The sequence below is a fragment of the Rhinopithecus bieti genome, unplaced genomic scaffold (assembly GCF_001698545.2).
Source record: "Rhinopithecus bieti isolate Rb0 unplaced genomic scaffold, ASM169854v2 scaffold_33652, whole genome shotgun sequence".
In the NCBI taxonomy this organism is placed as follows: Eukaryota; Metazoa; Chordata; class Mammalia; order Primates; family Cercopithecidae; genus Rhinopithecus; species Rhinopithecus bieti.
This window is the reverse complement of record NW_016814761.1, coordinates 3,434,939-3,544,056: the sequence shown is the minus strand read 5'-3', so window position 1 is coordinate 3,544,056 and position 109,118 is coordinate 3,434,939. Positions and strand designations below refer to the sequence as shown.

At 49.2% G+C, this 109,118-nt stretch overlaps 1 protein-coding gene and 1 long non-coding RNA gene across 3 annotated transcripts in view; one reads left to right on the top strand and one right to left on the bottom strand.

Moving 5' to 3' along the window:
* Window positions 1-4,743, top strand: part of LOC108515292 (uncharacterized) — a 47,263-nt gene extending 42,520 nt beyond the window's left edge. Inside the window, exons 3-4 of the long non-coding RNA XR_001881488.1 lie at window positions 3,145-3,418; window positions 3,521-4,743. This is a non-coding gene — a long non-coding RNA (uncharacterized LOC108515292). The remainder of the gene's footprint in view (window positions 1-3,144; window positions 3,419-3,520) is intronic.
* A 5,216-nt stretch (window positions 4,744-9,959) lies between these two features.
* On the bottom strand, window positions 9,960-74,006 carry VWA5B1 (von Willebrand factor A domain containing 5B1). Of its 2 annotated transcripts, none has more exons than XM_017852004.1 (22): window positions 73,838-74,006; window positions 54,281-54,445; window positions 52,054-52,206; window positions 50,453-50,723; window positions 47,662-47,807; window positions 46,617-46,748; window positions 45,841-45,965; window positions 41,831-42,007; window positions 37,348-37,458; window positions 34,979-35,181; window positions 34,377-34,491; window positions 32,480-32,665; window positions 28,927-29,110; window positions 27,563-27,753; window positions 23,038-23,215; window positions 22,254-22,568; window positions 20,062-20,199; window positions 17,267-17,380; window positions 15,326-15,400; window positions 14,628-14,697; window positions 13,368-13,485; window positions 9,960-11,772 (listed from the first exon to the last, which is right to left on the bottom strand). In XM_017852004.1, the coding sequence occupies exons 2-22, from the start codon at window positions 54,417-54,419 to the stop codon at window positions 11,266-11,268; spliced, it is 3,648 nt and encodes a 1,215-aa protein (XP_017707493.1). In that variant the 5' UTR covers window positions 54,420-54,445; window positions 73,838-74,006; the 3' UTR covers window positions 9,960-11,265. The 2 variants fall into 2 exon arrangements, with proteins under 2 accessions (XP_017707493.1, XP_017707494.1); XM_017852005.1 differs by having other exon boundaries at window positions 50,453-50,667.
* Between the last annotated feature and the right edge of the window lie 35,112 nt (window positions 74,007-109,118).

The window sequence follows — 109,118 nt, the reverse complement described above, 5'->3', positions numbered from 1 at the left end:
TTTTTTTTTTTTTTTTTGAGATAGAGTCTTGCTCTGCCCCCCGGGCTGGAGTGCAGTGGCCGGATCTCAGCTCACTTCAGCTGCAAGCTCCGCCTCCCGGGTTCACGCCATTCTCCTGCCTCAGCCTCCCGAGTAGCTGGGACTACAGGCGCCCGCCACCACGCCCGGCTAGTTTTTTGTATTTTTTAGTAGAGACGGGGTTTCACCGTGTTAGCCAGGATGGTCTCGATCTCCTGACCTCGTGATCCACCCGTCTCGGCCTCCCAAAGTGCTGGGATTACAGGCTTGAGCCACCGCGCCCGGCCCCAAGGCCAAACTTCTGATTGATGGTGGTTGTAATGTCTTCCTGTCCCAAAGCCTGGAGGGATGTTGTCCTGGTGGCTGTGGGACCTTCTGGCACTGAAGCTGGGTACTCTGCCTGGTTGGTGGTTACTGGAGGCTCGAGATGGCTGTTTGGGTTCCCGGAGCTGGTTTCTCCATCCCTGGACCAGGTGCACCCATGCTGGACTCTGCCACCTGAAAGCTGGGCTTTTTGGCCTGAGGAAGAGTCCGTGTCTCCAGGAAAGCAGACACAACCTCACAGCAAGCAAGGACGGGGTGGAGGCAGTCTCCTTCACCCTCTCATCCTTGAATGCTCTCAGGTCTGGAAGCAAGATATTTAATGTACAGCCTCAGAGCTGGAGGGAACCTTAGGAGTTTTCCAGTTCCCCTCCCTCTTTTAACAAACAGGGAAACTGAGGCCCAGGGAGGCGAAGGGACTTGCCTAGGGGCACATAATCTGTGCACCTGTAGTGAGCTGTGCCTTCGCTGAATGATTACTGGGAGCCGTGGACAGCCCGTCCCCCCATCTTATTGCAGCATCCAGGGATCTGGGTTTTACTACCAATTGGGGAGGGCAGCAGGATTTGTCTTCTGCAGGCCCCACGTGTTCTTCCAGCCTGTTTCCAGATCTTGCTCCCCTCCCATCTAGGGTTCCCTGCTGCCCTAGGGCCTCACCTCCACCATCCTAAGTATCTAACTTGTGTGCATGGCCCCTCTGCCGTCACTTATCTCTAGCCCTCACCTCTACGTGTAACACATACGTTTTCACGGTGGCTCTTTTGAAGACATTACCTGTATTAGTCCATTTTCTGTTGCTTATAACAGAATAACTGAAGCTAGGTAATTTATAAAGAAAAGGAATTTATTTCTTACAGTTATGGAGGCTGGGAAATCCAAAGTTAAGGGGGTATATCTGGGGAGAGCCTTCTTGCTGGTAGGGACTCTGGTGTCCTGAGGTGGTGCAGGTCATCACATGGTGAGGAGGCTGAGTGTGCAGATGGCAAATGTGCTAGCTCAGGTCTTGTTCTTTTTTTTTTTTTTTTTTTTTTTTTTGAGATAGAGTTTTGCTCTTGTTGCCCAGGATGGACTATAGTGGCATGATCTCGGCTCACTGCAACCTCCGCCTCCCGGTTTTAAGTGATTCTCCTGCCTCAGCCTCGTAGCTGGGATTACAGGCGTCTGTCACCATGCCTGGACAATTTCTTGTGTTTTTAGTAGAGGTGGGGTTTCACCGTGTTGACCAGGCTGGTCTCAAACTCCTGACCTCAGGTGATCCACCTGCTTTGACCTCCCAAAGTATTGGGATTACAGGCATGAGCCACCACACCTGGCCCTCTTCCTCTTCTTATAAAGTCACTAGTTCCCATCCCATGATAACCCCTTAATGGATTAATCCATTCATGAAGGCAGAGCGCTCATGATCCAATCACCTCCTCAAGGCCTCACCCCTCAATACTACCACATTGGGGATTAAATTTCAACATGTGTTTCAAAGGGGACAGATATTCAAACCATAGTATTAACCTAGAGTAGCTCTAATGTGAGGGCTTTCGGCCCAGTGAAGGTGGGTGTTTGGGACCTGAGTGATTCTGTCCCAGGGCCTATCCCTCCCAGGGCCTCGGTATCTCCATCCATAAAATGGGGTGGGGTGAGTGTTTGGAGGTTTCTAAGCACCCTTTTTAGGTCTGACATCTTGGGAATGCCGACAGTAGGAACAGCTGGGACCTGGGTCCCCCAGGCCAGAGCCTGTCTGCTGCTTTTCCTGCTGGCCTCGTGAGCAGTGTGTGATGAGCTGGGGAAAGGCAGGAAGATGTGTCATTGATTTTCCTCCTGTGTCTTGAGTCTCCTGATTCCCAGCTGCCTCCTCAGGGAGGGACAGGAAGAGTTGGGCTTCATTTGCCTTCTGGAGATGGTATAGGGAGAGGGACTTGGTGGGCAAGATGAGAGGGAACTTGCAGTCCCAGCAGTTGAGCAGGGAAAAGCAGTTCTTCCATTAACTTGGGAGAAAATGAAAAGCTCAGTAACAAATTCTCTCCTGTCTTCCCTTTACTTGGCTGTGTTAGCCTAGCTTGGTAATACCTGATACTCAGTAGATATGGAGTGAATTCACAGGTGGAATGAACGAATGAACGCATGAATGCTTTTAAAAGACTTGACTCCAGAGAGGGTCAGACCTGGGTTTGAATCCTGCCCCATTGGTTTCTAGCTGGATGACCTTGGGTGAATTAGTTGATGTATCTGAACTTCAGCATCCTTAATTCATAACACCAACATGGTAATCTGTAGAGTTGTGAGGAGCAAATGAGATGAATCAATGGAAAGACCTCGGAATCCTGTCTGACATTTAAGACTCCCCAGTTATAACTTTGGATGATTTTCACTAAAGATGGAATGATTGGGTCAGACTTTAACCTTGCACTTGAGCATACATTTACTGAGCAGCTAGGATGTTCCAGACCTTGCAGAGGGCCTAGAGATGACTGAGGCCAGGTCTCTTCTTTCAAGTTGCTCATAGTTTGATGAGGGAGACACATGGCCACACAGCCCTGAAATGCCATTGGGAAGTGCTCGTAGCAGGCATTACCTAGAGTATGCACAAAGGGTTGTGGGAGCAGAGGTTGGAGAGGTCCAGTCTGCCCTGGGGGTGCCAGTCATAGAAGGCTTCCTGGAGGAGGTGAGCTCTGCATTGAACTTTGAGGGATGACAGGAGTGGAGTGTGCCCCTGGGAAATGTCCCTCATAGGCAGAGTGAACATGCAAGGACTTGGATGGCTTGTCTGGGGAAGCCTGAGAATCTGGTCTCTATCCTGTTTTGCTTTGTCAGGAGGTCTCTTCTAAGTGCCTTTCACCTAACAGCATCCTGCGCTGGAGGAGACTTCCAAGCATGATTAGAGCTCCCAGTCCGATGGGGGAGACAGGATACACACACGTGCAATAAGGTGTGCCCTGTGAGGCTGCTGCTGAGAGGAACTCTGGGAAGTGTTCCTGAGAGTGGCTTCCTGTGGAGTTTGGAGGAGAAGGGGGTACCAATAGGTGGAGAGGAGGAGTGGGCCAAGCAGGGAAGGACCAAGAGGTCACCTTCTCCTTTCCAGCCCCAGGTGAGCTAGTGTCACATTTTTAGCAGAGAAGAAAGACTGTTGACAAGGGACAGGAATAGCTTCTGAAGCCTCCCTTCATCCCTGCCGTTCCTCTTTCCACAGATGTCTTTGGTAGGAGCTGGCCCGGGCCTGGAAGGCAGCGCACGCCCACAGCGCCCTCTGCTGAGCGGTATTAGAACAGCAGGCTTGGAGGGCGAAGGCAATTCCTACAAAGGATCCCTGGTTTCCTAACCAGTGGGGAGCCCCGGATTCTGAAGCCAGGAATGAAGGGTAGATGGAGACTGGGTCAGCACCCGGGAGGGCCCGTATGTGCAACCTGGAGGATCTTGGAGCTTGGGAGTAGCACAGGGGGTGGTTAGTTCAGTTCGGGATGGCTGAGGAAGACGTTTTAAACAACTTTCTCGGCGATCTTACTGAGGGTTCGGGAGCTGGGGACAGCCACCGTCCTGGGTATCCAGGGCCCCTCCTTCCCCCAGACTAGGAGAGGAACCCCTCTCAGCAGATGCCATCCCGGACTACCCTTGTCTCACTTATCATAGAGGACATGTGCCCCTTCCTCCTCCCAGGCCCTGGATCTGGGGTTGCTGGACTTGGTGCATGGGTGGTCTGGAAGCTTCTAGGATGAATTCATAATTGGGAGATTCTAGGTGAGGCTCAGATGAAAATGAGAACTGCTGCTTGATGGCAGAACAAAAGAGCCTGGCAGAGCTAGACTGGACTCGACTTGGCATTTTCTCTCCTTTTCAGACCAGGATACAGATTAATTGAGCCCTGGGGAGCTCAGGTTTCCTGGGGCGGGGTGCAAGCAGTGCCTTGGAGGGAGTCGGGTGCTGTGGGATGGAGGACCCAGGAGACCCAGAATCCTGAACTGTCAGGCTGACTTCATTGTCTACTACAGAGTTCTTGAACCCAGGAGCCCCGAGAACCTGCTTTCCTCAATGTGTTCTACACCCGTGAGGGACCAGGAGACCCTAATTGCCATCCCAGCAGGACACACACACACACACACACACACACACACACACCCCTGGCCTTTACAGGATGCACAGTGGAGGAAAAGAACAAAGAAGCATGTGTCTTACAAAGGGAGAGGCAGTGCCAGGCTCATAGAGGTCAGTGAGGTACAAAGAGGACGTCAGGTCCCCCCAGCAGCCTAGAGCCGTGGTGAGGGCTAAGGAGAGGGCTTGACTATCACAGTGACAGCCCATTATCCAGCTGAACGTCACCTAGGAGGGCCATGCATGTGAACAGGGTCTTTGTTCACCATGTCAGCTTCAGCGTGGGGCTCCTCCAATTTTCCCGTCGGGAGCCCTTAGCACACCACTCAATGCTTCTGGCCTATTGGGAATTCCTATTATAGTCCATTGTTCTCCCTCAAATCTAAAAAGGGATGATTGATTTTGAGGAAACAAGGCAAGTTGCTCAAGGATTTCTAAATGAGCCTTATGCTTGATTTTGGGGTCAGTCTGTGTGGGTTCCAAGACAAGATGGTGGCTGGTAATGATTTTCAAATAAATAAATTTTGTGATCATGAATTGCTTCTGGGAGAAATCTGAAATGTGGCAAGCAGCTCAGGAGAGACACTGCTGCAGGTGCCGTCAGTGCTTTGCTGTAGCCCCTTGGCGTGTTTCAGGTCAGTGCACTTGGGCCTGAGTCCCATCTGCCAGCACCTGCATCTCTTTCTTTAAAAAAAAGCCAAAAAAATCAGTTTCATGGTTCATCTTCCTAATTTGAAACCAAATGTACTTAAAAAAATATGGGTTACCCTTTGTAATTTAGACGGTCTCCATTCAATAATGATATGTCCTGGTCATTTATTATTACAGAGGTCTTGGAATAGTAGATAACATATCTGGAACTTTAAAATCTGCAAAGATACTGTATGCATGTCTCAATCATTTGTGCAGGGGAGGTGCCAGGGCTGAAGGAAATGCATGGTGGACATTGCATCATGTTCTCCTTTTATTAGCGCCAGCGCCTACCTTTCTTTGCCTGGCGGCTTTCTCACAGGCTGCAGGAGCCTTCTCAGCTGGTGCACCTGTGCTAGACCAGAAGCACCAAGGAATGAATCCTCCAGAGTGGCCCTCCCCAAGGGCTGAGTGGAGCTGGTGTACCTGCACCCCGTTCCTTCACTGTGAGCTTTGGGGTGTGCATCTACTCTGACTCCCAGAGTTACCAGTGGGGTGAGGTTCCACACCTGTAGCAGTAACCTGCTTGATAACCTTCCTTTTGTTGGTGTTCTTTGCATTCCTATTTCACTTCCATATTTCCTGAAGGGTGTTTTCTGGAATCACCCAAATAAACTATTTGCACTGAATCCTTGTCTCGGGCTCTGCTTTTGGAGGAACTGCTGTGACCAACTTGTTCCAGGTTGACTGGAACTGTGCCAGTTTTAAAACCAAAAGTCTCACATCCTGGCAACCTTCCTCAGTCCCTGGCACACTGTGACAATTGGTCACCTTATGGGGAACCCAAGCAAAGGCAGATGTGACACGTGAAGTGAGGCAAACAGATCACTGAAGTGCTAGTTTGAAAACCAAGAATCCTTGGCTTTGAGAACAAAATATCAGACACAGGTATAACTTTGTCATATTATCAGGTTCAACAATTTTTATCAGCTCAAAGCCTAGACGAGAACAGTAGCCACCATGTACAAAGAAGCCATTTCTTTTGAGAACAGACACATACACAGCCCTAGGGCAGGATTTGCTGAGTATTAGTGGACATTAGACGGCTGACATCCAGGACTTCCATGACATCTATGTAATTGGCTACCAGGCAAGCAGGTGATGCGTATCCCAAGAAGAAAGTGTCACAGGCACTGTGGGGACATTACAGGTGAGCAGGCGAGGGCGCGGGTAGCATATTGTAGGCACTTGAGGCTCTGACGGGAACAAGCACCAGCCATGCCACTTGAGCCAAAGCCACCTGGGCAGATAGTGAAACTATACCACATGTGTCACCACAGTCAGCGGCATTGAGATGAGGCGCTTTGCGTTGGGACGCGGCTGTAAGCTTAAGACAGCTGGCCCTGAGCCAAGGAGATTTGCAGCATGAACAGGAGAAAAATCCCACCTCATTGGGTAACCCAGGGAGGCAGTGCTGTTGAGAGGCTAAAGTCAACGGGCTGGGAGCAGGGCTGGACACACAGGGCAGAGAGGTCCACAGTTGGGAGCTGTAGGCGTGGCCAGGAGCTGCTGCCAAGCCTCTGACCTTGGGCAGATCTCTGCGGATCAGATTACCCAGCTGCAAAATGCCACACACACCCCTGCCCCAGTTATTTTTACACTGGCATCGCAGAGCATGTTATGTTACTGCTGAAGAATGTGTCCATCTTTTTTCTGTTGACTTCTCTAGTCTCTGCTAGATTGGTGAGAAAAAAATCTTCCAAGTGCCAAGGCAATGAGCACGTGCCCCATTCCTGGGGTGGCAGTACCCTTCCCTCTCCTTTCCCAGGGCACTAAAAGTACAGAATGCATTTGAATCTAGGGACCACTGGGAGATGTTATAATGTGCAAATAGACATGCATTTGGGCATTTAGACCCCTGAATGACAGGTACTGGGGTGTCACGCAGGATCCAGCCAGGCAGGTCAATGGGGCAGCCAATCACAGGATGGGGAGCAGGCTGTACACAGACGGGGGAGACCCCTTTCCTCCCTCCCTTTCATGGGGAATCCCTGCCAAGGAAGAGAGAAGGGGAACAGTAGCATGGTCCTCAAATAAGGGTAGGGATTAACAGAGGGCAAGTCAGGATCTAGAGGAAACTTCCAGAAACCTTTTTTGACAGCTGTTCCTGGTGAACCAACTGGAAGGGAGAACGAGGAACCCTTGCTTTTCATGTCTCTGAAGAGCAGGTGAAAGCCCACCAGAATCTAATCTTGGAAGCAGCTAGTCCGTTCATCAACCACAGCAAGTGGCAGTGAATAGCAGCTAGGTCAGTGAAGGCCAGGGGATGCCATTCATTTTGCTCAGAGAGAGAGGACTGGCTGGGGAAACATGGGTGCCGGCTGGAAACCGAGGCTGCTTATGGACAAGTCCAGTGTAAGTCTGCCAAAGGATGGGGCCCAATTTTCCTGGCATCTGGAGTTGGTGTCGAGCTGAGGGGCCTCAGAGACAGGATTCTGCATCTGCGTGTGGCAGGAGGTTGGGCCCTCGGGGCACTCTGTTGCAGGGACATCCCTGCTCCACCTGAACAAGGAGGCCCCCAGCACGAACTCCCCTCTGGCTGTGCAATACCATGAGCTATTGTGGTCATCTGTACCATACCACACCATAAAAGAGTGTCTGAAAGCTCAGGGGGCTGGCCATTAGCACAAGTGCCTAGGTAGTTAGTGCTAATACGAGGCCACACCCACAGATAGCAGGACCATTCAAGGGCCAGTGAAGACAAACCCACTTACAGAACCAGGGAATGGGAAAATGATTTGTGGAACAGAGATTCTTCAAATGCTCCTTGCCAAGCTCCAAAAAGGACAGGGACAGCACCTCATATGTTCACTGTGGTACCCCAGTATGCCATGCCTGGCATACAGTAGGCACCCAGTAAAGGTTTTCTGAATGCCAGTGCCCCAGAAGCCCTAAGGGAGATCTAGACTAGCTTCTTCCAACCGAGTAGGCTGAGAAGAGCTGCTGCTGGGCCACCTGCTTGAAGCCTGACCACGCATAGTAACATATTAACGGGTCAGGTTGTCCTAACCTAAAGAAGTTTGTCTTCCTACTGCTTCCCCAACATATTTGCCCATAGCACGGCTTCTAATAGATAGCTTATTCATGTCTCATCTGAGTGTTGGAAATGCTGATCTTGTGAACCCCCGTCATTCCAAAAAAGATGAAACAGGGGTTCAGAGAAAGCAAGTAATTTTCCAGAAGTCACACAGCACACTGGTGGTGGAGTTGGGACCAGTGCTTGGGTTCCTCAGCTCTCAGCTCAGTGATTTTCCCACTGAGGGCAGCTTGGAGACTGGGCTTTGTCACACGGGGGCATTAGCCCTTTCTTCAGACAGTACAGGGCATAAATATTCCTTTGTATGACCTAGAAAGCAAGGGCTGGTTGAACAAGTTAAACCAGATTAACCCAAAGTAAATGAGATTGCAGGGGCAATGTGTTCCCTGCTTCAGAGCCTTTAGAACTCCGTTAGCTTCAATGCATGCACTAATGACCAAAGGTTCTTATCTTTTCCTTAAAACGTGTCCCTTAGGTCCTCTCCCTAGCAATCCTGGTAGCACGTTTTTGAGACTGCATGTCATCTCAATACCCCTGAAGGTCTTTAAAAATCTCTTGTTCAGACCTGCCCCCACAGCTCTTGGGTTATTCGCAACCAATGAAGATTTGTTCTTCTGCACCTTTGGGGCTGGGCAGGGGAACCAGGGTTGCAGACATCAGCAGTTTTCTTGGGCCTCAAACATGTTGCAGAGCTCCAGTGGCTGGTGTGGGAGCGGAGTCTGAGGAACTTTCCTAGAGAAGTGGGTGGCGTGCCCGCCACCTTGCTGGATTTCTTGTGCTCCTTCTAGGCATCTTGTAGCACTAGTTCTATCCTGGCAGAGACCGATTCACTTCCAGCCCTGGCCACTGTCCATGCTGAGGCCTGGAGACCCAGAATCAGACTCATCTGGTGGGGCGGGGAGGTGCTGGACAGCCCACTTCTGCCTGGTTACGTAGAGAAGGAAAGAGGCCCAGAACACATATGCCACTTGCTCAAGGTCATACAGAGAACTCAAGCAAATTCACAGTTATGAAGAGGGAAACATCTCAGAGGCAGAGAGTCTGGGACTGTCAGAGCAGGAGAAAGCCCCAGCTCCACGGCACCTAGGAGGAGAAACCACTTGCCCAAACTAGTACTAGGCTGAGACCTGAGTCTGGGTGTTCCGACTCAAAACCTGGCATTTTTTCCATTACTTGTGGTCCAGGAAGTAGATGCCACCCCCGGCCACCCTTACCCTGAAGCTGAGGCTGCTGCCTGCATAGCTAAATAAGTGTTTTTGGCAAGGGATGGGGGTGTGCAGGGAGATGACAAAGTTCTGCTCCCATCTCCTGGAAGACTGGAGCAAGACAGCCCAAAGCCCTTACCCGCCGTGGTGGCACTGACTTTGAGCCAACATCCTGATTGGCATCCCGCCCCACCTGGAGCCATAATGGCCACAGTGTCCAGGCTTGCCTGCCTGGGTTCCTCCCCAGAGGGTAAGTCTGAAGCAGGGCCAGTTCACGAGGCAGCAATGGGATTTTATCTTAAGTATTCAAAAAGGCTGTGAGAATCCCTCCTGGGAGACTTGTGGCATAGCAGGAGGGTGAGATGGAGGGGTGGGGAGTGGGGGGCACTGTATCCTATTGGGGCTGCCTTTTCTACCCTTGTGCCCGGTGGGCGTTCTGCTGGAGCCTCCTCCCTGACTGCAGCCTGTGCTGTAGGCTGCACACCCCTCGAGTCTTCCTGAGACTGGGGCTTGCGCCAGAGCCCACAGGACCCCGTGGTTGGTTTGATAAGCTAAGCTCTCAAGGCCTTCCCAAGAGGGAAGTCTGTGGCACTTCAAGCCAAGGTTGGGACAGGAATTTAATGAGGAGAGATTAAGGCCTTGAAGGAGGAAGCTTCCAGGGTGGATAGATTCAGCCTGAAGTCCCAAGCTGTGGGGTTCCTTGGTGAGGTCTAGACCCACCTCCAGGGGAGTCAGGGGGGCAGAGGAGACTGGGCAGCTCAATGCCAGCCATTAGGGTATCTGAGGCCACAGCACTCCAGTCCCCACACAGTGAGGCATCACACAGTGGGCTTGAGGGCAGGAAGCGCCTAGGGGATCCTGACTGAAGTGTCAATTCATTCATTTCACCCAACAAATCAGGTCTCCCCTGGCCAGAGCTGCCATCCCCAAAGGCACTGCAGCCAAGCGTGGCTCTCTCAAAAAGGTGCCTCTCTTCCACTGCGTGGCATGGCTCGAGAGGCCACCCTGATCCCATGGCGTGACCTACTTGGAGGTGCCTCCCTAGTGCCTCAGTACAAGTGATGCAGTTTGCTTTACCCAATTTCTAAAAGTATGTAAATGAAGGTGTTGTCTGGTGTCTTCACTGACTTCTGTGACCACGTCTGTTCTTTTAGGACTATTTTCGCACAGACTGCCACTTAAATCTAAGACGTCAACTCACAAGGTGTCTCCCTGGTCCTGCCACCACCTCTTCTTAGTGAGGGAGCCACTAATGATCTGTAAGTCAATACTAGCATGTACTAAGGAAGCTTCCCAGCCGAAACAAAAGGCCCCCGAGCGACTCTTTTGAAAAGTGTTGAGAAGGAAGGTTCTCCAATTGGCTTTTAAGTGGGATTTAGGGGGTCCTAGGCTGTTACCTTGGAGACAAGAGCCTGTCCTACAAGCACCAGACTTGCTAGTCTCTATGTGCCTATGCAAGCCTGTAGGCCTGGTTACTTGCGGTCACTGGGTCCTCTCATCTGCCCTTTTATTTGAGTGGGCATTGCTGTGCCCACATGGTCTACCTCCAGAGAGGTCTCAGGCTTCCACTGCGACTTCCTTCCCCAGCCCCAGCAGCAGTCGGCCTGGGACTGCCTGAATGGGCAGAAAGGAACACTGAACCATTTGAGATCCACTCCACCTCCCTCATCGCACCCTCTTATTTTATAGATGAGAAAACTGTGGCCCAGACGGGGGGCAGGGACTGGCCTAAAGTTGCATGGCTGGATGGTAGCAAAGTTGGGATTGAACTCAGGCCTCCTGGCTGCCAGTCCAGGGCTCTTTCTAGTAACTGATGTATTGGCTACAGCTCCAAAAGCTCCCCAAACCAGGCCGACATGACCCTACCCATCCCTCTCCTCCCCACCCTTCCCTCTACCCAGCCTCCCCCTCACCCAACTACACATAATTCGGGTTATAGCAGAGCATATTGAACTTGAGATTCTCATCCCAGTGCCGCAGAAGCACAAAAAGCTGGCGGGCAGCGGCCTTGAGTGTGCCCTGCGTGCGGCCCTCGGGTACTTCCTGCTGCTCCAGCCATGAGTTGGCCTTGGCGGCCACCAGCTCCCACTCAGTGAAGTAGGAGGCCGAGCTGTGCTCCAGCCATGCCAGCCCCACCACCGTGGCCCACAGCTTCCCAGTGTGCTCCATCACTGCCTTTGGCTCCAGGTCCAGCTTGCCCTTGGTCAGAGGCTCCAGAGAGAAGCTGTCACAGGACAGGTGCCGAGATGAGGAGCTGGTGCACAGCTGGGGACTCAGGGTCTTGGACTCAGATGGGCGGGCGGTGAGGGACACTCGGTGGCAAGTGAAAGGGGATGTCCACTTGAGCTTCTCCATGGGGATGTGCGTGGCCTCACAGAAGGCTTGGTTGAGCAGGAAGGCTCCGGAGGCCCGCTGCAGAGACACCTGTTGGCGGGTGGGGGGCGGGGGGGAAGCCCTTCAGCAGGCCTCAAATGTTTTAGCCCAGGGAGCCCCAGGCCATGCGAAAGCCTGGATCCATGTTGCCTGTCCCACCCTGCCTGCCTGGGGGATTTTCAGGATACCCAGGTCAATTGAGCATCTCTATCCTTTATCCTGCAGACACTTCAAACAGGTCATTCTCCAAGCCCAAGTCAACATCTTCACTGCATATTTGCCTCTTGTCCTAGGTGGGTGGGCCCAGCTGGACCACTGGAAATGTCCCCTGCCATGCAGTGAACTCTAGCAGCTCTCCTTCCTCTTTCTCCCTGTGTAACCACCAGTTTCCAAGTCCCAACAGGTCTACTTTCTAAATTGTTCTGCAATCTATCACGTGCTTCCTTATGTTATTCCTGCCTCCTCTTTCCTCCCCTCTCCCCACCCCCAATCCATCTGTCCTACATACACAGGGATCTCTATGAGGCATAGATCACACACTTTTCGGAGGCTCAGTTCAATGACTTCAGTGTCTCATAGACTAAGTCCAAAATGCGATCAATAAAGCTCTATACCACCTAACCCTAGTTTGACTCTTACCCTCTCCAACTCCATTCCCCAGCTGTCAAGCTGTGTCTCTCCTCTGGAGGCCTTTGGCCAAACTCGTCATCCTGCAAGTCTTGGCTTAGCCTTGACCTTCTCCAAGAAGTCATGCCTGGTTCTGCTCCCCCCACCTCAAGCCTGGGCTAGATGTCCTATACTCCCCAACCAAACAAGACCTCTCCCATTGCCACTCCCAGTGGTTAGAATTGCCTGGTTCCTTGTCTGAATCCTATTAGACACTTAGCACCATGAGTTCAGAAACTACGTTTGTCTAGTTCAATGTTGTCTCTCCCGGGTCTAGCACTGGACCTGACTCAATAAATACTTGTTGAGTGAAAACATGCCTAGTGCCCGGTCGCCCTGGATATTTGGAAATTCAGAATATTATGCACTTGGGTATGCAGGGACAGAAGAGGTATGCAGTGCTGCTCAAACTGTGCCCCTCCTTCGAGCATCTTCTGTTTCCAAAGTCCTGAGGGGCCCCAACTGTGGCAGGGCCAGTTTCCCTTGCTCCTTAATTCAGAGAAGCCCACTGCAGACCTGGGCCTCTCACCCTGCCGCAGCATGCTGGGGGGTCTGCAGACCCAGTTGCTAAACACGGTCCATGTTCCTGGGATGTTAATTTTACTCACTTGTGAGTCATTTCAAAGCTTATTTTTATGTATTGAAAAACAGATACACATAGATGCGTGGAGTAGAATGCAAAATTCCCACGAATTTTTAAGGCAAAGATAGCAGATTGCAAAGAATTTTCGTGATGCTGGTGCTGGCTTCTAGCAATATCCCTAGGCCTCTGGGCAGGGGAGATTCATGCAAACTCCTTCTGCTCTGCTAACTACTTGGGTGGGAAGCTCTAGGAAGCTTCAAAACTCAGGGGGATCTGAGCTCTAAGACCAAAGCCTTCTTCTCTTTGAGGAAGTGGAGAGGTGGGCAGAGGGATCACAGGAAGGCCCTGCTGCTGAGTGGAGCTGAGGGAGACTGACACATAGGGTCAGGGCACTCACCAGCGGTACGTAGTCGAAACTCTGGTTCCCGGAGGTCGACTCCATAGCTTTGATCAGTGGCTTGCTCAGGAAGCCCTTGGCTGCTCGTGTCAGTAGCCTGGACTTGTTGAGATTTAGCCTGTGCAGGTGAAGTCAGGTGGCCCTGGGCATCCCAACCTCCAGTGCCCACCCAGAAGCCCCTGAAAGTCAGGGTCAGAAGGGATGCAACAGATGGTTCCCTCCAACCTCCTTATCTGACAGCTAAGGAAGCGGAAGCCTGGAAAGATGGGGCTTGAAGCAACTGCTCCGAGTCACTCAATGAGTCAGCAGCACCTGCGACTAGGAAGAGGTTGATGTTCTCCTGAGGAACCTCTTTTTTTGTTCTGTTTTGCTTCTAAGACAGGATCTCACTCTGTCACCTAGGCTTGAGTGACACGATCATAGCTCACTGCAGCCTCAACCTCCTGGGCTCAAGCAATCCTCTCAACCTCAGTCTTCTGGACTACGGGCATGCACCCATGTCTGGCTCATTTTTAAATTTTTTTGTTGTTGTTGTTGAGATGGAGTCTTGCTCTGTTGCCCAGGCTGGAGTACAGTGGTGTGATCTCATTTCACTGCAACCTCTGCCTCCCAGGTTCAAGCAATTCTCCTGCCTCAGCCTCTCGAGCAGTTGGGATTACAGGCATGCGTGACCACACCTGGCTAATTTTTGTATTTTTAGTAGAGACAGGGTTTCACCATGTTGGTCAGGCTAGTCTCGAACTCCTGACCTTATGATCTGCCCATCTCGGCCTCCCAAAGTGTTGGGATTACAGGGGTGAGCACCGCGACTGGCCTATTTTTAAATTTTTTGTAGGGACAGGGTCACACTGTGTTGCCCAGGCTGGTCTCGAACTCCCGGCCTGAAGTGATCCTCCTGCCTCGTCCTCCCAAAGTGCTGGGATTACAGGAGTGAGCTACTACACCTGGATCATGACCCTCTTTTACTATCATATTCTTGTCTAGCCCAGTGGTCAGAAGAGTTTTCTGTCAGCGCTCCCATGTGTACTTGCATTTGAAAAGATATCTTGGAAGTGTGGGAGATAAAGTAAAGTGGGGGATTTGAGGTAGGGTGAGGCCTGGGAGACAGTGATTGCTCTGGGCAGGAGTGCCTTCTTTACGACACCTGCCTAAATGTCAGGCTGAACCTGTCTTTGGCCTTCCAAGTCAGGGAAAACCCCAGGGACCACCCCAGGAAAATGGGTGGCAGGAGAGTGTACCTTTATTGGAAATCCCACCTACCTGGATCCAAAGAGATTCTCTGAGGCCTTCATGGAAGAAAGAGTATTTGTGGCCAGGCTGCGCAGGGGACCTGGAGAGCCATGAAATGACCGAGTTGAGACCTGAAGATGACCCTGTCCAACTGCTTACTGACCAACTCGGGGGACAGAGGCCCAGAGAGGGGCAGGGGCTTAGCTACGCTCCTAGGGACTGGAGCTAACCATTAGGCTGCGGAGCTCCTTCTGCTCCAGTTGGTGTGAGGTGGGATGAGATTACGTTCGCACATAAAAAGCTGGCCTCCAAGATTCCTTGGCCGGCAGCCCCTGGGATCTTCTGGAAAGTTACTTGTGGGGGCAGTGACAGCTTCACTCAGCTCTGCTCATTCCCAAATGGGGACACTGAGTTGACCTCCTTGGCACATTGCTAGAGGACTCTAGGCAGAGCGGAGTGGCAAAATGGTCCCTCAGCAGGGAACTGGGAGGCCTGATCCAAGCCCAGCTCTGTCACCAGTGTGCTCTGTGACCTTGGGCAAGTCACTTCACCTCTTTGCACCTGTTCCTTATCTTTCAATTGGGGATAATCCTATTCCCAGTGCAGAGGGCTGCTTTGAGGACTCCATGAAGCCCTGAGGACTTTGTTGGTGCTAAGACACTCTCCTGACCCCAGGACTAATCCCTGTCACCATCTTGATGGAGAGGCAGGGCCACCTGCCCACTCACCTTCAGAAGCACCGTGCTTCTCGCGGCCAGGGGACATGGCCTCGCTGACGGGAGCAGTGGGACTTGCCTCCATGTCTAGGACAGAGGAACCAATGAGGCTGGACTTCTCCCCTCCCTTCCTCGCCTCCCATCCCCCCAGGAGAGTGATGGTCTAATTCATGGTGTCTGCAGGTGGGTTGGAGAGTAAGGCTAGGGTTTCCAACCCTGCTCGGATGGGCCTTCATTTTTCACAGATATAACCGTTGCCCCACCATAAGGTTAGACAGGCCTAGGTTCAAATCCTGACCCCCGCCACCACCACCACCACCACCACCGACCAGCTGTGGGGACTTGGTAAAATTACTTTATAAATTTTGATTGCAAATTGGGGATAATATTATCTATCTCACAATGTGGTAAAGATAACACACAGATAGTGCCTAGTCCATTGCTAAGTGCTTAGTAAAGCCCTGGACGACAGACCCTGCCTCAAACAAAACAAAACAAAACAAAACAAAAAAACAAAAAAACAAAAAACAAAAAACAAAAAAACAAAACCAAAGGAAAAAAAAAAAGGGAAAAAAGAAATCAGGAATGTGGGCATGAATCAGAGAACAATTTCAAGGAAGGGATTTGTAGCCAGGCATGGTGGCTTATGCCTGTGATCCCAGCATTTTGGGAGGCCGAGGTGGTGAACTATTTGAGGTCAGGAGTTTGCGACTAGCCTGGCCAACATGGTGAAACCCCAACTCTACTAAAAATATAAAATTAGCCAGGCATGGTGGTGGGTGCCTGTAGTCTCAGCTACTCGGGAGGCTGAGGCAGGAGAATCGCTTGAACCCAGGAGGTGGAGGTTGCAGTGAGCCGAGATCGCGCCACTGCACTCCAGCCCTGGGGGACAGAGTGAGACTCCATCAATCAATCAATCAATCAATCAATCAATCAAGGATTCGTGATTTTGACAGAAGCCATGGGCCACCCAAAAAGCTAAGCTTCGGAGAAAGGAAGGTATAGACCAGCAATTTCCTGAAGCCTGGATGCTCAGCTTGGCTAGGGGTGGAGCTGGTTCTCCTGGGTTTTAGAGGCCAACGGGACCAAGAAATTGAAAGAACACTTTGATTCTGAAGAGCTCCTTTGTGCTTCCACCCCCTCACACTGGGTTCTGTTTTTGTTTTTGTTTTAAAACCCATCAGTGTCTGTGAGCACTTTCTAGGACCTGGAATAAAAAATCCTTATGGGCTAGGTGGCTGGGCTAGTGGCTTATGTGCAGGAGGAAGACCTCTGATGTCTTCCTCCTGCACAGCAAAAGGCAGGAGATCCTCACTGTGCATGTGAGGGTACCTAGAAAGGGGTTAGGACGAGTGCAGCAGTTAGGCTGTCTTTAGAGAGACAGAAAGACACACATCCACGCAGGACACAGAGGGTTAAAGCCATCCTGGGAACTAGTGCAAGGTCACAAAAAGGTCAAAACCTGGCTCTTCAAGCAGCCAAGCTTCAGGCACAGTGAAACCGGGTGAAGGCTCAAAGGAGGCTGTTGGGAATCCTGAAAGAAACAGATGGTGGGACCCAAACAGATGGGACTGCCTCTTCGCTCTTTGCTTTTTCCCTTGTTTATTAGGTTTCCTGGCAGTTGGTGTCTGGGAGGACTCAGAGGCTGGAGGCAGGGAACAGCACCAGGGTCAGCAGAGCTCAGAAGGGGAGAGGTGCCGGTAGGAGGTGGTGCTGCTCCCTGGCAAAGAGAGAGCTGTGTCAGTGGTGGTGTGCTCAGGCCATACGGAGCCTCTCTGTCCCTCTTAGGCCTCAGAGAGCCTGGGATGCCTGGCTTTGCCTTGGGCCTGCCTAAGCCCACAGTGCAGACTCAGAGAGAGGTCCTAGGGCCTCAGACATGAGAACACAATAACCTCAGGGGCCCAGGCTTCTGAAAGTGCCCAAGGTGGCTCTTACTTAGAGCTTGAAATTTACCATCTCCTGCTGCTGAGTCTTCTCCAAGCATGGTCTGCGGCCGTCCGAAGCCAGAAGAGGTGCCCCTCCACTGCTGGGCCAGAGCTCGAGAACTGAGCATACGCAGGGCAGCTCCTTCATGGAAGACAAGGGGAAGCGGGTGGTTGGGTACAAATGTGCCAGTCCTTTGCCTCTCCCCCAGGGCAGGCAGGAATGATTCTGGCTTCAATCTTTCAATTATCCAAAGGCAGGAAGGCGAAGTACAAGGTAAGACCATAAGCTTTAGAGTCAGAAAGACCCGGGTTTGAGGCCCAGCCCCATCTCTTTCCAGTTGGATGGGTGCAGACCCCCCACTAAGGCATGGTCTCCTTATCTGGAAAACGGGGATAATATCTAGCTTGCTGGCTAGATACTATTGCTGAGAGAATGTTCAAGAAGCCACAATGCTTTCCAGGAAGTTAAAAGGCCAGTTTTCTCAGGAACACTCCGTTCTTCTCTCTGTTTACTGTCTCAGAGATCCATGTCCCAAGTACTCCTCCCATAGCGCAGGCCCCTGAAATCCCAGGGCATTACTAAGAGGGGGTGGATGGAAAAGAGATGAAGTTACAGCACCCTGGGCTGGGCAGGGTGGTTCATGTCTGTAATGTTAGCACTTCAGGAGGCTGAGGTGGGAGGATCACTTGAGCTCAGGACTTCGAGACCAGCCTGGGTAACATAGCGAGACCCTATCTCTACAAAACAAAACAAAACAAAACAAAACAAAACAAAAAAATTAGCTGAATGTGGTAGTGCCTGCCTGTAGTCCCAGCTACTTGGAAGGCTGAGGTGGGAGGATCACTTGAGCCCAAAAGTTAGAGATTGCAGTGAGCTGTGATTGTGCCACTGCACTGTAACCTGAGCAACAGAGCAAGACTCTCTCAAAGAAAAAAGAAGAAGAAGAAGAAGAAGAAGAAGAAGGAGGAGGAGGAGGAGGAGGAGGAGGAGAAAGACGTTACAGCACCCTGAAGTATGCTTTAGGGAATCCCACTCTCAGAGAACAGTAGTCTGTAAGTTTTTCCTTAAAAATTGGAGTTGTGTTGGGAAACAAGTTTTGGAGAAGCTGCATTCTGTAGCCCATCTCTGAGCCTCTTGATGTATATTAACATACTAAAGGTTCTGAGAAGTTCTGTAGTAAAGAAAGCGTTTGAACTTTAGCTAATCCAGTGGTTCTTAAATGTATTTCCTAATCTGGTATTTTCTATTTTTATGCCGGATGGCTATTCATAGGACATGAAATTAGAGTTCTAGTTTCTTGAAACACACTTGGGGAAGTGCTGATCCAGATCTTAGGGGGCTTTGGGACTTTGGTTAAGATATGGGCCAGGTCCCTAACTTCCCAGGCTGTGGCTACAGATGCTAGCTGGCTGCTCAGAGATGGGTGGGAGGGATGGTCATTCTCGCAGCATGAATAAGGCAACAGCCTGATTAAATGGCCACTCCACTGCCTGAAATGACAGCAGTTGACGAGGGTTGATCATTTTGATACCACAGATAAGAAAAGGGGGACAGGTGGAATTAGGAAGGGCATATTTTATTTCCAAACACAATTCTTTCTGGAAGTCTGCTAATACAAAGCAGGGGAGGGGTGACCATAAAGGACAGGAAAATGTAATTTGAAACAAAAAAAGCACCAATAGTTCATAAACATGAAAAGCATCTCACAATTAAAAAAATGACAAAAGAGAGATTCTCTTCTCACCTATCAGACTGGCAGAGTTTAGAAAGATAAACAATATTCAGTGTTGGAGAGGATGGACATTTGAATAACCTGTGGGATGGTAAGGGGGCAGTTTGGTAACATACATCACAGTTTTAAACAGGCATCCCCTTGACATTGCAGTCCTACTTCTAAGAATTAATTAACACTGAGGCAATAACCAGACAGATGCACAAAGATGCTCTTTGTAGTATAATTTACAATAACCAAATGGGGAATAAACGAAAGGTCTAAACAGGTTTTAAAAGGTTGCAATAAATTTTCAGAGGCAGTAGAAAGGAGTGGAAGAAAATGCATAATCCAGAGCCAGTACAATAAATGTAAAGCCTGGCTCCAGCCCATCACAGCTGTGTGACCTCAGGAAAGTAACTTAGCTCCTTCTGTCTCTGTTTTCCATCTATAAAATGGGGATAATAATAGTGTCTACTTTGTGGAACTGTTTTGAGGATTAAAGGATTGAAAATACATACAAAGTGCTTTGGAACACTAATTGGCTATTCTGAGGATGACATCTACCTGCAGGGGAATATCCTATTAAAATGATATAGATTCATTTCATGGAGGGACACTTTCCACGCCCATATTTTGGAAAATATATAGCACATATTAGGATAATCCAATTCATGTAAAATGATCTGTCTTTTGATTTCTCTACATGTTGATATCCACAGAGAGAAGTCTGGAAGGATGGTCACACCAAGCAGGTGACTCCTGGATGACTGTTGGTCTCAGTTATTTTTTACATTTTATATCTTTCTATAGTTTAGAATTTTCTATAATGAGCACATATTGTCCCATTTGAAGAAACACAATAAAATCATTTTCATTTGGTGGAGAAAAAAGACTAGGGTGATTTCACAGCCTCTGCAGAGCAGTGGGATGAGGCCCGAGGGGCTCCCACCCCCTGGCAGCCAAATCATCCACTGGGGGCCCTTCTGCTTCTAGGCCCTGTCTCACACCCCTCCCTGCTGGTCTGTGGTCCTTTGTATCTCAGCTCCCTTCCCCAGTCCACAGGGGCTGCTTGGCCCCCAGGAGGGCCCCCGCCGCTCGCCTGCCTTACCACAGTTGGGGTACTCCACCACGGTGGGCAGGTACCGGCTCTTGCTCACGTCCACAGGCACGAAGGCTGTGTATTTGCTAACGACATTGCAGGCCTTGCTGGTGTGCAAGGCGCTCACCTGGTAGCGGCGGTTGGACCCTGTGGAGGGAGAAACTGGGGTCACTGTTCAGACTCAGAAAGTCTTCCCTCACACAGAAGCGCTGGAAGCTAAAGGGGGGGCTCTACCAGTGGTCCCCATCTTTGGGATTAAATAAGCCTTTAAAATCAAGGACTTGCCAACTTGCTAACTAAAGACATTTTTTAAAAAACCACCATCATTTCACGTCATCATTTCATAAAATAAAGGATATTTTAATGTAAAAATGTAAGACATTGTCTCAGAATAAAAGACAGCTACTTCCTTTAAATAACTGTAGTTTTATTTTTAAAAACACCCAACCCGCTATGTTGTCTGTATTTTGTACTTTAATTTTGCAGATGTCTAATGGGAACGTTGCCGTAAAACTTAACAGGTCCCCTGGCTGGTGGGTGGGGACCACTGATCTGACCCATTTAACTGCTGAGGACATTGCAAATCAGAGGAGAGTGGTGAGTTTAAGGTCACATAGCAAGTTAGGAATGGATCTGAGATCAGGATGGTCTGACCCCAAAGCCCAGTCGCTTTCCTTTGAAGAGGTGAGCAGTCTCCGTGACTTGCAGCCTCTAGAAGGCTGTGTGAGGAGCCAAAGAGAGGAAGGGTAGACAAGTGCTTCATAAACTGTAAGGTGAGGAACTCATGGGAAGAAAAAAAGTAACATGTACAATACAAAAATACAAGTAAAATATAAACAAAATAATATTATTATAGAAATAAAGCATAAACTCACAACAAAGAAATGATATAACCATTCTCTATTTATATTTCTACTCTCCAAGTGTGTTCCATCAAGATCCCACCAGTCCCTTTCTCAGTAAAGTCTGCCCCAATTCCTGGACTAAATTAGCTCCCCCACCGTCCCTGTTATACAATCTCTTGGATTCCTGTCTTTTTTCTTAATAGCACTTAGGACAAATGCACTCAATTAATTATTTGTGTAATGATGTGATTAATGCTGGCTTCCCTGCTAGTTTGTCAAGCACTCATGGATAAGGAAGGGATGGAGATTGCTTTTTCACTGGGCTGTTCAACTGCGTTTACCCGGCCCAGTGGGAGCCTGGCCCCCAGCCGATCCACAGTAAATAAAGGCATGATGAATGAGTGCATGGAGCCCCTGGACTGGACTGGGGGACTTGGAGGAAGGTGTGGGCTGTCGCCATTGTTCTGTCTCTGGAGCCCTACTGGGGCTGCTGCAGGGGAGCACTGGGAAATGGGGCGCCCATAGGAGAGAGGAATGAGGCGGGGAGAGAAGAGGACGGATCACTGGATGGGGTGGAAGAACCCAGGGCTGGGGGAGAAGGCAACTTACTCGGAGGCAGGGGGAAGAGGGTGGATCTTGGAGGGAATGGAATGGAGCCCTGGGCTGTGCGTGTGTGGGTGGGTGGGCGGGTATGAGGGGAAGCGCGATTGGGAGTGAGGGGAGGCACCTGCAGGCTGCGGTGTGAGGTGGAGTGGGGGAACAGTGAGCCGTGGCGGGGCTGTGGACAGATGAAGGGGGTTGAAGACAGAGATGAAGGGGCTGATCCTAGAGCGGGGATAGGGAATGAGCCCAGGCACTGAGCAGAATGGGGAGGCGGCGGAGCCTGAAGGCCGCAGAGGCGAGTGGGCGGGCAGTGGGCGGGGCTGTGAGGAGAGGGCGGGTCCTGGAGGCCAACGGGAGAGAGCAGGGCGGGTCCTGGGGGAAGTGGACAGGCACAGGGTGGGGGCCGGGTCAGGGAAGGAGGCGGGCTGACTATGGAGGTGGGGACTGGCTATGGCGGGGAGTAGCGGGGTGGGCGGGCCATGGGGGGTTGTGCGGGGCACTAGGCACGGCTGTAATGAGGGGATGGGGCGAGAGTGGGGCCTGGAGCGGGGAAGGAGGTGGGCGGGTCATAGGGAGAGTGGGCGGGGAACTGGGCGGGGCTGTGAGGAGGGGGTGGGGCAGGACCCGGGAAGGAGGTGGGCGGACCAAGCTGGGCTGGATCACCGGGGGCAGGTGGGAAAGGGGGCGCGGGTGTGGAGGGGGGTGGTCCTCCGGAGGCCGTCCGCCAGAGAGGCGCAGGTCCGCGGCGCTCACCCTGCTCGATCTCGCCCTCGCGCTCCGCCAGCTGCTCGAAGTCGCGGATGATGGCGCGGGCCGCCAGGTGGTGGAAGGTCTCGCTCCATAGGTCGGCATCCCGCGCCCCGCGCCGCTCCGGTCCAGGGGTCCCCAGCTCGAAGCTCACCTCCCACTGCAGGCGTTGGCTGTCGCGCAGGCCTTTGACCAGGGCCTTGCCCAGCACCGGGCCAGGAGTGGCGGGCCTGCTGGGACTGGCTCGCTCCTGGGACTCGGCTGGGGCCTCCCAGTCCGAGGATGCCTCTGTCTCAAAGGCAGAGGGGTGGTGGGACGGCTCTGCGGGCAGAGGGACAAGTGGGCCAAGCGCTGACGTGGGGGACAGACGGCTAACTCCCAGGGGGCAACGTCCCTCCCCAGGGAGCAGACACTTCTAAACAAGTACAACTCCCTCCATCTCCCCAGGGAACAGACAACTCCAACTGCTTTCCTAGGACAGCTGCGGGGGCATGGGCTTGTCCCCAAGGGAAGACAGATCCGCCTCCCAGGAAGCTAGTGCCTGAGGGGACCAGATAGAATGGGGTGGGACAGGGGCACAGAGAATGGAGCTGCAGCCTCACAGGTCACCCAAGAACCAGGGTGATTGGGAAGTGTGGGATTGGTGAGGTCCTCAGAAAGGGGTGAGCCGCAGCAGACCCCAAGGGGACAGACCCAGGCATCTGCCCTCTGGGCCTGTCATCTGAAGTTGAACCACAGTCAAGGATTCCTCCCTGTCCCCAGTCAGGTGCTGGATCCTGTGGTCACTTACCTAGATCTCCGGGGCTTCGGCTGTCAGAAGTCCGCTCTCTCACGGGGCTCCAGGCCTGGGTCTCCTGGCCCCAGGGCAGGAAGGGCTGGCAGCCTTGGGGCAGCAGAGAGGGCCTTCGGGCCCCTGGGCCACGGAGTTTGGGGCCCTGGTCCAGGTCCTGACCACTGTTCAGCAAGGGCTAGGGATGGAAGAGAAGAAAGAGAAAGAGGAGGAGGAGGAGGAAGAGGAGGAGGCGGAGGAGGAGGAGGAAGAGCTCCTGGTGGCTGGACTCTCCTTCCTTCTGCTCCCCACCCCCACCCCACCAGCTCTTTCCTGGGGGCACAGCAGCTCCTCCTGGGCACTGCCCCTCCAGTACTCAGGGATGCATGACCCAGTCTCCATTATCCATGAGAAACATCAACAATAATAATCCGAAACCATGGAGAAACTCCAAACCATGGAAAGCTGTGGAAAATAATACACCGTGGATAATTCTAAACCCACTTTTTTTTTTTTTTTTTTTTTTGCTACGAAGTTTAAACTTTTTTGTGTGTATGGCTGAAATTATCAACCTTTTTTCCTTATGTCTTCCCATATGTCATACTTAAAAGGTCTTTCTCACTCAAAAAATATTCTAGAATTTTGGGATTTCATTTTGTTTGTTTGTGTGTTTAAATCTTTGATTTACATGAAATTTATTTTGGAGTAAGGAGAAAGGAATCAGATTTTCTTGATTTTCCAAATGGTAAGAATCTCACAATTTATTGAATGCAGTTTTTCCATTTGAATCCCTGCAGCTTAATCGGTTTCCTACCTCTATCGCAACAAAGCTTTCATGCACATTTGGTTTTATTTATGGACTTTCTGTTCTGTTTTGTTGATTTAATCTATCTGTTCTTGTGCTGGTACAAACAGACATCAAAAGGCAAGGGATAAATGGAGGAATACATTTGCAATAGTCTTGACAAAGATCATTTTCAAGAAGCTTTTATAAATCACTGGGGGTAAAATACAAACTTAATAGAATAATGTGTTAAAGGCATTTGCAGGCCATTTATAGCAAAAGTTTATAATTTTTTTCCATCTTGCAGATTGGCAAATATTCAAATGTTTGATGGCACCCCTGCGGTCAATGGAAAGACAGGGTCTCTCATGGACTGTCAGTGCTGATGTAAATGGGTACACAGTTGTGGGAGAACAATCTAGCAATGTGCTATCAATTAAAATGCATAAGCCCCTTTGATGTGGCAATTTCTCTTTCAGGAACTCAATCTTGTGGAAATACACAAGAGTGCAAATATCGATGTGCGAGTACTGTATATTTGTTGCAGTATTGTTTGTAAATGTAAAAATCTGGAAACTACCGAAATCAGTCGGGGTTGGCGTCAGTCGGGGTTGGCAAATAAGTTCTGGTATATTCCATGCAATAGAATGTCACACAACATTGAAAATAAAGAAGTAGCTTTCTTCATGCCAAAGTGAAAAGATGTCCAAGACAAAACTTATTTTAAAAAAGTAAATTGTGATTGTCCTGTATCCTCACTGTGGCGATGATTACGTGACCATATACGTTTGTCAAATCTCATAGAACTGTTCACCAAAAAGGGTAAATTTACTTTTAAATAAATACAGTGCACTGTTATTTATTTAAAAAGTGAATTAAAGAGGCATTAGAAAAGTAAGTTGGAGAGCAGTTTGCACATGTGATTATTAAAATACATATGTGTACTGTGTGTGTATGTGTTTGTGTGTGTAGTATTACTATTTCTAGAAGGAAACACTCAAAGTCAAGTGGGTCTGGGAATAGGGCAGGGGGCCTTTTATTTGTACTTTATACCTGACTGAATTGTTTGAGGGTTTTTATTGCAAACATTGAGTATGTATTACTTTTGTAATTGAGGGTTTTTATTGCAAACACTGTATTACTTTTGTAATTGCAGAATACGAAATTAATTAGAAATGAATTTCAAGCCTCTGGGACCATATACATCCCCTGGTAGGGGGAGGGGATGAGGACAAAAAGGCACTTATCAGGTGTAACACTTTTTTAGGCTAACAGTTAGTCATGGGGGGTTTTCCATCCCTATCAAGTATTTATTAGGAGGGGGACTGTGCCTCCCCATTAAATAGGGGGTGCCTTTCTGTCTTTCTAAGCCAGAGGTCCTAGGAATGGTACAAGGATGTGGGAGAAGGAGGGGACTGGTAACTCCCTGGATGACCCCAGCCAGGGCTGCTAAGTCCCAGGGGATCCCTACCCTCCACTCCTTGCCCAATCAAACACTAGGATTTCCCCAGCCATCAACACCACACTGGGTCACAGAGAGCAACTGAAGCTGGTAAGGTTTCCATGGCAACAGATGAGTCTAAGATCCAGCCCTACATCCATCTAGAGGGCGCATGGAGTGTGTGTGTGTGCGCATATAAGTGTGTTGTATGTGCCTGCATAAGGGAGAATCGGGTTGGGGAAGAAGCCAGGCAGGAGGGAGTGAGAGATGAGCAGAGATAGGTCTGAAGAGCTAGGGAGCGTGCAGGAAAGAAGTAAAGGGGAACCAGCCTGCTCAGAGCTCTCACCAAATAAAGCTGCCAGCAGAGGATGCCTGCTGTGTGCCAGGTGCTGGACCGGGCACTGCATCTTTTATCAGCCAGTGCCTGGAAGAGTTCTCCACTTAGAGTTGGCTCTCAATAAATGTCTTTTGATGGATGGCAGCTCAATCATGTGCCTAAGCTATTCTCCCCATTTTGTAGATGAGGCAGCTGGGGCTCAGAGACTTGAGTGACATGTTTGAGGAGCAGAGTCAAACAGACTGCAGGGCCAGTTGCCTTCTGATTGCATCAAGTGGTCCCTCAATAAACACAGAGAAGGGCCTCCAGGGATAAGACGGCCATGTCCCTACCCTTAGAGAGTGGGCTTATGTGTAAGTGGAGGTAGGGAGGGATGGGGATGGTGGTTGGAAGTAGGAGGGGACATATAGGGAGAGTGAAAAGGCTGCTTTTATGGAACCACAGCCTTACAAGGACAAATCTACATAAAGCCCATTCTTTTGTTTGTTTGTTTTTTGTTTTGTTTGAGATGGGATCTCTCTCTGTCTCCCAGGCTGGAGTGCAATGGCATCATCCCAGCTCACTGCAACCTCTGCCTCCTGGGCTCAAGTGATCCTCCTCCCTCAGCCTCCCGAGTAGCTGGAATTACAGGCATGTGCCACCATGCCTGGCTAATATTTGTATTTTTTGTAGAGACAGGATTTTGCCATGTTGCCCAGGCTGGTCTGAAACTTTTGGGCTCAAGCGATCTGCCTGCATTGGCCTACTAAAGTGCTGAGGTTACAGGCATGAGGCACTGCGCCCGGCCAAGCCCATTCTTAATAAATGGATTAAACCACAATTTGGTTTAGGACAATGGTGCTCAGCCAGGTGATTTAGCTCCCCAGGGAACATTTGGCAGTGTCCGCAGACGTTTTTGGATGTCATGATTGGGGATGGTGTTGTTCCTGGCCTCTAATGAGCAGAGGCCAAGGGATGCTGCCAAATACTCTACAGTGTACAGAATTGCCCCCAGAATTGCCACAGAAGTGCACAGGTGGCCCACACCTGTAATCCCAGAACTTTGGGAGGCCGAGACAGGTGGATCACCTGAGACCAGGAGTTCGAGACGAGCCTGGCCAACATGGTGAAACCCCGTCTCTACTAAAAATACAAAAATTAGCTGGGCACGGCAGTACATGCCTGTAATCTCAGTTACTCAGGAGGCTGAGGCAGGAGAATCGTTTGAACCCTAGAGGCAGACGTTGCAGTGAGCCGAGATTGCGCCATTGCTCTCCAGCCTGGGCAACAAGAGCAAAACTCCATTTCAAAAAAGAAAAAAATTTGCCAGGTGTGGTGGCACATGCCTGTAATCCCAGCTACTTGGGAGGCTGAGGCATGAGAATTGCTTGAATCCAGGAGGTGGAGGTTGCAATGAGCAGAGATGGCACTACTGCACTCCAGCCTGGGCAACAGAGCACGACTCTGTCTCAACAAACAAACAATCAAACAAATAAACAAAAAATCCTCTCTGCCCTGGGTAAATGTATATGCCCTGGAATTTGTAGGAGGTGCAGTCTAATAGAGGTGGAATAAAAGGCTTTGAAGGCAGGGAGTCCTTCAAAGGTCAGACAGGTTGTAATCCTCTGACTGTGTGACCCTGGATAGGTGCCCTACCTCTCTGGCTCTCAATATCCACATCTGTACTGAGTCAAGGTGGGCCCCTAAACTCTCTCCTTCCCTAGAGGTGCTATAAAGTCAAATGAAAGACAACATGCAAATGTTCCTTATCAACTGGGCAGTGTGTGTGTGCAGGGAATGAGTGAGCTTATTGACTGGTGGGTGTCCTGATTTGGAATGTATACTCGAAGGTAAGGCAGATGAAAGCCTAGGAAAGGAAAGAGGGAGGGACTCACTTGACAGTGTAAGTTGTGGATGGCCCCATCCCATGGTTGAAGCAGGGTACACAGCTCTCCCCTGCCTGTCGTCTTCCCCAGCTCCTCCCTAACCTGTCCTGCTTGGGTACCTGCAAATCAATCTGCCACCACTGGACATCCAGGCTGGTCTGGTTGGTGAGGTCCTGCAGCTTGGCTTTCCGCAGTGGGTATCTCTTGGCAGCTGGCATGGGGTCACTCGCCATGGTAGCCCTTGGGTAGGGCTTGTGATTGGTGATCTGGTTGGTGCTATATGCCCTCCGTCGCTGGGAGACGTTCGGATCTGGACAGGGATAGTGATGGGGAACCATCAGAGTAGGACGGCAGGGAAAGAGTGGGGCTTGCGTCCCCCTTTCCTGTTTGGAAGCATCTCATGTTCTCCACCTCTCTTCTTGCCTACTGAAATACGTGCAGGTGCCTCGCCTGGCATCCAGAGCCTCTCCAGATCTGGCCCTAGCTTCCCAGCTGCTCTCCCTGCTGTTTCTTTTAAAAGGTACAAAGTGGCTGGGTGTGGTGGCTCACACCTGTAATCCCAGCTCTGTGGAAAGCCGAGGTGGGCAGATCACCTGAGGCCAGGAGTTCCAGACCAGCCTGGGCAACATGGCAAAAGCCTGTCTCTACAAAAAATACAAAAACTAGCCAGGTGTGATGGTGTGCACCTGTAGTCCCAGCTATTCGGGAGGCTGAGGCACGAGACCTGCTCAAATCCAGAAGGTGGAGGTTGTAGTGAACTGAGATCGTGCCACTGCACTCCAGCCTGGGTAACAGAGCGAGACTCTGCCTCAGAAAAAAAAAAAAAAAAAAAAAAAAAAAAAAAAATGGGGTACAAAGTGGGTCAAGCACACTAGATCAGAAGCCAATTGTGTGTGTGCTTTCTAAGTGTCACACTCTCCACGTTGCTGCTCAGGCAGTTTCTGCCTGGAACGTCCTCTCCCTTCCCACCTCTAAAAAGCAGTCCACTTGTGAAGTCTTTGCTGATATCCTCTAGCAGATGTGCTCATTTCTCCTGGGATCCCTATAGCTTGTTAAATTTTCTAGGGGTCCCTGGCACCCTGTCACTCTGCTTTCTTTCAGAGTTAGTGCCAGATGTATCTCTTACTACATGGAAAGCTACGGAAGGGCAGGGGACATGTCTGAGTCGTCTTTGCTTCCCACGTTGCTCTCAGCCACTAACCTTAGTAGGGAATCAATAAGTACCCTTTGAATGGAAACTAACACCATAAAGAGGCTTTGGAGTCAGATAGATCCAGACTCTTTGTCTGTACTCTACCTATTGCTCTATGAGCTTAGCCAAGTTGCTCAAATTCTCCAAGTGTCAATTTCCTCATCTGTAAACTGGGTATAACAGTACCGACCTCTGCAGCTGCTAACTATTCAATAAGGTGGTTTTTACCAAGTGCTTAGCACATAGTAAACGCTCAACGCAAGGTAGCAATCATTAGAACCGCAGACCGACCATGCTTGGTGGTGGAGTTTCTGCTGACTAGCCGGGCATCTTTGGCTTGCCCTAGGAGGAAGGGTGCTCCCGAGTTCTTGGCACAGTCTCCACCTTCCTGTCTGGGTCCGTCGTCCTGAGAGTGGTAGAAGACGGAGCTGCTAGACTCCTGAGAGTGCAGCATACTGTACCGACGCCTCTTGTCCTAGAGGGAGGAACAGAAAAGAGGGCTAGGAGTGAGGCTAGGTGTCAGGAAGGACTTCCTCAGGGAGCAAGGGGTGTGAGCAGCGGTGGTGGGGTTTTCATTTCTGAAGAAACAACTCAATAGGAAAGCTTTGTGTTTGCTTAGGGAATTGAGACAAACTTCTCTTCAAGAGATGGTGAATGGAATTATCTTTCAAAACACTTAGGTTGTTTATGTTTTTAATCATTGACTTCATTAAATTTTTTAAATGTAATTCTAAATGCCACTCCTGTCTCCAAATAGGTAATCGAAATTAACAAAATAAACCATCTGTTCCTTCCATTCCATTCTCCCTGATATAAACATACAGTTCACCCTTGATCAACACAAGTTTTAACTGCGTGGGTCTATTTATATGTGGATTTTTTTCAATAAAAGTTACACTGAGCATCGGCTTCTCTTGCCTCTCCTTCCACCTCCTCCACTTCTTCCCTTCTGTCACCTCTGAGACAGCAAGACCAAACCCTCCACCTCCGCCACTCAAAGTCAAGACGATGATGATGAAGACCTTTATGACGATCTACTTCCGCTTAATGAATAGTAAATGCATTTTCTCTTCCTTTTGATTTTCTCAAAGACATTTTATTTTCTCTAGCATACTTTTTTTGTAAGAACACAGAATATAATACATATAACCCACAAAATATGTGTTAATTGACCATTTATGCTATCAGTAAAGCCTCCAGTCAACAGTAGGCTATTAGTATTTAAGTTTTTAGAGAGTCAAATGTCATATGTGAAATTTTGACTGCATGGGGGGTAGGTATCCCTAACCTCCACATTGTTCAAGGGTCACCTCTATGTACAAATAACACATCAGCCTTTGGGGGTCATTTTTTGTATTATAAAAACTTTGCCATACTGCTCACACTTATCAATATCTTGAATTTTGCACTTAAAACATTTTGGAAATTTTGCATTTCAACTATTATTTTGTTTGTTTGTTTAGAGATAGGGTCTCCACACTGCACATAGGCTGGAGTGCAGTGACACAATCAGCTCACTGCAGCCTCCAACTCTTGGGCTCGAGCAATCCTCCCGCCTCAGCTTCCAGAGTAGTTGGGACTACAAGCATATGTCACTACATCTGGCTAATTTTTTAATTTTTATATTTTGTAGAGAAGTAGTCTCACTAGGTTGCCCAGGCTGGTCTTGAACTCCTGGCCTCAAGCCAGGCTCCTTCCTTGGTAATCCTAGCTCCCAAAGTGCTGGGATTACAGGCGTGAGCCATTGTGCCTGGCCTCAACCATTCTTTTTAGCATTTGACTGCACAATATTTTACCATGCCTTATTGTTAAGCATTCAGTTTGTGGACATTTATATTTGTCACCATAAAAAATACTACGATAAATCCTTGGAAATAAATCTATTACATCACTTTTATTTTTATGGGATAGATTCCTAGGAGTAGGATTTCTGTGTTGAAAGGTTTATATATCTCTAATTTTTTTTTTCTTGGAGACAGTGTCTCGTCCTATCCCCCAGGCTGGAGTGCAGTGGTGCAATCTTGGCTCACGGCAACCTCTGCCTCCTGGGTTCAAGTGATTCTCATGCCTCAGCCTCCCGAGTAGCTGGGGTTACAGGTGCCTGATGACACACCCGGCTAATTTTTGTACTTTTAGTAGAGACAGGGTTTCACCATATTGGCCACGCTGGTTTTGAACTCCTGACCTCAGGTGATCCACCTGCTTTGGCTTCCCAAAGTGCTGGAATTACAGGCACGAGCCACCGTGCCCGGCCTATCTCTCATTTTATTAGTTATTTCTAGGTTGCTTTCCAGGAGGGGTGTGGAGTTATATTTACACCAACAATATGTGAAGGTCCTCTTTATCCCTACCAGTAACAGGGCAAATATTGCCAGTATTGAGTAAGCAAAGGAGAATGGATTTGATGACTGTGTCCAGGCCCTTCTTGTGGGAGGGTCTGTTGATGAACTGGTGTCTTCTAGACCTCCCAGGAAGGTCTGGACTGTGCAAGGACTTGGACAGCATTTTGTTTAGCATTTTCTCCCTGTGGCTGAACACTCCATTCTCCACAACACATTAACCATTACCCTGATCACAATTCTGAAAACATTTCATAACATTAAAAAATCTGGAGCTTTTCACATAAAGTTCCAATTTCTCCTGAAAAATTAGACACACATTTAACATAGGACTCACATTTCTGCATGACGACACTTTGTTAGGGCTGCATAGGGGCTGCCCAGTTTAGACAGGGTGTGTGCCATCCACTTTGCCATATTCCTCACCACTCCTTATTGCCTTTCCAACTGTGAGTTCAGTGGTAGCTGCTATCCATCACAGCATTGGCCCCTTTTATTTTTACACCAAGTCCATTTAATTCATTCCATACCTCCCCAATTTCTCTAGGCATTGAGTTTGTGACTTCTTTTTTGAAAAACAAAACAAGATGAGAAATCCTTTGGAGAGGGTGGACAGACTCATGAAAGAGGAAAGATAGGTGATGAAACAGCTTCTTTGGCAATCTCTCACATTTTAGCGTGAATTTCACCTCCCTTTCAGAAGTTCTTGGCTTTCATCCCACTTCTGCCAACACAGACAAGGGAATCATCCATGTAAAGAAATAAAACACAAACTTATCTAAGGAGGTATGAGCTTACTAGAGTGTGTGGAGAACGAAATCTGAGTGCATTTGTTCTTGAACTGAAGTGTGCACCATATCACTTAGGGGAGATGATGTAAAATGCAATTTTCTGGGCTTTATCCTAGGGGATTCTTATTCAACAGACTTGGATGGAAGTTAGGGCTCTGCATTTTGTTTTGTTTTGTTTTGTTTTGTTTTAGGATGGAGTCTCACTCTGTCATCCAGGCTGGAGTGCAATGGCACGATCTTGGCTCACTGCAAACTCTGCCTCCTGAGTTCAAGTGAATCTCATGCCTCAGCCTCCTGAGTAGCTGGGATTACAGGTGCCTGCCACCATGCCTGGCTAATTTTGTTATATTTTTAGCAGAGAACGGGATTTCACCCTGTTGGCCAGGTTGGTCTCAAGTTCCTGACCTCAAGTGACCTTCCTGCCTCAGCCTCCCAAAGCTCTGCATTTTAAACAAGTTCTTTAAGTGGTTCTACTGCAGGGGCTTTTAAGAACTACATTTTTGAGATGGTGGCATCTACCTTAGCCATGCCACTGTGATTGAATGCCTGTGGCCTGGCAACTGTAAACCCACAACTGGGAAAACTGTAAACCCACAACTGTAAACCCAATTCCAATTAGTTTCTAGCTGTCACAAATAGTCTTTCTAGCTAACGATGATTTGTAGGCATGGGTTCTGGGCCCCCATGGACCCCTGGAGTTTCTAGGATACTTACAGATCTGGGATTGGAGATGTGCAAGGAAGCATCACATACAATGCCATACCCCACCAGCCGTTCTCCAGGGAAGAGGGAGCTGGCGTTGATGGGTGAGACCAGGACCTCAGTGGTCTCAGGGAAGATCCACTCCACAGTCACATCACTCAGGACTGGGGCCATGGCCTTCTTCAAGGATTTGACCATCTGTAGGGCAGGGTCAGAATGAAGATTGGGGGATGTGTGAGAAGAGATGTGTACAGAAGATCATGTAAGTATGAGCTTAGTGGGGAGTGGGAGCAGGGAAGAGGGGACAGCAGGCCTTGGGGTGACTTGCCCAGCAGTGAGCACACCTCTGAGCTTCTTAGATTCCTAGAATGTCAGAGTTGGAGAGCATCTTTGCTGTCATCTTTTCTAAGCTTAGCATTTTTATTTTATTTTATTTTATTTTGAAACAGAGTCTGACTCTGTCACCCAGGCTGGAATGCAGTGGCATGATTTGGCTCACTGCAACCTCCACCTCTTGGGTTCAAGTGATTCTCCTGCCTCAGCCTCCTGAGTAGTTGGGATTACAGGTATCTGCCACCATGCCCGGCTAATTTTTGTATTTTTAGTAGAGATGAGGTTTCATGAAATTGGCCAGGCTGGTCTCAAACTCCTGGCCTCAAGTGATCCACTTGCCTATGCCTCCCAAAGTACTGAGATTACAGGTGTGAGGCACTGCACTCCTGGCCAGTTTAGCATTTTATAAATGAGAAAATCTGAGGCTCAAAGTAGGGCTGTGAGTAGCCCAAGGGCACACAGGTTTGTATCAAACCATGGACTGGATAATGATCTTGAGCAAGTTCATTTACCTCTCTGGCCCTCAGTTTTCCCTTCTGTTAAAGTAGGAGGGTGTAGTTGAAGGATTATTTGCAATATTGAATTTGAAGTGTCTGCCATGTGGTAGGTGTTCAGTAAATGACGGCTGTGGTCATCACCTAGACTGATTTCCTTGGATGTTCTGTACTGCAAACCTGCAGAAAATGACTTGGGGGTTGTGGCAAGTATAGAGGTGAGCTTTCAAATCTCCCTTCAAGAAAGACCATGCCTTCTTGCTGCAAGAAGTGTAGTTAGGTGACAGCTTCCAGATGCAGCACCCCAGCTTTTGAGCCAAGACTATATCTCTCCCTGGAAGCCCTAAGTCAATGATTCAGTATGGCAGGGATAGTAAAGCCTGGTCATTTCAGCACATCACAGACTTTGATGGGCAACCTTTGCTCCAGAGCTCCCTGCTGGATAGCTGAGACCTTGCCAGGGCATCACAGTCTGAGGCTTTCTTGCCCAATTCTGCTCTCACTTTCCTTTCACAGCTGTTGGATCGGACTCTTGGACTGAAGAGTTTTTCTTCCAGTTTCCTTCTCTTCTACCTTTCATAGACACTATCCCCAATGAACGTCTTCACTCTTAATCCCAGCCCTGTCTTTGTTTACTGGACCGATAAGGGGATTTTCTAAGGCTTAGTTTATTTGTGTCAAATGTGCAGGACATGGAAAGAAGACTATAGCCTCCTTTATTTCTGGGTTCTTTAGATTCTTCTGAGCCACCATTTGTCATCATCAGGAATATGTCCAGATATGGACCTCAAACACAATTCCAACCCATATAGGTAGCTTTTTCAGGAGCCTCATCCTGTCCAGCAGTGGATGGAGTGTGTGTTCAGTGGCTGGAGACCAGAGGATCTAGCGTCCCAGCATTGCTTCAAGAGTTGCCTGCTCTGTGACTTGCAAGTCTCTGGTTCTCATTGGGGTGCAGTGTGGCCTAGCGAAGAGCTCAGATTTGGGGTGACATTCTAGCTCCACCACTGAGTTGCCATGTGACTGGTCTGGGCCTCTGAGGTTCCAGCACCAGAAGGGACTGCGTGGGTTCTGCTGCCTACCTTGGGTTGCAGCCGCTCCCCCTCCATCAGGAACTCAGCACTGCCCTTGGACACAGATGCCAGCCCTTTCACCAGTCTGTGGCAGACGTTGGGTCCAATTCCAAAGCTATAGCACCTGGGGGAAGGGGAGAAGAGAGGCTGCTATGTCCTATCCTCTCTACATCTTTGCCTCCTGATGTGGAAAGGGACAGAGCATGGCCCAGCAGGATCTCGGAGCTGGCCCTATCTTCAGGTAGAGGGAGAGGGAGAAAGAAGAGGGCCCATCAGGGAGTACCCACATACACATCCATCGATTCACCCACAGTCAGTCCATCAATTCCCACCCAGCACAGAGCGGGAACAGCCTCTTCCTTGGCTGTGGAATCTCTCCCTGGGCTGCTTTTATGAGTTGCGTGAAGAGGCATGGGTAGCTCACCCATTCTGAACTTGAGAGGGAAAAAGATGAACTTTGAAATCAGCCCACACTATCTTGGAAGCAAAGCCCTGTGGGAATTGTGGGTCCTGTCCTCTCCCTGTGGCATTTTCCACATTGCCCTTGGGCTGTGGTGCCCCAGCCCTGGCAGCTTGGAGTCACCGAGCCTAGACCCTCAGCCAAGGCCGACCTGGTGGAGAAGGCGTGATTTCGCAGCAGCTCCAGCACCTTCCCCGTGTTGTTGACAGCGCCATCTGTGATCAGGAAGAGGAGTCGCGGGTGGCCTTGGTGCACTGGCTGCCTGATGATCCACTTGAGAGGGGAAAGGACGTTGGTCCCACCCATGTCAGCCCTCATTCTCTGGATGTCATCACAGGCCATGGCCAAGCTCTCCTGCAGAGAAGCAGGCAGTCCCCAGGGTCACCGTATGGCACGGAGACTCTAGACCACCTAAGGAAGAGGCCTTTGTTTCCCTAGATCTTCTTTTAGGCTCACCAGAGTTGACCCATGTTCCCAATTTCATCCCTGCCCACACTCACAGGAAGAATGGGTGACCACTCATTTGGTGTCATTCTGCTCAACAGCACCCCCTACCAATGCCTGAAACACCAACCAGTTGTCCTTTCTGGGTTCTCCCTTAAAAGTAGAAGCACTCCTGGAAGAGGTAGCACATTAAACCCTTGATTCCTTGTCATACATGAGGTTTCTTTTTCTGATGAGGGAGGCAGGTTGTGTGATGGAAAGAACACTGGACTAGGAATCTTAAGATCTGAGTCCAGAGACTGACTCTGGCACCAGCCCCCTGTGACATTTGGAGAAAATCATTTCTCTAATCCAGGCTTCGAATTTCCTTGCTCTGGACCAACTGTGTGGGTCCCAACTGGCCAAAGATGGATGTCATTTGCAACAAGAGTAGATTCCCACTGGATACAGTGACCTCCTCCTCCTGGCTCAGGGGAATGCCATTTCAACATCCACTCTTGGACGGGCCTTAGAAATAACAGCATGTTTGGGAAGCCAAGGCGGGTGGATCACTTGAGGTCAGGAATTCGAGACCAGCCTGCCCCAAATGGTGAAACCCCATCTCTATTAAAAATACAAAAATTAGCTAGGTGTGGGGGTGCATGCCTGTAATCCTAGCTACTTGGGAGGCTGAGGCAGGAGAATTGCTTGAACCTGAGAGGCAGAGGTTGCAGTGAGCCAAGATCTAGATCGTACCACTGCACTCCAGCCTGGGTGACAGAGTAAGAGAGATGAGAGACTCCATCTCAAAAAAAAAAGAGAGAGAGAGAGAAGAAAAAACAAAAGCAGTAACAGCATGCATCAAAAGTCTTAAGACGTATGTGTAGCTTTTTAGCCCGCAAGGCTAGGAATTAATTATAAGGGAATAATTAAAGATGCATGCAAAATCTGTGATACAAAGATGACTAAATAAAATGGGAAGAACTTTAATGTTTGACTGCAGGGGTTTTGTTAAATAGTCCCATTCTATCTGTGTAGTGAAATACTAGGAAGCCATTACAGTTACATTACAGATTAATACTTACTGGCATGGAAATACATTCATGATAGACTGCTGCGTTAGAAAAGTAGGTTACAGAGCAGTATGGAAGGCCTAATCCTATCTTTATTGAAAATGTGTGTAAATGCATAGAACAAGGGCTGGAAGGATTTATACTAAGCTCTTAGCAGTGTCTTTTCTTCCTTTTTTCCTGACTGACATAATCACAGGAGATTTTAAACACATTTTGTTTTTGATATCTACATTTAAAAATTGTGGAGTGATCAATACATATTATTCTTTTGTTGTTATCATTGTAGAAATGAGGTCTCACTGTGCTGCCCAGGCTGGACTCAAAGCTCTTAGGTTCAAGCGACCTTCCCACCTCAACCTCCCAAGTAGCTGAGATTACAAGCGCATGCAACATATATTATTTTTGTATTTTTAAAACTCATAACAGTATTTTTAGTTGAAAAGTGTCCCATTTGTCTGTCCTTCCTCCCTCCTTTCCTTCCTTCCTCCCTCCCTCTCTTCCTCTTCTTAGATCTGGGTAGGATGCTCCAATTTTGAACATGCTGCTGGGGCCACAGCCTCCTTGTTTCACACAGTATCTTGAGCCTTGTGAGTTCCATTCTTAGCCCACTGCCACGCCCACTCATCCACCTATTCACTCCCCTACTCCTTATCATCTGCTGCTTAGCTCAACCTTGCGTGCGTCCATCATCCTCGTGAAACGGAGGCTTCAGTGAGTGGCAGGCCTGGGCTAGGTCCTCTCTCTACCCACTTTCTGCACCTCATCTCTGCACACACACAGTTTGCCCAAAATATTGTTTGATTCTAAAGAGGGGAGGATGTCAGAAGTCTGAGATGTCAGAAAAATGTCCTAACAGAGATAGCTTCTCTTTAGTTCTCTGCCCCCGGCTGTGATCTGGGTTCTCTGTGGGTAGGCAGCTTCTGAGGCCAGCACTAGGATTTTAACGATTTTTTCCCCTTTCGCTCCTTTCCTCTGCTCCCCACCATGCACCACCCTCCTGGTCCCAGCCTTGCCCCCTCATTACCTCACTGTAGGTCTGGCTGGAAGGAAAAAGGCTCTTAAATGTAGATCCAAACCCAATGATATTGAAGAGGCAGGCTGGCATGAGGCTCTTAAGGGCCACCAACATGGCATCCTGGCAGGAGAGAAAGTGGTTTTCAGGATTCAGGAAGGAGTTCTTGTCATTCAACCACCACACTCCAATATTCTCTTTCCCAGCACAGGAGCGGCCTCCAAACAGGCATTTACCCTCCTCTGTCTGCACTCAGCAACTCTTTTTCCCTCACATCAAGAAATTTGCTGACACTGACCAGAGGCTGGACCAAAGCCACTACCACCACCATCATCATCATCGTCATCATCATCATCATCATCATCATCATCATCATCAAACTTATCCATGTAGCAGGTCTGACTTCTTAAAGCTTTTCTATTATGGCTTTCCAGTTCCATTTAACCTCTTGCTGATCCTGAGAGGTGGGGAGAGCAGGGAGCACCCTCTCCCTGCTGCCAAAGCAGAATTGATGTCTAAGGGAGGAAAGTGGCCTGGTCCAGGTTACACTGTTGATGGAATGGCTTTTGGCCCTCCTGTGGGACCTTCTGCATCAGACTCAACCTAACCATCACTAACTAAGGACACATCCTCACGGGCAGTCTCTTCAGCTCATATTTGTCGGGTACACAGGATGTACTTTACCTCACTGATCTTCACCATAACCCTTCGAGGCAGGTACGCTATTATCCCCATTTTATAGAAGAGAAGATTGAGGCACAGAGAGGTGAAATAACATGTTGGTGAGCATCCAGTGGGTAAATAATGGAGTCAGGACTCAAAGCTATGTCACGTTGCCTCCAAAGTCTATGGACACTAAACATAACCCATGTAACTATGCCCCATCAGGAGACCTTGATAAAGGTAGATTGAAAAAAATAGTGACAATGAAGGAGGTGGAGGTGATGGTAGAAGCAAAATTGATGATGATGATGATGATAATGATAATGATCATGATCATGATGGTGATGATGGTTATGATACAATGCAATCACAAATATCAAGCAATTACTATGTGCTAAACATTCTAAGTTATGTCACTCCCCTCAGCCTCAGCCTGGTGCATAGTAAACATTCAGTAAATGGTTATCATTATCAACCCAATGAGATCTATATTAATATTAATAACCCTATTTTACAGATGAGGAAACTGAGGCTCAGGAGAACTAAAGAATTGCACTGGGTTGCAAAACCTAAGACTAATGACTGAGGCTTTAAAAACACAGCTCTGGCTGGGCACAATGGCTGACGCCTGTAATCCCAGCACTTTGGGAGGTAGAGGCAGGCAGATCATGAGGTCAGGAGTTTGAGACCAGCCTGACCAATATGGTGAAACCCTGTCTCTACTAAAAACACAAAAATTAGCCAGGTGTGGTGGTACGCACATGTAATCCCAGCTACTCAGGAGGCTAAAACAGGAGAATCGCTTGAACCCGGGAGGCGGAGGCTGCAGTGAGCCGAGATCATGCCACTGTGCTCCAGCCTGGGCAATAGAGCGAGACTCGTCTCAAAAAAACAAAACAAAACAAAAAAACAAACAAAAAAACACAGCTTTGAGATTTTTATTCATGTCAGCTCTGCCTTGGCAGAGGAATGAAGGTCTGTCTCCCCCTCACCCCCATGTCCCCCATCTTGTTTATTGACAGTACCCCAGGGATCTCAGCATGGCTTCAGGGAAGCCATCATCCTTCAGGATCTAGAAGAAAACAGCTGCAAGTGGATTCTGGCAAATTTTACACCACGTAGATTTCCAGGCTCCACGTACTCACACCCCAGTCCCATCCCCCACCCTGTAAACATTAACATTAAACATTAACATTAACATTCTCTTGGTCTCTCTTCATTGCTTGCCTCAATACATTTGGTTTCTCTACAAAAGAAGTCAATGTCTGCTTATTTTTTCATTAGTCACTAATGCATATTCCTGCTAGGAGGAGATTCTGCTGATCCATACAGATTGTCTCTGCTCACACCTATTAGAATTTTTAAAGCCATGTTTTTGGCAGCAAGCGGCAGTTGAAGAATGAGACCAGCTGCAGGAAATTAAATTGGCTGGACTTTCCCCTTTGGCATAGGCTGTTTGGATTTCTATTTTCTCCCTCCCCCCGAGCCTAGATTTTCCTAAAACTTCAACCCGATGGGTCACAATTAAGGACCCAAGCAACCTTCCAGTGGCCTTATTGTCAGTGGGGAAAGGGGTGAGTAGCCTGAGTAATTTCTGTGACTTTCTCTAAAAGGGTCTTGTTTAGCAGAATTGATGGCACCAATGCAAAGCCATTTGTGAAGGCATGACCTTGAGCTCAGTGAGCTGAACTGGAGAAGGGCAGGAGAGATTCCAAGGAGAAAGAGGACTGAAAGGAGGGCCAGAGAAAGTTATTGTCAGAGAATTCCGGAATGCAAAGATTGGACAGGCTTTCAGTCCAGGAAGTGGATTTCCATTTATGAACTAATTCCATTTAACTGGTAGTAACTGCCTGGAACACTGGGATGACAAGGATATAGACTGAGTCCAGGCTCAGCAGGAAAAAAATTGTCATGACCAATTATTGAATTGATGGGGAGAGGGGAGCCAAGGGACATGTGACATACATTTACTCTGCCTGAATTGATCCTTCTCACTCTACAGAAAGGACGAATGAAGCCCAGAGTTGAGAATCAACTTGTCCACAGCCACGGAGCAAATCAGTGGCAGAATTGACCCTGGAACCCAGGTGTTGCTTTTGGCACAATGCCATGCAGCAGAGATGACATCATCAGAGAAGAGAATTTTTTAGTGGAAGAGTATGCCTAATTCTCCATAAGCAATGTAAAGAAAATGAGCTCTGAAGCAAGATATAGAAGGCCCAGGCTCTCTCATTAGCCCTGTGATGCTGGGAAAAGCACTTAGCCTCTTGACTCAGTTTTTTTACCTGGAAAGTGGAGGGAAAATGGATTAAATGCTCCCTAAGGCATGTTTTAGGTTTATGCTTCTGTGATGCTCTAGGGTAACTGAGACATCTTATGAATTGATATAGATGCAGAAGGGGATACAGAGGGCCACAAAGGCCTGGAGCGTGCTTCAGCACTCCAGCACTGAGGACAGCTTCTCATTCCAATGTTTGCCTTTGATGGTGGGCAGGTTGGGGAAGAAGGTGCCAATCAGCCCTACACCGCTGTGTCATGAGACTTCAAACAGGATCTTGGGTCCTGTGTAATGACTCCTCTGTCATACTTCAAGACAACTGTAGCAAACCCGCGGGGATACCTGGCATCGCAGATCCTACCCAACCCTCCTCTCCTTGCTGAGCTTGCTGTCCTGGAAACAAGAGCTTGCTCTGGGAACAAACTAGGGGAAAAGATGAAATTTCAGGTGACGGCAGAACCCCATTCTGTTCTTGCCCCCTCCTTCCTTGTTTTCCTGATCTCTGTTATCCTTTACCCGGATCAATGAAGAGATGGAAGGCTTTTCATGCATAAACACAGAGCTAGGTGCCATGGAAAAAGAGAGGTGAGAGGGTAATTGACCCTTTTCCTAAATGAGTTCACAACTTCAGAGAGACAGACATCTGCATAATCAAAATACAAGGGAGTGTTGGAAAATGCCACAGTCTAGACCAGTAATCTCCTGGGGTAGGGCAGGGGCAGGTGAAATGTGTCTGGATTGTTGAGGGGAGGGTTCTATCACCATTGCTTCCACTCTCCTGAGGAGCTCTCCTTAGCAGGGAGACAAAGTTCCCATGTATTCTGATTGGCTAGCAGGCCTGTGCCTCTCTCTTGACTGTCAGCTCCTTGAGGACAGCAAATGTGTTTACATTCTGCTGTTTTTCCAGATGGCCAAGGGCAAGGCTTGGCACCTATTAGGCATTTGAAAAAAAGAGAAACCAAGTCTTTTCTACCAAATTCTATACATTCCTTGATGGCAGGGGCCATGTCCACTGAAGCTCTGACGTCAGGTGGTGGGAACAGTCAGGAGGACGTGGGTTTAATTTTAGACCACACTGGCTGTGTGACCTTGGGCAGGTGACTGAAACTCTCAAGATCAGCTTTCCTATATGGAAAATGGCAAAAATAGGATCAAACGCATAGGATTATTGTCTAGATTAGATATCAAGCTTCGCATTAAGTGGCTAGCACCATATCCAACACATAGCAGACCCTCAGCAAATGTTACTTCCCTTCCTCTCTTCTCTGTACCCTGCTCCACTCAGTACCTGCCGGGGTGTTTTAGCTAAAGTTTGTAGAATGTAAAGGACAGCTATGGATGACTTCATTCCTTGTAAATGGATGCCAGCTCTGCCTCTGCTCACACTACTTCACGTTTTTATGGGGATGCAAATGGAGTTTGGGTGTCTCCGTTTAAACTGATTTTTAAAAGTTGTTTCTTGGAACAGAAAGTGCTGAGGAAGCTGGGTTGGGGGCGCACAGTTGATTTCCCCTGGAGCCCAGGGCCCTGAGGAGGGGTCCTCTCAGCAGGTACCTTGACTCGATGCATGCTGATCCCGCTCATGCTGCTGCTCCTGTCAATGAGGAAGATGAACTCCCCGTGGGCCTTTCTCAGGCACGGCTGGACTGACTGGAGGTCGGGACAGAAGTTGAGCATGATGACGGAGTGGTGGGGAATGTCTTTGTGGAGGCGTTTTCGAATGATTTCTGTCTGGAGAAGAAAGGAATACTCTGATTGGGCAATCAGGGGGTCAAGAGGTACTCCTGGGAACTCATCCTGGTCCCCATCACTCACCGTGCACCCACATCCTGCTCAGGCTCTGCACGGAAGACGTCTGGGCTGACTGTGCTCAGCTTCTCTGTTTGCTAGACCTTCACGGGTTGCAACAGCAAGCATGGACTTTGCAGACAGAAAGACTTGGGTTTGAATCCCTGCTCTGTCACCATCCAACTGTGTGACATGGGGGCGAGTCCCTCCTCTGGGTCTATTTACCCATTGGTCAAATGGGACGGATAATGTCCGCTTCTCAGGGTGGTTGTGAGGATGAACTGAGTCAGCACAGATGCGAGAAGCCCCTTGGTTGAGTAATGGTCTCTCGCTTTTACACTCAGTGTGTAAACTGCTCTCTGGCTCCTCTTGGTTGTGAACTGGGATTCCCTGGTTTACCGATTCTCTCCCATTGTTAAATTCCTACTCACTCTTCAAATTCTACCCGTTTGGAAAGTCTTCCCCAATTTCCAGGTGGACTTAATTACTTAGTTTCCTCATCCATGAAATGAGGACAAGAAGACATACCTCACTGAGTTGTTGCATGGGTTCAGTGCCCTTAGGAAGCTGGCTGCCTGGCAGAGAGCAATGGTCTCTAAACAGCAGCCATCATTGCCACTGCTGGTGCTGCTGTTGTTGGTCCTGGAGGCCCAGGCACTTCTCATGTTGAATACAATTTTTTGCTCCAATCTCTGCCTCCCGCCAACTTGTTTGCTATTATACTTGAAGGCAGGTCATCTCTTAGCTTCTTTTACATCTCCAAAATTTAACATAGGGCTTGGTCCAGAGATGGATCAGTAAAGATTAAGGGAAGGACAGTGCCTTGGTGTTTATCCTTTTATGTGGCCTCCTAGCTGGCCCTGAGGCCGGGACCCTTCCCCTTGCTTCTCCCCCTCCCCTTCCCACAGAATCTCATTTCCTTTGTTCTCACACTGCTTTCACTCTCCACCCCGACTTTCTCTCTCTGTCTCCTTATCTGGCTGTCTCTGTGTGTACACGTGTCTCTGTGTCTGTTTCTCAGTTTCTGTCTATTTGGGTTCCTTCCCCATCTCAATAGATGACATCACCACCCACCCAGTTGTTCAAACCAAACGCCTAACAGTTGTCCTCGGTTCCCCTCTTTTCCTCACTCCACACATTCCATCCTGCAGCAAAGCACTGCCAGTCCTGCTGCTAAGATGCAGCCTGAACGCGTCCATGTCTCTCTGTCTCCACTGCTACTGCCCATGTTCAGGAGAGGACTGTCTCTGTCTCTGGACCTTTGCAATAGTCTCCTGCTCTCTTTGTCCAACTTTTATCTCCCTGTGGTCCATTCTGCAGAGAGCAGCCAGAGCGACTGTTCTTGTCATTCTCAAGCAGTGCCCTCCCTAAATACTCTGAACCATGGTTTAGGAAGCACCCTGTGGCCTGACCCCTGCCTAGCTGCCCACCTCCTCTCTACCCACTCTGCTCCCCACATTTCAGCCGCACTGACCTTCTTCCTGTTTTCCAAACAGGTCACCATTGTTCTGCTTCCTGCTCTTTCATCCCTTGTGCACTCTCCATCCATTCCTCCCACGGTGGGCTCTTGGTCATCTGCCAGGTCTCATCCTCAGACAGGCTTTTGCTGATACCCGGCTAAAGAACACCCAGCACCTATGACTTGTGGTCATATCATCCCTCTCCAAACAGATCTGGCTCGTTGATTTGATTTTTCATTTTTATTTTTTGAGACAGAGTCTCGCTCTGCCACCCGCCTGGAGTGCAGTGGTGCTATCTCAGCTCACTGCAACCTCCGACTCCCCGGTTCAGGCAATTCTCCTGCCTCAGCCTCCTGAGTAGTTGGGATGACAGGCATGCACCACCACGCCTAGTTAATTTTTATAGAGATGGGGTTTCACCATGTTGGCCAGGATGGTCTTGATCTCCTGACCTCGTGGTCCGCCTGTCTCGGCCTCCCAGAATGCGGCGATTATAGGGATAAGCCACTGCGCCTGGCCTGATTTGTTTTTTTTCCTCAGTCTTTCCATCCCAGAATATAAGCTCCATGAAGATAAAGACTGTGTCATTCTCAATATTGCCCCCCTAAGATTTATTTGTTGAATGAATAAGTGAGGGAATTAATCTGTGTGGGCCTTTTTGTCTGCCACTGACCTGTGTGTACATCTTTTCTGTTTTTTTTTAATTCAGCCTCTGTTTCTCTTGGCATCTCTGTCTCTTGCGCATGGTGTGCCCTTCTGTGTGATTTGCCCTCTTCTTACTAAACCAGGGTTTCTGACAGCTTGTCCCACCCACTCTTCCTGATTGATGTTCACCCTGTGGATACCCGCAACCCACTCTTCTCCCTGCCAAGGGATCTTGCTCGCTGTCTCCCACGTGAAGCCCCTCCACCAGAGGCCACAGCCCAGACTGGCTCTTTTGATGACAGAGTCCAAGGCAGCAGCAACCACATCTGCCAGTGAGAGAAGCCACCTCTAGAAACCTTATCTTCCTCTCAGAGGGACGGGGTGGGTACCCTGGCTCAGGATTCTCTAATGTCTCCTCAAGCTGCCATTATCCAATTACAATAAACTCATCGTTTCTTAGCAGCTGTGGGTTGATCGCTGTCATCCCTGGAGTTTGTGAGAATACAGGCTATTTGCATAACCAACCCAAGGTGGCAAGTTAATTCTCATTTGCTTCCACCATCCCCGAGCTAATTGATTTAAGGCTTGGCAGGCAGGGCAGGCAGCCTCAGGCCTGGGAGGCCCACTGGGCCCCTGTGGCATACAGGCAGCAGTTCTCAGAGCTCTGGCATTGCCACCCCCTACTCTGAGAACCTGGCCTTCTGGCATTGCCACCCCCTACTCTGAGAACCTGGCTCCAGCTTCTTCTCCCAACTGACTCATCTAACTGAGGGGCACCTCTGGGAGAGCAGGTGCTTCCAGTGGGGTCTCTGTCCACTTCCCCACCTTGCCACTGCCCTGTGCCGGCTAGGCGGGTAGAGCATGGGTGGTGTTGTGAAATCCAGCTCAACTGCCCCCACAGAATCCATTCTCATCCCTTAGCCTCCTGGTCACCAAATCTAACTTCTGAGATAACAGTCTTTCCCTTCCTCCAGCTCACTGGTGATCTTTGGGTGCTAGATCTCAGTTTTCTCATCTAAAAAAGGGGCTAATGGAAAGAGATGAGCCATCATTCCGAAACCTATCTTGGTATTCAGGACCCGGCTCAGTGTGCAGGACCATGAGTGGGAGGCAGAGCATGAGGTGTGACCTGTGGCTGACGCTCAGCCTCCAACCTTCCCTTTCCCATCCCCGCCCCCTGGCCAGGCCTCCTTGTCCTGCAGCTTCATGGGTTGGGGGACAACTTTCCCCACTCGCTTTTGTCCTTTATGTCATAGCAAGCAAGGGCCCCAGAGGGAGGAAGAGCAAGAGGCTACTCAGCTGGTGGGTAGGGGAGGTCCAGGAGGTAAGGAGCTGAAGGGTCCTGGGCACCCCTGGGGATGCAGAGGCCCAGAGGAGGCCAAGGCAATTTCTGCCACCATATGTGAATTTTCCTTTCTTAGGCACCTGCGAGGTCCTGGAGAAAGGTGACCTAGCAGGAGGCAGGAACAGAGCCGGGATAATGGGGCATCTGAAAGTGCCCTGCAGTGCCCCAGGGCCCACGGAAGGAAACACTTCTTGCCTGGTGTCTGCCTCCAGCTTGCTGCATGGCCTCGGGCAGGTTACCTCCCCACCTCACTGGTTCAGTGGAGACCAGGCCTCAGTGCCACCCCAACTCTGCCACCAGCCGCTCCCCGCCTCAGTTGCCCTCACCTTCTGCTCTGCACTGCAGTTCTTCTTCATCCCTTTAATGAAATCTGTTCTTCCCTTCAAGTGCTGGTCAAACTCTCCCAGCGTCATGTCCCCTTTCTCTATCAGGACATGGGGCATATGGGGCTCTGCAGAGATGAGATCAACTCTCAGCACTTGGCCAGGTGTCATGGGAGAAGGATGCTGGGGGCTTGGGTTTAGGTGCAAGATTCTCACAGGGGTGGGACTCCCAGTTGGAAGTGGGGTGGAAGCCCTGGCTGCCTGAAGCAGTGTAGGGCTTGGGAAGACTCCTTAGCTGGGAGGTAGGGGAGCCTAGTGGCCATGGGTGACTCACTGCCCCTCTCTGGGCCTCAGTTGAGCCATCTGTAAAATGGTAGTGGGATGGGGTTAAATGCCTCTCTGATGTTTTCAGGTCCTGACATTCTGTGAATTCTTGAACAGACAAGAATTTCTCCTTGAGGCTACAGAATTTCCAGGGTCTCACTGAGCTTTGGTTTTCAAAGATCCTCTGCTCAGCGGGCCTGGGGTAAAGTGCCCTGATGGGTGGATGAGACCCTAGGCCTCTGGAGCTTGAATTAGGGCAGGAGACATTTGATTCCACCAGCTAGAGCCAACTTTCCTGGGAGGAAAGTAGTGGGTCTCCTCTCCTTGGCCACACACCCCCGACCCTTTCCCTGGCTAGCTAGCTGCTGGGCAGGGGGCCACGTGTTCTGTCCCCACAGGATCAGCACCTCCTCCCTCCCACAGGCAACCCAGGGGCCCGTTGTGGGGCACCGTACCGCTGGGGTGGATGAGGATCTCCACGGGCCGGTCAAAGGTGTGCTTGTTGGCCAAGGTGATGATGATGCTCTTGGCCGAGCAGGCAGATGGGGCGGCATCAGCACGAATCTCGTGCGTGGGACTCTCCACCCCTGAGTGGCATAGAAAGACAAGGGGGATGTAGGCTCATGAGGTCAGGAGAGAGAGGAGTTCGCTGGGGCACACCAAGACCCAGGCCAGAGATGAGTGACATGCCAGCCCCATTAGGCGCTCCTGACCTGCAGTGTGACCATGGCCAGGCTGCCTCAATTTCCCCACCTGTAAAATGCAGGCTTAGATAGATGGTGTCTGATGGCTTTTCCTGCTCTGAACTCAGGATCTAGTGGGGGTCGGAGGAGTCGCATTCTTATAGGGCACGCACAGCCCTCAGCATGCTGCCAAGCAGATGACTCTCAGTGCTCCGTCGAAGGGCGCTTTTTTGATGCGTGCTCCGTAAACGCACCTCACACTGGAATGCAATGTTGCTCTAGGAGAGCATGCACTGACAAGAAACCATATCCTAGTGTCCTTTTAAGGCTTTGAGTGGTTGTGGGGAGAACCTTCAGAGCAATGGTTTTTAATCCTGGTTGCAAGTTAGAATCTTCTGGGGAGCTTTTAAATGTTTCCATGCCCGGAACATACCCCAGAGTCTCTGGGAGGTGGGATCTAGGCTACAGGATGTTTGGGTGTCTCTGGGTGCTTCTGACATGCAGACAAGGTGAGATCCAGGAAGCAGCTTTACAGCTGTGGCCTCTAGGAGAGGACCAAGGTCCACCATTCCCCATGGACATTCTCCCGAGGAAGCCACTGGGGTGGAAGTCGGTGGCCTTGAAATCTGTCCTGGGAAGGGACTTATCTTTGGGCTGCTTGTTGGGGCCATGGGAAATGGGGGTCCACAGGCTTTGTGTACTTTAGTTGATCTGCCATCTGGACCAGTTGGCTTCCCTGCCCACCCCGTCCCATCCCTGGCAGCCTTTGACTTTTGGCCTGAAGCCCTCCAATCCCGTCTGGACATCTCCCTCTCACCTGCGAGCAGACATGGCCCACGGATCTCCAGCTGGAAGTTGAACTCATACTCCATGGGGTTGGACACATCGGTGTTCAGGAGAGTTGCCAGACACAACTTATTCCAGGAACCCGAGGCCCAGGCACCAAAGCAGTGCTTGTCTTTGCTGGAAAAGTGCCAGGAGAAGGAAAGGAGACCAGCCAGGGTGGAAGCAGGGGACCAGCGTGAGAAGACAAGGAGAGGACGATGAGTTCCAGGCAGCTCAGACCACCAAGGGGGCCCTCAGACCCATACTCTCCCACTCAACTTGACCCCAGGGAAAGCCTGGATTCTGACATAAGGCACAGCCACCTCCAAGGAGCACCCACGCTGGACCAGGCATCAGGCACAGTGCTCCCGAGGGGTAGCTCACATCGTTCTTACCACAGCTCTGGGAAGATGTCAGAGTCTCTGCAGGGAAACTGAAGCTCAGTGTGATGAGGTGACTGGCCCAAGTTCCCACTATTAAGAACTGGCAGAGTCCTGGCCCAGACCTCCTAGCCTAGGTCTGTCTGGCTCCATGGTGAAACGGTGTGTGCTGTGTCACACCCTGTCTTGAATCTCTGTCTCTGTGAGCAGCAAGCCTTGCGAGTCATTTCTCCTCTAAGTGTTTGTTTTCCCATCCTTTAAATGGGGACAATACTTTGCAGTTGCTTTGAGGACTCCAGGAGCAACTGCTTAGCCAAGTGTCTGTCACCTGCTGAATGCTCACGTTTCGGGGCCCTCTTTCTTTGTGATCTCCACCCCACCTCCCATCCTGCGCTGTCTCTACAGGCACACCCCCTAAGGCTTTTAATCTATGTCCTTCCACATGCGCACATCCTTGTAAAATACGGGGCAGCATTTGGGTGTGATTGTGCTTTAAGCTGACAAGATTGCCTTATATTATGAATCTCATTCGATCTCTTACTTTTTTTTTTTGGCACAATGTTATGTCTTAAAACTCTGCCCAGGAGGCTGCAAACCCAAGTCCTCGCTGCTAACTTGACATCACTTGGGGGCATCCGTTACACTGTACTTGTTGTTCCCAGCTCGGCCTCCCCACATCCATAAATAACGCCACCACGAATATCCCTGTCTGTGTTCCCTTTGGACTTGTGAAATAATTTCTTCATGATCCCCGAGGGGAAAGGGCACACCGAGGATTGCCAGATTGCTTTCCAGGGTGGCTGTCCCCATTCCTAATTCCATTAGCAGTGAACAAGCCTTCCCCTTCTCCTCACTAACACTTGGTGTCATCTGGTTTGTGGATTTTGTCTGTGTCACTCTATCTGAGCTCCTTTGAGATCACAGGGGTTTGAGGCAGTCTTTTTCCAAGAGTGTCACTCTTAACTCTGCCTGCTAGGATGGGCAGAAATCAGCATATTAGCACCCGCTCAGTGGCATCAGGGCCTCCTGGCCTCTTGTTCCCTGATCCACTGAGGTCCCGAATGTCCCAGCTAGGCCCTGCCTCTCAGATGCACAAGGCTCATCGTCACTGGCAACACTTACAAAGACAATACACAGGCTGGTGCTCTTCGGTCTAAGACTGGCTTATGCCACCAGCTTCTCTGTTGTGCCAAGTGTCATCCTTCAAGACCATGCATGATCCAACTCATCACCACCGATCTGACCTCTCTCCTTTCCTGTCTCACTCTGCGATAGCCACACTAGCATTTCTGCTGCTGCCATGACACATGGCACCTGCTGCTGCCTCTGGGCCTCTGCACTTGTGACTTTCCCTGCACAAAATATTCCCTCTAGTATATGTCCATGGCTTGTCCCCTTCATTCAGGTCAGGCCACAAATGATGCCTGGTTCTTGTTCGTTGGAGCTAAAATAGCACTTGTCCCACTCTGTCCCCTTCCGTCCCCTACAGCACTTATTTTCATAGAAAATGATCTCAGCTGTAAGTGCCTTAGACTGTGACCCACCTCATTTTCCCTCCATACCACGAGGGGAGGACAGAGAAATTGTCCAGGTACAGGGCTTGTCATGTTCCTCTCCCCATCCTGTTGAAAACCCTCTTAATGGTTCCTTGTTGCTTTTGGAGAAACAGTCTTAGCCAGGGCCAAAGGGTGTCCGATGCCTCTGCAGCCTCATCGTGTGCCACCTGTGCTTCTGTTGCTCTCCAGGGCCCTGTCCCTGCTACCCTAGGGCCTTTGTCCCTGCTGCTCTCACCTACGGGAATACTCCTCTCTGCGCCTACATCCTCCTTATCGTTCAGTTCTCAGCTGAAACATCACTCCTCGGAGAAGCCTGGCCCGGCCCCTGGTCCCCCAGGTTGGGTCCCTCTTTTATACTCTTAGCCCAATGAATTTCTCCTTCCTTGTACTTTTCAGTCAATAATGCATTCCAGTACACAATGAGTCACATAATTAGTTGTGTTATTCGTTGGATAATGGTCTTCCACCAAGTTCCAAAATGTCAGGAAACATGTTGGTTTTTCTCCTTCTCTATCCCTACCAACCAGCCCAGTGTCTGGCACATCGTAGGTGCTCAGAAAGTACCTCTTGAGGAAAGTTATGAAATTTGGACAGCTTGGAAACGCTGATTCCAAGCTGTCCAAATTTCACAACTTCTGGCCAGTACCATTACAGGGCATTTCAGGGATGCTTTTAAGTGCTCTAAAAGTGAGCAGGGGAGAAGCAAATGGCTCAGAGGGTGGCAACTGTACAGCAGAGCCTCCCCATCTCCTCCCTGTCTCCCCCACCCCATCCCCTACTAATGTCACCTGATGCACTCTCTGCTGCCCACCTGGGACTCTGATTGGTCTGGGCAGGGCTTCCTTACCCCTGGGCCTGTTGGTTGGAGGTGCCAGTGCTCTTGGTGCAGAACTGGGGCACGGTTGGGGCACAGACAGCAGGCAGAAGGACCCTCACAGCTCCGCTGGGCAGCGTTGGGAGCTCCGAGGAGGTGCTGATGAAGATGACGACGTTCTCCATGGGGGCAATGGTCCCCAGGTTGGCCACAAACAGGATCCGCTCCAAATCCTCATCCAAGGTCAGCTTTCCCGGTGTGCAGGAATGAGGGGCGATGGAAACCCCCTCTTGCAAAATGTGCCCTAAGTGCCAGGCTGGTGTCAGGGGCTGTACATAGATTATCTCTGATCCCTCTAAGATTGCTCTGGTGGTAAGTGAGTGGCCCCATTTTGCTGATGGGAAAATCAAGGCTCAGCTTGAGTGTGTGTCTTATGAATAAGTAACCCATTGAACCAGGATCTGAACCCCCATGTGTCTGACTCTAGGCCTGTGAACTTTCCACTCTACCTTGCTGGGGGTGGAAAACCTGGACTCACAAAACCCCAACAGAGGGACACATCTTCATCCCCCAAATTCTACTTCCCACCCCGAGAACCAAATAAAAGCATCCCCCACCCTCAGGGATCCATACTTTTGCTCATGCTCTTTCTTTTATCAAAACACCCATTTCTTCATCCCTGCTTACCCAGTCGACCCACCCACCCAACCCCTCCATGAACACCTCCCTGGTCCCTGATCTGGGCTGGTCTTTTCCTCTAACATCATCACAACCTCTTTTGACACAGTCACTTTCCACCCCCTGCTCCCACCATGGTTACTCCTAGACAGATCCTAACTAATCTTTTGGACCGTGATAAATCATAACAACTCAGGGACAACTTTGCACCTTACACAGGATGAGTGTTCATTGAACATTTTAATAACCACTTGAATGAACTTCACCTTGATCATAGATCCAACAGTAAGAATCTCTTACATTATATTTTACCTGGTCTACGTTCTAGCCCTGGCTGTTCCACTAACATGCTGTGTGACGTGCTGCCTAAAAGGCACTAACAGCTGCCTTTTACTGACCTTGAGCCAGTTGCTCTCCCTCTTTGAGCCTCAGTTTCCTCAATAGCAGGCATTAGTAGCCATGCTTTGAGTATTTACTGTGATGTGAGTCCTCTGCCTGCATTATCCTGGTTGAGCATCAGGTGAGGACAGTTATTTATTCCATTTTACAGAGGGGGTTGATGTTTTCTCTGAGCTCACACCATTTGTAAGCCACAGGAAAGGGAGTCAAATCCTGGTGTGACTTGTCCCACAGCCTCTGAACTTAAAAGATATGTTATTCTGTTCTCTAGAGAGACCTTTAAAATCCTTTTGTTACCTCCCTTCCTTTGATCCTCATACTTTCGAGTGACAACAGAAAGTCAATTACCTCTGTCTCACAGACAGTGAAGCTGAGGTTCAGAGAAGTTAATTATTGGCCCAAAGTGGCACAGGATTCCGTCCAGGATTCCTGACTAGTTCAGCGCTCTTTCTCCCTCAAATCCCACTGCTATCCTTGCAGTTGGCCTGAGGCTCCAACCCAGGCAGCCTCCGGCTGGCCAAACCCAGGTCCCGCTGCAACCCTTCTGGTCTCCTTACCTGTGACTGTTGGGGATCGAACATGGGAGGCATCAAAGTGGCCGCTCTCCAGCTTGGCTTTGTCCTTGATCTGTACCGTCACGACACGGTCAGCAATGACTGCCTCAAAGCCGATCACCGTGGTGCACTCATCCAGGGGGTACACGAAGAGGCCTGTCAGAGCAGGGCCCAGCATCGCGAGGTGCCCCAGGTGCACCCTGCACACCCCTTGCCTGGAAGGAACCTGAATCCTTGGCCTGCCGGTTGGGTGGTGCCCACTGCCACTCAGTGGATGCCCAGAGGCCTCGGCCGCGAGCCAGCTCTGGGACCAGGTGGGTAAGTGCAGCAGCAGGGCCAGCTCTTATTTTGCAGGTATGTGAGCCTGATGTGGCCAGAACTTCTGATTTTCCAAGAGAGCGAAAACATGGGTTTTTATGGGACTTATTGTGTGCGCCTCATAAAGCACATCTGTATGGTCAGTTTTGTCCATGGACCACAAGTTTGCCACCTGTGGCATGGAAGATTGGGGCTTTGGAGGAAGACTAGGGTTCTAATCCAGGCCCCGTCATGTTTCCTAGCCAGGTGACCCTGGATAAGACACTTAGCTTCTCTAGGCCTCCTAGCACCACCTGTAAGATGGCGATAATGAAGCCTATTCCCAGGGTCGTAGTGAGAATTGAAAAAAATAGGCATTATTGATGAAGCCATGTGCCACACGTTATTATATCTTAGTGCTTCTCGAACTTTAGAAGCTCACGAGTGACCTGGAGGTCTTGTTAAAATCCAGATTTGGATTCAGTAGCTCTGGGGTGGGGCCAGAAATCCTGCCGTTCTGAAGCACCTTCTGAGTAATGCTGGCGGCTGGGGATCACATTGACAGTGTTAAGGTCTTGTCTTATCTACCCTCTTAATATCGGGACAGCACAATGCTGGGTCCAGGGTGAGCCCCCCACAAACCCCGACCTCCGCTCCCTCTGGGGCTCAGTTTCCTCATCTGTAAAGTGGGGGACTTGTTCCTTCTGTGGAAAACCAAAGGGCTGTTGGAAGTAGTTTGGGTATTTAGCTCCCTGAGTCTGCAGGTGGATCCTAATTTAAGTCGCCCTGTCTAGGTTTCCTTGAACACAGGAACAGGGCCATTTGCCCTGCCCGGGAAATTTCTAAGGGGAAGAAAGTTTCCCTGTGGCTCCCTTTGGTAGTGTTGGTCCCCAGGGCAGCCCTGCAGGGGTTTCAGAATCTCAGGTGGGGTTGAGGTTTTGTCACCAAAGGTTGGTGACCAAAGACATGAAGTTTGGTGGCTAGGAGGCCCCATCACTGCAGATAGGAAGGGAATCCTGGCTGGTGCCCTCCTGGCCTTCCCACAACTCTCCTCCTGAAGTGAAAGGAGTTTGATTTACAAATGACTCTGGCAGGCCAGTGTGCCTCCACACCCCTGACCGTGGTTCATATTCACAGATGGTTTCTCAGTCCATAAAGTCCTGCCTGCTCTATTATCTCATCGGCTCCACCACAACCCAGGGCATCTGGACAGCGGAGAGGAGCATCCTGATTTTGAGGGGGTGGCAGCTTCCCCAGGGTCACAGGAGCAAGAACCATGGCTAGGAGTGGAGCCTCCTTGCTTTGACTGAGTCTTGATGCTTATCCTCTTGTGAGGCTCCCTGGAGAAAGTGTGGGACTGACCAGCGGACAGTGTGCCTTGTGGGCTGTAAAGTGCAGGGACAGTCCGGCACTGTGGCTCAAGCCTGTAATCCCAGCACTTTGGGAGGCCGAGGTGGGTGGATTGCTTGAGCTCAGAAGTTCGAGAGCAGACTGGGCAACATGGCAAAACCCAGTCTCCACAAAAAATACAAAAATTAGTTGGGTGAGGTGGCACATGCCTGTAGTCTCAGCTACTGGGAGGCTGAGGTGGGAGGATCTCTTGATCCCAGGAGGTGGAGGCTTCAGTGAGCTGTGATCGCACCACTGCATTCAAGCCTGGGCAACAGAATGAGACCCTGTCACAAAGAAAAAGAAAAGTGTGGGGATAGTTGGCTGGGGCTGAACCCAAACCTCTTCAGCTCAAATCCTGACCCTCCTTGCTATTGGCTTTGGGGCCTGCAAAGCAGAAATAGTCTCACCATTTTACAGATGAGGAAACAGATTTGGAGGGGTGGCATGACTCGCCTAAGGTCAGTCAGCGAGTAAATGTCAAGACAGGGATTCAATGTGGAGGAGGGGGTGGTTCCGGGGAGGCCCCAGCAGGTGTCCTTACCCTGGAAGGGCTGGGCTTCTAAGTTGCCATAGGTGAGGGAGGCAGTTAGGCCCAGGGCATAACCACTGACACAGGAGGTAACGTCAGACGCGGTGAGGGGCAGGGCTGCCCCCGTGATCCAATTCAGCAAGCCAGGCATCCCACTGGCTACTCAACCTTCAGAACCTGCAAGACACAGGAAAGGCAGGAAGTGGGGAGAGGCTCCTCCAGGTCCCCCCAGCCTAGTTTTCCCATTTCAGACAACCCCAAGCAATCAAAGCAGCATTGTTTTCATTTTCCCCAAGAACTTCCTAGTTCCTGGGAAGGAAGTGACCGCAGGATAACTACCATTCTTCCCTGAGAAGAGGAGAAGTGGCCATTCTCTTCCTTTCATTTCACAGGTAGAGAAACTGAGGCTTGAAAGCATGTGACCTATTGGGATTCACTCAAAGGGTTGGAGCACAGTCAGGGCTAGAGTCCAGGTAGCCTCACGTTCAGCCTGGAATTCTCCCAACAGACCATGTGGGGAAGGGAGTCGAGGGGCTCAGGCTCTGACCCCATCCTCTGTGTGTCCTGTAATCCCTAAGCCTCAGATGTTGCCTCTGCAGAATGAGGGCATTGGAATAGCTCACCACGTCCTTCCTTCTCTGACTTCAGTGAGCCTGCTCACTGCAGTGAACACTTGGTAGGTGAGGGCCACCCCCAATAGTCACCAAAGTAAGGGGAGCCACATTCTTCCAGGTGTAGAGGCCAAAACCTGGGAGTCATTCCTGCACCTCCTTCCCACCCCTCTGCCCCAAAACACACACACACAGCCAATCCATCGCCAAGACCCGTGTGTCATCTCTGGAAAAACCCTTGTATCTATCCACATCCTCCCTTCGTGGCCACCGGCACCTTGTCCCAGGCCACCACCACCTCCACGTGAACTGTAGCTCCTGATCTGCCTCTTGAATCTACTCTTGCCCAAGAATCCATTTTCCACCCACTGATCAGAACAAACATTCTGGACACATAAACTGGACAGGTCTCTGCTACCCCACTTCCCTCTTCTACTCACCAATGGGTTCCCTTGCTCCTTGGACAGAGAACCAAAGTTTAAGGTGGCCTGGGGCTCTATGGGGTCGGGCCCTGCTGGCCTCCCCAGCCCAGCATCACCACGGTCCCCAAACACACCTTGTGGGTCTCAGCAGTTTCCACTCCGGACACGTGTCCTGCTCCTTCCATCCCTGTGCTTGCTGCTCCTCCCGGAAGGCCCACCCCACACCCATTTTTAAACTAGTAACCCCCTACTCATTTTTCACGGTCAACTCGGGTCCCCTCCGCAGGGAGGCCAGACCAGTGTGCTCAGCATCCTCTGTCTTCCCCGCACAGAGCTGAGTTTCTCTCCCCAAGAGCATCTCTAACCATTTGTTGTGTTGCGTTCTGTTTCTGAGTGACGTCTGTTACTCTCTGTTTCCCGTTTGGGCATAGGCGCTATATACGTGGGCATGGGCCACATCGACTTTGGCTTCACAACCCCCTTTGTGTTGATTGAATGAAGAAGAGAATGCATGGCTTTCATCCTTGCAGCACGAAGGCCTCCATAGCATTTCTCAGGACCGTGTCTCAATGATCTAGGGTCTCCCAAGACCCCCGCCCAAGTAATCACATGCCTTGAAGAAGCGGGGTGGGAATGGGAAACAAACTCAAATGAAGGGTGTGGAATAGAAGTTTGAGGTCAGATTCCCTCTGGGTTTTCCTGTCTGCGGGGTAGGTGCCAGGCAAAACTTCCCTGGGCTGGTGGTCTGCTGCCCTTTATTTGCAAGGCTGTTCAATGAGTGCTGAGTACTCTGCTCTTTCTCAAAGAAGGGACTGTTTCTCCTGGGTCCTCTCCATGTCCCCAGCTGAGATCCTCAGGTGCTCCCCCACACCCCGGCATCCCGCCAGGCCAGCAGTGGCTTTTTAATTATGTTCTCCCTTTGGGCTCAGGCCCAGACAGCTCTGGGCTTATCTCCTGTCGGGCTGACTGACAGCAGCAGGCAGATAAAGAGCCGGGAGGGAGCTGCTGTCTCCCCAAGTGGCCTTCTCTCAGGAGATCTGTCTCCTGGTGGTCAGAGCAAAGCCTGGCAAAGCCTGGCAACTTCAAGGGGGTGGGGAGGCAGGGGCAAGGGGGTGTGTGGGCAGTTCCTTACATTTTCCTGACAGAGCCACCGTCTCCCCCTTCCACATGTTCTCTTCTCCCCACTGCCCCCGCCCGCATCCTGGTTGGCTCTTGTCTGGAATACTGATTGGGGAACGCAGCCTTAGGGAGCCAGCACCCAGACATGCATTGAACCCGGACCTCAGCTCCAGTCCACCTTGGGTTGAGGTTCTGCCAAAGGCATCTTATCCAACCCAGTCTACCCACACTGTCCCTGGCCAAGGGAGCGGGGCTTAGCTGAGGGACATCTGATAACAGACGGCAGACTCCCTCAGCATTGACCCTTTAGGAATGTCATGCAGCCATAAAAAAGAACAAAACCATGTCCTTTGCAGCAGCACCGATGCAGCTGGAGGCCATTAGCCTAAGCAAATAATGCAGGAACAGAAAACCAAAAACCCCATGTTCTCATTTGAAAGTGGGAGCTTAACATTGTATACTTGTGGACATAAAGATGACAATAATAGACACTCAGGACTACTGGTGGGGGAGGGAAGGAGTGGGGAAAGGGTTGAAAAACTAACTGTTGGGTACTGTGCTAACTACCTGGGTGATGGGGTCAGTCATACCCCAAAACTCACCATCATGCAATATATCCATGTAACAAACCTGTATATGTAGCCCCTAAATCTAAAATAAAAGTTGAAATTACTTTTAAAAACCATACACACACACACACACACGCAAATAAAAAACCAAAATCTATATTATGGAAAAAAAGAATGTCAGAACCCCTTGGAAAGAATAAACTTTAAATCCTGTGGGGGCCTGGTTAATGCATATTTTTTATCAATTCATCCAGCATTGATAAGCACCTACTGTATTCCAGGCTCTGAATTAGCCACTGTCTATATAAGGATGAGACCCAACCCAAATGGCAAGGAGTTTATAATGTGGCAGCAGAGGAATGTGGGAGTAGGGAAAGGTCATAGCAATGACAGCTGGAATTTATTAAGCATTGAAAATGTGCCAGGCACATATATTATCTCATTTAATCCTCATAAAACCTTCTAAGGTATTATTCTTCTGCAGATGAGGACGGTGAGGCCTCAAGGGAGTGTGCTGGCTTTGGATGTGGGTTTGGGGTACCTCAAGGGCACACAAGTAAATGGGTACATGTGTAGGACTTTCTCCTGGGAGGGGCCCAGGACCATCCCCATGAGAGATTCTGGTCCATAAGGACCAGAATAGATTATGCTGAGTGTCTTCCCTTCCAGCTCTGTCCCAACCTGGGCCTCAGATGGGCGTGGGCCACAGGAAGCACCCAGGGACAGGGACAAGGCCATGGCATCTCCGGGTCAGAGTGTGGGAAGCCAGGGTTCAGTCTTAGGAATGGTGTCTGGTGTGAGTGGGGCTTGTCAAGTGTGTGAGGGTCAACACTGTGTTTACCTTCCCCACCTCCTTCCTCAGTGTGCCACACAACATGTCTTTGCCCAGTTCCTTCACTTTTGGGATGCTGCGTCTGGAAAAGAGCTGGTGAGGTGAGAGAAACCAGAAAGGGATTGAGTGGAGCTGGCAGAAAGAGCCAGGGGAGAAGAGGGAGGGAGGGCTTAAAGAACAAGGAAGGGAGGACGGAGGAGGGCAGGAAAAAAGGATTTTTAAGAATGAGTGCCCAGAGTTATAAATTGGATCCCCTCTCATATTCTCTAAGAGGCACATAGAAAGATTGGAATGATTTGAGGCTCTGGACAGTGTTTTCCTGATGAAACGTTGGGCCGAACCTGGACACTAAGAGTTCTATATGGCTTAGAGGAGGTTCTTGGTGTGCCCATTAAATGCCAACACTTTTGTGATGGCCTAGAGATGATAAATCCCAAATAGTTGCTGTCCTTCTGGCCAGAACATTATTCATATTTATGCCTGGCACATAATAGGTGCTCAATAAATATTTCTAAAGTGAAATGAATGAATGAGTGCCAGCAGCCTCCCAAGGACACCGAAGGACACTAGGTGCTGGGGATACAGTGGGAACAGGCAGGCGTGAGTGGAGATACTAATGGAAGAGACAGACAGTAAATAAAGCTGGAAGTCCACAATCCAGCCTGTTCTTGTCATCCCCACTGCAGCAGCCACATCATCCCCTTACTGTGCATTCCCAGTGGAGCAGTCAGAGTCATCCTTTGAAGACAAAGTTGTGTGACTCAATGACTCAAACTTTCTGATGGCTCCCATGCCCCTCAAGCCCCCGTCAATCTAAGCCCCTCCTGTTTTCCCTTCTGACCACCCCCTTAATGGATTCACTCCAGCCTCTAGACATGCACGTGCTCGTGGCTCGCTTCCTCACCCCTTCACGTCTGCTCAGATGGCACCTTCTCAGGAAGGGCCCTGAAAACTTGCTTTAAACTTGCACCCCTCGCCTCCTTTCCTTCAGATCCCTCATCCTGCTTTGTTTGGATATTTTCCATAGCATGTCTCTCCAACATGTTACGTAGAAAACTTTTATTGCACTTATTGCTTTTTATCTGCTTCCTTCCACAAGGGTGGTGATTGGAGCCTGTTTTTCTCATTGATGCATCCTAAGTACCTTGAGCTCTGCTTGCCCTCATAGAAAGGGATGAAAAATATTTGTTCAATGAATGCATGGATCCATATGTTATCACAATGTCAGGCTGGTCGTTTCTGGGTTTTGCATGGGTTCAGCTCAGGGAGAGATATCCTCTAGCCACCAGGTTGGGGCAGCTCCACAGAGAAGCTACAGACGTTCAATCTGTTAGGCTCTCATTTCAGTCTTTATGTACCATGGTCCAAATCCACCCTCCCTGCCCGCCATAGGTGCCACCCGTCTTGTAACAGGCCATCAACCCCCTGAGGAAGCTCTGTAATTCTGTGCCCCTGAGCCAGTTCCTCACCACTGCCCACTGGCCACCTCTCCAAACCTTCCCCTGTGTCCTCTGCAGCTGCCCCTGCATGGCTAGCAAAATACCCCAGATCCTGGGCCTCTCCTGAGACTCTCTGTGTCCCGGGTCCCAGTTGCTGCCTGCGCCAAGACTGTCACTCTTCTGTCCTCCAGTCAAAACCCTTCTCCTTGGGGGACTGATGCCTTTTGGCTATCCCATCCTTGTGGCTTGCCTTCTCTAAGGTCTCAATCATACTCCTTTAGTCAACACTTGGTGCTTGGCTCATGACTTCCTCTGTTTCCCAAGCCCTGCCATCATCTCAGGTGACTCGAGCATCCTTGGGAACAGTGCATCAACACCCTGGGCATTTACCTCTTGACCCTGCATGTCAGCAACCTTTGTTTCCTTCCCAGCTCAGCCTGCATTTCCATTCCCGTGCCTTGAACTTCACACACCATCTGTGATGGCTCCATCTTCAAGACCACTCACTCATTCCTAAAATTGCAACCTCCCAATACTTTCCAGGTTCCTTTCTTTGTTTTCTTCCTTAGCACTTATTACCATCTGATATAATGTATATCTTGCTTATTTATCTTGTTTAATGTGTATCCTAACCCTCCAAGGTGTAATCCCTGTGAGGGCCAGAATTTTGTTTTAGTTTGCTCACTGTTGTATCTGCTGCCCATAGAGTAGTGCCAGGAACCTAGTAGATGCTCAATAAGTATTTGCTGAATGGATGAAATACCACTCTGAGTGCTTTACATATATAATTTTCAGCATCTCTCGGAGGTAAGTACTCTTAGTATCCCTATTTGATAAATAAAAATACCAAGGCTCAAAGAGGTGAGGCAACTTGCCCATGGCCACACAGCCAGTAAACAATGAGGTTAAGAGTAAACCCAAGCAGAAGGACCATGTGCTTAAACATGAGGCTACTTTATTTCCTGCGCTGAGTTTCTCCCAAGCCTTGTCACCTCTTCCTGAGCGAGTCTTACAATTCTCTCTTCTCTCTTGCCATTGCTGCTGCTTCATTGATCTCCCCTAGACTGTCTCTATCATCTCCTACCTGGTCCTTCAACCTCCAGGCTGTTTCCCTTCTGGTTCCCTCACACACACACATGTGTGCGCGTGCACACACACACACACACCCCTCTATTTTTCCTGAGCATAATGGCTTCCCATTGATTTTGTCCAAAAGAGTAGGTCAAATGTCCAGTGTGGCATTCAAGGCTCTCCCCAGTGGGTCACCGTCTTTCTCCAGTGCCACCGCCCGCCATGTTCTACATACTGGCCTTCCTCCAAACACACTGACCCTCTCACCATGCCCTGAACACGTCAGGTTCTTTGCCACCCTTTGCCTCCTCTGCCTTCAAAGTCTTGTTCATCATTCAAGGCTTAGATGCACCTCCTCCAGGAAGCCTTCCCTTTCTCTGACACTCCAGTCCAACAGACACGCTTTTCTTGGGGCTTCCATAGCCTTTGAGCCCTTGCCTATAATACCCCACATCCTGCGGCACTACAGCCATTCATATGCAATGGCTTTATCTTTCCGTGGGGCTGTGAGTTCTGAAACAGCAGTGGCTGCACCTCCTCCTTTGCCTTGTTCCAGCTCCCTGGACTGTGCTTGGTTTGGATGAGGAACTCTGAATGGGGGCACCTACCAGGTTCTAGTACTTCACAGGCATCGCTAGTACTCACACCTACTCCCAATTTCCAGGTTCAGAGGGAGGTCCAAAAGCCAACACACTGCTAGAGTGGCCAAGCTGAACGGAAACCAGCCTGGACTCCAAAGTCTGCTCTTTCCCCTGCTCAGGCTGCTTCCCAGTTCATGCTGAGCAGAGGGGAGAAGAGAGTGTTGGGGCTCTGCTGGCTTCAGCCATCACAAGGGAGGTGGAGGTGGGAGGGGGCTGTGTCAGGGCTCCTGGGGTCAAGGAGAAGGCCCTCATGCCCACCTTGCTGGGGGATATTTGCTTTTCAGAAAGAGATTGGGAAGGCAGAAACTTGGACGTGGGGTAGTGGTTAGGGGTGCCTAGGTCCCAGTCTCTGGGGAACTGCCTGAGGTTAGAGTCCCTGTGATGGCCACTTCCAGAGTAATTGGCCCAGTCACACTGCTGGGCTCTGCCACTCACATTCTGCGTGGTCTTGAGCAAGTTACTTAACCTCCTTGTGCCTTAGCTTCCTCCAGGTCTAAGCTGGGACGGTCCCATGGGCCTCTGCCTAGCATTTGCCCTAGTAACCCCTGACCCTGACTCTGATCTTATTGCTGAAATCTACCCTTTCCCCTTGTATCCACAGCACATTGTTGTCCCAGAAACAACATGTTCCTGCCACCTGCAAAGCCATTCTGGAAGCATCTCACCCTCACCCTGGTCTGATCCCTCCCAGATCCTGCTCCACGAAGTTGGGGTCCCCCACCTGTGTGGGCTCAGCCAGGCCTGGGCTAGGTGAAGACTGTGAGCCCAGAAGCAATTCTGGGCTTGCCACCTGCCCTTTTACCTGGGGTAGAGGCCTTTGCTCCTTTTCTCATCTCCAGCCCCTCTAGGAAGTCCTGCTTTCATGGCCCCTTTAGAAGCCTGTGCTCCGAAGCCACCCAGTCACAGACAGCATCAACACTCTTACCAAAGTGGGGCCAAGTCTATAGGTTCTCTGGATCTGGTCTGATCCAGAGAACCTATAGACTTCTAGGCTATAGGCCCAAAATCAGAATTCTGGGCTTCTCATATTCTGGTCTCCTTCCTCTAAACCTCCCCACGTAGGCCTATATCCAGCCAACGTGGGTAACAAATCCATGATTGTGAGGCTCACCCTCACCCCGTTTACCCCGTGCTCCAGCCAGTCAAGAACCCTTGCTATGCCTCCAAACAAGGCTGAGTTCTGCTACCGCTATCTCTTCTGGCACTGAGGGCTTTGCCGGGAATGCTGTCTCCACCTCTCCATCCTTAGCCATCCTTCAAGGCCAGCTTCAATGTTATCACCTCCATGGAGCCTTCTCGGGGTCCTGCATTGCCTAAGATTGCCCCGTGCCACCAGCACAGTCAGCACCACTCATGTTATCTGTCTCATCATCCATGTGCCATGTGTCCATTTAACAGACCTATATGGAGGACCTACTCTGTGCCAGACACTGTGCTAGGCTGGGCTACCGCAATGACCAAGAAGTACAGGGCCCCTGCCCTCAGGCCTTGTGTCCTGTCCCCCACCCACCCCAACCAGGAGCAGTTAGCCCCCAGAACTTGAGGCAAGATACTCTGTCTCTCCCCAGTGTCTGGCCAGTAGTTGGTGCTCAACAATGAATGGATGGCATGTACTCTATTAGTTGAATGAATGAGTCAGTGGCCAAATAAATAGAATGAAATGTGTCATGGGGTGGATATAGGCCTTGGCTATACAATGGAAGAAATTTATTTCAGCCCAGAGCCCATGAGATTCTATCCTGGAGATAGTTGTAGTCTCCTTTGGTGAGAGTTGGGGGTTGGGGGAGTAGTAACGGCACAGAATGCTCAGGCTTCTCAAGTGCTTTGTGTCCTCACACTGCCTGAGAGACCTGGAGTCCAGCCAGTTGAGACGTCCTGGACAGTCAGTCTGGACAGGAGGCTGGGGCGAAGCCACCCACGATGTCTGGGGCTTCCAGCGAGAAGACTGTGTTTGGGCCGGCTGAAGAAGGGAGAAATAAGTGCATCCACATTTGCAAAGATAAATGAGGGCCATTTATCTGGGCTAAGCATCTGAAAAGATGCTTGTCGGATTAGATCAAGGAGGAAGTCATTTACATATACGGAAATTGTGCCATGCCTGTCCCCTGGGGGCCCAGTAAGGCTCCTGCATTGGAGCCTCTGCTCTCTGAGGGTCACTCAGAAATGCACCCACACATCGCTGGGAAAATTGGGCTTTATTACACAAATTCAATTTACACCCACCTTTCCAGGGGCATGTTTGCAAGGCGAGCTCACCCAGCCCAGCTGCCAGCATCCTTGTGGCTCCACTGAAAAGCACTAAGTAAATTCTCTGTGTGGCTTCAAGCCTTGTTCCTGTCTCCAGCACACCACTCTCCGCGTGCTGAGGGGCTCACCGGCTGGTGGCACCGAGGGAGAGCTGTTTTTGAATCCAGCCGCTGCCCCTCTAGAGCTACTCTGTTGCAGTGGGGCTCCTAGGGAGTTGAAGACTAAATCCTTGTACGGTGCCTTCCCGCACAACCTCGAAGTAGTAAAATGACAGGCTAGGAAGTGAATTCCTGCCCCTGGAATCTGTCTTTCCTCTTCCTTCTCCAGTGCTCTCTCATTGGATGCTTCTTTCAAATTCAGTTTCACCCTCTGTATAGTGGGCAGGTAAAAATGTCATCTCTTTCTTAGGGTTATTGAGAGGCTTGCAAGGGACACACTGCCCTATAAAATGCTTGTGCCAGTTTCTGGTCTGCAGTAAATGTTGGCTATTGCTTTAATTCCCTTTTCTTTTTGGGTTGTCCTCCTGGTTTCACTCTCCCACCCACTATGACTGCATCTGGGCACTTGAGCTTTTGGCATTTCCCCTGGTGGCTCTGGCTTCCTACAGCTCTCAGACCTGCCACCCAGCCATCCCAGGGCCCCCTGCCTAGGTGTTGGCTAAAGAATACATTCATTGCCTTCCCTTCTCTCTGAGGTCCCAGAGCAGTTTGGGCCAATCTATGAGACTGCATCCCCGCACACACTGCTCCCCCTACACAGAGATGCTTTGTGGGGTGGCAGAGGGTGCTGGATCGGGAGTCAAAGTGCCTCCCCCCGGCCTGACGACCAGTTCTGCCACCAACTGCATGTGAACCCTAGACTGGGACCCTGCCGTCACACGTATGGCCTGGCCACACCTCTTGGGCCTGCACGGAGCACAGCTGGTGGGACATAAAGATTGGTGGGATCTTAAGACCCTGGGGTAGGGGTCCAAGCTATACTTCTTCCTTGTTATGGTTCTTAGCACATGGAAGAGTGCCTAAAACACTTTCTGAAAAATCCCAGCTAACACATGTTGAGCAATGAGTAGATGCCAGGTGGTGTTCTAAGTGCTTTTCATGAATTCGTTCTGGTAACCCTTGGGACAATCCTATCAAGAAGGCGTGGCTATTATTCCCATTTTGTGGAAGAGGAAGCTGAGGCCCAGCATGGTTACATTTCTTGGTCAAGGTAATACACTCATAAGTGGTGGAGCTGGGATTTGGACTCCACCTTCAGAGATCAAACTCCTAACCACAAAGCTTCATCACCCCTCAATACTTATTTGCTGAATGAATACATGAATGGCCTGGAGAAGGTCCTTCCCACGGGGTCCCTCTGGGCTCTGGGTCCTGGCATCTTTATCTAACAACAAGGGGATGCGCACCTGGAGAATTCATCCCACCCATCTCTTCAGATTGACAGTCCAGGGTCTCAGCTGCTCTGAGAGACAACCCACATCAGAACTGAGGATGTATACCCATTCCTCCTGTGCCCCGCCCAGTTGAAGGGATCTAGGTGTCTGACTACTTAGTCTCTTCTCAGAGGTGGCACTGTTTCCTGAGTGCCAGGGGGATTTTCACACTGAAACCCCAGAAAGACCCTATGAGGCAGCTCATCCTCACTTTGCAGCAGAGGAAATCAAGACCTAGAGAGGTGAAGAAAACCTCAGGGTTACACAGTGAGTGGGTGGTAGAGCCAGGATTTGAATCCAAGCATCTGGCCCCAGATCCTCGGTTGTTAATGGTGCCTTCCTTGCTGCCTGCTCCTTTCCAGCCAGGTCCAGGTGCCCAGGCTGAGTTAGTGCACCTGCCAGCCAGCTGCTCTTACACAGGGCCTTTGATCCCTCCACACCGACTGCCGTAAACCCCCAGGGCTCCACCTCTCACTGTCTCCTGCCCTTCTGCTGTGCTTTCTAGGAGTGGGGAGGTGGCGGTAGGAGTAGGGAGAGGAGACAGCATCCTCCCCACGTTTTGAGTGGGGATAGTAGGTTAGTACCCTCGCTCTCTCTCCTACCAAGTCAGCACACTAGAGACGACTCCCACTTCAAAGTCATTTCAACAAGATGCCACTGGAGGTCGAGCGCGGTGGCTCACGCCTGTAATCCCAGCACTTTGGGAGGCTGAGGTGCGTGGATCGCTTAAGGTCAGGAGTTTGAGACCAGCCTGGCCAGCATGGTGAAACCCCGTCTTTACTAAAAATACAAAAATTAGCCAGGTGGGGTGTCGGGCGCCTGTGGTCCCAGCTACTTGGGAAGCTGAAGCATGAGAATCACTTGAACCTGGGAGGTGGAGCTTGCAGTGAGCTGAGATTGCACTACCGCACTCCAGGCTGGGCAACAGAGAGAGACCCTGTCTCAAAAACAAAAACAAAACAAAAAACCAAAACTGAACACACGGGACATACACAGAGGCCTCAAAATGGATGTCATGGCGCATCTTACTACAGGAAAACTTCGGGCAAGGTTGGTATTGACCCTCTTCTTGGGCTTCAGCTGGTGCAGAGCCAGCCGAAGGTTAAGAGAGAAGGGGAGAGGTTGCATTTAGAATACCAAGTTCCCCACTGCAGTCAGGTTTAAGGAGACAGGGTTTTAGGGTTTAGAGATTCCCCACACTTTGCACAAACTCTTCCATTGGGTCATAGGCACTGTGCTAAGAAAGTTATGTGGATGATCACACGGATCCCTCATAATCCTCTAAGTGCAATTTTTCTTTCTTTTTACAGGTGATCTGAGTGAACATAAGAGAGGTTAGTAAACCTGCCCATGGTCATAAAGCTAGGAAGCGTTGACTCTGGGAACTGAACCCTGGCTGCTTCCATTCCAGTGCCTCTGCATTTACCACTGTGCCATAGCAAAATCCATGGTAACAGTATCCCACATCCACAGAAGCAAGAGAAAAGCCCTCTCTTTGAGGGTCCAAGGGACAACATGGGGTTGTCAGCAACATTGACTAAACCAACCAGGGACAAGGAAGCAGGGAGAGGAGGCCAGCTGCAGAATCGCCCTCATCAGCCAGCCTGGGCATCAGGAGCAAATCAGGCTCCAGGAATTAGGCTCAAAACTCAAAGTCAGGCTTTGACTTGTAGCACTGGGTGACACAGGCAAGCTACTTCACCTCTCTGACCTCAGTTTTCTGATCTATAAAAGGGCACAGAAGTAGAGCTCGCCTCACTGCCTCATGATGATGAGAAAGAAGACTGTGCGTAAAGTGCCAGACACAGTGCCTGGCTGACTGTGAAGGTGAGCTGGCGGCTTTGCCCTGTGTAGGGGAAGGTGGGGTGTGGGGGTAAAGCTAATCAAGGCCAGACTTCCTGACAGGCTTGTAAGGAATCTTTTAGAAATGGGGTATCTTAGAAAAGTCTTCAAGAATTCAAAGGAAAGGATTAAAAGTGATGGTATTGTAAGCAGTGAAGAGGATGTAGCCCCTGACCAGCTTACCCTTTCAAATTCACCACTGAGACCGGGCAGGGTGGCTTATGCCTGTAATCCTACAACTTTGGGAAGCTGAAGTGGAAGGATTGCTTGAGGCCAGGAGTTCAAAACCAGCCTGGGCAACATAGGGGGACCATCTCTACACACATACACAAAAGTTAGCTAAGTGTGGTGGCATACCTGTAATCCCAGCTTCTTGGGAGGCTGAGGTGGAAGAATTGCCTGAGCCCAGGACTTCCAAGCTGCAGTGAGATATGATCATACCACTGTGTTCCAGCCTGGGTGACAGAGTAGGACCCTGTTCTGTCCCCTGGGCCCCCAAAAAAATCCACCACCGAATCATGAAAGTAATATAATGAGCCTCCATGCCTCATAGAAAGCGATTTATAATTAAAGCACTTTCACATCATGAATTAATTAGGGCTTTATGAATAGGGGCAAAATAGGGATTATTATCCCATTTTAAGGATCAGGAGACTGAGGCTCAGAGGGAAAATAACACAGGAGGATTGGAGCTCCCAGGGCAGAGCTTCCTCCGTGAATAGGGGACCTGCTGCTTTGCTGTGCTGAGGCTTGAGAGTGGCAGAGGCCAATCCTGCTGGCCACCAGGTATTCAGATCTGCTGGTCAACCCGGAGTGCCAGTGGTCAGAGAAGGGGGTTAAGATCCTTGAAGGGACTCAACCCAAGATGACCTGTCCTTTCTCCCCTATTTCCTGTAAGTATTCTGATCAAGACTATAATGCCCCGCTCTTGAATAAGGCTGCATATGATCTTCATGCCGTTGTACAGATCTTCTGCCTTCTCTTCCTCTGAGTGCATGGTAAGTTGTAGCTCCCAGCTTCCTTGAAGGCCTAGATGTGCTTCTGGCTTCAGCCAATGAAATATGTGGAAGTGATGTATGTCACTACTGGGTGGAAGCTTTCAAAGCCAGTGTGTGCTTGCCCATGTCATGTTCTCTGCCACAGCGGTCATGGAGGAATGTGCCCCCAAGGAGCCTCTGTTAAAGGCATGGCCTACTTTGGACATGCAGCAGGAGCAGGAATTAAAACGTTGGTGTTTTTTCACTGCAGCGTAGCCTAGTCTAACTTGGCTAGTACAGCCATGAAGGTTTGGGTCTTTGAGCAAAGGTGATGGTCCCAGGAATAGAATCCATGGTATCCGAAGGGAGTAAGAGGTGGCAGAAGGTGAGATGGGCTAGTGGGTCCACTAGAATATAAGCTCTAGGAAGGCAGAGGTCTTTGTATATTTTCTCAACAATTATATTCCCAGTGCCTTAGAAGAGAACCTGACAATCAGCAGGTGCTCATTAAATGCTGAATAAACGAATGAATGACCTGAGGCGAGGCAGGCAATGCAGAGGCAAGAGGCCTGAAAGGCAAAAGTGAATGGTTCTGGAAAGGACTCCATAGTCATTCATTCATAAACTCTACAAGCATTAAACACTCATCATGAGAGATCCCCATGTTAACCCAATAATTTGACCAGAAAAAGGCCACTGTAAGTGAATCTACTTAAAACAGGGACCAACATGTCATACAAAAGGGTGAATGAAGAAAAGATTTTAGTTGGGATTTCATTTTGAAAAATGAGACTAAAAATATGAAAATAGAATCTTATATTGGACCAAAATAAGATTATAGTTACAACCATGTGCCAAAACTTTCAGTCCTCAAAGGACAAATCAAATATTGATTGGTTTAGCAGGGCATGATTTTCCTGAACAAAATTATATGCTAGTATGATACGACATTTTTAAAAAGGTCATATTTCACTGTCACAGCATAATGATTAAAGTTTCTTATCATGAACTCATTGTTGTCCATATTCTGTTCTGTCATTCTCTGGCCTAACTGCCAGATTCTCATTTATCTATGGCCTTGTGTAGGACTAGGAGTCCTCCAGTGTCCTCTTTGATTGGCCTTACTAACTCCCACAACTTTCATGTGATGTCAGTTTCACCATGCAATCCTTCGGCTTTGTATGATCAGCGGCTTACCCCACCTGACGGAGAAACTGATGGACACGGATATTGTGTGAAGGGCAGGGATCAACGCTGGTTCTGAGCAAGAACAGACATTTATTCAGGGACTACTTTTGTAAGTGGACAGTCTATTCATGTTCTCTATTAGGATGACATTTTTAAAAACCTACAACCTTGGCGGGGCAAGGTGGTTCACGCCTGTAATCCTAGCACTTTGGGAGGCTGAGGTGGGCGGATCACCTGAGGTCAGGAGTTCGAGACCAGCCTGGCTAACATGGGGAAACTCTGTTTCTACTAAAAATACAAAAAATCAGCCAGGCTTGGTGGCGTGCGCCTGTAATCCCAGCTACTCAGGAAGCTGAGGTAGGAGAATCACTTGAACCCAGGAGGCAGAGGTTGCCGTGAGCCTAGATTGCCGTGAGCACCATTGCACTCCAACTTGGGCAACCAGAGCGAAACTCCGTCAAACAAACAAACAAACAAACAAACAAACCTACAACCTCACATCTATGGGGTTGCAGATAATGATTAAGCAGACCCCTCCATGGAGCCTGAATAAGGAAGTGGGGATACTACGGCGAGCCAGGTAGACCATCTCCTGCCCTCCAGTTACTCCCCCAGTGGCCACATTCTAGGCTGGGTTGGGACCATAGCTTCCTGCCCTAGCCCTGGGTCCTGTCTCTGTCTCCACAGTGGCACCCATGGAAGGAACTTCTTGGCAGAGAGTCCTGTGACCAGCAGTTTGATCCTCAGTGGGTCATGGGAATAGGGAGAGGAGTTTTGTGCTGAGACACCCTGGGACCCTTGCCTTAGGAAGATTCACAATGCATGATCTAGCAAATGGTTTTCAGATTGGGGACTAGGATCCCTCCAGACCCCAGTGAGGATTCAAGAGGTGAGATTTCAATTTCTCAGGTTTGTTAATTTGTCTGCCTTTGTTAATGTCTCTCCCTGAGATCTTGATCTGACCACGGTGCTTCCCTGCTCTGTGACTGTTCATTGTGTTAACTAAGCCTGACTTGTTTGTGTCAAATTCAGCTTCTCCCCACAATCCCCCTTTGCAGCCCTGATTCCATATTTCTCTTGCACTCTGACTCTGTGTTCCAAACTAGAATATGTGTTCTTCCCCAGACATCTGTAAGCCTCAACTTTGCACCCTTGTTTATGTTCCTCCCTCAACCCAGAGCCCTGTGATCCCATCTCTGTTTTGAAACCTACTCATTCTGCTGGGTCCTTTCAAACTCACCTCCTCCATGAAGCCTTTCCCCACCCTTTTATCTAGGAGTGATTGCTCCTTCCTCTGGGCCCCTAGGATCCAGCTTTGCTCAGCTAAATCCTGCTGTAACAATCTCCATGCATGGAATGATCTTAAGTTCTCTTCTAGAGGGTGGCGCTGCCGTTTGCTATTGCTAGCTCTTTGAGCTCTCCAAGACTTAGTTTTATCATCTGTACAGTAGAGATTAGTAAAACTTCATGGGAGGCTGGGCATGGTGGCTCATGCCTGTAATCCCAGCACTTTGGGAGGCTGAGGCGGGTGGATCATCTGAGGCCGGGAGTTGGAGACCAACCTGACCAACATGGAGAAACCCCATCTCTACTAAAAATACAAAATTAGCCAGGCGTGGTGGTGCATGCCTGTAATCCCAGCTGCTTGGGAGGCTGAGGCAGGTTAATCGCTTGAACCCGGGAGGCAGAGGTTGCAGTGAGCCGAGATCGCACCATTGCACTCCAGCCTGGGTAACAAGAGTGAAACTCCGTCTCAAAAATAACTCAATAAATAAAAAATAAATAAAACCGCATGAGGAAGGCACCAGGTAAGGGAATGACACAAGACAAGGAAGAAACTAGGTACTGCTCTTTGTCCCTCTTTTCCCCACCCCGTGTCTAACTGTTCCTTCTCTGCTATTTTTGCAGGCTCATCCTTGGGGCCAGGATTACAGGGAGGCAAGTGACCAGATGCTGAAGACAAAAATTCCTCCAGGTTCAAGCTTGCCCTGCCCTGCTTCAATGCATAAGCAGTTGACTCAACAAAGATGTGCCTCTGACTCAGCCCTTGCCTCTGTGTCTCAAATCCAGGAGCTCTTCTCCTGAGTGCTATTTTGCATAAGCTTGGGTAATTGATGACCACTGGTTTCCCCACTTGAGACTGCAAGCCTCTTGAGGACAGAGACCCAACATGCCACCCAGAGCCCGGCATGAAGTGGGCACCCAGTGATCCAATGGTTTTCATTCCTTTCCCTATTTCCACCCTTTCTTGTCTGTTGGTTCAAACTGACACTGATCGACCAAGACCTCCTGCCCCTCCCAGCCCTGCCTGCACTCACACTCTGGTCATGCGGGAAACACTTCCCTGCTCCTCTCTGTCCACCCACATGGCCACATCCACCCATGGCTTCCTCCAAATCCGCACTCTAGCATCACCTCCTTCAGGAAGCCTGCCTAGCCCCACACAGAACACTCCTGATCCCAATCCCCTCTCCCTAAGGAATCCAGGAACCCAGAGGGTTTCATAGGATGGAGGACTTGTGCACCCCTGGTGACCTGGAGTCATACTCAGTCCAGTGACCCCACTGGGCTGTTCCCCCAGGGATGTCTGTCAGTTTCCTGTTTAGGAGACCCTCTTCTTGGCCTTGCTCAAGCCCCTTCCCAGGCTGACTGGAGTAAGGACGCCTGTGAGACTATGAGAAACCTATGTCTGCATTGCCTGGTCATTGGTCACTCGAGGTTGTGTTGTACAGGGAACCACCAAGGGTACCAAGAGAAACCCAGGTAGGTATTCAGCAGAGAGGACCCAAAAAGGAACCCTGGCCAGCAGCCTGGAGGAGTGCTGCCCCTGAGTCTCTGGGTGCCTCTTCCACTGCCTTCCCTTCCTCAGGGCTGTCCCTTGCCCTCATGGAGCTGGTCTCTCACAGAGCCATAACCAGCATTTGCATCATTGTCTGGTAACGAGAGGCCAGCCAGTCAGTGAAGGTGCTGGCTCGGAGCAGAGTCTGGAGCAAAGTCGCAGAGAGTGAGATAGAGCAAGCACAAAGGTGCTTCTTCCCTCTGGGCCCAGGGGCTGTCAGGTGAGTGGGGGTCGCAGGGATGGGTGAGTGGGGGCCGCTGGGATGTCTGAGTGGGTGTCCTAGCCCCTTGGAACAGAACACCGGTGTCATCACCCTGGGTGGGGCTCCCTGTCTTCTACCTCCTCCCTCCAGCCAGGACAACTTTACTAACAGCCTAATGGCCAATGTCTAGAGCACCTTCTGAGAGCTGTGTCTGGCCCAGATCTGGGGGTGGTCTTTAGCTCCTTTTCTGTGAGGTCACAGAGTCTGAGTTTCCTAATCCTGAAGCTAGGGCCAAGGAGGCTGCTCAGAGCCTGAGCCATTTCCAGGTCAGGAGCCTTGGCTCATCTCAGACCAGCAAGGCAGTGGGGTCTACAGGCCACCCACCCAGGCACAGTGACCACCAGCCCTGCACCATCACCTGGATGGGGCTGGATTGGAGACAACCGAAGCACTATCCCTGAAGACAGATGCCAGCCAAGGCTGGGTGAGGTGATGAGGGCCCCCCCCCCCCCCCCCCCCCCCCCCCCCCCCCCCCCCCCCCCTGCAACATCAGACCTGGGGACCCTGCCAGCAACCTTTGGGTCAAGTTCAAGTCACAGTCCTCTGCATGTGCACACGTGTGCACACACACACATGCATGCCCCTGCACTCTTAAATCCTTGTGCCGCAGCAAACACACATGCACCCACAAACATGTAAACACATTTATATACACACACCACAGACCCGCTTACCAACTCATGTAGTTCACCTGATACACGTCACTACCCTCCAGGGAATCCCCTTACACACACATGCCCTAATATGCCTTTCAAGAGCATATGCCTGCATGCATCACACGCACACACATGCACATGTACTCAGCCCCACCGGCCAACCCAGCTGACCACAGAGTCTCGTGGCCTTATGGCCTCTTGGCAGGAGCAGAAGGACCAGAGCTCATCTAGACCCCTTTGAGCCTTGTCCAGTCCCCATGAGCTGGCTGGGTTTAGACAGGTGAGCCCAGGGAAGGGCTGCGCCCCAGCAGAGAAGACTTACTTCCTAAGTCTTAAAAAAAAAAGGAGGGAGGAGGTAAGGAAGGACAGGAGGGAGGGAGGAAAGAAAGAGAGAGAGAAAGAGAAGGAATAAAAGAGAAAGAGAGAGAGGGGGAAAGAAAAAGAAAAAAAGAGAGAAAAAGAAAGAAAAGGCAAAAGAAGGAACAGGGTTAGTGGGAGAGGCAGGATGGTGTGTGATGCCTGTTGCTCTTCGGAAGGGAGGAGGGAATGGTTCTGGTCCCCGCCCCGCAGGCCTCCTGCTGCTGCTGCGGTGCGGGCGGGCAGGAGCACGGGGTGGAACTATTGGGGCTGCTGCAGATGTTATGGTGGAACTTCCAGCGGAGGCTTGATGTGTTAGCAGACGCCACACTGCACCCGCTGCTGAGTTCCTCTCCCCTAGTCACTTCCCTCTGCCCGAGGACCTTTTCTCCTTCCCCTCTTACCTTGCAGGAGCCCAGGGACACAGGGCTCAGAAAAGGGTGTGCGTTTGGCCTGTGGCTCTGGGGACGGTCACAAGCTGCCGGGCATCCGAAGGGCAGCGGGCATGAGCCCGGCTGCCGGGGTGGGCACCCTGCAGAGCTCCTGACTGCCCCAGAGCTCTGGAGTACAGACGAGGGATGATGGGGGACTGACCAGGAAGTGGTGGAAACAGGTGGCAGGGATGGAAGGTTGAGAGAGGGAGGAAGGAGGCAGAGACAGAGGAGAGAGACAGAGACACAGAGAGAAGGAGATGCAGAGACTCACACAGAAGAAAGAGAAACAGACACAGAAAGCAAACAAGAAAGAGAAGAGGGAGCAGGAGAAGGGGTGGTGAGGGAGAGAAAGAGAGGAGAGAGAGAGAGAGAGAGAGAGAGAGAGAGAGAGAGAGGAAGAGAGAGCCGGACCTGAGTAGCAACATGTGGCCACGCTCCCTCACTTCTTATGGTGAAGCATCCTGGGCTCCTCCCCATGGTGCCTGCATGGTGTACCTACCCTGACACACATGCACATAGACACACAAACTTACCACAGACACACACGCACATACTCATGCATGCCCTTGCCCACCCAGAGCAGACCCCTTGTCTAGCGTCTCCTCCTCACACAAGTGGGGCCAGCTCTTACCTTACCCCAGAAGCACACGTGTCTAGGTACACACTCCCTCTCTCCACGGCCACAGTGGTTGCTTTCTGCGCCCAGCGCTGCTGGAGGTGCGGCCCGGGGCTGGGCTCCAGTGCCCAAGCCCTGCGCCCGCTGCCCTGGCAGCTGGCTTGATCAATGCCCACATTGCGATAGCTGTTTAGGTGGCCTGCAGGAAGCCGAGCCATTTGTTTTGTCAGAGCGTAACCATGACAATCACCCCATACGCACACACCGCTGGTGCTGTTTCCCCACCCCTCGCCCTTCCCTCCCCCTTCTCCAGAGCACAGGAGAAAGCTGGAGGCCACTTAGCAGCCTCAGCTAATTCCTGCTGGGGCTGAAGGAAAGGGCCTGGCCAGTGATAACAGTCCTGCAGGCAGCTCCTTCCTGGGGAGTAGGGCTGCCTCCAGGGTATTTCAGCACTGTGCAGAGCCTGCATGGGCCGGGGATACCTTCTGCCTGTGCAGGAGCTGGCCCCTCTATGTCTCCCTGACCCCTCAGCAAGTTTATTTTTTAGCCAAGTGTTACAGGCTGCCAATCCATTTTCCCCCATAAGGCCACAGTGCAGTGAACAGACAGCATTGGTGACCGTGGTCATGAGCAGGTCCTCTGCCGGGGCCTTTGGCCATGCCTGTTCACCCTTAGAGTCCCAAGCCATCCTTTGCTGCCCCTGGCCATGCCAAAGCCACACGGGAGATTGCTAGGATTCTAGGTGCAGCTCCTGGAGGCATCAGACTGAAGTTCTGCCCTCTGGAGATACAAAGTTGGGTAGCCCAGAGAGCCAGGGGCTTGTCATAATCAAGGAAGCCAAGTGGCCAGCTGGGTTAGGACTGCAAAATCTAAATTCAGAGCCTAGAGTTACAGAGTTCAAAGTTGAGAGATGCTTCAGAGGTATAGGATGGAGCAAATGATCACACATCTCATTTAAGCCTTATAAAAATCCTCAAGAAGAGGGCCTTTCTTTCAGGTTTATAGGGAAATTGTGATTCGGAGGGGCAGAGTGACTTGCTGAAGGTACACAGCCAGGAAATGACAGAGCAGGGATTCAAATTCACAGTGATCCCAACACTGGAAACTCCACTGCATCTTATTGGCCTTTTACAGGTGTCACTGTGTGCTGGGCACTGCACACACGGCCTGGAAGAAGTGCATCTCACTCGTTCTGTTCCAAACCCTGGGAGGTGGATGATACGCTATGTTCATTTCAAATATGAGCTCAGAAAGGTGACATGACTTTCCTAAGGCCACACAGGACGTGGAAAAGCCAAAGTTGGAACCCAGGTCTGTCTGATGCTACCTCTCCACCCTACCTCCTTCACACATAAGGCTTCATCTGGGACCGATGGTCAGCCCCTCTTCTGGACTCTCTGCCTAAGGAGAGTGGAGCCTGAGGATGGGATGGGGTAGTGGGTGGACGCAATGGGAAAAGGGAGCACAGATGTCATGTGGGGTGCAAGAACTCCCTGCTGGGGTAACAGATGAAGTGTGATCTTAGCCAGAAGTCCACAAACCACTGATTCCCCATTATGGAGTGACAACCTAGGGTTCCAAAAGAGTTTCGAGTCCCCCCCAGAACTTCATGAAACATGCTACCTGAAGTCCCAGGACTTCCCCATCTATGAAGGTGCTGGACAGCTGAAAGGGAAGCCCCAGCAAAAGAACCTTAGAGAACATTCTGGAGGAGGAATTTGGGGGGACTGTTGGGCAGAGGGAGTGAAGGGGGTGAGAGGAAGGTGAACTAGACAAGAGCAAATGAACTTCTCAGGCTTGGCTGTTTTGCCTGGATTACCTCCGAACCCCTGCTGAGGTGTTGGATCAGCCTCTAGAGAGAAGCAAAATCGCTGTCGTGGGCTGAGGAGAAAATGACTGGTTGGGTAATGAAAAGGTGCCTTTGTCATACAAGGACTAACCAAGGGTGAGACAAAGTTTACCTTCAGTTTGATACTTACACTTGTTCACCTTGAGGCAGGCCTTGGAGCCAGTGCTTGGGGAAAGTGATGATGAGTAAGATTTCCAGGAACCTGGCACAGAGTTTCCCAACCAGATTTTATTCCACTCAACAGTTCCCTGAAGTCTTTCTGCGTGCATTATTTTATTTAACCCTCATAATCACCCAGTGCAGCAGGTATCATCAGCCCTGCTCCATATAGGGTGGGGACTGAACCTGAAAGGTGTAGTATACAGTGACTGGCCTGTAGTTATAGCCAAGAAATGGCGGAGCTGGGATTCAAACTCAGTTCTCCATGATGCCCAAGTCTAGCACCCTTGTAACAATGCTACATGACCTCATGCCTCTTAGAGTGGCTATGAGTCACTTTTTGGCTCAGAGAGTCCTGGTTCCTTGAAGATAGGGTACAGGGGCTTGGGGACATAGCCACTTAGAATTCTAACCCCCTCCACCCCCAAACAGCCCCAGGCTCCCAAAGTCCAATTCTCAGTCCCCCACGAAGTTCAAGATCCCTGTCTCCCAATGAATATGGGACCAGAAGTCTGTATCCACTGGTTATCCTTTTGACTCATCCGTCCCAAGCCTGGAGTTTACATTTTGGGGCCAAAACACTCTGGGAGAACAACATCAGCCTGGTTGAGTGGATACAAGGCATGAAGAGGACATGAGAGGTGGCAGAAGACAGAGGACCTGAGATGTGAAAGGTGTGAGTGGAGAAAGCTGCGAGCTGCCTCTTCTTGAAGGGTTCAAGATTTTCTTACCCCATTGTATAGTTTCCTGGGGCTCCCAGGACAAATGACCACAAACTGGGTGGATCAAAACAACAGGCATTTATTCTCTCATATTTCTGGGGGCTAGAAGTTTGGAATCAAGGTGCCAGTGGGGCTGCACCCCCTCTGAAGTCTTCGCAGAAGAACTGTTCCTTGCTTCCTCATAGTTTCTGGAACAGCAGCAAGAGAAGAGAGGTGGGTGCAGAGGTGAAGAGGGAATTCAGAGGACAGAAGCAGTAGATTCCTCCTGCCTGCAGGCACACACCTCTTTTCCCACCCAGCCCTCTGTTTACAGGATTGAAAGTAATTGTGCGGCTGTTTCTGCCCACATGGAGGGAAACAAATCTCTGGAATGTGTAATCAACACAGTCTGGATAAGAAAGGAAAGCTAGTCCTTCAGTGATGCAGGCTGGGGGGCCAGAGCAGGGCTGTCAGAGAGACTAGGGAGAGTCTAGATGGGGGACAGGGGCCTAGGGGTGGCCCTTTCCCTAGAACAGCCTAAGTAGGGTAGCCAGGCTTCATAGGCATTGCATCTGAGAGGACCCCTGCCTCAGGCTTAATTCCTGAAGGGGCTGGACCCAGCCAAGTATGGCTCTGGGGTATGAAAGGGACCAAGCTCAAGTTTTGGGGACAGTTGGGCTGATATCACATTCTTGGCAAACAAACAAACCCTCATGAACTCCCTTTCTCTCTACTTTCCTGTTCCAATCTCTTACCTGGTCCAGGAAATTGCATGAATTGCCCTAGCTCTTCACCCCTCCCTGTGTCCATGCCCTTTGCTATGTGATTTGGCAGTTTTTCCTCTAAAAAGGTGGAATGTTGCTCTCATCCCTTCACCTTGGGTTCAGCCACATGACGTAGCCAATTTAATATTGGTGGGAATTACATAATCAAAGGCTGATAAAGGGCTTGCCTGATTGGGTTTGTTCTCTTGGGACTCTGCCCCTGTTGCCATAAGAAAAACATGCCAAAATTGGCCCACTGGTTCCAGGAGGAGAATAAGACATACACAGAGCAGGACTAAACCACCCCAATCAAGCCCAACTGAAATCAGCCAACTGTAGATTCATAAGCAAGTCCTGCACAGCCCAGCAGAGCTATCCAGCAGAGCCCAGCCAAGATCAACCAATTCTTAGCTTATCTGGAGATATGTAACCATCAATTATTTCTTCTTTAAGTCACTGAGTTTGGAGTGGTTTGGTATGCAGCATTTTCTGGCTATAGCTAGGGGTATTAATCTGCTTTCATGCTGTTGATAAAGACATACCCAATACTGGGAAATTTACAAAAGAAAGAGGTTTAATTGGGCTTATACTTCCACGTGGCTAGGAAAGCCTCACGATCATGAAGGAAGGCAAGGAGGAGCAAGTCATGTCTTACATGAATGGCAGCAAGCATAAAAGAGTGTGTGCAGGAAAACTCTCCCTTACAGGAACCATCAGATCTCAAGAGACTTACTATCCATGAGAACAACATGGGAAAGACCTGCCCCCATGATTCAATTACCTCCCACTGGGTGCCTCCCACAACATGTGGGAATTCGAAATGAAATTTTGGTGGGTACACAGCCAAACCATATCAACCACCTCTTATAGATTTCACCTTCCTGACGTCTTTTGGGTAGGTTCTCCTCTCCATTCCCCTGGCATCAGTTCAAGCCTACTAACAGCTTCTTACCTGGTCTCCCTGTCTCTAGTCTCATAAATTTCAGTCCATTCCCCACACTGTAGCCAGGTCTTTGTAATATCTGTTAATCCCTTTTCTCAATGCTCCCCCCGCCCGAAGCCCTTCATTGACTCTCCCATGACCTTCCATAAAAAGTTCCACTTTTTAGCATAACATTCAAGGCCCTTTTTGATCTGTCTTGATGTCTGGCCCTGCTCCTATGGACTCTTCACTCCAGCCACATAGAACTACTTGTGGTTCCCTGGACTTGGAGTCTCATACCTCTGGGATTTTACCCATGTCAATCCCTCCCTCTAGCAGATACCCTGCCCCTTCCCCATCTGGCTCTCTTTTACCTGTCCTGCAAAGGAGAGCTGAAGCATCTCCTCCAGGAAGCAGGACCATCCTGTTAGATTACCTGACTTAGGGGGCCACAGAGTTCCATGCCCAGGACAGGGCCCTGCACACAGAAAGTGCTCAATTAATATACTATTGGATGAAGAAGTGAATGAGACCTCAGAGGCGGTATCATGTCTCATGTACACTTGTATTCACGATCTCTATTGCTGGTCTTGACACATAGAGGGGCTTCATAATTATTTGTTGAATCAGCAAATGAAAGAACATATGACCCTATTACCTCAGTACCCCCGAAGAGTCACGGCAAGCTACTCCTCTCCTCCCCAGAGAAGGTGGCAGTGGCAGGGGGTGGGGAAGCCTTGGCACCTGACATAGGTGGGAAGAAGGTGGGAGAGAGGTCGTGGCATGCCAGGGGGCTGGTTGGTGGGAGCCATCTGCTCTGGGTCCAGGCAATAAGACTTGCATTTTCTGTAGGGAATTTAAAAATAATTCAACTAAAAGTCAGTTTTCATTTTATTATCACCTCGTGGTGTTATGTTAAAACAAAGCACTGAGAAAATAATCCTCCTCACTGACCATGCCAGTGCCTATGCCTTAATGCTCCAGTACAGGGAGGATATACCGCCTTCTAGCCCTGATGTTGAGTCTGTCCCACCAGAGGACAGCCTTGGAGAGACAGGACAGCTGAGAATCCATCAAAGGGGTCCTAGCAACCTCAGTGTATCCAGCCTAGGTTACAAAGGCTTATGCCCTTGGTGTAATGCTATATAGCTTGGGTTGGATGCCAGGCAGCCACAGGCCAGCTCACAGGGCACAGAGCCAGAAGGTGGCAGAGGCAGGGTTTGTGCCCAGGTTTCTGTGCTACCAAAGCTCACACAATGCACCTTTCAGGTCCTGTCTGTAGCTGGTCCTCGAGTTTGGTCTCCTTCTGGCCACTGCCGGCCCCTTTGGGCTTTGGCTGAAGGCTCAGCATTTGTTGAGAAGGGAGGAGTCAGGCTGGAGCCTGCCCTCATCACTTTTGGTGGCAAGAGCCTTGGGAAAGAGGTCCTCCCTGGCTTCAGGGACCAGTCTTTACTGAGAGCCACCCGGCACTCACCTAAATAATGACACTCACCCCTGGATCCCTGGGGGTCAAACATGAGTCCTTGTTTCATCACTGGCTATTTGTGGGAACCATTTGTCCTTTCTGAGGCTTGATTCTCTTATCTTTAGGATGGGGATGGGAGTTCCTGTCTCCCCTGGTGAATGGCAGCCCTGGCCACTGGGATGCTTTCTCCGGCTCTGCCCTCATTTCCCTCTGGGACAACTGCAGCAGCCTCTTGTGTCCTGCTTCCCCTCAGACACCCCGCAAATGCTCTCTATGCAGCAGCCAGAATGGACCTTGCAAAGCATCAAATTCCATCTGAAGACACCCTGATTAAAGTGGTCAATGTCTTCCCATTGCTCTTGGATGAAGACACAATTCCTCTTCACCTCTGGGATTTGTCTAAGTTGTTCCTTTTACCCAGAACATTCTTCCCTTCTCCCTTCAATTAAAGCCATTAGTTCTTCAGGTGTCAGCTCAAGCATCACTTCCCCAGGAGATCTTCAAGGTCAAATCCCCCAATCTCCAGTTCTCATGCCCTGAGTACCAGTTCCTCTGTAGATTGTGTAGCACTTATCACAACCACAATTTAGCAGTTTTGTTATGGAACAACTGGATGAATGTCCTTCTCCTCTACTACAATGCAAGCTCAGTGAAGGCCAATACCTTAGCTCTTTTGGTTACTTCCTCTGCTATGCCTCGCTTGGTGCCTGCACAAGGTAGGCACTCAGAAAATATTTGTAGGTAAGCGAGAATATTTGAAAATATTTAAAGTAAGCGAAATGAAATGAAATCACTGATGGAAAAGACCTTTATCAAGAATAAAAGGTACCCATTTGGAATTATTATTATACCCACTTAATAGGTGAGAATACTGAAGATCCGAAAAGTTAAGGAAATTACCTGTCTCCTGGCTTAGTGGCAAAGCCAGGGCTGGAACCCAGACATAGTTCCTGGCACGCAGAGGGGCTTGATCTCTGCTTACTGAGCTGACGTGGGTTCTGCCTCCAACTTCAGCACCCTTTACCCTGCACCCTGCTATCTCTCCTGGAGGCAGGCTGCCTGGAGTGTACAGATGGCTGCTGGCAGGGGTCGGTGCTGGCTGGAGATGACTGCTCTGTCATCAGGTGCCTGTTTCTTATTCATGATCTGTTGCCATTCATAGTGCCTTGGTACAAACAAACAAGCAGTGACAGCTCCTGGCTTCAAAGCTGTCCTGGGGGCAAGAACACAGCCTGGCCTGGCCAGGGGCCCCAGGCAGCTCACTGATGGCAGGGAGAACCAGAGGCTGGACAGATGCAGGCATCTCAGAACAGGTGGCTGATCAAGGCAAGGGAGGGCTGCTAGGGGGACAAAAAAGGGCTGAATCTCTGAAGCTATCAATCTTGTACTATGCTCTTCCAGCTCTTTAAAAATAGACACATGGCAAAAACCAATTTTAAAAAAGGAGGAAAACAAAGGTGAATAGATTCTTTCAAGTGTGGTGAGGAGCACTTCCATATGTTTCCTGCCTTCTGGTCTCTCATGTTCCCCCCACCTCCCCAAGGAGAAAAGGATAGTGCATTTCTAGTGCCTGAAATCTTCAGGCCCCCTGGGACATTGAGTACATTGAGGACCTACCAGGTACCTGGGACTGTGTTTTTACACATGCTGATTCATGCCATCCTCAAAACAGCCCTGAGAAACAGGTTTGAGTGTTGTTTGTTTTGTTTTAATTCAACCAGTATTTGAACATCTCCTCTGTGTAGACACTGGCCATGATTGGTCAACCTGATAGACATTGTCTTCACCATCTGGATCCTACACTCCACAGCAATGAGGCCATTAAAGTCTTGATAAGTGCTGCAAAGGGAATAACTTGAGTCATTTGCTACAGAGTCACTAGGGTGGGGGACTGAGATTACTATGTTGTATTGGGAAGTCAGGGGGTGCTTCTCTGAAAAGTGGCCAGCCAAGCTGAAAAATGCAAGATGAGGAGGAACCCAGCTCCCAGCTGTTCAAAGGGTGGGGCAGGGGAGGAGCATTCAGAGACAGTGGGAGCAGTAATTGCAAAGGGTAGGAAGGGGCTCTGTAAACCCAAGGAAGAGAAAGGGGATGAAACGGGTCAGAGCAAAGTGAGAGTGACCCATCTGTCGGAGGGACAGATGGGTCACTGTAAGAGTTGAAATATTACTCTGAGAACCATTGACAGTCACTCGGGGGATATATAAAGAGGGCAAATGTGCTTTTGTTGCATTTTATGAGCTCATCCTGGCCACTGGGTGGAGAATGGGTTAGAGTAGGGGAAGCTGGGAGAAGGTCCATGGAGATGCTACTGTGGTAATAGATAAAAGATGGTGATGGTGGCGAGGGTGGGGTAGGGAATGGAGAGCAGTGGATGGATTGGGTGTGGGTGAAAGGGAAAGGAAAGAATCAAGCGTGCCTCCCCAGTTATGGGTTTGTGTAATGACACGGGTGGTGGTGCCATTTGTAGAAATAGGCAAGGCAGGAGGAGGACCAGTTGGGTGGTGGCATTGGTGGGAATGTAGAAATTTGTTTAGGATGCAATGAGTTTATAGCAAATCATGTATGCAGGTACAGACTGTAGTTGAATGTATTAGTTTGGAGTTCAGATGACACTGAGCTGGAGATGAAATTCAGGAGTCATAAAGCTATACATGGAAATTAATACCCAGCAACAGGATCCTCTGTGAGCATCAAATGCAGGTTCCATGATAGCAGGGACCATGCCCGTCTTGTTCATTGTTCTCTGCCTGGCACCTACAATCTACCACGTGGTAGGCACTTGAGTCATTATTGAAGTCAGAAGGCAGAACGTAAAAGGAAGCCACAGACATGATCTCTTCTTCCAAGGAAGTTATACTAGGTGAGGCCACCCAGAAACAAACACAGCCTCAAATACATAAAATAGTCACATGAGCAATTTGCTATCAAGGACCATTTGTATGCAACATGATTGACATTTTCCTCAGCCTCACAGAACCTGCTGTGGTGGGTGGTCCAAATTAATAGGTTAAGTACACTGGTGAGGAAAATGTTTATAAAGAGCTTGAGAACAACTCTTTTCAAGCCATTAGAAGTACCTATTACAGAAACGTTTGATGGGCCTATGCACAATTAATTTGCTTTCCTGTAGCATATTAAGCATGACTTTGTCACAGCACTTGTCTGGTTGTATTGTAGCCCTTTGGTTTGGAGGCATTCTTACTCCTCCTCTCCCCACTCACCCTGTACCCACTCATCCACCAAACTCCGAGCTTTGCAAGGGTAGGAGGCCTTATCTGATTTATCTTTATAACTCCAGGGGTTGGCTGGGTGCCAGATATCTAGCAGCTAATAGATAACTCATGCCCATAATAGATAATAGAAACTTGATGGGTTTATTGCATAAGTGAATTCCTAGCTATTGAAACAGATTCTCCAAGAATATCTCTTAGGCAATGCTTCTTGGAATTACTATATATGAACCGGTGACAAAAAAACTACATTTGTGGTTTTAAAACTCACTACATGGTAGCTGTGGAATGTGGAGTAAGTCTCTTGAGCTCTCTGGGCCTTGATTTCTTCTAGGCATTGCCTAGAAATGTCTGCAACGCTTGGTTTCCTGCTGTCTATAGCATGTACCCATTTGTACGTGCTCATTTGTCGGGGGCGTGGTGCTCCTGACTGAACTGAAGCCAGTACAGGCCATAGAGGTAGTCACAACTTCCGCCTGGGGAAGGAAGACTGTGTAGAGGAAGCTTTGGGTGCCAATGCCGAGGGCCAGAGAGAGAGAAATCTGTGGAGTGCCTTGTCCTGACATAGACACATGGGCCAGGTCTGGGCTCTACTGAGAAAGGCATTGATATGATGAGCACATATTATTATAATTTAAAAAAAAAGTTATCCATGGATAATCCATAAGCAAGCATGGTTGATTCTCCTTACGGAATATCTCTTGGGTCCGAACACCCCTCATCATCCACCCTGCCTCCCTGCAGGACCGAGCCCCAGCCCCCTTCCTGGCCCCCATGGTGGTTCCTCCCTGCTCTCAGCAGCCCTTCATGCCTCACCCCACTGTGCACTCGTTGCTTGGTAGCTATAAATTAAATGACATCCCTGCTCTGCTTAAAATACTTTGGGGATGACATCACACTCAAAATAAAACTGACTCCTCACCACGGTCTTGAATGACTGGGCCCAGACTCCCTCATAAACTTTACTTCCTACTTCCCTGTCCCTAACCTGTGTTCCAGCCACTCAACCTCTTCTCAGTGCCTCAAGCCCAACCCTCAGGTCCTCCCCCTACTCTGTGCTTTCTGACTGGGGTGTTATGCCCATTACTTTGTGCATGAATGACTAAATATCACCTCCTCAGAGAGGTCCTCCCTGACCACTTTATCCCAGTGCCTGGTACATAGTGGATGCTCAATAAATAGTCATTGCATGAAAAAATTCTTCCCAACCTGCATGGACCCCAGTATGGCTCCCACATGGGGAGGATAGAATGGGAAGAGAGGCCACTTTGACATCTTGAGGCTTCATCTTGGAGAATGCTAAACTATAGCATCCTATCCTAGACAGCAGTTTGAGCATCCACAAGAACTAGACCCAGCCCTGCACAGACAACCACAATGGCATGGTGCTGTCCAGCTAACATGGACTTGTTTGAGGGTATATGCAGGACCACCCCTTCCCCACTCTCTGACCTCCAGAAATACTCAAAGGAAGGGATTTTATAGGCATCTGAGGTCCTACCCAGCTGGCGGCAGCCCCAGGCCTGTGGGTTTTGTGCATTCATGTTACTGACACTTGCTAACGGTTGCTCAGCTTCTGCTGTGGTTTGGGTATTTGTCCCCTTCAAATCTCATGTTGAAATTTGATCCCCAGTGTTGGAGGGGGGGCCTAATGGGAGGTGTTTGGGTCATGGGGGTGGGTCCCTCATGAATAGATTAATGCCTTCCCTCTGGGGTGAGTGAGTTCTTGTTCTATAAGTTCCCAAGAGAGCTGGTTGTTGACCTCCCCCATCTCTCTCATGCTTCCTCTTTTGAGATGTGATCTCTGCACACACCAGCACTTCTTCACCTTCTGCCATAAGTGGAAGCAGCCCGAGGCCCCCACCAGAGGCAGATGCCCAATCGTGAAGTTTCCAACCATCGGAATCATGAGTCAAATAAACCTTTTTTCTTTTTAAGTTACCCAGTCTCAGATATTCCTTTATAGCAACACAAAATGGACTAAGACACCTTCATTATGGCCCTTTGCTCTCAGTAGTAAATCAAAGTCGAGTTTCGATTTAGTAAGTGCGTCTGTGTTCCTGCCAGTCTTGCATCCTCACACGGGAAGTCAAGATCAGCACACGCTTCTAAAGTTGGCTCTGATAGAGACAGAAGGCCTTACTGTAACAATATGACTTAGTTCTGGAGAAAACGCATGAGGCAGAGAATTGCTTGAACCTGGGAGGCGGAGGTTGCAGCGAGCTGAGATCACGCCACTGCACTCCAGCCTGGGTGACAGAGTGAAACTCCATCTCAAAAAAAAAAAAAAAAGAAAAGAAGCAAATAAAACACATGAACAGAATCATCTCTCACAAGGGTTTCTGGAGAGAACGCGTGAATAAAATCATCTCTCACAAGGGTTTCTGGAGAGAACGCGTGAATAAAATCATCTCTCACAAGGGTTTCTGGAGAGAACGCGTGAATAAAATCATCTCTCACAAGGGTTTCTTTGCTCCTTCCTTTTGCAGAGACATTCCATGGCCTGTGTAACATGGACAAAAAGCATAAATGAAAGTGGCTTCTGGCCTGTGCCAAGTCTTTTTCAAAGAGAAAAAGGAGCAGATAGTGCTTAGGAGCTGAGGGATGTCCGTTCACCTATTTAACTCACAGACATACTCCAGGGGAGCACCTGTCTGCTCTGGGTCCTTAGTCCCGGCTATGGCATTGGAGGAAACCAGTACATGCTGGCAGAAGAGCCCAGGGTCCAGCCAGGACCATCATCCAAGCAAATGCAATCATGCAATCCTCCTCCTTATCAAAAAGCATTTGTATTTGGGGTGGGGAAGAGAAGAGCCCAGGGTCCAGCCAGGACCATCGTCCAAGCAAATGCAATCATGCAATCCTCCTCCTTATCAAAAAGAATTTGTATTTGGGGTGGGGAAGAGTCCAGGGAGAGACTGGGACTGGTGGCTTCCTGGCCAAAGATGGCCCATGGTGATTTTCATGGCATGTGGGCTAGCAGCTACCCCTGTGTCTTCTCAGATGTATTTATGAGAATATATGAACTCATTACCTAAGGGACAATGGGCAAGTTACTGGAACTCGATATCCTCCTCTATAAAGTAGGGATGGTGATACCTGCCTCGTGGGGCTGTCATGAAGACGGAAGAGATCAGGTAGGTCAACGGCTCAGCACAGGGCCTGGCACAGGCCAAACTGCCTCTTCCCTCACCCCACGCAGAGTTGACATAGAAATCTTCCTCCATCTGCATTGCACAAGACTTGAGAAATTTAGTTCATTTCAGATAAACCATCCTCTCTCAGGCCAGGAAAGCCATACTTTTCAACATCCAAATAGGTAACCCTTCGTCTCAGCCCTACCAAAAGAAGCAGGACATTGGCACGTCACTTTCCAAAGATGGCTGATCCAATTCAAGCATCTACACAGGAGAACTAGCAACACCTCTCTATAGGGCCCTGTTTGTGGATTCTCAATAGTGATACTAATGAAGGCAGCTGTGATTTGTTGTACACTCTCGGTGCCCCAGGAAATTTACACTTATTAGCAGATCTGGTCCTTACAAGAGCCTCTGAAGATAAGTCTTCATGATGATCCTCATTTTGTAAATGAGGACACTGGATACAGAGAGGTGAAAGGAAGTAGGAGGCAGAGCTAAGATTCGAGCCCGGGATGCCTGCCTCTCTCCTCAGTACTGTAATACTGCCTCTTGCTGCATGGAGTTTTCCACTACCTGCTCTAAGATGTGACTTCTCTCTCTCCACCGAGGAGCCTCAGGTCCCCATGGTGACAGTCACTATGGACATGTGGACAACAGACTTATGGGCTGGGCTAATTGATCTGTGGTTCCCCTGGGCTTTCAGAGGAAATTGATTGCAATGATGTATTCCCAGTAAGCTTGAAGGTGATTTTTCTCCCTCAGATGTTTATCGCTGTGAACTTGGATGCTGGGTGCAGTCCCCGGAGAATGGAGAAGTCTGATTTGATATCCCTAGGAGCAAGCCAGGGCCTCTGAGGAGCTAGGTCGTTGCCATGGCATCCGCCTTAGCTCTTCCAAGGCTGGGCCCAGTCAGCATGGTCCAGATAAGCATCAAATCATGCCTGACTGGTGGCAACGTTGCCAAGGGGATGCTGGCCCTATGAGATGCTCTGGCCCTGTGAACACTGGAGAGGAGCCAGTGGGAAATGGGAACAGGGGGTCAGAAGGACAGCTCTCTCCTAGGGGCTGGTCCTCTGCTCCTGAACGAGTCCCTGCCTGTAAATGCCTCCCACCATGCCTAGCACAGTGCCTGGCATGCAGTGCGTGCTCATGCTTTCACTCAAGCATTCAACCCATGTTTATTGAGCACATCTATATGCCAAGCCCTGGGGATACAATGAGATAAGAAACACACAGTGCTGACCCTCATGGAGCTTACATTTTAGTGAAGGAGGGAGCCATCAGTTAGTACAACAACAACAACAACTGGGATGACAGATGACATCAAGAGAGCTACAGGGTGCTTGCCTGCCCTAGGGGAATTTGAGCTAATCAGGGAGGTCAGGACATCTACTTGAATTGAGATCTCAATGAGTGAGTGTTAACCAGAGGAGGAGGAGGAGAAGGAGAAGGAAAAGCCTCCCAGGAGAGGGAACAGCATGTGCAAAGGCCCTGTGCTAGGGGAACACATGGGCTGGAGCAGCAAGAGCAAGGAACAGCATGGGACAGGCCGATGACCAGACCCCGTGGGGCCTTCAGACCGTGTTAAGGAATGTGGACTTTTATCTCAAAGGAATTCAGAAGCCTTCAGAGAGCTGGTAAGCAGGGGAGATGTGATGAGATCTGCTTTGAAATGATCACTTGGCTGCAGAGTGAAGCTTTGGAGGGAGGGATCGGAGTGGATATGGAGTGGTCAGAGGTGGGGGGAAGTGCTCAATGGATATTTTCAAATCCATTTTTAAAAGTCCGTTCCCCAGTCTGCCTTCCTCACTGCCACTGCCTTGGCTCAGGCCCCCTCATCTCCTCCACACTGGACGCATGGCCTCTGTTCTTTTCCATCTGTTAGCCGCCTCGCACGTGGTCAGCAGTTTCCCATTCAAAACTCCAGCTCTGATCATGTCCTCCACGATTACAAGCCGTTCTGTGTCTTCCTTCCCTCTGCCTGAAAGGCAGAGCTCTGTCATTGAGGTTGCAACTTCCCCGCCTGCCTCTCCTTCCCTCTACCCCTCTTCCCCTCCTCCCCTCAGCTTCTGGAACATTGGGTTTATTTCCAGGTACTGCTCTCTGCCCGGAATGCTCTGCCTCATCCTTTCAGAGCTGACTGGGAGCAGAGTTTTTCCTGATGGCTCCGCCCCTGGTTGACCATCTCTCTTCTGTACTTCAACCAAATCCCGATTTATATCCACCCTGCCTCTTTAGAGGAGGGAGAGAATTGATGGGAATATCTATCCAGACCAAGTTTTTTTTTTTTTTTTTTTTTTTTTTTTTTTTTTTTTTTTTGAGACTGAGTCTCGCTCTGTTGTCCAGGTTGGAGTGCAGTGGCGCAATCTTGGCTCACTGCAACCTCCGCCTCCCGGGTTCACACCATTCTCCTGCCTTAGCCTCCCGAGTAGCTGAGACTACAGGCGCCTGCCATCACACCCGGGTAATATTTTTGTATTTTTAGTAGAGACGGTGTTTCACCATGTTAGCCAGGATGGTCTTGATCTCCTGACCTCATGATTCGCCCGCCTTGGCCTCCCAAAGTGCTGGGATTACAGGCGTGAGCCACTGCGCCTGGCCCAGGTTCTTAAAAATACGTAAATTCATCTCACCCTAGTAACAATTATCATGTAAAGAAGATATTGTTATTTACATTTTTGTAATGAGGAAACTGAGGCTCAGAGAAGAGAAATAACTCATGCAGCAAAGTATGTGGCAGATGTGGGGTCTATCTACCCTAAAAACCCATGTTCTTTAAACCATGGCAGCTGCCTCTTCCTGAGCTAAGGCAGGGGATATCACTGGGCCTCCTACAGGGTTTGTTGTACCCGGGGAGGGAAAATATCAGAAAACAATGTAACTAAATAAAGGCAAACTTCTCCCTCTCTCTGTAGCTGCCCCCTCTAGAGATTCCTCTGCCTTGGACAATGATATTAATAGTTTATACGTTATAAATGTTTGTATGTTATAAATAACATGAATATATTCTGACTATATCATGAGTATGCATAAATGTCAGACTCTGTGAACTGCTTAGCTAGCATTATCTCATTAAAAACTTTACAAGAACCTCACAAGGGAGTTGTCATAATTATGCCCCTGCCATGGAGAGGAAATGGAGGCTCAAGCCCTCATCTACAGTGCAAAAGGCTGCACTGGGACCCAAGCCCACCATCCCCACCTCTATAAAATATGTCTTGTATGGGTACAAGAAATGACTTGTCCTGGGTCTCCAGGCCAATAGGGGCCCAACCACTTTTGTGGGCCTCACAGCTTTTCCCAGAGTTCCAGCACCTGCTCCCTCAGCCCACTGTCTTCCCATGCTTTTGGATTTCCCTATGGAAAGGAGGCAATTTTTACTTCAGTCATTGTACTTCACTCATCTACCCATCCATCCATCCATCTATCTATCCATCCATCCACCCACCCACCCATGCACTCATCCACCTATCCATCCAATCCACCCATCCATCCATCCATTCACCCATCCATGCATCCATCCATCCATCCATACATACATACATACATACATACACACACCCATACACCCACCCACCCATTGATCTATCCATCCATCCATCCATCCATCCACCCACACACCCACTCGCCAATCCATTCACTCACCCACCCACTCATTCATCTATTTATCTGTCCATCCATCCACCCATCCATCCNAAAATACAACCCCCACCCCCAGTATAACAACCATTTACATTGCATTGATATCGTATTGAGTACTATAATCTAGAGCTGACTTAAAGTGTGGGAGGATGTGTATAGGTTATGTGCAAATACTACACCATTTTATATCAGGGACTTGAGCATCTGTGGATTTCGGTGTCTACGAATACCAAATGAAGAAACTATTTGCAAAGGAAAAATTAGAATCCACAAAGCTTAGATATGGGCCCATGTAGAAAACATTGGTGTCAGAGGCAGCCTGATTTTTTGGTCTTACTTTGACTGGGTAGTACCATTAAAGAGAAGTTATGAGGTATAAACGTGTAAGGGATGGGAGAGGCTAGTGAATGTGGCTTTTGATGCGCTGGTTTTTATAGGGAAATAGCATATTCAGGCAGAATTACTCAGCCAGTATTTGGAGATTTTAGTCAGATTTTGAGACTGGAAAGCCCTAAACATAGATAGGTACTTGCCCTTGGAGATGTTGATAGAAGTGACATGAGGGATTGAGATAAATACGAACAAATGAGGAGAGGCAGCAATGCTGAACATCCACCCACCCACTTACCCAGTATCCATCCACCCATTTATCCAGTCATCCATCCATCCATCCACCCATTTATCCAGTCACCCACCCATTCATCCACCCATTTATCCATCCATCCATCCATCCATCCATCCATCCATCCATCCATCCATCCATTATTTATTAATACCTACTGTTTACCTTCCCCTACTATGTGCTGAGGCTACACAGAACAAAAAGGCAGAGCCCTCAAGGAGCCCACAGTCTCCCCAAAGAGACAGTGCTCACACTCCAAAGCAACTGGGGCCAATGCAGGGACCAGTTAGAAAATCTGATTTCTAGAAGGGCCCAGTAAGTCACTGAAGATTGGTGGCCTAAAGGTGTGCTCAGAAAGTTCTTATTTTTCTCTACTGTCAGTAAGGGCTGGGGCAGATGTTGCAAACTGATAGGAAGGGAATGAGCTCAGCTGTTGCTTGTCCCTCGTGAATACCAACAATTAGAAAGCATCTTGCAGAGTCTGGGCAAAGTCGTCATGGTTGGATTTCCCCTGTGCCAGGCAGCTTCCTGAGATTGTTCTAGAGGCAGATTGTCACAGCTCCTCTGTAGGCATCAGCTCAGGAGGCATTGCTCACTTCTCACTCTTCCTGTTGACACGTTTGCCAGTGGGGTGGCTGCTAGGAAGGCTCTGCCTTCCTACAGAAGCTGCTGTAACAGCTGGCATTTATTCCATGCCTTCTGTGGGCCAGTTTTTTTATATGCGATGTCCTCGCTCTTTGCAATGATCCTGAGATGTGGATGCATTATCCCCACTTTACAGGTGAAAAACTGAGGCTCGTTGAGGGAGATCAGGCAGCCAGGCAGTGCAGCGCAGGGTGGGAGTCTGCGTCTGTCCGACACAAGCCTGTCTCAACTCTGTTACGTACCATATTTTTTCACTACCAGGCAGCCCTGCCCGCAGGGTCAGTAGTAGATAAAACTGTGACATCTTCTAAGTTTCTGGTCCCTTTGGTTTTGGGGATGAAGGAAGTCTGAGTGTCCCTGAGAGGTACAGAGAGAGGAAATGGGAGACCACTAGATAGAGCTCTCAGTGCATGTAAGATAGTGTCAAAAGTTTAGAATCAGAATCCTTTCACCTAAGTAAGATGCTGGTTGGATTTCCAGACTGATCCATAAAATCTTATTTGACCCCTAAATACTTGCAGGGTTACTTGTTGTATTTTAACTACGACCAACTCTTGTTTATAATTCTGTTGCTATAAGAAATGTGTTCTGAGGTTTTACTCATCATACCAGCAACATATCTTTCCTCTTCAATGCCCCTCACCCACAAGCTGCAACCTAAGACCTCCTCCCAAAAGGCAAGGGTGGGGCTTTACTCCTTTTTGCATAAGAGAGAGACCCATCCTAGACACTGGTTAATACTCCACGTCTGTCCAAGACAAGGTCTGACACACATCAGGTTTGTGATTACTGTTGACAAAAACAGAGAGAAGATGGTGGTGAGGCAGGGTAAGAGAAATAGAGGACAGAAAGACAGCAGGAGGGAAAGTAAGAAATCAGGAAGGGAAACAGAGAGATAGTCAGACAGGAGAACAATAGCTTTGTCTACTGCTCAAGTGTTTTGAGGGCCGAAGGGAGGATTACACAGATAAGCCAGCCAGAGTTGCCTGTGTTATCCTTGGCCCCCACTGGCATAATTTTGCTTTTGGCTGCAGCCAGCCTGTCTTAGAGATAAAGAGTTCTTCCATGGCAAGGAAGGATGTTGAGGCTGCCACCCCACAGGGGCACCCACCCCTGGTATACCAACACCAGCTCCATCAGCCCCTGGCTGCAGGGCAGAGAAGGCTGACGCTTGTGCCTCTCAAATGGCTCCTTTCCATCCTGGGTGTCCACCTGCCCTTTGCTGACGGGAGAGACTTTGTCTGGCAGACAGGCATCGCAGGGTGTTGCCATGGTGATAGCTGTGATGTCACTCGGGAGTAAATCAAATTGCAAATCTCACAGTTGAACAGCTTTGCTTTGCAAGGGTTGTGAGGAATGAGGAAAGGGTGGATGCCTCAAGGGAAGTTGCAGGGTGGATCCGTACCAAGTCCATCTCCAGCCTCTCCCGATGCTTTGTCAACTAAGATGAACCTCGTTTGTTCATTCATTCATTCAAGTAACTTTTTGAGCACCTACTATGTGCCAAGCACCAGGCTAGGTAAATCAGATGAGGTCTCTGTATGGTTGCACCATCTAGTGGGAGAGACAGGCACGTAAAAGAAATTACATGATAAACATGTGATTACCTTTGTGAATCATGCACTGAAGAAGTGTATCAGCAGTATAAAAGTTTACTTGGGCTGCCATAATGGAATACCATAGATGGGGTGGCTGAAACAAAATAAATTTATTTTCTCACAGTCCTGGAGGCTGGAAGTCCAAGATCAAGGTGTCAGCAGGATTGGTTTCTTCTGAGACCTTTCTCCTTGGCTTGTAAATGGCTCCCTCCTCCTTTTATCTTCACATGGTCTTCCCTCTGTGTGTGTATGTGTCCCAATCTCCTCTTCTTTTAGAGACACCAGCCATATTGGATTAGGGCCTACCCTAATGACCTTGTTTTAACTTAATCATCTCTTTAAGAGCCCTCTCTCCAAATACAGTCACACTCTGAGGTACTGAGGGTTAGGATTTCAACATATGAATTTGGAGGGGACACAATTCAGCCCCAACAGGAAGTGAGGAGAATGTATAAGAGGAAGACACAAGGTATCAGGTTGGGAGAGGGGCAAGCAAGTCCTCCCTGAAGAAATGACAACTCAGTAGAAACTCGAAGCACTAGAAGTTTTGCAGGAAGGGAGAGTGTATTAGTTCATTCTCACACTGCTATAAGGACATACTTGAGACTGGGTAATTTATAAAGAAAAACAGGTTTAATGCAAGAGGGAGAGTGTGCAGGGGAGCTGCCCTTTATGAAATCACGAGATCTTGTGAGACTTATTCACTATCATGGGAACAGCCCAGGAAAAACCTGCCCCCATGATTCAATTACTTCCCACTGGGTCCTCCTCCCACAACACATGGGGATTACGGGAACTACAATTCAAGATAACACTAGGATGGGGACACAGCCAAAACATATCAGAGAGGAAAGATGGAGATGGACTTCTAGGGAGAGGAACTTTCCTAAGATAGGCGAGTTCAAGGAATTAAAAGAGGACCAGTGTGACTGGGGTAGAGTGAGTAGGGAGTGAATGGTGTCAGCAGAAGGCAGGGGCCAGGCCTTGCAGAACCTTGCAGGCAGTAGTAAGAATCTGGAATTTTTTCCGTGAGTGATGGATAGCCACCAAGAGGTTTTAATCAAATTTTTCTCTTAAAAGATGGCTCTTCTGGTGGTTTGGAGAGGGATGCCCATAATGGAGGCTATTATAGCAGCCCAGGTGTAGTAGACTGTATTATTTGTCTTTGTTTCTTCCTCCTTTCCTCCCCCTTGTCATGGCTTCCTTTCCATGGGAGGAATATACTTTTCTGCTCCCTAGTCTTTAGGCTTAGCCATGTGACTTGCTTTAACATTAGTTAAATGTTAGAATGTTAGTGGATGGAATGCAGAAGAGGGTTTAAAAGTATTTGCATAGTTTGGCTCACTCTTTTATGCATCTGCCACCTGCCATGAGAAAGACATGCCTTGGGTAGCTGCTGGTTCACAGAGAATGAGGAGACCTGCAGAGAAGATCAGAATCCGACCTGTAGCCCAGAGAACTTTCCCAAATGACCCACAAATCTATTGGCAAGAATAATAAATGTTTGTTGTGGCAGGTCAATGGGATTTGTGTGTTGGGGGGAGGTATTTGTTATGCAGCATTATCATAGCATTAGCTGACTGATACACTAGGCAAGAGATAAAGTTGGCTTGAATTAAAGTGATGGCAACAGGGCTGGAAAGAAGTGGCCACATTTAAGCTATATTTTACAGTTGCCAACATATAGGTGGTGTTTAAGTTCTGGGGTGGATATATCAGTACTAAAGTGTGGGATGAGGAAAGGGGCCAGGATTAATCCTTGAGGGATTCCACCCATTAAAAATTGGAGGTGTGTTAGCCTGCTTGGGCTACCATAACAGGATATCACAATCTGGGTGGCTTAAAACACAAATTTATTTTCTCACCACTGGCAGGACTGGAAGTCCAAGATCCAGGTGCTGGCAGAGTTTGTTTCTGATGAAGCCTCTCTTTCTAGCTTTCAGATGGCCACGTTCTCACTGTCCTCACATGGTCCTTCCACTGCGAACACATACTCCTGGTGTCTCTTCCTCTCTTTGTAAAGACACCAGTCCTATTGGATTAGGGCCCTACCCTTATGACCTCATTTAACCTTGACTCTTGTCCCCCACCCCCTGGGACAAGCTGTGCTGTGGTTACAGGGGGCAGAAGAGGGCGGCCTTCATCTGCATTCTATCTCCAAATAATGTCACATTGGGAATTAGGTCTTCAACATATGAATTTTGGGGGTTGGCGGAGGGTGGGAAGGCAGTAATAATTCAGTCCATAACAGGTAGATTTCCTAAGTGCAAGGTACCAAATGCAAAACCAAAAGCTAAAAGACCACTTAAGATTTAAATGGGTAAGTCACACAGCATCACATCCACTATATTTTATTTGTCAAAGTAACTCTTAGAGCTGGTCCAGATTCAAGAAGGTGGGGAGAATAGATTTCATCTCTTGGTAGGAGGAGTAGCAAAGCCACATTTGCAAAAGGGCATGTGGGATGGGAAAGATTGTGTGCCCATCTTTGGAAGCAGGCATCACAGAGCCTTCGAGAATGAGTGGGTAGGAACCTGCCAAATTCTCCCTAGACCTCTGGTCACCACCAAGGGACTTGACAGTTATCTGGAGGCAGAACCACTTGTAGGCCAAGACATCCTCAGGAGAACTTCTTCTCACCCTCCTTTAGTCTAGCTGGTTATCTGAGAATATCCGCACTGAAACCTACGTCATTTCACAGCTCTGATAAGGACCTAGAATTGCCTTGACTGTGAAAATAATGGACCCCTTGGTGTCTTCTAAAGGTGATGTGGTGGTTACCTTGGATGTCAGTACCCATCACTCCTCATTATGATAAGACAGCCCTGATGCTCCTGGTATGAGCACTCCCTTCTCTGCCATGAATGGGATTGGTGGGGCTGTCAATCAAGGTATCCTTTCCAATGCCCACCAAAGAGGTGGACTCAGAATCCAAGACTGCTCTGGAGTTTAAATAAAGGGAGTCACACAGAGATAGTGACTGTGTGAACAAAATTCACCCACAGGGCCCTGGCAGATGCCCTTTCGCTCCTGCTACCTGGATTTTCAATTTCTTCTTCTTTCTAAGATCTGGCTTGTGTGTTTGTTTCAGTTTTCCTTTAATCTGAAAGCTTCCCCTCATCTTCCCAATGAATTTCTTATTTGTGGATTTCTGTCTATGCAATCTACGATCTGTAACATTGATCTTGGCTGCAGAAATCTCGCATGTCTTTGCTGGCCTTCATAGTATGAAGAAGCTTAGACTCAGGGAAGACCTCTCTTCAAGCTGTCCTTTGGGGAGGGGGGTTAGAATGTCCCCCTTTTAGACAACTTGGAGGCATTGTATAGCTTCCTCCCTTGCAGAATCTTGATTGTCCCTTCCCGGTTGCCTCAAAGGCTGCAGGGGGAGGGTTCACAGACTGAAAATGACAGCACCAAAGGTTGCAAGAAAACAGGAGCTTCAAGCAAAGGAAAGGCAACTGGATAGCTCTTTGGATGGCAGCCTTGGCAGAGTGGCCCAGAAGCCACTGCCAGAGACTCAGGGAAGAGTTGGTGAGGGAGAAGCAGAGGTAACTGTATTTTTCAGATCAGTAGAGAGAGTGGGGCACCAGTAATCAGGGAATCTGGGTTCCCCGACTCACTGGCTATGTGACCTTGGGTGGCAAGTCATCATGATGTTCAATTTCCTTTTGGTCAAATTGAGGGTAAGGATAACACTGCCATGCAAAAGTCGTTTTGGAGATTAGTTCAGTTTCTATAGGCCACAGTTTTCTGGAATTCGGTACTCTTATTTCTGGTGCAACTTCAGATACTTTTACTTGATACAAGAATAAACAAATTTTATTCTAATAGTTGCATGTTTATTTCTATGGATTTCAGCATGAATGATGAGCATACTATGGCTGCAATTTTGTGGCTATTTTTCAGGAAGAGGTCAGATTATAAGAGTTAGTCACTTTAACAAAAAATATTAAGTAAATAAAAGTATAGGAAGAAAAAAGATGTGGCAATCAAAGGAATGCATTTATAAATAGGGTGCTTACAGAGATGAGTATCGGGGAGACAAATGTGGCTGGAGAGAGCGGACAGGAACAGTGGAAAACAAGGCCTGGCTGAATCAGAGGTCCCTGGGGTCAGAGTTGAAGATGTCTGGAATATTCCACCTCTGGCAATGGTGAGTAGGTGTCAGAGGCTCCCACCGAACAGAGACCTCTAGACTGGACTTCTGTCCACCTCCTAATATTGTAGGGTTGTGCCTGCTGTGCTTTGGGAAAAGGAACTGTTGTTCCCCACCCCCTAGGACAAGTGGTTACAGGGGGCAGAAGAGGGCAGCCTCCATCTGGGTTCTTTCTCTGAGATTCCTTCTCTTAAGTGGGGCAGTGGCAGTAACCTCAGGCTTCACGATCAGGCAGGGCTGGGTTTTGATACTGGCCCTGCTGTTCACGGGCTCTGAGGCCCTGGGAAAGTCACCTCACCGCTCTGAGTCTCGTTTCTTCGTCTGTAAAATGGGAGTGATAAGAGTTTTTGAAACATGTGTTCCCCACCTAATTCCCAAAAAGATTTGGAATGGCAGCTGATAGGGATTGTCATGGGCTGGTGAGCTCATGCAGCCTCCAAAGGAGGGGATAAGACAGCACCTAGTGCAGGACTCAGTAAATGTGCATTTTCTTACATTGCTAATACAAGGCCCACTGAAACCCCCAGGCCTCCGTTTGTCTGTCTGTGGGAGCAGTGGCCACGGGAAGGCGGAATGGGATGCTCACCAAGATTCCTCCCAGCTTGAGGACACATGCGGTGGCTCATGACTGTAACCCCAGCACTTTGGGAGGCTGAGGTGAGCGGATCACCTGAGGTCAGGAGTTTGAGATACAGTCTGGCCAACATGGTGAAACCCCATCTCTACTGAAAAATACAAAAATTAGTGGGGCACAGTGGTGCATACCTGTAGTCCCAGCTATTTGGGAGGCTGAGGCAGGAGAATTGCTTGAACTTGGGAGGTGGAGGTTGCAATGAGCCGAGATTACACCACTGCACTCCAGCCTATGTGACAAAGCAAGACTCCACCTCAAAAAAAAAAAAAAAAAAAAGAGATTCCTCCCAGCTCAAACACACCCTCCTTCTAGATTGCTCCAGAAGGCTCCTCTGTGGTCCTCACCTGTGTGGCAGCCTTCTTCTCCATGCTAGTCTTTATTCTGCTCTGAACAGAACTGGGCAGTAGGGGTTTCGAAGGTCTTCCCATTTCCCCTTTCTTCCTATCTGTCTCAGGGTAGTGGGCTTAGGATCAGAGAGACATAGATTGGAATCCCAACTCTGTCACTGACCAGCCTGGTGAGCTCACATAAGCTCTTCAATCTCTATGTACCTCAGTTTCCTCATCTACAAAATGAGAAGACAAATAATGGCTTCTTAGGGACTTTGTAGTGAGGAGAAAATGAGACAAGGAACTTGTGAAGGTCCAAGAGGATCTCAGCACAGAGTGGGTGGCCCTGACATGCCGGTCCCTTCCCTTCCCAGCAGAAATTCAGTGTCTCATGTTCCAAAATCACATCCCACAACCTCTCTACACCCTCAGTGACAGTTCCAGCATGTTCTCTCTCTCTCTCTTTCTGCTGTGGGCACTGCGGGAGGTGAATGAAGACAGGAAACTCCTGTGTATGCGTGTCCAGGGCTCTTGGCTGGGAGTGGAACTGGGGCAAGGGGTGGCTGCCTGGGAGGAGGGCCTTGGTGTTGATCAGAGAATGCAATTAGCACTGATGAGGCCCAGGGCTCCCTCTCCATCTGAGCCTGTTAACTCGGCCACTGCCTTCCTCTCAATAAACACTTTAGCAAGGCGCCAGCCTGAGGTGGGGTGGGTAGGAAAAACAGGAGACAGTCATTAAGATGAACAACAGCTCTCCCCTGTTGAGGGCTTAGCAAGGTTATTCTGAAAGCTTTATTTGCGTTCCTTTATTTAATCTTGATCTTTGCTCTTTAAGAATGTATATTAATACTAACAATAACTGCCATTATTTAGTAGTTACTTACACTGCTGCAGGCGCTGTGTTAAGCACTGTACACACATTTTCTCAATTATTCCTCTAACAATTCTATGAGGCAGGTACTATCACTATCCCCACTGTACAGGTCAGAAGACTGAGGCTCAAATAAGTAACTTGGGCTAGACCAGTGCCTCTCACATTGGAGCGTGCCTACGAAATACCTGAAGACCTTGATAAACTCTAGATTGTTCAGCTTCAGTGGGGCTGTGGTGGGGCCTGAGATTCTGCATTTCTAATCAGGCAGTGTGGATGCTGCTGGCCATGAGCCACACTTGAGTAAGGAGGTCCCAGAACACACAGCTGCAAGGCAGCTGATCTGGGCTCTGCCCCTGGACATTTGTGGGGCTGACTTCAGAACAGCACTATAATGAGGGCATGAAGAGAATGTCAGAGAAGACGAAGAAGGGAGAGACTGTTTCTGAGCAGATGGATGAAGGAAGACTGCATGGAGGAGGTGGTGTTTGAGTAAGTCTTAAAGGATGGGTAGAATGTTGACAGAGATGGAAGGGAAAGGACATCTCGGGTCAAGGGAACCCATGAGCAAGAACAGAGAGAGGGAAGAGGGGGATGTGTTTGAGAGATACTATGACTAAGCATGGGGTATGTTATGGGTTGGAATGTGTCCCCAAATTCCTATGTCCAAGTCCTAACCCTCAGCACCACAGAATATGACCTTGTTTGGAAATAGGATCACTGCAGATGTATTTAGTTAAAATGAGGTCATGCTGGAGTAGGGTGGGCCCCTAATCCAATATGGCGGGTCTCCTTATGAAAAGGAGAGATTTAGACACAAGGATGCATGCTCAGGAATAATGCCATGTGCACATTGGCATGATGCCGCCATGTGCTAAGGAGCTACCACGTGTTCCAGGGGGAGCGGCGTGGAACGGATCCTTCCCCGGTGCCTACGGAGGGAGCATGGCCCTGCCAACACCCTGATCTTGGACTTCCGCCTCCAGAACTGTGAGACAACAAATGCCTGTTGTTTAAACCACTCAGTTTGTGGTATTTTGTTACAGCAGCCCTAGCGGACTCATACAGGGTGTCTGTTGGGTACCTGTTGTGTTTGTATCGGCAGATGACCTCAAGGGAGAAAAGCTGTTTTGTGTCTTAGGAGCTGCACTTTTAGCCCCAAGAATACCTCTTGTCTCAAAGGGAAGTAGGTCAGGGAGTGGCTAATGGGAGAAGCTCATTCCCTACTGGCTGGGACCTGGTTGAAAGCACAGGTACATGAGGGTGGCTTCCCACTTACACAGAGCAACACAGACACACAGCTAAGGCATAAATCAAAACATTTTTAAGCACTAAAGTGGACAATTTAAGTTTTCCTTCTTCACTGAGAAGGTCATAGGAGGGGAAATGGGGCATGAACTACCGGATACTGAGTCCTGCTATGTGTCAAGGACTGTGCTAGGCACCCTTGATGATTTAATTTCATCTCTACCACACTCTTAGCAGGAAGATCTTGTTATTTTCATGTCACAGAGGTTGGAATTGAGGGTCAGAGCATTTGATCACTCGGCCAAGGACCCACAGATAGAAGTCGCACAGCAGACATTGGGCCCGGGTGGTGCACCTTCTCCTGTCCCCCTTCTCCTGTTACAGTGGGCACAGTGACGGGAAAGTTGACCCAGAGCTGGGCCAGGAGTTGAGGAAGGAAATGAGTCCAAGATCAGGAGGTGGGTGGAGAGATCTGCCCACAGAATTTTTACCATGTGAGAGAACGGCCCCCTTATTGTCCAAGCTACTTTTAGTTGGACCGTCTGTTATGTGCCACCAAAAGCATCCCAACAGAATCAGTGGCTTAAAATGAGCCGGGTCTTTAGGTATGTGATAGATCGTAAGTGCTGACAAACAATAACCCTCTTTCCCCACCCACATTCTGAACCAACTGAGAAATAAGCACCAGAGAAAGGCAGATGGAGCCCCAAACATCACCTTCACTAAAGATAAAGCTGCTCTGGGAGAGATGGTGTTCTGTGGGGAAGTGGGTTGCCTTATGTTGTACTCAGAATAGGCAGACTCGCCCACCCGGGTGTAGGCAGCATTGGGCCGTGGCAGGGACTGGAAGAGCCAAGCAGAACCTGGCTCCCCGTGGGCAGCTCATACCCAAGAGACAGTGGGAAGGAAGGGGCTGGGCTACTGCCACTCAATTCCTTAGCCCAGACTCACCAATGAGATAGATCACTCAGAGGGGAGGGCATGTGGGGGGGGTGAGACAGTCAGCAGAGTCGTGATAGCTCTGCTCCTGGAGGACTCGTCAAGAGTGGGGAAGAGGCTGGGCATGGTGGTTCACGCCTGTAATTCCAGCACTTTGGAAGCCTGAGGCGGGTGGATCACTTGAGGCCAGGAGTTCGAGACCAGCCTGACCAACATGGTGAAACCTCGTCTATACAAAAAACACAAAAATTAGCCAGGCATGGTGGTGCAGGCCTGTAGTCTCAGCTACTCAGGAGGCTGAGGCGGGAGAATTGCTTGAACCGAGGAGGCGGAGGCTGCAGTGAGCCAAGATCACACCACTACACTCCAGCCTGGCAACAGAGTGAGACTCCAGCTCAAAAACAAAAAAAAAGAAAATTGAGGAAGAAATTTTCTTCCAGAAGGGTGAAACAGGAAGGAAGGAAGGAAGGAAGGAAGGAAGGAAGGAAGGAAGGAAAGAAAGGAAGAAATAAGGAGGGAAGGAAGGAAATAAGGAAGGAAGTGATAGAGAAATTATATAGCATAAATTTATTTTTGTTTTAAAAAAAGGGAAAAGCTGCATGTGTGTATATGTTTGTGTGAATACAGATAGGCATGGAAGTGGCTACAGCAAGATTGTCCCAGGGGGAGGGTGGAGAAGGGAAGGAAAGATGACAGGTGGTCTCTAATGGGGTGGAGGGCAATGCTCTGCAGGGCTCTTGACCACTAGGAGCTGCCAGTCCTGTGGGAAAGCTCAGACAACCTTTAGGACCCTGCCTGGAAGGTGAGATAGGGTTATGGGCTCGGGCTGGAACTGGATGGTGCAGATGTTTGGTGGGAGACTGAAGAAGTCTGAGGAGGGTTCACAGAGGAGATGGACAATGACTGGGAGGCTGAGAGTATAGACCAGGAGTTCTCAAAGTGTGGTCCCCAGACCAGCTCCATCCATGTCACCTGGAGACCTGTTAGAAATACAGACACTTGGGACTCCAGATCTGCTGAATAAGAAACATGGATGATGTTTTCACAAGCCCCCCAGGTGACTCTGATGCCTGCTGGAATTTGAGAAACAACCATATAGACGATGCAGCTTTGGAATCAGACCCACATGGGTTTAAATCTTAGCTCTGGTTCTAATAACTCTGTGGCCTTGAGCAACGCAAACAACTTCCATGAGCCTCAGGTTCCTCACTGGGAAAATAGGAATGATTGTCCTATTTTGTACAACAATTATTACTAGGTATGTGTCAAGCACTGTCCTTCATACTGAGGTCCAGAGTTGAAAAGTCATGAACTCTGACCTCAAGGAACTGTCAGTGGGGTGTAATGAGAGCCAATAATTATGGAGCACCTGCTTATGTGCCAGACATTATGCTGAGTGCTTTACGCACATGTTGTCATGGAGTTTTCACAACGCCCCTGTGAGGTTAGGACAATTATTATCCCCATTTTCAGATGAGGCTGAGTGACTCGCCAAAATGCACAGAGCCTCTGAGTGCGGACAGCTGATAACCAGACATAGGTTGTCCAACTCCAGAGCCCAAGGGAAAGAAACCTCTATGTTGCTGAGCAAGTGGGAAGTATGCCCAGCACAGAGGCTCCCTTCCTGGAGAGGAGAGATTAGAGTTGTGAGAGGAGTTCCAGGTAGTGAAGGTGTGAACCTGCCTTGCTATCAGGGTGCTCTCCTTGGCTGCTTAGATGTGGGTGAACCTGTTCCCACAGTTTCACGCCTATTTCCTAGGGTCTACTTTTACAAAGCTTAAAGCATTTGGCCCAAGGCCACAGCCAGAACTCTAGAACAAGGAACAGGTATACTACCTTCTCCAGAAAAATCTTAAATGTTTAAGAAAGAACTGAGTGTGGAGGACATGTAATAATGCAACTACAACATTCCAGGGCCAATGGCATGAAAGTATCGTCACACCAAAGCATCACCGCCATGTTGAATTATTGGTTGTGCTTAACTTTGGTTAATCACTGTTTGCCCCTTCCTACCTTTACTACCCCGTGCTAGATTCATCATCTGCTGTCCTCTGATTTGCTCTGGGTCCCCAGAGGCCAGCCACTGCAAACCCCATCTATCATCTGTGCTTGGCTTTGGCTTCCAGTAGGAGGTACCAAGAGGAGATTGGAAGGAAGGAAGAAAGAGAGATTGGGGCCTTTATCCTTCCCACTCCTACCTGCCTGGCTACGGTGGGTCTTGCAGTGGCCACAGCCCCTGTGGAGTTCCCTCTTCTGTGGCTCCAGCTCTCACCAGAAGCTAGTCCTTCCCCTTGTGCCTTAAGGTCTTGTCCTTTAATGGTGACAGTTTTCTGCTATTACCAGAAAGCTATTCACTATCTCTTATGTCTTCCATTAACCCTGCCCGCACCTCAAAAATAGTCTCTTTATTATGCTGTCTTCCCAGTAAACCTTTTGGGCACTCCATCTGTTTCTGAGTGGGATCCTTGCTGATGCAGACACCAAGGCATGCAGTTAACAACAACAAAGGCTAGCATTTATGGGGTGCTCACTACATGCATGGCCTTGTTCTAAGTGCTGTACATGCTTTAACTCATTTAACCCCCCTTCTGGAGTAGATGCCTTCAGGCATTATTCCCGAATGGATGTTAGTTACTCTTGGCCAATGAACTTCAGGCATGGTTCCAGAGGAAGGAAACGGGATGATAAATCAAACGGAAGCTCCTATAATATCTGGCTTTTATTACTGTGCTGAGGAAAGTGATGTTGCAGAGGCCAGATGCCTTTCTCAGTGATATCCTCTAGTCTGGTTTACTTTTGCACGGCCCCCAAACAAGCTCTTTGAGTGCTGGAAGCATTTCCCATGCGGCTGGGTTCCTCCCAGGACCCCAGGCAGGGCCGTGGAGCCAGCAGCAGAAGCTCCAGGAGCTCCTGTGGACTGGTCGTTTGGCTGATATGTGTGGCTGAATGAAGAGATCCTTTTAGAGCAGCTGCTGCCAGGGGAAAATTCCAAGTGCAAAATATTATTATTAATTATCACAATTGCTCTTTCGGCTGCAGGCACTGTGTCTGCTTAGAAGGAAGAGATAAGGCATCCCTGCCAAAGTAAAAAAGACTGATTAATGCTGACGGATTTTGTCCTTTGAGGGGAGGCTGCAGAGTGTTATTATTTTTTTTAATGACTTTGAGACTGAAGGTTTTTTTTGTTGTTGTTGTTTAAAAACGTAGACTTGAGACCTGGCTTGGTGCAAGGCTGTGTGTCCTTGAGTGAATTACTTAACCTCGCTATGACTCAGTCTTCATTGCTTAAATGAGAAGAAGTTAGAACTAGGTAATGTCTAAGACTCCTTCCAGTAGCTCCCCAAAGATGCTGGGCAGTGCGACACTAAGGCCCCACTAAGTAGAGTGGGTTTACTCACTCTCCTACTAACGGGGCACTCCCAAAAGCTAGTGTATACCTGCCCCTGGGTTCTTCAGTATGTGAGAGTAGCATTTGTCCTACTTCTACTGCTGTAACTGAGGCGAAGGTCATGGCCACGGTGGGGAGAGGGACAGAGTTCAGGGCCAAACACAGAGTTTCTTCTTCTTTCTCCCCCCAACCTTCATCTCTTCTCTTTCCTCCTTCTTCTCCATGATCACAATAAGAGCTATAACAAGGGCAGCAACAGCAACCTCCGACTGCCCTGCTGGAGCCCTTCCATGGTGCCCAGTCTCTCTTATCAGCACTCTATAGAAATCCATCCTTTTAATCCTCATGATATCTTGACGAGGGACATATCATTTTTACTCTTCCTTTGCTGATGAGGGAGTGGCAGGATGGAGTTTTAAAGTCATTTCTCTGAGTTCACACAGCTAGGAAGCAGATCTATTCTCACAGCTGGAAAGACGTTCAGAGCCACCAGTTCTCAACACTGGTTGCACATGGAACCATCTAGGGAGTCACAGTACTGATGCTCAGGTTGCACTCCAGAGGTTGCGATTTAGCAGCTGGGTATTTGCGGGGGATTAACTTCCCCCAGATGATTCTAATGTGCAGCAAGGTTTAAGAACCACTAATTTAGTCCAATTACCTATTGATGAGGGCATTGGGGGTCAAAGAAGGGAAGTGGATTTCCCTCGAGCGTGGGCCTGCCCTGCAGCCCCCCTGGTGGGAGAACTGGGGAAGAGACATCCTGAGTTCAAGGAGCTCATTTTGCTCTATGCAGTCCCCTCAGAGCCCAGTATCTTTGGATCTCCCTGGGATATCCCAGGGGTGATCCCCACTGTCTCCCTACTCTAGCCATCCCTTTGACTAGGTTGACTCCAGTGTAGTCTTGGGGTAATTGAGGGAGCCCAAGGAAGGGGCCAAGGCAGAGGAGACGGAGACTTTCCTGGGGTCGGCTCTGGGGACTTAATGATCTTTTACTGTTACCCAAAGCCTTTGTTCTCATCCTCCCCAGCATATGATCTTCTGAGCCCGTCTACACAGGTTTGAACTGGCAGAGATCAACAATGTCTGAGCCACCCTGAGCACTGGTGTTGAGGACACCAACTCCAGGCCGGAGAAGCCAGGAACTTGGTCTGAAACAAAAAACGTAAGAGTGACCGACAGTCTAAGAAGTGCTTCCTGTGGGCCAGGCACCATGAACACTGTCTCATTTAAGCTTCACAAATACAAGAGGGAAATATAGGAAATTCGACATTTCGATTGTGGAAATAGAAGCCTAGAGAGGTTAAATGATTGCCCGGAGTATATCAACTAGTAAGTGACAGATGGAGATTTGAATCCAGGTCACTTGCTGATGTCAGTCTAAGTGCCACTTCCTCCAGGAAGCCTTCTCTGAACACCAGAAGAGTCCTTTTGTACACTCTGGCATTCTGTATGTGTTAGTTATCTCCCTTTATAATCAGTCACTCATCAGTGCAGCTCTTCTCTTCCACTAGACTGTAAGTTCCTTAAGGAGGACTGTTTTTGCCCACACACCTCCAGCCCATCAATATGTATTTGTTGAAAGAAAGAAAAGGCAAATGGTCCAACCAATTCCAAAGTCAATGCTTCTACCCACGCCACAGTTTCACAGATTTCCCCAAAATGTATATCAACTAGTTAGAAATGGTCTCCAAAATTAGCCTCTTCTAAGAAAGAAGGGTTCCCAGAAGGAGAAAGCCCTGGAGTCCTTGCTATATTGAGGATAGAGAGATACTGGACGCAGTGGCTCATGCTTGTAATCCCAGCACTTTGGGAGGCTGAGGTGGGTAGATCACCTGAGGTCAGCAGTTCAAGACCACCCTGGCCAACATGATGAAACCCCATCTCCACCAAAAATACAAATATTAGCCAGGTGTGGCGGCATGTGCCTGTAGTCCCAGCTACTTGGGAGGCTGAGGCAGGAGAATCACTTGAATGCAGGAGGTGGAGGTTGCAGTGAGCCAACACCGCATCATTGCACTCCAGCCTGGGCAACAAGAGTGGAACTCTGTCTTGGGGGGGAGAAACAGAGAGAATACCTGAAAATTTTTAACCCAAGAAGGAGTCCATCAAAGTTGCAGATCCCTTATGGCTCTTTATTGGGCCACTGGAGGCTGAGTGGCCTAAGCTGCACAGAGGGAGAGCTCGCCATTCAACTGGGTCATCAAAATTCCCTAAGCATTTGTTATGTGCCAAGTTGTAGCATTTAGCTACACAAAGCAGAAACCCATCCAGTGGATTAACAACCTGGGAATTGTTTTTTGCATCTAACAACCATCCAGATGAAGGAAGTCCTAGAGTGCTGCAGCTGCTCAAGGAGATCCTGAGGACTCAGGATTCCTCCAGACACCTGCCCAGCTATCCCCAGTGTGTCTTGCATCCTTGTGGTCTCAAGATGACTGTTCCACCTCTATGTTTGGAGTCTAAGGTTCTAGGTGGGAAAATGGGGTAAAGGTGGTTGGAAATGAGGGCCAAAGGCAAAGAGCCCCCTGGGGTTGACCTTTTATCAGGAAAACAACAGCTTTGCTAGAAGCGCACCCTATAGAGTCCAACTTGCATCTCACTGGCCCAAACTGGGTCCTATGGCATCTGAGCTTCAAGGGAGTCTGGGACACAAATATCTTTAAATAAGCATGTTGCCCACCTGGGACTCTATTGGAAAGGAAGATGGGAAGGATGGATATTGGGTAGGTCGCTGGCAATACCTATCATCTAGGCTCTGTTCTAGGTGAGTAGAATACACAGATGACTAATATATACGCCCCCCGCATCCACCATGGGGCATACTGCCTTGCAGAGGAGTCAGTCATGGGAACAACCTTTTACAGTGCAACAGAGCACAGAAAAGTGAGCAGGAGAGATTAAGTAGATTACCTGGGGGAGCTGGAATAGCTATCACAAAGAAGATGACGTTTGCTAGGGATGACAATGGGATAGGAATGTCCAGGGAAACCCAGCAAGGGCTTGACCTTTCAAAAGCTGGTCCCCCAAACATCCTGTTGGCCCCAGCTCCTGGGATCACCCTACTCTGAATGTTTTGCATCCACCTATAACTACCTCTATTTTTCCTTCTTTGTGATGAATCTTGGAAAATGAGTAGGAGTTCTCCAGACAACAGTGAGAACTTTCAAACTCTGATTACCATGTATCTTTCAGCCTCAGTTTTTGGGATTAAGACATTCTGCATGCTTTAGAGCTCCAGACAACTTACCATTCCCACATATTCCATACTCTGTTATATCTCCGTGCCCTTCTACAAGATGGCTTTTTTCTGCCTGCAATGCCCCTACCCTTTCATTCTCTAGGATACGGCTCTCCTGTGGTGGTGACTCATTCTCGGCCAGCTGTTTAGAGGGCGAGAAAGGACTTCATCTGAGTGAAATGTATGCAGGAAGATGGAGAGCAGTCACACAGCCCCGCTGCAGAACTTGGCTTTGCTGGTCTTAGAAACGAGGGAGGAGGAGAAATGACAACCAATCATCTGAGAGAACACTGATACATCAGCTGATGCCCACAACAACCCTGTGTGGTAGATATTTTTATGTCCTTTTGAAAGCCTGGGAAACCAGAACTCTGCGAGGTGAAGCAATTTGCCACCCCCCACTCCACTGCAGAGCAATAAGTGACATATTTAGATTTGAGTCTTGCCCATCCAGTGCTGAAGTCCATGGTCCTTTCATCAAACGACGAAATCTTCTTGGTGGCTTTCCTGGTCCTGGGTTCTGCCTTCTTCCTGGAGGTCAGCCCTTCCATCTGGAGGTTTTACTTCTGGCTCTGCAAGATGAAGAGCTTCTACCTTGAGCTTCCCTCCTACCCTTCACCCTCATCGTGAGCTACAGTGATGGTTCTCAACCAAAAGAGAGCCTAGAGACATCTTTGATTGTCACAAACGGGCAGGTGAGATGCTACTGATATGTAAGAAAGGAGAGGCCAGGGATGCTCTTCACACCCTGCAGTGTGCAGGACCATCCCACCCCTGCCCAATAAAAGTTATCCCCTATAAAAATTATCCAATAAAAATTATCCCCCCAATAATTATTTTATTATCCCAATAAAAATTAACCCGACCTGTAATTCCAGCACTTTGGGAAGCTGAGGCGGCCAGATCACCTAAGGTCAGGAGTTTGAGACCAGCCTGGCCAACATGGTGAAACCCCATCTCTACTCCAAATACAAAAATGAGCTGGGTGTGGTGTTACATGTCTGTAATCCCAGCTACTCGGGAGACTGAGGCAGGAGAATTACTTGAACCCGGGAGGCGGAGGTCGCAGTGAGCTGAGATCATGCCATTGCACACCAGCCTGGGCAACAGAGCAAGACTCCGTGAAAGAAAAAAAAAAAAAAAGAAGAAGAAGAAAAAAAAAGAAAAGAAAAAAATTAGCCCAAAATGTCAGTAGTGCTGGGGTTGAGAAACCCAAGTTAGTCTCCTGTATTCTTCCCAAACACCAAGAGAGCAGGTTTCTGGAAGGTTTCCTGAGCACTTTTTGCCATATTCTCACCTCCCTTTGCTGTGCTTGTTGGGTTTTCTGCTCACATGGGTTCTCCCTTCTTCACCCATGTCTTATATTCTTGTTCATTGTAATTCTATTCTTTGTAGTTCCAATTATTATGAAGAAGTTGGGCTCTAAAGCCAGGTTATCTGGGGTTTGAATTGAGAGCCTAGGCCTTCCCTGGGACAAGTCTTTGAACTCCTCTAAGACTCAAGATCCTCATCTTTAAAATGGAGATAAAATAGCATAAATCTCTTTAGGGTGGTTTTGAGGCTTTAACGGGATAACTTATGTAAATCGGAGTACCTAGGCAGATGGTAAATACTCAATAGTATCTGGCATTATTATTATTATTATTATTATTAACCTTATTTGTTAGCGGTTTTTTTTTTTTTTTTTTTTTTTTTTGTCTTTTTTTTTTTTGTTAACGGATTTTGGGGGGGGGGGGGGGGACAACCCCGG

What these genes read in the sequence shown, in the direction of transcription:
- VWA5B1 (XM_017852004.1), bottom strand. Translation starts at nt 54,419, where the DNA reads ATGCCTGGCTTGCTGAATTGGATCACGGGGGCAGCCCTGCCCCTCACC. An exon ending in AGAAGCCCAGCCCTTCCAGG is followed by an intron (nt 52,207 to 54,280) that starts GTAAGGACACCT and finishes CTGCTCTGACAG; the next exon opens with GCCTCTTCGTGTACCCCCTG. An exon ending in TGGGCCATGTCTGCTCGCAG is followed by an intron (nt 46,749 to 47,661) that starts GTGAGAGGGAGA and finishes TATGCCACTCAG; the next exon opens with GGGTGGAGAGTCCCACGCAC.